Source organism: Acipenser ruthenus, chromosome 28 (genome assembly GCF_902713425.1).
Source record: "Acipenser ruthenus chromosome 28, fAciRut3.2 maternal haplotype, whole genome shotgun sequence".
In the NCBI taxonomy this organism is placed as follows: Eukaryota; Metazoa; Chordata; class Actinopteri; order Acipenseriformes; family Acipenseridae; genus Acipenser; species Acipenser ruthenus.
Window position 1 is genome coordinate 14,487,884 of NC_081216.1, and position 137,461 is coordinate 14,625,344.

The following is a 137,461-nucleotide window of genomic DNA, read 5'->3' on the forward strand; positions in this document are numbered from 1 at the left end:
AACACAATGCGTGAGTTGTTTTATAAATTGTTTTTAGTCACATAGAAATATGTTGCCATTTAGAAGTTAATTAGAATTCTATGAATAATGTGATTACTGAAATTAAAATGCATTGACATGCTAATAAAATTGCAATACCAGTCTAATACCATTTTGTTTATATGGAATTGCCATTTGATTTATAATTTATTTTGAAATATATTAATAATGTGATCAAAATTAAATCAAAATATATTGACATGGTAATAAAATTGTAATGCAAGTGTGATGTCATTTTGTTTACATTTGATTTATAATATATTACATTTCCAGTAGGGAGACAACTGCATGGACTAGGATCTCAGGATCAGAACAGAGAGGGGAGCAATGGATAAGACAGCTGCATGGACTAGCATCTCAGGATCAGAACAGAGACGGGAGCAATGGATAAGACAGCTGCATGAACTAGCTTCTCAGGATCAGAACAGAGGAGGCTTAAGTGCATTATGGTTTTCAAATGGTAGAACCTTAGCAATACCTAAGGGTAGACAATAAGCCTACCACCCATTTTGAGTAAGTAGAGAGGCAGTTTAATATAATGCTAGTTTATGGCAACAATAATCAATTTGAACAATCCTCTGTATTACAAAACCTTTGATGCTGTTTGGGTACCTTGTAAAAATGACATTTGCCTGAAAGGTTTTACAATCCAGGGTTAAAGCAAACATACTACTACTATTGACCAAATGAGAATAGCATTTAAGAAAATCTGGAACAATAGACACTAGAAAGGGTTAAACTGAGTCTTTTTTTGCTTCTGCTTTCTTCTCCTTTTTCATGGTCTCTCCCCTTTTCTCTTCCTTGCATCAATTTCAGTCCCCTGCAATATTAATGCCCCCCAGAGACACCCTGGCCACATTAGGAAACTATTTATAGCACACCCTAATCTGCTCCTTCACTCAAATCCATGCTCTTCCATCATTCCATTGAATATTTACTGGCCATTTCAAGTCATTAAGTCAAGCCCCCACCCCTTTTAGTTGGACACTGACATACAGCAATGAGCTCAAATAACAGTTAACTATCCTTTGTAATCAATAAATGCTTTGGAGCGGTTTTGATATACAGAACAAAGGTCAGGTGGGGAAAATGTAATTTTGGAGCAATGTATGTCATTTTCATAAAACATCAAATAAGATTTTACATATAAAAGATCCATCTAGTGGATTTAAGATAAGGTGGAAACATTTAGGTTCTTGGTCCATTGCCCAGACTAGCACTGCACTGAGTGGAACAGGATGGTGAAACGAAGGCAGTATTGAGCTATTCAAACTGATCTATTGAGTAGTAAGTCATCTTGAATCTTTACTAGGTGTCATATTTATGGACTTTTTTTACTCTGATAACCAAGAATAGCAGTATAAATAACTATATATAGATTATAATATATATATATATATATAATCTGTATTTTAAACCACTGATTAGTGGTCTCGACATGCTTCTGTCTACACATCCATGAATCAAGTCAATTTCCCTGTTCTGTGTCAGCCTCTCGCTCTCTATCTCACCGTGTTTCATGTTGAAGTCTCTCACTATCCTGGCCTGTCCAGTGCTCACCCAGCTATGATGGGTAATAAAAGCAGTAGTGTCTTCCAGCGCACTTACAGCACAGAGCTTCAAGGCTGGGGTAGAAAAAGAGCTCCTGTAAGTGGGCATATTGTTCCTCTGAAAAGGAGCCCTTCCAAAAGAAAATCTAAATAGGACTTGTGAGTTCTCAGGTTGGATTGGCACTGCAGAAATCCGTTCACAGCTCACATCAATGACAGAATTTCAATGTGAGGAATGTAGGGGGAAGACAGGACCAGCATTTGTTTAAACTGTTTAGAAAACAGCGGATAGAAAACGGCAATGTGTGAACTTTTCCCAACGTGAAGGCTGACAGATCAGTTATTCCCTCAGAAATAAAGAATGTTGAATTTTGTGACTGTTCATGCACATGCCGGAGGTTTGGAAACCCAAGACAACACTTGTTAGTTTCCTCCAACAGCCTGAAGCAAACTGCTTAATCACATTAAGCTGTTTTATTTGTTTTGTTTTTAAACACCAAATCGATTCCCACAGACCAGACAGATTGTGTACAGTGGGTTGCTGGATAAGGGAAGCAGTTTTTGAAATAGTTTCAATTGAAGATAGGGAGCATGTGTATTAAGTCTATAACACCCCTATTAAGAACAAAATGTTCTAATGCAATAATATCCAAGTGTCTTTACATCTAGATGGTTATAAAATTGGCCTGATTTTATAGTATTTTTCATATAAGGATTTTATGTGTTAGTATATGTAACATATAGTGCTCTCCATATATGTTTTTTATAATAGGTATGTTTTTTTGTAAACTAAATATGTTTTTTTTAATAGTCTAAATATATTCCCCTTGTTTGGTGAATGTTATATATGAATGACTACATATTTTCATTTTCAAGTAAGAAACATGTGGAAATTAAGCCAAAACGTTTTGAACTGCATGTAAGTTTCTGCCAGTTTCACTTTGTGTCTTTTCATAAAATGGTGTTCCAGCTGGGCATTTAATCAAATATCACTATACATTTAGGTACTGTATATATATACATTATATATATATATATATATATATATATATATATATATATATATATATATAGATAGATAGATAGATAGATATACATACACACACACACACACACATATATATATATATATATATATATATATATATATATATATATATATATATATATATACATATATACATATTCATGTGAAACTTTGTCAAAGACTTTTTGAAAATCAAGATACATTATATCACAAGCGTTGCAACCCTCTACATTAGCTGTAACACCCACAAAAATATCAAGTCTGAACCCATGCTGGCTATCCCCTATAATATTGTTTCTGTATAAAGCTTACCTCTTAATATAGCTTTTATCATTTTGCTTGTTACAGAAGTTAAACAAATAGGTCTATAATTACATGAGTCTGTCGTATCCCCCTTTTTAAATAATGGCACATTTGCAAGCTTCCAGTCTTTAGGGACTCCACCTGTTTTTATAGAATTCATGATAGTAGCCAGTGGTTGACTTATTTTTACCCTTGGTTCCTTAAGCACCCTTGGATAAATCATATCTGGGCCTGGTGATGTGTTATTTTGTAGCTTCACTGATGCTGCCATCTTCAAGACCCGTGTGTGTGCAAAGGGATGGCACTGGGGGCATATTATTTGTATCCTCTTTGGTGAAAACATTAAAAACATATATTTGTTTAATACGTCAGATATTTTGCAGTCCTCTCAAACCTCATTATCATATTCATCCCCTAATACCTTAACCTCCTCTTTCAGTTCTTCAGTTCTTTTATAATATTGGAAGAATGTTTTTGGATTATGTTTAGCATCACTGGCAATATTTCTTTCTAGATCTCTTTTGGCCTTCCTAACATCCATTTTGACTCCTATATTCTTCCCAATTTTTGCTCTTCCATCTTTACTGCAAGTCATATACAGCCGTCTTTGTTTTCCAAGTTTATTTTGTATTGATCTGTTTACCCATTTTGGTGACTGCTTGTTAAACCTGCTCTTTTTCATTTGAGGTATATATTTGTCCTGCATGTCTTGCATTATAGTTTAAATCTGTTCCATTGAACTTCAGCTGTCATATCCTCCAATTCCCCTGTCCAGTCGATTTCTCTCAGTTCCTGTCATATCCCCTCAAAGTTAGCCTTTCTGAAATGTCACTTTAGTTTGTGCAGCCTCTTGCCTGGAATCCGAGGTAATCTTGAATGTAACCATGTTATGATCACTTGACGCCTGTGGTTCTGCTACTTCTGTATTAAATAGTATGTCCCAGTTGTTTGTGAACACTAGGTCTAAAATTGCTCTGCACCTTATCGTTTTTTGACACACTTGGTCAGGAAGCAGTCATTTACTGCATCAGTTCAGTTTCTACGTTACCATACCCCACTGGATTTTCCCAGATTATATTATTAAAGCATTAGTACTACCATTTGACCCACCAATAGCGGGCATTTTTATCAAAGTGGCATAACCAGTTATTTCTCCCAGATTGGGCAGGAGCTCATCCTTACTACATCCTGTTCCTCGTCCCGCCCCCAACACATGCATGTCATATTTTTATTTAGACATAAAAGTCAAATTGGTATAAAGAAACCTGTTTTCTATTTTTTACAAAATAGATTTCCTTTCTAAATAAAAGGTGTCTGAAAATTATATTTAAAACACAAATAGAAAATAATATTTCTATTGTAAAATAGGTATTTTGAAATGAGTAAAATATTTCCATGACTGTATCTGGATTGTGATGCAAATACACACACTCACCCACTATGAGCCAAACAGGAGTAGCTTTCATAAAACACCATGAAGGGAGTTCACAAGACCCTTTACTCTCCACATGATGTTTAATACAGTTCTATAGGAATCGACACCTTTGTACATACAGTGCATATTCTCAAAGCTTTTGAAAGGGGAAACATCCATGTTAATGTTAACAAACAAGTGTAATACATTTCATTCTGCAAATACTATTGCCATCAGCAAAGCAGAAGAGACCATAAGATTTGATGGCGTGTGTGTTGATGCTTTTGTAGCTCTTGTTGGCATCACAGTTATGCTTCCACTGCCACAGACCCTGCTCAGAACGCCAGTCTAAAAGAAAAAATGTCTTCAAAAAATCGCAGGGTATCAAGTTCATGCTTGCCCTGCAACAATTGTTGGTGCTCTGATTGATATGAGTGCCCTATTGTGGGAAGAGAAAAGCAGCATTTTTGCAGGTGGGAGCATGATCTGGAAACATGCAATCCAGTTAACACCCCGAGTAAATGTTGAGAAATCTATTGCCCAGATGATTTGTGACGTGATTGTGTGATTTAAACATTTCAAAAGAATCAGCAAGATGTTTACCAATATAACATTGCGATACAGTCATACAGACAACACAGGACACTGCTAAGGTAAGGTAATGTGTTTCTTGTAAACCTTGCAGGGTGTTCTGAAACACTTTAATGTTACAATTTAGGCTGTAAATATCTTGTCTTGCCACCTTGTCACTGCAAGAGTGTAACGGGGTACACCCCGCCCCTATGTTTATTTATATTATTTTTGTATTATTATTTAAATGTATTGTCTTGTGTTTGTTAAAAACAATGTTTTATTATTGTTGTTTTGCAGCGAGGATGGGGTTAAATTCCCCATCCATCGAAACTCATGCTAATGTGGCCATGTCCAAATTGATTACCAATTTGGAGATGGCCACGTATATAAATGCGTATCAGCCACTCATAGAAGAAAAGAGAGGGAGGAGAAAGAAAGAGAGAGCATGGGAAAGAACTTAACAACAACTGCTACTCATGCTGGATTTAGACCAGCTGGATATTTGTTGGATTATTGTGTTTGTTTATTTTGTCCAGCGCGCCGTTTTGTTTATGTTCGGTTTGTTTCATTTATTTAATGAAGACAGAGTGCAGATGCATCTCACCCCGCAGTACTGAGCCTGTGTGTTTCCTGGTCTGCTGATGTCAACCACCCAGCCATCTGTGATAAAGAGAAATACACTTTACTACAATTATACTATAATGGTAACAAGTGTATTCTAGTTAATCAACAATTTTGTCATTATCTTTAGTACATTAGACTTATAAGACATTCAAATAATTTAGAACAAAAATATTTTCCAAACTTATTTTTTGACATGATTATCCTAATATTTATCCCCTTAGTGTGATCAAGTCCATATAAATACTGTGTTAATACAGTATATTATTATTATTATTATTATTATTATTATTATTATTATTATTATTATTATTATTATTAGTCATTATGATCATCGAGTGTAGTAACATCTCAATCAGTGTGCACTGTAGAGCAAATATATTTCTGAACGCAGCCAGCACAGATATTTCTGAACGCATTCTGCACAGATATTTCTGAACGCAGCCGGCACAGATATTTCTGAACGCATTCTGCACAGATATTTCTGAACGCAGCCGGCACAGATATTTCTGAACGCATTCTGCACAGATATTTCTGAACGCAGCCGGCACAGATATTTCCGAACGCAGGCGGCACAGATATTTCTGAACGCATCCTGCACAGATATTTCTGAACGCAGCCGGCACAGATATTTCTGAACGCAGCCGGCACAGATATTTCTGAACGCAGCCGGCACAGATATTTCTGGGGGGTATATTATATATTGTGGTAGATAGACCTGAACAGGTCTAGAGTCTGAATTAGTGGTGCTATGGAACCAGCTGCATGATAAGTGCAGATTTGGTCAGAATATGTTCTGCATAACACAGTATGATTGAACAGGACACAACGAGATCTTCAGTTCAAACAGATAGGCTGCAGTAATTGAGCCTCAGTAGTATACAGAATAAGATCAGACAGGCTTTTTTTGTTATAATTAAAAATGAATTAAAATGCCCAATCCACTTTTACAAGTAACCTGATATTTTGGATTACAGTTATCTCATTTTGAAAGTCTGAAAAATCTCGAGACTCCTTTAAGGTCTACTTCATGCTTAGTATTAATGTCTAATTTTAGAATTAATTTGTTTTTATTACTGCTCAATAGTATAAAGGCTGGCTTCAGTGTATGTAAGTATGAAAACCTTTTAATGCTCCAAAACATGCACGAATCCCTCTACACAAAAGAAGTTCTTAAAATTTGAGTGAACAGAGCAACAAAGAATGTATAAACAGAAAATAAAACATTTCTTCCCTTCCTCCTTCAAGAAGAGCGATACAGTAACAATACCAAAGAATACATTGCATTTGCCTTATGCTGAGGTAAAAAAATAAAAATAAAAAATACAAAATACAAATATATGAATATACTGTATTAAGCATTGTCCACAAGAGATTGTCCGTAAGAATCTTCTCAAGCAAATCTTAAAATTGTGAACAGTATTTTATTAAATACAGTATGTCGATTTCGGATGAGACATAAAATCTAGGTCCTGTTGTGACTGCAGCAGCAGTTGTTGATGATGCATTGTTCACCCCCTAGTCTGTAAATTGCTTTGGATAAAAGCGTCTGCTAAGCTAAATGACTCAATAATAAATGTATAGAATGTAAAGCACCGGGGTGGGCGAGGACGGTTTCCTATGCCTGCAGTGAAAATGAGCTTCGTGACCCGGGTCTCTTCTCAGGCTTGAGAATTAAGAGGACTCCAATGACCACGTGATGTCATTGTGCTACAAATAGCGAGAGTAAGAGTTTGAAAATCCCTCACATACAGACTGATTTTCAGAAGGCGCATTTTTTTGAGAAAAAATAAAGGTGGCAATGAATTTGCACTGTAAGCTTTTTTTTCCACCCAATTATATACGCAATTGATTTTCCGGTTCCATAACAATTAAGCCAGTTAGTCACATTTCAACTGTCTGGATTTGCATTTAACTGAAAAACAACGAAAAAGCGCACCTGTCGTCGCAACAATGGAAAAAAAGACAGGAGAAAGAAATTATTAGCCACGCAAGTTATTTTCTGCAAAAGGTCCATAGTCACTGGAACATTCAAAATACAGATCGATACAACTGGAAAAAACGCAACCTCTTCCATAAAAAGGTCCAAGAAGTAAGTCCAAAATATATTCTGGGACCTAAGCCCAGAAAGTTGTGCTAGTTCATCCCCTAGCAGAGCCGTAACTAGGATGGGCGAGCGGGACAGCCGTCCAGGGCGCAAAGCCATGGGGTGCGGAAAAATGGCTTAAAAGCATTGCCACTGAGTAATAGTTTTGTAAAGCAATAATTCTCTATGTTGCCACTTGTCAGCTGTCAGCGTCCCTTAGTCTGAAGATCACATGGGTCTCTGCACTAGAAAGGGGAATGCGTTACTTCCTTAGCAACGGTCTTAACGACCATGAACCTGGTTCTACACAAACCAACACCATAGCGTCGCCAGTTCGTTATTATTCTGGCATGTCTGTGTGGTTCGCTTCCCCTGCAGTGTGCACTGCTTATTTATCTATTCGCTCCTGCAGCCTTCAGGACCAGCACTACTATAAACGTAATGAATGTAAGGCACGTTTCATAGCACCTACGTAATGAAGGTAAACCAAAACATTACGATAGGATAGACAACAAGTAAGACATTAATTTCTAAGAAAATGCAAATAGAATGCAAATAGATAAACGGCCCTTAAAATCCATCACCCTGAACTACAAGATGTTAAATGTGGTACCAGTATTTATTTATGGAAATACAATTCAGAACAAATGACCCCCCCACCCCCACCCATTTGCTATTTTTAAGCACCATTATAAAAAGTTTATTTGATAATTACGTAGCTCTGCATTAAAATATGTATGTATAAAGAAACACAAAATCTAGTTATTATTTTTAATGACCTTATTTTATTTTATTTTTGTTTAGACTAGCATACAAACCTGCATGGCTCTTGCTAAATTCTAAATTGTTTTGGCTCTTTAGGGAAACGGCAGAATTTTCTTTTTGCTAACTATTCTGAGTATGCTTCAAGCCATTAAGTCATTGCATCTGCGTTTGTGTTAGGATTATTTTCAATCCATGCTTTTTTTACAGTACCAATGAGAAAACGTCACATGAACTTAATTAAAAGTTATATATACGAGGATATTATAGAGGTATTAAAGGATTTTAAGGGTTAATATGGCTGCTAAAATAATAATGCAGTAGTTTTTATTGTTTACAGGGACACTGCTAAAATGCCACAAATGTGTGCATTACTGATCAAGTTTTAATTTGATCAGAAAAAAGAAAACAATTTTAATCGTCCTTATTATAAGCACATAGCTTGAGCTCTGCCTAGCTTTTACTGAGGAGTCAAAAAAAATGACCAAATGTAAAATAGATTTATTATCACTGGTTGGTACTGAAAATGCGTGGAATCGTAGAGGCAGGAATAACCTCGCAGTTAACACGTGTTAACAGGTTCCTTTCCGTTTTAAGTAATGTCTTGATTGCCTGCCTTATTTAATTTATTTCAATATAACAATGTATTCTCTGATGCAATATTCATATTCATTCTTTCCATGCAATATCTGAATGTTTCTGTTTGTTTGTGAAAAATCATAATAAAAATGTTAAACATTAATATGCGTTTGTTACATATGTTTTAGAATGGTCATATGTTAATTATGTATTTAATATATTCCAAAATTAGCCAGTTTCCATCTATAAGCCACTGTTCGAATGTTCAAGGCACTGTTCTCCACGATAAATGAGTCGTGGCATGGGCCAGGGTACTTGGCAACTACGTCCGTGATAATTGAGCATCACATAAAACTTGCACAGTTAAAGAATGATGATGTTTTCTGTTTCGGGGGATATGTGCAATCGATTACACCTAGCACTTTTGGGAAGCCAGACAACTGATACAATGTGTGTTTAGTTCTATTTGTTCCACATCCCCAATTGGAAATATTATATACTCCCTTGCCCTACAGAAAAGTGCATCTGTGACATCAGGCTGACAGTCTTTCCTTCAAGTCTGAACCCAACAGAGAGAATAAACGAGAGAAAGAAACATAAACAGCTGAATAAATTATCGAAGGGGGGAGGGGGCTGACTTGAAATAAATGATCATGGGGGCTGACTTGAAATCCACCACTGGAAAAGCAACATTGCTGAGAGAGAGAGAGAGAGAGAGAGAGAGAGAGAGAGAGAGAGAGAGAGAGAGAGAGAGAGAATTCATTCGGCGTGACTGTTGTATAGGGAGCTGCGCGGATTACAGAAAGCCCGTGTTGTTTCTTGTTTTCTAGACACATTGCAGAGTTGCAACTTCAAGAGGCAGCAAGTACTGCTGAAGACGCAAGTCTTTGAAGAAACATCATCAGAAAGTTCAATTTTCCCACAGAGAAGTCGTAAACAGGGAGATAAAGGTGAGTTTTCGCATCTTCTGATGTTTGTTTGACAGCTTTAACAAACATATGACAAAAAGAAAGAAATGTGATTACGACTGAATAGTTTTTCTGTGCTTTATTTATTTATTTATTTTGCTTGTTGTAAACAATAGACTCGATAATGCCAAAAACTGCGTTTTTTTTTTTTTTTTTTAAATTTATAAATAGTTAGCAACCTGACTGGGTGAAGGTGTGTCAACATAATTTTCTACAGTGGTATTTTTTCTATAACAAGAATTCTGGTTCTTAAAACATTTTGCTGGAGATTTCATTTAATTAAAGAATAACACTTTCCAGTGCATAATAATGAAATACACATTCACGTAATAAGATTAAAAAAAAAACAAAAAAAAAAAAACACAACGCCCAACTGCAGTGTCCCGGATTATTATGTATGTATAACTGTCGAGAAACAGGCGCTATAGTGAAGGATTTGCTGATGTTTGATGCCTGCCTTGATTTAGTGCATCTGCAAACCCGCTGTTATCCGTCTTATATCATCCCCCAACACTGCCACATCGCATCAGGGGGATCTGTGCTGACGAGCGGGCAGGCGGACAGACAGACTCGCATACAGACTCACAGACTCCAGTTGATACTCCGCAGACAAAGCTATAGAGAGGCAGGTCAGTTTCACAGTAGGTGGAATGGTAGGTATATAGAATACCGCTGGAGAATCATGTGCATTGCCGAAAGTCAGTTACAATAGATTGGAATCGCTCAAATAGCCCACTACTCCACCACAAACGAACGAAGCAAGGGGGATAGATTGACAAACACATAGATAGGAAGATCGATTATAAAACAGCTATGTATGAAAGAAAGAAAGAAATAAAGAAAGAACGAATATGTCAAATTCTTTAGTGGTCTTTTTATTATTATTATTATTATTATTATTATTATTATTATTATTATTATTATTATTATTATTATTATACAGTGTAAATAGCATTCAACATCTTTAAGCTTTCAGTTGCCAGTTCATATTAGAGCAGGAGGGGATCAAAGTAGGGCACTAGATGCACAATGTTTTAAGGGAGGAAAGAAAAGGGTATGACTAGTTCAAATTAGAAAAAAATATTTGAGAAAATTACCATTAGTGTTAATTGTTCCATAGACAAACTGGGGTATTTTATCTTATTGGAAATAGCCTTTGCTTGAATAAAAACAGCAGTGTTAAAAAAAAAAAAAAAAAAAAAAAAAACAGGTTAAATTCAATATACCCTAGCAGACCAGCATTTAAACAAGTGCAGAGGTCGATACTAATGAAATATTGTTCTGTACTATTAAGTTTTTATTCAGTGAGATAAATGTATGGCGTGTGGGTTTGTATTGTATTAAGATTGATAGAAGGGTACCTGTGGATTGAGTAAATGGTATGGGAGATTTGCAGCAATCTAAGGACGCACGGAACTCGGACATCCATTTGGACTCAACACTTCCATAAATACACATTGAATTACCAGGATTATTTCAATCAAACTAGTGTCATGTCGTGCTTGAGAATAGTGCTGTATCCAATTGGAAGCATAGTGCCGATACCGCTGTACAAAAGAGCTGGTATTGGTCACCTACCAGCCCTGACCCCAACCCCTGTGCACACTACACTCTCCCCTGCCAGCCTCACGTCCACCCTCAGACTTGCTCACCAGGTACAGGCTTCCAAGTGCAGTCTAGGCAGCGCTGGCGTAACCATATAGTCAGAACAGGTGGCCACCTAGGGCGGCAAATTGAAAGGGGCGGCAAAAACGGTACATAATTACATTTTATACTTAACATTTCTTTAGTCGTAAAATGTTCAACATCTTAGATCACTGTTTCTTGTTCTGCAAAACTTATTGTTGATGTTACGGAACCATATCATGAGCAGAGGTGTAGTTCTAAACCTGGAAGTACAGGAATGCTGGGGGAGTGGGGTGATCATGCCGCTGCGAAATCTGGTCTCCCCTTGGAACAGGCTCGTGGTTGTATTCAAATGGGACGTTGCTAATACAGGATAATCAAAACGTTTTACCGATTTTATATCTCTGAAATTCTCAGATGACTGTCCTGGAAATCGCTAGATTTGTAGCTAGTTGCTTTTGACAACAAATCTCGCCAAGTCAGCCCTTAAAGTCATTAGATTTGGTGAGAAATTTGCTAACAATTGGCAACGCTGCTTGAAGGCGCAGAAAAATATATTTGATTTCCGAATGGCTTATTATTGCCTTGACACAACAAGGAAAAGAGATCGCTTCATCGGTGCCCAGGCACTTTAATTGGTGCGGTTGTGTGCCATTTAAGCATTTTCAGAACACATCGGAAAAGATTATTTAATTCTTTAAACTTAATTCTTAAGTCAAGGATCTGCCTATAGAAAAAAGTACCGGAGGACTTGCTGTGCACGATTATATGATCACTAACCTACACGTTAGATACCAGTTTTATAGTAGTTAAGGAACACAATACGATACTGTACAAAGAAGGTACAATGAAAAAACAATGTGTTTGAAGTAAACTGTGTATCCTGTATCAGTTGTTATTTATAACTCTAAGCCCATGCATGGTGGTAGAATCCATTGATCATAAATATTGTCATTGTAGAGCTGACAGTAGATGTCATTACCATTTGTAACCAGAGTGATGATTGTATATAGTCTTGTGACGATGTAAAAAAAAAATCAGTTCGCGAATTAGTCCAGCCGTGCGCATTAGAGAGTCAGTGCTTGGAAATTCTGGCCTGTGATTGGGTAAAACCTGATCATAGGAGTAAAAATAGATTTAACTATTGCCCTCACATCCTTACACTACCGGGCAATAGTCTGAGTCTGTCATGTGATTGGTTCACATCACTGTCAGTCCCGCCCCTTTTCAAAGGAATTCCCTCCACCTCCACTCCTAAACAACAAGATAAAAAGGCTATGGAAAGTAACACAGCAGTGTTCATCCTCTGGGTATCTACTGCAGCTCATAATAACAGTTTGTCAGTCGAATAACTTTATTTGATCATTAGACCGACTGAATCGTTTATATTTATTTTTATTTATTTATTGTAATGAAATGCTGAGGCAAATGTCTAATTGTCTGAGATCTGATGTCAACTAATGTTAGACATAAAATAATATTGTTTGATTGTGTAAAAAATATTTTCTACAGAACGAAAACTAAACTTTTTATAAGAAAACATTTTCTTCTGAGTCAAATTGTCGTTCATATTTCTAAATAAGAAAAATACAAACTGGCTATTGCTATGATAAATTAGTTTTGGCACTGCGTTCTTCCTGAGTTTCAGGTAACTATATTTAACTGGGTGGCCCTTCACACTTACTCTAACCTCTATATCTAACCCATGATGAAAATAAACTCTGCATTGATATTTTGTTTAGTTCTGTTGCTATAGCGTTGTCAAAAGGTATTTAAGTTATTTAAATAAACATTGCAACGGGTGACTTGGTGGCGGTGCGCCTTTGCGCAAATGTAATTCACTCTCTATTATACTGTATCTGTTAAAAATCGTTCTTCGCCCAGGTGGCTGTGGGCAATTAACGAAATTACATAAAATTCGAAGCAAATTCGGCATCTGCCCACTGCAGCTGGGCACTTCGCCAACTGCCTAGGCATTACGGCAACTGCCCGATTTCGGCAACAGTCCGTAACATATATATATATATATATATATATATATATATATATATATATATATATATATCTTCAATGTATATATATCAAAACGGATATATTTTCCTGTTTGGCATCCCCACTATGTAACACAATTTTTGTTCCTGGGTAGTAAGTGTTATTTCCTAATTGCTTATGCCTCATTTGTGACCAGGACAGTGATATTTTGAAATTTACCTATTTCCAATGAGAAAACAGGCGAATTTGTGTCTTTTCGTTCACATAAAGTCAGAAAAAAACAACATATGAATCCAAATTAACATGTATTTATACTAAAGTAATACAAAATGACTACAAAAGATTTAGAAGTGAGTAGTTTTTCGAGATTTACGATTATACTGTCATGTTCTCATTATACTGTCCTTGGTAGCTGCGTTCAAAGTCCAGTATATCCTGGTGGAAGTGCTCGCCTTTTTCCTCCGAGTACGCTCCCATGTTCTCCTTGAATTTATCAAGATGAGCATCAGGGATATGGACTTTGAGAGACATCCTACAGCCCATTGTGCCATAGTTCTTCACCAGAGTCTCAACCAGCTCCACATAGTTTTCGGCCTTGTGATTGCCCAGGAAGCCCCGAACCACTGCAACAAAGCTGTTCCAAGCCGCTTTCTCCTTACTAGTGAGCTTCTTGGGGAATTCATTGCACTCCAGGATCTTCTTTATCTGTGGTCCGACGAAGACACCGGCTTTGACCTTTGCCTCAGACAGCTTAGGGAAGAAGTCTTGAAGGTACTTGAAGGCTGCCGACTCCTTATCTAGAGCTCTGACAGATTGTTTCATAAGGCCCAATTTGATGTGCAGTGGTGGCATCAGCACCTTCCGGGGGTCCACCAGTGGCTCCCACTTGACGTTGTTCCTCCCCACAGAGAACTCGGTCCGCTGTGGCCAGTGCCGCCTGTGGTAGTGCGCCTTGGTGTCCCTGCTGTCCCAAAGGCAAAGATAGCAGGGAAACTTGGTAAAACCGCCTTGGAGACCCATCAGGAATGCCACCATTTTGAAGTCTCCTATGACCTCCCAGCCGTACTCATCATACTTCAAGGCGTCCAGCAAGGTCTTGATGCTGTTGTAATCCTCTTTGAGGTGCACTGAGTGAGCCAGGGGAAGAGACGGGTACTTGTTACCATTATGGAGCAGCACGGCTTTGAGGCTCCTGGATGAGCTGTCAATGAAGAGGCGCCACTCATTCTGGTTACAGGCGATTCCGATTGCCTCGAACAGACTGGTTACATTGTGGCAGAAGCAGAGCCCATCTTGACGGGTGAAGAAGCTGGAAAAAGGTTGGTGACGCTTCCTCTGATCTGCGACTTGCACACTTTCATCCAACAAGTTCCACTGCTTGAGCCTAGACGTCAAACGCTCTGCATTGGACTTGGTGAGACCAAGATCTCTAATCAAGTCATTGAGGTCTTTTTGGTTGGGGTAGTATGGGTTTCTCTCCTCAGCTCCACCTCTGAAAATGTCATCTGGATCTACAACGTCTTCCTCGCTCTCTGACTTGCTGCTCTCTTCTAAAGACGGCTGCTCTCTCTCCGGAGGAGTGGGTACGGGGAGCTCATGGCAGTGTGGCACCGGGGCGATGGATGAAGGAAGGTCCAGATACGTGATAGCAGGTGCATTCTTGCCAGTCCGACGTTTGGAAGGGTACACCATGCAGAAGTAGCAGTTGCTTGAGTGGTCAGTGGGTTCCCGCCAAATTCTTGGGATAGCGAACTTCATGGCTCTCTTTTCCCCTCTGTACCATCCTACAAATATACATTTATTTCACCCATGACTAATGTGTAAGAGATTCTCGCAACATTTTTCATATATGATATATTTTTTCAATAACATTGAAAATTGTAAAACATTTTAAAATTAAAAACTTTTACAATTTAAAAAATTTTAACAAATTTTATAACATAAAATTCCGAGCAACAATTGTCCATCTTACCTTCCAGAGTTTTTTTGCAGTGCTCGCAGGTGAAATGAGGTGCCCAGGGTTTGTCTTGATCCCCGACAGGCATGCCGAAATATGCCTTGTAGGCCTCACACATCATAGCAGATGCTTCCACGGAGTAGTCTTGATGCCATCTCAGAAAAATGCAGATATGTATCCACTTAGGCAGCTGGAACTAAACTGACCTGGTGGGCTTAAGGCCCCTGTATTTATACTACTATTTATATTACTGGAAAGTTCTAGAAAGTTCTAGAAGTTACTCCAAGTTTACTCAGCACTGAATCTATCTGGAATGTTCTGGAAAATAGGTAAATTTCAAAATATCACTGTCCTGGTCACAAAAGCAAAGTTTGTGGGGAATAATAGCCATTTTCTATACTTTTGAGGCATAAGCAATTAGGAAATAACACTTACTACCCAGGAACAAAAAAAAATAATAAAATTGTTACACAGTGTTTTTTTAATGCTAGAAGAAAAAAGGAAATCTGAGAAAAGATAATAATATATAATATATAACTTAAGATCAATGCGATCAACATCAATAGGGAATGGCGGGGTGAGGAGTGTAATAAACATAGTTCTTTCCTGCCCCTGAGACGCAGGTCATCTTCTCTGATGGTATTTCAACATATATGGCAATAAATCATACATACCAGGCTTACCCCTTTCCTTCAAAATGGACTCCCATATACTGTCGTTCATCTCTGTATAATTGTGAGGGTTTTTTTCAATGGCAAGTGCTATTTTTTGCTCCGCCATTTTGGATACTGCTTCTGCCTGGTGGACACCATGCATTGAAGCTGTTCTCTGATCTGCATTAACCCGAGTCAGTAGTATTTGCTGAAATGAAGTTATGGTGTCAAAAGTGGACAAATACTGCAGAAAGAACCAAAGTCTGTGATATTGGCACTTGCCCAGTGTGATGCACTGTTTATCCAAATGTGCACAAGCTAATGCAAGTATTAGTTACCCTACCAGTTTCAACAGCATGTGCTCAAAGATATTTTTCCTCACAAGCAATTAAAGACCTACCTTCCTTCACAATGCGACTAATGAAAACCGACCAGTTGGGCTTGCACTTCTCAACCTTCTGTTCTAGTGAATAGTAATGAAGTGATTGGCAGACTATTTATTTTTCTTTTCTTTTGAAGTATGAAAGTAATAATTCATCTTGAACGTTTTATTCATGCCAAAAGTACTTGCCTTTAAATGTCTGTTGTGCCAACTCAAAACATACAAAATAAAAAATAAAAATATACAACTTGATTAAAAAGGATACAAGACTTCAATAAACCTTTCATTTTCACTCCAGCAGACAAATGAAAAAAGTCCTGCCTATGCCACTGTTTTGAACCATACATATGCTTCTAATAATGGGTTTAAAAACCAGTGCATTTAAAAGGGATTCAATGATTACATTATCCACATTATCCATTATTTAGAACACCTGTATGTTCTATGTACAGCCAGGAACCCTTTTATTTAGAAAGAAGGGCTAGTGTAATCAAAGCTATATAGAGACTCAAAATATTAGTACCAGCTGTGTTCAAAGCATCAGTGCTTAAAGGGTAAAGAGTAAGCTGAGGCTCAGAAAAATCTAGAGTTACACATCCCCACGTGTTGCTAGAACTGTTTAAATAACATTTTTAGTTTCATCCTGACAACTTTTTAAGTTATAACTTAACTTATAACTTTTTTTTAAACATATAAGTCATACAAAAACCCACTGGAATACTGTAGGAATCATAATGGGAATGTTTAACAGTTTAGGGTACAGTAATATTATGTGAACCTTTAGTTTTAGCATGTTGGGTTTGCTGGGCCTCTGGGACACAGCTTGTCAGTTTGGAATACTTAGCACAGGGATAGATATTCCACCACATGCTGCTGCTAGTTGGCTAGATGTGCAGGGATAGAGATTCCTCCACAGGCTGCTGCTAGTTGGATAGATGTGCAGAGATAGATATTCCACCACATGCTGCTGCTAGTTGGCTAGATGTGCAAAGATAGATTCCTCCACAGGCTGCTGCTAGTTGGATAGATGTGCAGAGATAGATATTCCACCACATGCTGCTGCTAGTTGGCTAGATGTGCAGAGATAGAGATTCCTCAACATGCTGCTGCTAGTTGGATAGATGTGCAGAGATAGAGATTCCTCAACATGCTGCTGCTAGTTGGATAGATGTGCAGAGATAGAGATTCCTCCACAGGTTGCTGCTTGTTGGATAGGTGTGCAGAGATTGTGTATTGCATAAAGCATTGCAGCCAGTACATTGGCATATTGTATCAGTTAACCTGACATTTAAATTGACTGAGATGCTTTGAGTTATAAAGGACAATATGAAATGAGTCATTAGGTTCTTTAAAAAAACACATGACAGTGCATACTATAAATAAATAGCACGTTTTTGTACATGTCAGTAGGATAACCTTTACCAATCTTATTGACAGGTGTGTTTCAGCAGTTCAAGACTTGAACTCTGTCTTTATTTCAACAATCTATTCAGCTTGTTCCTGTAGTTCTTAATTGAAACAAAAAGTTCAGTGCTGTTTCTATGGGCCTTGGAACTGGAACACTGAGTCTCACAAAGCACTTCTAGGCTGAACGGACTTTTCAGTTGAAGAGAATTCCAGATGGTGCCATCAGCCTTATTGAGAATAAAGCACAGTATTAACTCAGTGTGGTAAACTTGATGTCATGAATGTGGTCGTGGCACACAGCATGCAAAAAGTGTGTTATGATAGGCAGAAGGATCATGCCAGAGGATGAGTGCATTATTTGAACGAGTTTCATTATTACTGAGGAACACGCCACAGCCATGCCATTATAACCATTATTACTGAGGAACACGCCACAGCCATGCCATTATCACCATTATTACTGAGGAACACACCACAGCCATGCCATTATCACCATTATTACTGAGGAACACGCCACAGCCATGCCATTATCACCATTATTACTGAGGAACACGCCACAGCCATGCCATTATCACCATTATTACTGAGGAACACACCACAGCCATGCCATTATCACCATTATTACAGAGGAACACGCCACAGCCATGCCATTATCACCATTATTACAGAGGAACACGCCACAGCCATGCCATTATCACCATTATTACAGAGGAACACGCCACAGCCATGCCATTATCACCATTATTACTGAGGAACACGCCACAGCCATGCCATTATCACCATTATTACAGAGGAACACGCCACAGCCATGCCATTATCACCATTATTACTGAGGAACACACCATTGAGAATAAACTCAGGTATGGAAAAGATGACCCATTCTAAGCCACTTCTTATTGATGTAACACTAACGCTTCAGCTAGAAAACTGTCAACTTGACTAAACACGTTCAGCACGGAATAGAGGCTCCCACTATTGTATGGGTTCATTTTTTTGTCAGATAAAAATAAATGTAAGAAAAACATCTCCAGAACTCCATAATGGAAACATTTTTTTCTTTTTTTTATCAATATAAGCATTGAAGCAGACATATTATTCTAAGAACAAAAAGTACAATTGGATCATTACCAATACATTTTATAATGCTGTTATACAGGTTAAAGAAATGATACTGTACGCATCAAGGTATTAACAGCAGTGCTTTCCAAATCATTTGATCCCCAGTGGCATCACCTGTCAGCTTAACCAGTAACATCAATTAACATCAGAGAAGTGTAGTTTACATTTGTATATTTCTGCCACCTTGGATTCTTTTGAAAACAATTTTAGAACGAGAAAATGTACACATGAGAGAAGCCATCTAGGCTGAACAGATTGTGTTCCTTCAACCTGTCTGCACAGCTCATTCTTTTAAGCCCTGGGATTAATCTGGTTGCTCTTTGTTAGACTTTCTCCAGGGCCACATTGTCCCCTTGGTACTGTGGTGACCAGAAATGAACACAGTATTCTCAGTTCTCCTATATAAATATGGGTATGGAATGATATTAGCATTTCCAACACCTGGTGAGAAAACCAGCTCTCTGTTTACTCATGACACCTCATCCAAGTCTACACAGCTGCAATGAAATGGAGAAATAAATCATAAGGCTGAGATGGAGGTAGTCCAGAGTTCCCCTGGGGGTCAGTGTCAGTGATCTGTTACTCCCCTCTCCCCATTCTCTAGAGCTTCTAATACACAGTACTCCCTTGATATTTCACAATTCCAGAATTCACTCATTTGCTAAACTCACAGTTAGGCCTGCATGTTGACATTAAATTGTATAAGGGCCCTTCACTAAATCACTATTTTCAAAATGTAGTTGTTTTTAATGTGTACATCAAATAACGGGATACAAAGAGAGCGCTGTACTTCCATATATGCCAGTGCTCCCAGTCTATACACAAAAATATGTATAGTGCTTATAGATGGGTGTTTCTGCATATGCACTCTAACACACTGACATACAAATGCACGTAATACAGCAATAGCTGGTGCAGCGAGCCCCATCAATATTGCATGGCCACATTTACACTGGCAGAAGCCTTTAATCACAGAGGCTGGGGAAGCTGAAAACCAATGCAGTCATTTGACAGGTTTGACTGCCATCGGAAAAGAATGGCAGCAGTTTCATTAAAGAGGATAATTAGTTAATAACATGGAAACATGTCAGTATTTGTATACTTGCAATGAATTTCCACATAGCAGCTGGTAAGTTAAAAATACTGACAGTGAGAGGTAAGGCACGGACTTAGCTCTCAATTACAGAACTTGTTCTTTAGTTGAATGGTAAGGCGTTGGTCTTTGAAATGTCTGGTTTGTGGTTTGGGATGTGATGCATGTTCATTGACGGACATATCTTAAGTGGCTCCTAAATAAGGAAGTGTTAACATCACTTCTCTCATTTGTATTCAGTGAATATCTGTTGTTTCTTTGCTTTTTGTAATTCAGGATATGCTGTGTTATTGCTTAAGCATGAATATATGCACATATTCCTATGTGCAGGAGAGTTGAAGCAGAGGACATGCATGCAAAAAAAGATTTTTAAGTAAACAATCACTTCACTTGAAAATTCTATTGAAATGATACAAACATAGTGCTAGAGAACAGAGGCCTTAACTGGTTTGATTAAACATTGTTCCAGACTTGTGGTACCAAATGGCTTTAATGACATAAGAGGAAAACCAAGTTTCTCCTTACCAGTGTTACCACTTGTACCTGGAATGTTCTGATTTTGAAGAAGGTGTCCTGAGATTTCAATATGCCTTCCTGGAACACTAAAATATCCTTGTTTTTATTCTTATGCTTCCACATCCATGTAGATTACTACAGCAACACTGCAATACCAGTAGTGTAAGGATGAGCAGTTCAGGAATCAATTTACTGCAATAGATGCACAATACTAATTGATTGTCAATACTACAGTAGTATGCCTATTAGATTAATATATCATTTCTAAATAGAGTTTGAACTTTTACAAACTCCCTTCCAGATTTTGTGTTCCTCAGAGGTGACAGCTCTACCCCCTTATATTCAGTTTGGTTTTGGAGTGTGTTAGGCAGATTTGTCCTGCTTTATTCACTGTAGTTTACTTACTGTAGTGTACCTTAGAATAAGTGTTCTTATTTGTGATTTAGATCCCATATGATGTAATTTAGAGATACTCTAAACTGTAGCTGCTTGGTTTACCCAGTATATGGTCCTTGTATGTTTCACAGGCATGAGATTTACTACTAAAACAAGTGTCTATGCTGTCCAAAAACCTTTAACACTAGAACCACCACAGCAGTCATTTTGACAGTTTGAGGTTTTCAAAAATAAATGTAAATTCCTATAGCGTGATTATTTTGGATAGCACTGGGAAGCTGTTATTTTAATTACAGTCATATCAGTCGGTTGAACGCTGTACCAGTTTGGGTTGTGTTAGTTGTGTTCAGCTCACTAGCTTGGGGGGCATGTAGAATGGAAGGAGGGTTCTAATGAGTGTAGGAGAAAGAGAAACGACGAGGGGTGGGGGTTAGAGAGAGTGTAAAGAGGCAAGGGCAGATGAAGGAAAAGTGATACAAGAGCCATGGATTTGTTTGAAAGGCTGTGTAATCTGTGTCAAATGGGTGAGATGAAACTGAAATGCTTTTATTCATTTTACATGAAAAAAATATTAACATGGTCAAAAAATATATTAAACAAATATTTTCAAAACACTCATAATGAGAACACCATTGGAAATAACACACTAATCACATGACCTTGGGAATACAAAACCCCAGTGGTATACACCGGCCAGCTTTCTCCAGTTTCTATAGGGGGATGAACACAGACATACAGTACACACTTCCCATGCTGTACAAATCCAGTAAAAAAATGCATTTCTATGTACTGTACATGGAAAACATGTAATCTAGTCACATTTAAGTATAAAACACAGAAAAACAATGCTAGCTTTTACCCTCACCCTGTGGCAATTGACAATCCAGTTCTGATAACCTTACCATTTTGTTTTGCTTGAAACTGTTTATTCAGTCAACAGTTTATAACAGCTTTTTATGTTTGTTTCCTTGGTTAGAAATGTTAGGAAAATGTGCATTTGCTTAAGGATGGTAAAAGCACATCTTGTCTGGGGCTGGTGATAAAGTACTATAATGGTTATATAGACACCAGAAATAATTTATACACACAAAATGTTTTCTTAAGGTTTATATATATATATATATATATATATATATATATATATATATATATATATATATATATATGTACTGTATATATATTTGCTACAGGAGGATGTGGATGCGGAGGATGTAAATTATAAATTTACATTGGGGTATGTAAACTTTGGACTACAACTCTGTGTGTGTATGTGTGTGTGTATATATATATATATAAATTCAGTTAATGTTAAAACAAATTGGACACTACATTTTCAGATTTTATAGTAAAGTTTGCACATCTTATTATTTATTTTATTCAGATTAATATTGAAATTATTCTGTGTGTTTGTTTAATGTGTATGTGAGAGAAAGTTTAATGTGTATGTGAACCAGTGTTTCCTATCAAATCCTCAACAGCTAATTTCAGACATCTGCAACAGACCAGCCCTGCTCTGAGAACATGCCAATCTCTGAACAGCAACATCAGGCTCTGCAGCACATTTAGCTTTGAGCCCAGCGCTTTGAGCGGACAGCAGTCTGGAATTCTGGCTGGCTGGCTGCTATGCTTCCATGCACACAGCTTCCTGTCTTTCTGTGTATTCACTGGGCCTATGGGATTCTGGCCCTCTCTGTCCTGAATAATCCTCCTGGGAACCCATACGTTGCCAGAGTGCCATCAGGCCTGCTTTGTGGGAGATGCAGAGCTGACAGTTCTCAGCCCTCATGCTAACAGGGTTATAACCAGCTCCTTGTACAGACTGACTCATAGCTTTGAGTACAGTATTCATTAAAGTTGCTTGAAAGTAGAACTTCACAAGCTTGTAAAACCACTGTGTTCACAAAAGTCATTACAAATGGCAAGTCAAACTATCAAGTAGATATATTTATTGGTGATTGTGAATGTTAAGTTTAAAACTTGTGTAAATGAATAAAAATGTGTAAATGAATAAAATGTGTAAATTAATAAAGATATTCATCATCAGTAAACCCCTTTAGACTATGCTCCATGTACAATTCTCAGTTATGTATTTAATAAAGCTTTGTTTACAAGGGTTCCAAGGGGACAACATTCTAAATGATCCATTAGTTAATATAATGAAACCTGTGCTTTGAAATTTCAGCCCTCTGATTGGTTGCTACTCATGAGTCACATAAAACAAGCTTCCTGGTGCCTGTATTGGCAGAATCCATCACATACGTCCACATTCATATCAGTGCTTACTTTACTGTATCGATACAAGCAGGCAGTACAGAGAGGTGGCAACCATGGTAATGGGAGTCGCTTAGCCATCAGTCCTAAATGATTTCAAAATACATTTTAGATGCAGCTTCAGTATTGTTTACACTACCTCTTTTTCAGGATACATTCTATGTGTGGCACTCTGCCCCTCTATCTAAGCGAATTGTTGACTGTATCGGTCTCCTCTTACAACCTTCGATTCAGCCTATTTGATTAGTTTAATCGTCCCTCGTGTTTTCACTGCTGTTGGGCATAACTCATTCCAATATGCAGCTGCTCACGATTGGAATGAGTTACAATCAAGCCTTAAACTCCCTGGTTTTATCTCAGAGGGTACTTTCTTTTCTAGGCTGGAAGCTCTTTTTCAGAGCAGATGCTGATTTTATTAGGCTTTTTTAAAAAATTAATTTCAAACCCTGGTTATGGCCTCTGCACAACCGTCTTTAGATGGAACCTTGAGCTCAGCCTGTCAATTTGCAATCTCTCTGTTGTTTCCTATCGTTACTGGTGTTAGTGAAGGGGCTACATGCTGCTCAGATAGCCAGACGCAGGCAAATCAGAAACTGGCATTTCTGGACTAAATGTTTTCAAGGAAATCAGGGTGCAGATCAAAACAACAATAACAATCTGAAAGTATACAACAGTATTGTTTGAACTACTGAAGCTCAGCTCCGTCCTGAATTTCAGCAGCACACCACTGGATTGGAATGTAAAGTCACATTCAAAACTAGTCCTGGTAAGCATGTTACTCCACTCAAGTGGAGTAACAAAAATAGATCCCACGCTAGATATACCCACGTTTGTGATATATATAGAGAATAATAGATGGGTTTCAGTGAGTTACAGGAAAATAATTCCACCTAGGGTTCATGTGATGTCATAAACTACGAGACCGTTAGGTTTGTTTTAGAAGAGCGAAAAAAACAATACTGTTGGTTCCAGGAATTTGTTCAAAAAGACAAATATGGGGCTTAGCATCAGCTTGCTGCAAGACTTACAGAACGAAGCTTCAGAAAGTTACAAAAATGCCCGGGTGGATTAGCATCTGCTAAGAAATGTGTTGAACATTTTGTTCCAACCAGACCCTTAATTATTAAATTGACCTGTTAATTAGGGGTCTGGTTGGAACAAGGACCTGCAGTAGAATGGATTGAAAGAGTCAATGTTACCTACCCCTGATTTAAAGGGATATCTTGCCCCCCAAAAAGTGAATGTAGATATTTAGTGACACATCTTTCAACTCACCTACAGCTTAAGGTCAAGAAAATACCATTTATTAAAAAAACTAACTGGGACACTTGGGTCTGAGGAGGACTGTTGTAGATTTACTAGCAGTATTATGTACTGTACTAACATTTTGACTGCATACATTGTATATCAATAACCTAAAGTGCTGGATTTTAGCTCCAACTACCATAAGGATCAAAATTGTTGAAGCTACTGTTCTGTAGGAAAACTTGTATATATTATTGTGGCAAAGTGGTTTGCAGTGCGCAGGTGTAGAGATGATGCAGTGCTCAAGAAAAGGACAAACAACAAAGTACTGGTGAAATGATGGTTTATTTATAATCCAAAGGCTTTATAAGAACTGGCAATACACAACGATGTGTATTGCTCAGTTAAATCCACGGGTTCAGTCCTGAAACAGTAAACACGGTATTTAAACACACACAATAAACACAAACATGGTCACAAGTCCATTTTCGTGGTGAAAATACAATTTATCATGAACAAGTGCAGTGTTGTCCGGGTTTAATGCTGGCTTGTAGTGACAGCTCCGGATCGTGTTAGCTGTCTAATAACAACAAGCAAGTAGATTTTAGACAAGACAATCTGCGGTTACCACATCGCTTTCCCTCTGGAGCGATGACTTAATGTACCGTGGCTTTGCCCCCTTTCTAGATGTCCGACTTCCATCAGCGTTTCTTTCTTTCTATTGTGCTTGAGATCCCCAGCCAGAATCTTTCTGTCTCAACCACAGCCAGTTGCTGCTCCTCTCTGCTGCTTCAGATAAGTTCTTCACTGTGCGACGCAACTCTTGGCCACTGAATCCGACGTCTCTGAGAAACCGGGTTGTAGAGTGTGCCACAAATCCTCGACAACCCACTTCCACTGGGTAAACCCGAACTCTCCATCCTCGCTGTTCCGCTTCAGTGGCTAGTTGAGCATACCGCAGTCTCTTCCTCTCATACGCCTCATCTACAGCATCCTCCCATGGCACTGTTAACTCTACAAGGCGTGAACAAGGCGTGCTGATCCAGACCACAAGACAATATCTGGTCGAAGGTTAGTGGTGGCAATCTCAGGTGGAAAAATAAGCCGTTGACCAACATCTGCCAGCATTTTCCAGTCTCTAGCAGCTTCCAGTTGTCCTGGGCGAGGATTGGTTTTAACACCTTTTCTTGGTGGTTGCTCTCCTGGGCGGAGGAATGTTGTCTTTTGTGTGTAATGTTTTGATGGAACAGGTGACAACTTATTGGTCATGTTACGCTTGTCTTCCAATGCTAAGGCCAAACATCGCAGCACCTGGTCATGGCGCCAAGTAAACCGTCCTTGGCTAAGAGCCACCTTACATCCTGTCAAAATGTGCCTTAATGTTGCAGGTGACGAACACAAAGGACATGAGGGATCCTCTCCTACCCAGAGGTTTAGGTTCTGTGGTGATGGGAGAACATCATATGTTGACCTGATGAGGAAACTGATCCTGCTCTGTTCCATTGACCATAGGTCTTGCCAGCCAATCTTGTGTTGTTCCACACTCTCCCATCTCATCCATTCTCCCTGCTTGGCCTGGGAATTTTGTTTTGTTTCCATTGGTTTTTTTATATTTTTTTTGGTGGCCAAAATAGGCAGGCTGCACTTGTGGTTCTTCAACACAAGCTAAAAACTTTGTGGAAAGCCAGTTTAAGAAAGCTGTGCAATATCTGTCGTCACACAAGGCCAAATTGGAACACTGACAGAGACATTTAAATACACCCTTCTGTATATTAATATTAATTCGGTCATTTGCATTTGGAAGGAGAATTTCTTTCTGTGACAGGCTGGCTTTGTGGTGACATCAGACCAGAATGCAGGAACAAAAACAGAAAAAAATACTGCGGTGTAAAGGCGCTTTAAACAACAAAAATAAAATAAACAGTTTTAACAAACAGAAAACACTTGCTCACACAGCGAAAATAAAAGAGTTAAACAAAACCAAAGTCACTAACACTAACAATACCTCGGTCAGGCTGGGCAATCGCCTTCACTGATTCTACAGTATCTATTTTTAGTTTAATTTTCCCCTCGCTCTCGTTCACTCCTCCGACCATCTCCCGATTAGCAACAAATTAATAAATTAATTCGGGAGATGGCCACTTTCTACACAAGGTTTTCAAAATAAACACTTAACAAATCAAAACGCACGGCTTTCGTCGTCATATTTATAAATACATATAAATAACTCATAATACCCTGTTCTAAAAATAAACAAATACATTTGTTTTAAATAATACAATACAAAATAAAAACAAAACAATACATTTTGACAGCTGGGCTCTCAACCGTCCTGCCACACACTCCCTAAAAGAAAACTACATGGAATCCCAAATTACACGAAAGGTACTATCAAAATAGCGTGAGAAAAAGGTGAGACATATTCTTATTTTTCCATGGAAACCCTGCCATTGGCTACATCATCACCTCTGTTTAATTATTTACAGTATATATTTTTTCTCACTCACCTGTTACATTATCAACGTTACAATTGTGTTGGGCATTCAGAAAAACAAAAAGCTAATACCGGATCTCAGATGGTACAAATGTTTTGGTTTTACATTTTTGAAACAACAAATAAATGGTCCTTGACTAGCTTCCATTGGCTTTTTTACTTTGGAAGGTGCTCTTTTATGTTTAAAACACTAAGTTAATGTTATGCAATAAAATAAACGTGACTATAAATAGGACAATCGCAAATATTATGTGGAATTGTATCTTTGTGCATAAAACCTATTGATGGCAGGGGTGTGGAATTTTTTTTAAATAACTTCTTGTCCAAGGGACAGAATGCGAGAAAAATCTACTTGTCCTTTTTAAAAATCTACTTGACCCTCCCCATCGCACAAAACACACAAAAAAGTAGAATATAACTTGTGGGATTTTGCTTTTCTTTAACAGTGAACACAATCAATCAATTGATGATAAATAACCATTTTTGCTTCATAAAATGTAAGATAAAAAGTGGCAGTGGCAGCATTATCACTGGCACTAGGTTTACACTGCTCTTTTTCATAGTGTAAGCTCAGAAATAGTTCATAGTTAACCTTGTGTGATTGTTGAGCGAGAGTGATTGAGAAAACAAATAAAAAGGCCTATTAAGCTAATTATTAGTTCAATTAAGGGTTTAGTTAAGTAATTGAGAGCTCAGCTGGAATGAAATCTACACAGACAGTTCCTACAGTTATCTCTGTGATGCACAGCACCCTGTCCTGTGCCCTGCAGGAACTTCCAAAGCCTCAGTTTGTGCAGCTCTAATTAGTGCAGATATGGACATTGCTGAAGCCCAACACTCTGACCTGGATTTGCTCTTAGTTTTCCAGTGGATTGAAAAAGGGAAGAAATCCCCTTTCTGGGGGCTTTGTCATGCTTCACCTTTCCTGAGGAAAATGTAGACAGAGTTCAGCCATCTCCTGATGAAAGATGGACTGTTATGTCGCCATCATTCTCAGTCCAAATCTGATCTGTTACAGGTTGTAATACCAAAAGCTTTAGTTCCACAACTGTTACAGTTTGTTCCTGGCCATTCAACATCAGGACATTATGCATTGCCAAAAAACACTGGACCAAGCTGTACGGCGGTGCTACTGGCCTTACATATCTTCTGATATATTTCTTACATGTCTTCTGATATTTCTTACATGTCTTCTGATATTTCTTACATGTCTTCTGATATTTCTTACATGTCTTCTGATATTTCTTACATATCTTCTGATATATTTCTTACATGTCTTCTGATATTTCTTACATGTCTTCTGATATTTCTTACATGTCTTCTGATATTTCTGCCTGTTGCCAAGGGTGTTTGGCTTACCCCCGTGGTGCCCATCGTGCCCACCAGGCCGTTTCTGGTAACAGCCGACCCTCCAAGAAAGATAATTGTTATGTTTTAGTGGTCATGGACCTTTAAGCATTGCCGAACCAGTCTGCTACATCTGTGTCTTGCTGCATTTTTTAAACATTACATCCCATAATAACATGGAATACCGGAAGCCTTACATTCTGACCAAGGCAGAGTGTTTGAGTCTGACTTAATCAAAGATCTGTGTCAGTTTCTCGACATCACTAAACTTCGCACTTCACCATACCACCCGCAGTGTGACGGACTTGTGGAACGGTATAACCGTACCATGAAAGACCAGTTTGCAAAATGTCTGTTCAACAGGGGAACCGATTGGGATGACCACCTCCATCAGATTGAAATGGCTCACAACACTATAACTCATGCAAGCACAGGGTTCACCCCTTTTTTTGTACATTGGCAGGACTCCCACTTCATGTTCTTCTTCAACCCATACCTCTCATGACTTCCACGCCTGGCACACCAGTGAAGTATTCAGCTTCCCTGAAGCAATGCCTGCAGCTTGCGTTCTGAGAGGTTGATAAAGTGAGTGACCATGTGAAAAACCAACAGAATGCCCAATACAACGTAGGGGACATGGTCCACATAGATGATCCGGCACTTCTAATAAAATAAATGTAACATGATGGAAATATAATTGTTTCTGAAGTTGGAGATGAGCCAGTGTAGCCTGTACTGTACGAGCAGCTTTATTGCAAACAAAACTTGTATTATACTATACACGTTTATTACACTATATTCCTAACTTCTAACTGAAGGAAAAATATGTTATTTATCTATCTTTTTATCATGTGGAAATTTAAGGGTTTCACTACCCATATTTCCTGTGGATTAATCACATTTTTTTTTTCAAATGCACATAAGCAACAGGTAAAATAGGCTATATGCACATTTTTTTTTGTTTTTTTGTTATTGGCAGGGTGTATTAGTTATATTATTGAGATACATTTGCAAGCAAATAGGTGTTGCTTTGCCGCTGTCTGAGATACTGTTATTTTTGTTGTTATTATTACATTTTCAGGTTCATTTTTGACTAGCTGGTACAGTACAGTAGTGCCTACATTGCATTACCTGATTTTTTGCAATTCTTTAGTCTTAGGGCCCTTTCATACCTAGTTTGTTTATAAAGATCTGATTTGCAGAATGTTCCTCATATGAAACACAGATGTAAGAAACCAACTGCCTACAGACATTAAGGATTGAATTCTGACTATAAAGACTGCTGTTAAAAACAGCACCAGCAAATATGTCCATGTATGGCCATAAAAAGTAAATAAGACCTAAAGAAAAGTAAGTACATAAAAATAGCCTATTTTATTTTATTGTTTCTGATTTTTTTGTAATTATGTCACTAGAAAAAAATACAGTGTCAGAAAAAGCCACTGTAAGTCTGTCAGTAAAAACAAAATTGCAAGGTCGCACCAGAGTTTGTTTGATTTCACACTGCAGATTCTGCAAGTGAACTTGATAGTCTGGATATGTGCAGTTGACCAACATGCAGTCTGGCTGTTGATGTCCAGGCGCCCAGACGGCTGTTCAATACAGAGAATGTATATACTATATATATTAAACATGGAAGGTTGTGTCCGTGCCAGGCCTTCTGTACTTACTATGTTTATTCTATTGGTAGAATGGCAACACAAAGGTCAGGTTAGAAATATCACAGAGGAACACCAATGTTTTTGTGCTAGATTATGTGCCTTTTCAAAGGTGACAAATGAGGAGAATGCTTTATTCTTTGAATGTATGTTGGGTGGCATCAGTCCGACATCAGTAAGTTATAGTCCCTACCAATCCCTGTTTAACAGTCTTCCTGGTCTCAATATGATCGTACTGTAATGATACATTAATGCTCGGAAAATACCCCTTTATCAATGAGGAGCCATTTCAGACAAAACTGTGTCAAGGCAGAGAGAAAGAAACCAATTCTGCACAGCTGCACAGTGAGAGAGATCAACCAATACACAGCGAGTGACCAAGCCATTTATATAAGTAACATGTAAAAAATAATAAAAAAATATATAAAAAATATGTAGAAAGACTGTACATACTGTAAAAACATTTGTATAAGTCTATTTCCTAGGTATTTTAGGCAGTACTAAAAAGGGGGGAGCGACTTATACACCGGTGTGACCTATAGGCTTTTTCCTGAAATTGTTGTCTCAGAAAAAAGGGGGGGCCGGGGGGGTGGGTGGGTGGGGGGGACGTGGGGGACTTATACACCGGTGTGACCTATACACCGTTTTTTATGGTATATATACATTTCACACAGGCATTGGCTCTATGGATGCTAGAGCACCACTAACGTTTATTTATAGGTACTAAGCTCCCCAGAGATGGGCATCCATAACTTTATATAGAGGGATTGAACTTTAGTTTTTTTTTTTTCATCTCTCTGCCTCTCTTTGAACGTTTAACATTTGTGGCTGCTTAGAACAGGTGCCATTTACTGGAATTGTGGTGTTTACTGAAACTAGAGGGAGCCTCTTAGTATATGCATATTCAATAAATAATTCAATCACTGTAATAAAAACTTGTCTATTTTTCAAACATGTGTTTAATTTCTGGCCCTCGTTCCACTGCCTTCACTGCTGTCACTGTTTTTTTTATGTGTAAGTGTCACAAGGCTGGCTGAGTGGTGACACGTCAGACCCGGAAGAAACACAGACAGACAGTAGTGGTGAGTGAAACTGAGATGCAATGGTAGCGTTCAGAAGGATTATTGCAAAATAAAAAGGTTTTAAACACAAAACAGAACACGGCACTTGAGCCAAAATAAACAGATAAACAAAACGGACTAGACAGACAAACACGGTGAGCAGATATTTTATCCATTCTTTTTAACTTTAACTTTACCTCCGTCTCCAATCCCGTTCTCCACTCACCGAACACCCAACCCCGAGTGAGTGAAACGTACATTTTAACCAGCATGTGAAGTGATTTGTGCCAGCCTCATGCCTAAATACAAACCTACATTTTTAAATCACTCGTGTTACACAGACCCATTTATATCCCGTGTACCAATGACTATACACCAACATTTACACACGCAACATACAACATATAACACAAACTACGCACAAGGGCGTGGCCACATTGCCACAGTAAGTCATAGAGCAAAACAGCTCTTTATTAAACTGGACCTCGGTTTATCATTTGAAATATGCTACCTAGCAGCATGCTGCCTTTACAGTCCTGACCTGCATCAACAACAGCACCTACCATTCACAAAGAAAGGCTGACCACATGATAGATTCCAGTGCTTTATGTGGTAATGCATACACATGATAAACTGAGACAATGACTTTATTGGCCTAGCCTCATTATTCAGAGGAAGAGACATTCTAATTAGGACTTGCCAGTGATAAATATTTCAAATGATTTAGCAAAGTTATTAATGCTGGGCTAGGACGTAGGCTTCAAGCCATAATAAATGGGGGGCTCATCCCAGGGGCAAAACTTTCGTTTCAAAAGTGGGGAGGACATTCCTTGAAATTGGGGTATAAAAGAGGGTATTCTCTAAAAAAAAAAAAGAAAAAGAAAAGGAAACAATAGGGTTCTCTTCTGTGATTCTTTTTTCCCTTCGTATCTTATATTAATGCAAAATTTTATATCAACATTTACAATCTTTTAAAACTTTCAAAGATCTAGTTATTGGGCAAATTAACCAATAACATTGAATGGGCACGAATGCAATTCAAGCCCACTAAATCAAGGAGCATCTCTATAATTAAAGGCAAAGTAGTTGATAAAACATTCTTCATTAATGGTGAGGCAATACCAGCAGTGTCTGAGAAGCCAGTGAAGAGTCTTGGGAGATGGTACGACGGGGACCTAAAGGACACAGTTCGTGTGGGAGAAGTTAGACAACAAGCAGTGGAAGGGTTGAAGAGCATAGACAGCTGCGCTCTACCAGGCAAACTAAAACTCTGGTGCTTTCAGTTTGGTCTACTGCCGAGGTTGCTGTGGCCACTGACTGTGTACGAGGTTTCTTTGACAACAGTAGAGCAGCTGGAAGCTTTAATCAGTTCATACATCAGGAAATGGTTGGGAGACTGGAAAATGCTGGCAGATGTTGGTCAACGGCTTATTTTTCCACCTGAGATTGCCACCACTAACCTTCGACCAGATATTGTCTTGTGGTCTGGATCAGCACGCCTTGTTCACCTGGTAGAGTTAACAGTGCCATGGGAGGATGCTGTAGATGAGGCGTATGAGGGGAAGAAACTGCGGTATGCTCAACTAGCCACTGAAGCGGAACAGCGAGGATGGAGAGTCCGGGTTTACCCAGTGGAAGTGGAGGTTGTCGAGGATTTGTGGCACACTCTACAACCCGGTTTCTCAGAGACGTCGGATTCAGTGGCCAAGAGTTGTGTCGCACAGTGAAGAACTTATCTGAAGCAGCAGAGAGGAGCAGCAACTGGCTGTGGTTGAGACGGAAAGATTCTGGCTGGGGATCTCAAGCACAATAGAAAGAAAGAAAGAAACGCTGATGTACAGGTAAGTAAGCTGGCCTGAGTTGCCAGAATCACCGTCGAGCCCTCTTGAGGTGTTGTGGGCTAGTCGACGAAACACTGAGGATGGAAGGTGCCCACTTGAAGACCCCAGAGATGTACCCTTCTCAGCTCAATCCAGACGGTTGTCATGCTGATGCGCTGGGGAGGCCGCACTGTGGTTGATCCCCGGAGCCAACATCGCAGCTGTTGTGTCGTTGGAAGGAAACGTAAATGGATGGAGACACATATGGATCACATTAGTTTACTGTAAAGCTACGTCTTAGTTGGTGCTTATCTTGGCGAGAGCCGAGTTCAAATCGGCATGAAGTTTTAACATCTACTCTCGTGTAATGGAAATCTTTCAACAGAACCAGTTTGCCATATTACACTTTGCACAATATTTAGGTATCAATACAACTTATGAAACAGTAATACCACTTACATCAGTAATACTTAGGGTAACTGGAGGAAAACAAAATAAATCAAATTGCTGATTTAATGATTGATACAGTATAAACTTTAGTTGAAAATGTTATCCAGTTAAAATGCCTTTGAAAAAAGCAGGAATGAAACTGTGTTACTGTTCGTCTTTGAATAAAAATAAGCATTGTGTAAAATAAGTTTAATATATTATCTGTACCTCTCTGTTACGGTATATATCTTGACTGTTGCAGCAGGTCAAATTTCTACGTATTAATTCCTCATTTCCTACAATTTATACAGATATTACTTTTGTGACCTGAATTTGCACAGTATGGCAATATCAAGAAGGTCCCCTTTTAATGAAAATTTCTGTTTTGGTATACAAATAAAATAACCATAACCATCATAGTAAAAAAAAAAAAACATTTAGAAGCATAATTGTACTTGTGTTTAGAAGGAAACATATTACAATGCAATTCTGACAAGGCCTCTCTTTTTCTTTCGCCATAGCTTAACCTACTGTATAGTTGACTTTCAAATTGTCCTTGCCAACCAATAGATAACAAGAACTCCCTTGTTTTTCTAAAGAAAAGATCTGAAAATATTCCTGCGCCGGTCATTTGCTGCAATAAATTGTTGGCAGAGTGTTTTCCTTTCAAAGTGATCCAGTTGTTCTTGATGAATGTGGCAAACGGCTACTTTGTTCAGGCGACTTTGTTTAATAGAATTACGAAGCCAGGTCTTCAGCCATCTAAGAACACTGAAGCTCCTCTCAGCTTCAGCAGAGGAGGCAGGGACAACTAAGCCTCAAAAGGGCATCAACCTGATGAAAAAGGCCACAGACCTCAGGCAGCGTGTCCCTTAAGATTTTGGCAGCTTCAGTGCTAGAATTGTAGGTATATTTTGAGATGAACTTGGCTAACTACACATGTAATGACTTCCTGGTCAGCTCTGGCTATTGGTCCACAACATTGTCAGTCTCTCCAGTGAGGAGAACTTTCTCCAATTTTTCAAGAATCTGCAGGCCTCTCTGTCGAAACGCTCTCTGAACTGCACATTTACATTGTCTAGCAGTTTGTAGTACTCAGCTCTGTAGTACTCCAAAGGAGATGTTGGTGCAGGTGCAACACCCTCACCAGTAAAGCGCTTGGGTTGTTTTCTCATGTGTGGTATTTGAATTGGCTGGATATTCAAGGAGTTGATTAATCCTGTTGATTTATTGTATGCTTTGTTAAAGCTTTCCTCGGTTCTTTTTTCTTGCAGAGAGGTTTTGGCACTCTCCACTGCAGCAAGCATTCCAGCAATGGTTTGTGTTCTCTTTTGCAAAGAGATGTTCAGGCATCCCAATTCCTCCATCACTTCAGTGGCTAGGATTAGTCCTAGGACCGTTTTCTCCTTCTGAAATCTTTCCAGAAGTCCATTTGCTTGAGTTGCTGAATCTGATCCACTAGATGAAGCCATCTCTTCCAAACGAAGCAACACTGGCTCGTACTGGTTGAGCACTGACCGAATGGCTGGGGTACGGACACTCCACCTTGTGGGGCACAGCGGTTTCAAAGTAGTGTAGGATCCAATCTCAGACTTTGCTATTGCCCTGAACATTACCTTGAATTTCCCCGATTGTCGAAACAAGCGTCCCAACTCGTGAACCCACTGCAAAGAATCCCAAATCCAGATCCTGATCCACATAGCGGAGGCAGATTGACTCTTGTTCAGTGCCAGATATATCTTGTGTTGCATCAATGATCACTGAATATTGCAGCAGTGGCAGAGAACTGATTTGCTTTGCAATATCTCTCACAATGGAGTTGCCCATTAAACTCAGGATCTCATTTTATATTTTAGGGCTGGTATAATCCTGATTAAGTATCAACCACATACAGAGTTTGGGATCATCCTCTGACCTCAACTTCAGCAGCTGGCTTAGATTCCCCTCCTTTTCCTCATGACCTCTAAAAGCCAACCCTTGCCATGCCAAAAACTGCACTGTGCTTACAATCTTCAACAGGCCAGATCTTGCCTCCTGTTACTGTGACACCAAAGCACTAGAGAGCTGGGTGTCTACTGGTCTTGCCTCCAGAAAATGAGTTGTCACTGCTACCTTATGTGATCGACAATCAACATGCTTTGCAAACCTCTCTAGGGCTTTTTTCCAATTTCTAAATCCTGAGGATACAAACGCAGGTTCTGCATTTTTGGCGAGCAGTGACTTTTTGCCTCTGAAAGCTTTTGTGCAATAAAAACACAACACCCCTTTCAAACAAGGGCTGTAGAGGAGCCAAGAAAAATCTTTGAACCATTTCTTCTGAAAATGGAGAGTCCTATTTGTCAACTTGTGGTTTATAGTAAACCTGGGGTTTGGCTGAAGTGGGGTATTTCCATGGTCATCTCTTTCTGAGCCTCCTAACTCTGGCTTCTGCCTCAAATGCCTGTGTGCTGAGCAGCTGATAATTCACTCTCCTCATCACTAGCCTCCCTGCCTGCACATTCTCTCTCTCTCTCTCTCTCTCTCTCTCTCTCTCTCTTTCTCTCTCTCTCTCTCTTTCTCATTGATTTGCTGTTTAGAGGGCTCTGTTTGAAATAAAAAATTGCAGTTATTGTAGTCCACTCTGTACACATGTTCTTGGATTTGTCTCCATGATGCGTGAGTTACTCTTGTTTAGGCTGCCCACATATTTGTTTTTTTAATGCATTAGCTGACAGTAAATGGGGTCAATTCCACTGCCTTATTCTCTCGTGACAATCCCTTCAATATGCTGGCCCTCCCCCATCTGCCAAAGGCCCCCAGCAACAGTGTCATGTTGGTCTGCTTCCTTGCACTGGAAGATCTGGTTGGTTGGGTTCAATTGTTCATCAATACACAAGCTCTTGACATCTATGGAGAAAGGTTAAGGTTTTTTTTAATAATTGCTTGAACCACAATATGAGAATGACATTTAATAGAGGTAGAAGTCCATGGAGACCCTTGCTGGTTCAGAGTAATATTTTCACAGCTGATTTAAACACATGTGTCAAATAAGCAGTCTGAGACAAGGTTTTACATACCTTATGGAGAAAAAGCCTAAGAAATGGATGAAAGCCTTCAAAGCAGGGTAGAAGCAGCTTCCCAGCTGTATAGGACTTATCAGTAAACCTGTGGGAAATAATTCTTCTCTATGTCTTTATTCCTATTCCATGTATCTATCACCTCACCACTGCAGGGGTTCACAATTCCATGTATCTATCATCTCACCACTGCAGGGGTGTACAATTCTGCTCCTTGAGGTGTGGAGCCCTCCTGGTCTTTGATTCACCCGCACCCTGAGTTAGGATTGAGACATAATTAAAATATATATATATGAACATAATTTGGATATTTTATTTAACATCATGTAATCTAAAAAACTATACGATGATATCGCAAAGGTCTACTGGAAGCCATACAGTAGTACAGTAGTACAGTAGTACAGTGAAGCAGGCGTCTGGTGATTCTGCCTATAGACAGCGCTCTGTGCTGCTTACGAACTTCACTGTTTTCAACTCTTCGTATAATTGAATACTAATCAGTGAAGCACAATCTTTATGCATTTTTAAAGTATAAATGCTCCAGTAAACATAAATAATAATCACATTACTCATACTTTGACGTTTTTTGTTTAATTTATATGCGTGGCTGCATTTTAGTGCCAGCAACAGCGGCTGGTTGAAATTGTTTTCGGTGTTTGAAATGCATACATTTCTTGCAAAAGAAAAATGAAGGAAGAAAACACAGTCTACAGAAAGTGCAAAGCGACAGAAAGTTATACCGAATCCCTTTGGATCATTTTTATGTTGGCTTTAATAAAAAAGTTTGTCATTTGTTAGTTTTATCTTGAACATTTTAAATGGCACACATAATTATGATGGGAAGTAAATGGTAGCATGATAAACATTTACAGTGTAGGCTATTTTGGATTATTTACAATTTTGCTGAATAGAAAGTGAATACGAGTGTTTCCAAAGAGATTCCCAAATACTGTCTTTTAATTCTGTGCCTCCAAAGACATGCAATTTAAAGTTTTAAGAATGACGCCTACTGTTTGGTATTCTGTCCTAAAGCAGCAGTTTGTCAGTCCCAAACCGTTAGGACATAAATGAAATAAAGGGGGAAAAATGAAATGTGTTAATCAGATTATTCTGTCTTTTATTGCAACTGTAGTATCATTCAGTGAGTATCATTCAGTGAGCAAAAATTGTAAAGGGGTACTTGAGCTGAAACCTCCAGACAGAAGGGGCACAGTTAAAAAGTTGAAAAAACCCCAGCTCTAAGGTGATGCAAAACTTTTGACCCTAGCTATACATAGTAACAAAATCATTCTATGTGTAAAAAGCTAAAGTAAATGAAAGTATAGTGGCATCTACAAGACAGCCTAATTAGCCTTTCTGCTTTGTTTCTGTAATTCCCACTGCTACTTTTTTTGTACAGATAATATTGATAATTGTATTGTCTGCTTGTTGTAGAGTGGTTTTAAAAACAAGAGATTGTTCCAGTATTTGGCACTGCAATAAGAAATTGAGGTTCTATACAAGTTTGGAATTGTTTAATGTTATTTCTTTCTGTATTTTTGGTTGTTGCTTTTTCTTCTTTAATGCAAAACACTTTATTACAGCTTTACTCATACTGCTGAGAGATCTGTAAACATGTCATGGACACATCTTGTATACAAATACAATCATTTTATTATGAACCCAGTGGCATAATCTGGCTGTTCTGTGAACTGTGCTTTGAAGTTACATAACCTTTTGAAATGTGAAGGCCAATTACAGCTAAAAGCTTAACTCTGTGTGTGAACTGATCTCAACACAGCCACTGCAAAAATAGGCGGGGTGGAGAGGAGGCGGGGTGGTGGAGCAAGTGGAAAACACATGCATGCAAAAGTACACATATGCACAAATACACAAACACACACGAACACACATTGCTATGCACATAACACAAACTCTCGCCAACACACATTGCTCCCCAATGGTGTATCTGTTCCAATACTAGCTTGAACTTGAGAAGTTCCTCTGGCTTGAGCAGCACTGGGATTTCCACAGTGTTTGTTGTAAAAGGGGATTACTCCAAGCTAAGAGATTTGGAGTCATTTCTGTTGTGAAGCTCAAATCTCTGTTCTGGGATTTATAGAAGGGATCAGCTTTGTGAAGTGGGCATCAGGGATTAGCTGCGTATTAAAATAAACTCTTTAGAAAAGTTTACTAAAAATAAAGCAGTACTTGATAAGCTATGGAGAAGACACACAGTGACTGCTGTCACAGGTTAGTGCCATATTGTCTTGAATTATTCGTTTTCCTTTGTTATTTAGTAAGCTCAGCTATCCTTAGCAGTTATTAGGGGATATCACCAATTGCTGGAAATCCAGACAACAAACTCGGTAAAATTTACCCTAATTTATCTTTTCAGACATACAATGCTTTTCTACCCTATGCTGGAATTGTGTTGGTAGCTTTGTGCCCGTTAGTATTTTTAGGTTTGTTTTATGTCTGTTACACTAGTCTACACGATGATACAGTCAGCACTTGGATATACGACACTCAGATACACGTCAGTCGTGTTTTACCGTCCATCAATTCCCATTATATATATTGTCACACTCGATTTCCGACTCCATCACCAGTTTTCTGATACAAAGCCTCTTCAATGTTACAATTTATTTGTTTATCCGTCACAGCCCTCGTTTTTTTTTCTTCTCGCATGCCAAATCAGTCTTTATTGTGCAGTTACACAGCGCTTCCTCCAATTTCACGACGAAAATGCAGCAAAAACAAAGCGAACGAGACAAGCTATGGTAATGTAAAACAGTTAACCATTAAACAGTTTTAGATACTGTGATGCTTTTTTTTTTAAATCTGTTATCTTCAGTTGCTTTTGTGCATTTTCATTTGCAAGTGAACTGTGACATTAGGGCCTTATCGAGCACTATATTCTGCAATTTTGAATACGGACTTTGGATGCTGTTTTAATTCTGGAAACTAGTGTTGTTTAATCTTTTGCTAAATTGCATTGCCTTTTACGTTTTACGCAGTTCTGTGCATGGGTAACATTTTGACTTAATTTTGCTGTTGGGTCGTTAATGGGGAATTTCACGTACTGCTACAATACGTACCGGATTTAAAAGTATTGTAGCGCTGAGTTGTGGTGTTTCCAGGGTATAATGAGACAGACAACAGTTGCAGTTCAAGACAGTAGGAAACTGTTGTATTTATTTACTTTTGGCTTTTAGTGAACAATGGCTCTCATTCCTCTCCTCTCACTCGCACCCTCAACCTCTTCTCTCAACTCTCTCAATTCTCCCACCATCAGGTCCCGCTTCTCTCTTTCAGACTGTCATCTCCTCACACACACCCCCAAGTCCCTCCCCCTTCCTCACTCATTGGTCCAACACTCCCTATCCCTGACTGGTCATGTCAGACCTGCTCCCACCCCCTCAGTGACGCACTCACACACAGGCAGTCTCAGCTCTGTCACACAAGCACCCAAACACACAGAGAATGCTAACAGATCTGAACAAGAATAACACAGTTTGCAAACACACATTATTTACAGAGTACCCCCATCCCCTTCCCCGGTCCATAACCAAGTCCATTCCCACATTGTCTTGCAAATCAGCTGCTCTCCCGCTACAGTATGTACTGGATTACAGTCCACGTGCCGTCTCTTTTGACAAGTGATATTTTCAGAATCGTATTGTTCTGAATTAAAATACTTCTTCTGTTGAAAATACTGTATCAATAAAACAAACTACAGTACATTTAAATTGAAGCTGACTTATTTTGAAACAAAGTCCTTTCAGCTATGTATTTTTGACATCTTTTTTGTGTGCCCTGAAAACACGGACAAGGGTTGGAACGAGCCAAAATGAAATAATCAGATATGCGTCACACTCGTTTAACCGTCACTGTAGTCACTATTTTATAGGGTCGGATATGTGAGTGCTGACAGCAGTATGTTTTTACAAATCACCAGTTTTTATCATGCAAATATTAAAGTTTAAACTGATAGATTGATGTAGCTTGTGACTATAAGGACCTTCTGTGTGTAGCTCAACTGATTGCTACTGTTTCTTTAATGCATTTAGTACTAGTGTAATGATTTCAAGAAGTGATTAACCTAGGTAGAAATGCCTGCTGTGCTAAGGATTTATTCTAAATAACTGTGAATATATTTATGTTTAACATGGACAGCAAGATTTATGCATGAATACAGTTGAATATTATTATTATTATTATTATTATTATTATTATTATTATTATTATTATTATTATTATTACAATTGATAACATGGAAGTAATTATATACAAGAAGTTTTGGATGATACCAAAGAATTGTGAGACCAAAGTTGGTTACAATTTCTTGTTTGACATGCAGGTATGGAGAGGACCAGACAATGCATTCAATAATAGTGATATTTGAAGCAATCAATTATAATGATACATGTGTTAGGCAGTTAACGAGGGAAACTAGGTGTAAGAAAATAATACTACTAATAATACTCATAATACTAATACTAATGAAGTACACCCAATTGTACATCATGATCATTTCTGGTTCGAAGACTTAGAGGTACAATAGAAACCTGTAGTTGTATTTTTTACGCATATGGAGGTGTTGTTACTGATTACCATTGTCAGCTGCCTGATTCTGTGTGTGTGGAGGTGTGGTGCTGACAGGACAGTGGATTCTCATTGATGAGGAGGGGTGAACTTTCATAAGCAAATATGAATTAGAGTATCAGGACGTGGAGCTATGTGGAGGAACCTGTCCATCACACTTAATTTTTATATGTACCAAGATCATGGGGATCAAGATGACACTGATACATATCGTTTTGATAACTGCTTACTCATTTGGAACAAAGCTTTTTGGAACATATGTTAGCTATTGAGAGTCTTAGGATCTAGGGTATAGGAAGACATTTGTCCTTGTTTCTATATGCCAAACTTAGATTTTTACAGCATCTAAGATGTTTTCAGCATGGCTGGGGATGAGTGTCACTGGCATGCCTGGTTCAACCAAAGGAGTGTAGATTATCTCAAGATGCAGGAAGGAAAAGTCAGAGTATTTACTTCAGCCAAAATGCACAAAATAATTGAAAGCTCCAAAACAGAATGCTAAGCACTGGTTTATTCCCATTATTATTATTATTTATTTCTTAGCAGACGCCCTTATCCAGGGCGACTTACAATTGTTACAAGATATCACATTATTTTTACATACAATTCCCCATTTATACAGTTGGGTTTTTACTGGAGCAATCTAGGTAAAGTACCTTGCTCAAGGGTACAGCAGCAGTGTCACCCACCAGGGATTGAACCCACAACCCTCCGGTCAAGAGTCCAGAGCCCTAACCACTACTCCACACTGCTGCCCTATTCTGCCCTATGCTGCCCTATTCCCATGAAGGATAATCCTTTTATCAGTCAAACCTTGTTAGAGTGGGGCTCCCGAGTGGCACATCCAGTAAAGGCTCCATGTGGAGTGCAGGATGCGCCCTATAGCCTGGAGATCGCAGGTTCGAATCCAGGCTATGTCACTGCCGACTGTGACTGGGGGTTCCTAGGGGGCGGCACACAATTGGCTGAGCGCCGCCCAGGTAGGGAGGGCTTAGGTTGGCAGGAGAATCCACGGTTCACCACGCACCAGCGACCCCTGTGTCCGATAGGGCGCCTGCGGTTCTGCAGTGGAGCTATCAGATCTGTGTTGTCCTCCGGCACTATAGGCCTGGTGGCCTCGCTGTGGATCTGCAGTGCAAAACATGACGGATTAGCAGGAGCATGTTTCAGAATAGCAGATATCCTCTGATTGACTGGCTGTACATTTCAACAACACAGTGCATGAATTACAAAGATATATTTTTAATTTCCAGTTTGTGACGTGCCCAAGGCTCTGATGCAATAAATAGTAATTTTGGCTGTGAAAATGAATTATTGCCATCGTAACAAATGGTGACTAACCTGTTTCCTAGTAACTAAACGTTCTTCCATTAAATGGGAAGATTGGGAGTGCTTCATTTTATTAGTCATCATGGGGGAGGAAGATCTTGTCCTTATTGACTGGATCACTTTTCTGATTCTACAAAGTTTCTTTCTGCCATGGAAAAGCCTGCTTTGATTTTGGGAGAGAGGCAAGGATTACAGTATGTGGCAGTGTTGAGCTTGCCGGTTGAGTGGTTCAGTGAAATGAAGGAAGTGTTGAATGTTGTCAGGCAAGGGGAAGGTTGAGTCACATAGCAGGAATGAAACACAGACCACAATACTGTATACTAATGATTAAATAACTCTTTACCTTATCTTCACAAGGACAAGTTTTATACATTGGCTAATTAGTGAATAACCAGCTCTTCTCACACACTGCTGTGCAGAAACAGCAGCTCTCCACAGGCCATTATCAGTGTAGTAAAATTCACGTTAGATCTACTCAAGAAGAAACCTGGAGTCTACACCTTTAACCTCTGGGGGTGTGGATTTCAACCTGCCTCCTGTCCACATGAGAAATGCTATATAGTTTAAATGTTTGAACATTATGCAAATGTTAAATGCTTACAAAATTGTTTACACTTTTGAACATTACCAGAAATATGCTTGTGAAATATACAGACGTGCTCAAATTTGTTGGTACCCTTACAGCTCATTGAAATAATGCTTCATTCCTCCTGAAAAGTGATGAAATTAAAAGCTATTTTATCATGTATACTTGCATGCCTTTGGTATGTCATAGAATAAAGCAAAGAAGCTGTGAAAAGAGATGAATTATTGCTTATTCTACAAAGATATTCTAAAATGGCCTGGACACATTTGTTGGTACCCCTTAGAAAAGATAATAAATAATTGGATTATAGTGATATTTCAAACTAATTCGTTTCTTTAATTAGTATCACACATGTCTCCAATATTGTAATCAGTCATTCAGCCTATTTAAATGGAGAAAAGTAGTCACTGTGCTGTTTGGTATCATTGTGTGCACCACACTGAACATGGACCAGAGAAAGCAAAGGACAGAGTTGTCTGAGGAGATCAGAAAGAAAATAATAGACAAGCATGGTAAAGGTAAAGGCTACAAGACCATCTCCAAGCAGCTTGATGTTCCTGTGACAACAGTTGCAAATATTATTAAGAAGTTTAAGGTCCATGGAACTGTAGCCAACCTCCCTGGGCGCGGCCGCAAGAGGAAAATCGACCTCAGAGTGAACAGAAGGATAGTGCGAATGGTAGAAAAAGAACCAAGGATAACTGCCAAAGAGATACAAGCTGAACTCCAAGGTGAAGGTACGTCAGTTTCTGATCGCACTATCCATCGCTTTTTGAGCGAAAGTGGGCTCCATGGAAGAAGACCCAGGAGGACTCCACTTTTGAAAGAAAAACATAAAAAAGCAAGACTGGAATTTGCTAAAATGCATATTGACAAGCCACAATCCTTCTGGGAGAACGTCCTTTGGACAGATGAGTCAAAACTGGAGCTTTTTGGGAAGTCACATCAGCTCTATGTTCACAGACGAAAAAATGAAGCTTTCAAAGAAAAGAACACCATACCTACAGTGAAACATGGAGGAGGCTCGGTTATGTTTTGGGGCTGCTTTGCTGCGCCTGGCACAAGGTGCCTTGAATCTGTGCAGGGCACAATGAAATCTCAAGACTATCAAGGCATTCTGGAGCGAAACGTACTGCCCAGTGTCAGAAAGCTCTGTCTCAGTCGCAGGTCATGGGTCCTCCAACAGGATAATCACCCAAAACACACAGCTAAAAGCACCCAAGAATGGATAAGAACAAAACATTGGACTATTCTGAAGTGGCCTTCTATGAGTCCTGATCTGAATCCTATCGAACATCTATGGAAAGAGCTGAAACTTGCAGTCTGGAGAAGGCACCCATCAAACCTGAGACAGCTGGAGCAGTTTGCTCAGGAAGAGTGAGCCAAACTACCTGTTAACAGGTGCAGAAGTCTCATTCAGAGCTATAGAAAACGTTTGATTGCAGTGATTGCCTCTAAAGGTTGTGCAACAAAATATTAGGTTAGCGGTCCCATCATTTTTGTCCATGCCATTTTCATTTGTTTTCTTATTTACAATATTATGTTGAATATAAAATCAAAAGCAAAGTCTGATTTCTATTAAATATGGAATAAACAATGGTGGATGCCAATTACTTTTGTCAGTTTCAAGTTATTTCAGAGAAAATTGTGCATTCTTCGTTTTTTGTGGAGGGGTACCAACAAATTTGAGCACGTCTGTATGGCCTTAGTGTTTGTAAAGTAGTACTGTAACTATATAGTGTAAGTTAATTTATTTAACATTTACTATTTCCCATAGTCTATTTCATATACTCAGTAGTGATGTTACAGTACACATGTAGTCTTATATTGTAGTTTATTGTAAACTCTATCAGAGTGCTTTCTAATATGGGTTTTCTAAATGGTTACCAGCGTTTCAAGTATGTTAAAGTTGAGATGTTTAGGAAATTAATCTAACACACCCTTAGTACAGTTATAGGGCTATGCTTGTGTGAAGGGCAGAAGGGTGTCTGGATTAGAGTGTGCTTGCAGTGCTATGAGAGCTGTTGCCATGGCTATTGCTTTGATGAGCATTCATAAAAAAAGGCCAGCTTGGAATTTAGAATCTATTTGCAGCATCTGTAGCATCAAAGATGTGAAGTGTGATTTCCCACTCACTGTCTAGTTAGTGCAGAGCATCTTATCACTGTTAAACTGTTCATCTTCATGACTTCAGTAATTGTCAGGCTGCTGTTAATGATACTTTATGATAACACTGTAGAGGTGAGAAATTATAGGCAGATTTTCATTTGCAACTAGCAGCAAAGCTGATAAACTGTTAGTCTTTCAGCAAGCCATTTCCATAACACAGTGTGTACAGGGGGTAGGGGTTTCTGAATACCCAACTGAAATAAACTATTTATTTAATCTATCTTTGTGTGCCATAACCCTGCTAAATTAGGTGGTAGTATGGAGTGTGTTCAACTGGCTCTGATTTGAACCCATTACTCCACAGCGCCACCTAGTCTCCAGTACTAAGAGGCTGAGATTGTTAGCTATTACTTGCCTGTATACGTTAACAATCACAGATTCTTCCAGCTACCACATTCATTAAGCTTGATTAAAATAGTGTAGAGAGAAATTCCTGGCAGTTAATTACTCCCCAGTGTCAGGAAAGAGATGATCAAATGCCAGCTGGAAGGTACAACCCAATACAGCTTTAACAGTGCCACTTCAGTAGACAGCTGCGTTTCTGCAAATGGCAGTGCTTTACAATGAATCTGAGAAAAGAGAACAGAGAACAGAGCAATTGAGGAGCTGCTAGGTTAAAGCTGGTGATATTGCCAAATTGGCTGTACTAACATCTATGCCTTTGTGTAGGATAAGCTGCACTAAACAACTCGTTTGAGCAGTTATTACTTGACTGTGCTGTTTCCTTAATGCGATGAAATATCAGTAGAGGCAGAATTCTATCTTGTTTCAAAAAGTATTGAAAGGGTCTTCATTGACAAGATGAGTGATTAAAGTGTAACAACCAAACAACATGGCTAAATGGGCAGTCTATGCTTGAGAGAGGCACAGGACTGAATAGCAGGGGGTGTTCAGGTCAGGATTGAAGTTTGCATGCTCACTCTCTCACAGAGCTGCTGTGAAGAGAAGTTCTCATGGTACTTAATGGGCACTGTTCCTGACTTTTCATGAGCACAGAATTCACAAGTATTACAAAAAATACAAAGTCAGGCAGTTTATATTGAGATGCAGTACTGTATATATTATACAATTCTCATAACTTGCTAATCTGCACAATGGTGGCATAACTGTAACATACTAAACGATTAACGTTATCTTTGAGAACTGTAGTCGTTAGAGAAACAAATGCAGTTAATCTGCAGTGAAAACACATCACTAATAAAGTCTGTACTTAAAGTGTACTGGTATTTAAGTGAGTATAAATTGATATTATGTTTCAGTGCAGTCTATAATACTGCTTATTTGCTGTCCCAGGTTATTGTGTTTTACTACAATTTCCAAATGAATTCTACAAAAGCAACATGCAAATCACAGAAAATGTACAGTAATCACATTTTATGTTTAAAAATGTAACTTTCCAATACAAATAGGCAATGAGAATGTCAGATAAAGATCTGATACTTCATCTATTAGACTGGACAAAATTATAAAATTGTTCAGCTCATGCAATTTACTTCATGCAAGATATATGCAGAGTCTGTCAGTCAAGACTCTATTTTCTTCCATGTAATACGTGGCAACCTCATTATTGAATGCCATTGTGGGTTTAATCTAGATGCACGGTAAGGGGATGTTTTATAACTCCCACCCGTGAGGTGGTCTCATTGCGCTATCAGGCCATTGGGACAAATTCCGCAACATGGAGATTTAGCTGAAAGACATTTTAACTAGAACTCAAATGTGTTTAAAACTGATCTAAACACCCAATAAACAGGCCAATCGAAGCTGGAAAGTTCTGGGTCTAGTATTACACACATTCATATTTTTGGAAGATATCACAAAATCATAGTGACCCAGGTGGTATAACAAACATACCCGTTCCCACGTCAGTGGGGTCAGAAATGATAGCAATCCCCTTTTAACAAGTCATTACTGGCAACAGTCAGGAAGCAAGCTTTTTTACAAGTCTGCTTAAGGGAGACTCCCTTAGTCCAGCAGACAGTGGATTGTCCCATAAAGCAGACAGACAGTTACAAGCCACAAGTACAACTAAATAAGCCAAGTACTTTCTCTGTTAACTTTGTGGGAAGCCCCAGTTTCTAATTCAATCCTCTTTCAAAGGGCTGCTCTTGCCTCCCTATGGTACCTATGGTTCTTGGGGGAGGTTAAGTTGTGGTCGATAAGTAAATCAAGTTTAAGAAGGAACAGCAGATTTTTTCTACAAACAGTTCCTTTACGATGTGACCTGTAACTCCAAACAAGCAGCTAGCCTCCATTAACTAAACACAGACTGTACAGGATTCCACTCAGTGAAGCACGACCAATACAGAAGCACCGTTTAACACTGAGACCTTCAGCTCCACGGGTGGCAAGTTCACAAATTATAACCCCCAGTGGGCTGCTGTAATGAGGCCGATCTCTCAGGGTTTCTACACAGGACTGTCTGCGGAGCAATTTCCCAGTAGTGGTACTGTATTATTAAAATGAGAAAAATCGGCGACAGTGAGAAAAATCAACGACTTTCTCACAAATCCATTTGTAGTCTGTTAGTTCAGTTTTCTTGACTTTATTTTCACTTTGTCTCACATTACACAATACTAAAAGAAACATATACAATTAAATTACAAACAATTTGTCAATTCAAAAAGCCTAATATCCTGCAATAAAAAAAAGATAGAAAGCACTTGCCTTTGCTTGGGAAAGCTGTTAATTTTTTTTAAGCATTTCATCACCGTCTTGAAATCTGTTATGGACTATAGACAATATTACAAATACAAATATAATGGATGTTACTTTACATAGGTTTACATGAGTTAATGAAAAGCAAAATACACCCCATAAACACATTTTATATAACTGCTTCATATTGGTTTTCAACATGGGGCCATAACCTTTGTGACTCTGTTGCTCAAATAATCCTATGAAAGCTGAAAAGCTCAGCCACAGTCTGTAATCTGCAGCCAGCAAGTGTCATTGAGGCTGCTGAACGTCGAGGGTGTTCTCTGAGACCTTCTGCCAGCCACTATACCACAGGGAGAGTCCTGGCACATCATAATCTCACTGAAATGTTACTGTACTTTAAACATTAATTTAAAGATGTGTATTAGTTACTAGATAATTACTCATAGTCCATTAGCTCTAACCACTAGGCCACACTGCCTCCTCCCAGTTTAACAGCTCAGACCACCTATCCAGTCCTTCTGCTCAAACCCCCAGGTCGCACTGCCTCCCCGACAGTCTCTCAGCTCAAACCACAGGTCCACACGTTCTCTATCCAGTCCTTCTGCTCAAACCTCCAGGTCACACTGCCTCCCCCACAGTCTCTCAGCTCAAACCACAGGTCCACACATTCTCTATCCAGTCCTTCTGCTCAAACCTCCAGGTCAGACTGTCCCCCTCCGAGACATTGGCTCTGTGTGTTAGCTTGTGTTACTTGCACTCTAGGTGGCATTTTGGCACTCGTGTGTATTCAGTGGATTAGACCAGATGAACTAGGATTATTGCTTTAATTATAATGCTTCTAGGAGTTGGGTTAAAATGTGAAGGCATGTATTTTGGTCAGAGACACTGTGACTTTATTAAAGTTATTAGCAGGTGTGTAGATGCATGTGTAGCTTTGAAGGGCATGGGTGGAGGATATTAAAGACACATCCAGCAGGGGGAGCATCCTAGGTGAAGACTACATGGTACTACAGTGTATGTCACGATAATAGTAAGGTCTATTGAACCAACATTTTTAGATTGATATTGTCATACAAACTCACAGGGTAAAACATTGTAAACTAGGCTTTTCCCATAGACTGTTAGTAACCAGTATACTGGACGTTATAATAGTGACCCTCGAATGACTGTAGAGTAATCACATCTCACCTTTTAAATGAAAACCAAGTTGACTGTTTTCTGTGTACTATGGTTTCAAAATAGATGTGGTTTTAAAGTGGTAGGGTTGCCTAGCATTGAAAAGTAAGAAATAGAGAATAATGCATGGGGTAGTGTGTGATGTGAGAATTTAATGCCCAAGGGGTTTATCCAAGCATCCCACCCCGAGGGTGGGCACTAAATACTAATTTATCACACACTACCCCATGCAGTATGTTTTATAATCTCTGGTGAGCAATTTTGTCGGCTGAGAAGCGAGCGAGAGAAGACAGCAGCAATGTGAGGTATGGTTGGAATTCCATTCAGTTAGACAGCTCGCACTGGGGTCACGCTCTGCTGTTAATGAGCCTGTGTTTCCCCTAATAACTGGACAGTTACTACAGCAGATATCAGCTGGATGAGCCTGTTGAAAAAACTGCTCACCAGTTATTAAAGTAGCGGGTTCCAAAAAATATAACGTGTAACATCCTGACAATTTTTTACACTTATAACTTTAAAGTTTCAAAGCACTTTTCAAAACTTTTTCGTAACCCCGCTACTTTCCCTTTAAAACCTGTTATTGCTGAAACCTGTTATTCCTTGAAGACGGAAACAATTGTAAAATAATATTTTTTTAATACTGTTTTGTAACCCTCAGAAGGCAGAACTGGGTGGAAATGCACCCCACAAATGTACCATGTGCACTTTGACAAAGTATCACGTTTCCCCGAGTTGGACGAGGATGTTCTTGGTATCAAAATAAAGACTAGCGATTAAAGCTGAATCTCATGTAAGGATATCCCGCAATCTTCAGAGAGTTATGATTAGGGCTGTATTTTTTTCACGGTTATCACAGATTTCACAATTTCCGTGAAATTTGCCATTGACGTGAAATGTTTGTACAGTAAATGTTAGCCTTTTTTTAAACTCAAATGCAGTGAAATAGGCTGACGAAGGTTAACAATACTGCAGCTGTTTATAGTTGTATTTTAAATGGTGATTGCAGCTGGCAGTCATGCCATGTCAATTGCATTCAAGTATAGTCAGACAACTCATGAAAGGTGCCAAAAATGTCCTGTAGCTGACACAGGAAAGAGCCGATGGGACACATTAGGCTTTAATTCCCTTTCAGTTTAATTTACTTGGGTCTTTGAAGTGCTCTGGTTGCTCGCTGGAGAAGACCTCTGTTCAACAGAATCTTTCCGTGTCTGCAGAAGAAATTAAAGAGGATTGTTGGGATGTGATTCCTCGTTCTTTATAATAACACCTGCCCTGTACAGTATTTACCAACAATAGCTATGCAAGCAAAATTGGCTGATGATGGAAAAAAACCATTAAGATGAATCATCTCATTTACGTGGGTGTCCAGGGGAAGATCACTGGATGTATCGGATTTTACATTACCATGCAGAAGAATTACATGAAGCACTTAGGATCCAGACCTATTTGATACCTGAAGCTTCCCCACATAGTGTGTGTTTTCCTGTAATGACACCCTGAAATAAGCCATCATATACAGGAGTACAATCAGGATCAACAAATGCCAGTTTCCCAGCGGGCAATTAGTGCGCTTCCTGTTTTTTTGCACAAAAAAACTCAAACCTCTTCAAAGATTCCAAACACTATAACTCAAACTCTGAGAAAGCAGTATCCAAATGGTATAATCAAGTCAGATTAGATAGACAATAGTTACACTCCATTTTAAAAAGTTTATTCATTCACTGTGTCCGGAAGATTGGAGAATGCTCGAGCATCACTCTCACGCTTGATGTGTCACATCACAAAGACCCCTGGGCTGAATGCACTTGTATGCTCAACACGCAGCTCTCTTTTCATCCTGTGTATTCTGGCTGGCAGAGCTAGAGAAAATGTCAGAATGGCTGGCATGAGCTGCAATTACTGTTCATGGTACAAAGAACTATTTTAAAGCAGGAGACTTCTCATCAAATCCTGTCAGCAGCCTGAAAGCTTGCACTTTCAAAGGGCATTGTGATTTGCTGCTGGGTGTTACCATATTTCCCCAAACAACTATTTCTCTAACATAAGGTGACAAAATTTATAACAAGATCATACAAACTCACCATTATTTCATGGGTTCCCTTTGGAAGCAGTCACACTTATTGACTGCGTTATCATATATTATCATATATTCTCCCCATGCATCATTTTTCTATATTCTGCACAAGCATTGTGAAAAAGATACTTTTTAAAACTCTGCACTCACTTTTCTATATTCTGCACAAGCATTGTGAAAAAGATACTTTTTAGGAGCTCTGATGTAGTTGGAACCACACTTCACACAAGACATCAATTTGAAAGGAAGAACATCAATCAAACCAGTTGGACTTCATCTGAGTCAAAGTGAAGACTGGTTGAAAAAAACTCAACTCCATTTGTTGTCCCTGTGTTGTTCTTAGTTTACTTAGGAATCAACACTCCCTGGTTGAGTTCAGGTTGAATCATCTGGATGTACCGAAGATGGCAACCTTTAAGTACAGTGTGCATCGAACTGTACTTGCATTTGTACTGTAACATAGAAGAATAGTTGTAATTCTGATTACCAGTGCTTCATGGCCATTACAAAATACTGCATTAGTGTTCTCGGCACTAAACATTGTCCTGCTGAACTGATTTTATATTAAATGATTGTATTTATGTTTAAACTGACTAATAATTGGCCTATTTCTGTTAGAAGAGGTTTGAGGTTGTGAATGGAATACATCTGTCCAGTTACTGGAGGCTGAAATTAGCACTTGAGCTCAAGGACTGAGCAGCACAGATGGACCACTGGAGGAGGAAGCTTGTACTCCTGCATACCCCCAGCATGCTTGACCTCAGGAACACTATAATCCCAGCTGTACAGCTCTGTAATCCTGCTTCTTAATGACACCCTGCGAGCTGACAGGTTGACATTTCCTAGCTCGCTCCTGTTGTGTAATGCCTTCCTGTCAGTAGTTGAAGTGCTAATTTCACCAGATTCAGGTTACAAAATAAAATTAGCACTGACCATTTCACAGCCCCAGGTTGAAATTTGCAGTCAATTGATCTGCAGTTGCTTGCCTATTTTGCCTTGCACTTCGAATTAATGCACGGATATCACAATCCTGGAGTATGTGCTTCCATGTAGTTTGCTGATGATGTCTTTCCCTTGGAGTTCCATGCCAACATCACCTTAGACACTGTTGCTCTTGAAACATCAGCAAGTTGAACTGTGTTGGTCACTGAAGCTCCTGCCAAACACGCCCCAACAATCACCCCTTGTTCAAAGTCACTGAGGTCTCCTCTTGCAGTCATGCTAGCCATAATTATAGGCAACCAGGCCTGTCCAGCATTTTTATACATGACCCTAAGCATGCTGGGATGTTATTTGCTTAATTAATGCATGAGCCACTCCTGTGTGGAAGCCCTTGCTTTCAATCAAGGGAAGTAATGTTAAAACTTTACAATGCATTAGTAAGACCTCACCTAGAATATTGTGTTCAGTTCTGGTCACCTCTTTACAAAAAGGATATTGCTGCTCTAGAAAGAGTGCAAAGAAGAGCAACCAGAATTATCCCGGGTTTAAAAGGCATGTCGTATGCAGACAGGCTAAAAGAATTGAATCTATTCAGTTTTGAACAAAGAAGACTACGCGGCGATCTGATTCAAACATTCAAAATCCTAAAAGGTATAGACAATGTTGACCTAGGGGACTTTTTTGACCTGAAAAAAGAAACAAGGACCAGGAGTCACAAATGGAGATTAGATAAAGGGGCATTCAGAATAGAAAATAGGAGGCACATTACGTTATTATGACAAAAGGTATTTAGAGTGTGTCGCGCTGTAGAAAGTGGCTGAAAACTGGGACTTTTTTAAGATTTTGAGAAAAATGTTGGGACATCGGATGTTTCATGGAAAACTGAAACTGTCCTGGCTAAACTGGGATGTCTGGTCACCCTAGTTATTTGGTCTTTTTTTGGCTTTTAAATAATTGTAGTTTGGAAACTGAAGTTCCGAAGAGGGAAAATCCCAAAGTCACTTACCCAATTGGTCAGGTGAGTATTAAAACAGCCAATGCCCTCCTCTTTTACGTTGTACTTCTTACCCTTCCTCCTCTCTTCTCCAGCCTTGCAACTGCCCCTGGCTTTCTTATTTTCATAGACAGGTTCCGAATTTAGTTGTTGGGTGTTTTTCTGATTTTTTTAACTCAATTATCATGCCTGAGTACCTCTGTTTTATTTTAGTAAAGCACTACAATGTATGTGTCTGTTTCAATGTATTATAAGACATAAAATGCAGCAGTACTAAATTGCATTGGCTAGTTTCACAAGATAACATTAGATAGTGAGCAGAAGAAATGAAGGAGAATTATTGGGATGTGAATCTTCATTATTTATATGCACACTTGACCTGTACGGTATTCACAATAGCTGTCAAAGCAGAATTGGCTGATGATGGATAATGGAAAGCCCCTTGAGATTAAACATCTCATTCACATGGGTGACCGGGCTAATCCAGCTCTGTGAAGCCAGGCATATGTGTTTAATGCTATGAATGACATTTTAATCATGGCATTGTTTGAAAAAGAGATTAGATCTGTGTGCACAGTCCTACAGTACTAACAGAATACCATAATGGATATCTGTGCATATCATTGCCCCTGCTCTCTCATGTTATGACACACCTTTTTTATGGATATTTTTGTGAAAATGAAATACTAAAAGATAATCTTCATGCTTATGATAAAAGTGATGGCTTCATCATCTGTAGTCAGTTATTTTTCAACGGTTCAATTGGTTGTTGTCTGTGTAAATGGTAAAGCTAGGGGCATAAAACAAATAATCTTTAAACTTTCCACATACAGCCCATTTTATAGCCAGGAATTCCAAATTTCCAGAATGAAGGTGATAATTTTATTCAGCTTCTTAGTTTCCCCTTCTGCTTCTGGTAAATAAGTCCTTTTTCTGACACGTCAGTGTGTAAGACAAATGGCAAGCTAAAGTTTGGGTAGACAAGGACTGGAGAACAGATCAGTTCATCTCCGAGTTCATCTTCTGTCCATGTCACGGGCGTCTTTGAAGATAACTGACCTGTCTGATTCAACTTTTTGTGCTGCTTCTTTGGTGGTGAGGTGAGTTTACTCTGTTTCTCTTCCCCTCTAGATTGAAGGAGATCATCCAATAGTTTAGCAATTCTCTGAAAATCCTGTATAGAGGAGCGGTAGTAACTTAAAAACCCAAGTAGTTTTTGAACTTCTCCAACTGTGGTTGGCTTCTTCTCTCTCAAACTGGTAACTGCTTCAACATCTTTTGGATCCATTTGAATACCAGCTTCTGATACAAGGCGCCATGCATAGCTGACTTATAGCTAGTCTCAGTTTAACACCATTTCTTTGCAGACACTGAAACACTCTTCATACTGTTGACACATGGTCTTCAAATAGCATAGCATAAGATGTCATCTAGATAAGGTACGCAACATTCATCTCGTAGTGTTTCCAGAATCTCTTTCATGCTGCACTGGAAAGCAGCAGGTGCATTCATAAGACCAAATGAGATACAGACCTATTGGTACAATCCCCAGGGTGTGATGAATGCTGTTAAATGTATTGAATCTTCTACCATGAAGCCCTGATGGCATGCTTTTCCCTGGTTCAGAATAGAGAACCATGAGTTACCACCCAGCTTGTCTGTCAGATATGGTTTTCAGGTTAAGTTCCCTGTAGTCAATGTGCAGATGGAGGCTACCATCTCTTTTTCGCATGTACACTAGTGGGGATGAGTAACAAGATCTGGATCAAACTACCCAACCCTTGGCCATTTAATGTTGTTGTGACAAGGATGACAGAAGTTGAGACTCAGAGACAGTTTGGAAAGTTAAAAATAAAGCTTTTTAATAAACAAAAATACAAAATAAACAGGCACAAGGGCCAAACAAAAAGGTTCTAAACACAAAAAACACATAAAACAAAACTTACAACAAAATAAGACTTCCAGGCTGGGCGTTGCCTTCACTCGTTACCAAAACAAAAAACAGCACACACAGAAAAAACACTTGCTTCTTCTCCTCTAGAACTCTCTCTCCCTACTGGGAGGCTGAGGCCTCCTTTTATGTCAGGTGGCTGGGGACTAATTGAATAATGAATTGGTTGATTGCTCCCACCTGACGCAATCAACCTGGGTAGGGAGGAGAATTTAACTCCTTCCCTGCCAGTATTTCTACGGGCAGAGCCCTGCTCTGCCACAGTTGTATATACTGCTTAACGTTCTGTATCGTGGTTTAGGTATAGAATTGTAAGTCTTCTGCACTGGGGTGTCATCTTTCAAAACAAATCTTCAGCTGTTTACTCTGAATGTTACCAATATCTCCTTCATCGGGCCTGACTCCTCATAAAGCATTTTTCTGACAACATGTTCCTGCTTAGGGTTCAGATAGCTTAAGTCTACAGGTGGGTACAAAAGATCCCCTTCATGGGGCTCCCGAGTGGCGCATCCAGTAATAGCACTCGCTAGAGTGCAGGATGCGCTCTATAGCCTGGACATCGCCGGTTCGAGTCCAGGCTATTCCACAGCCGACCGTGGACGGGAGCTCCCAGGGGGCGGCGCTCAATTGGCCGAGTGTCGTTCGGGGGGAGGGAGGGTTAGGTCGGCCAGGGTGTCCTCGGCTCACCGCGCACCAGCGACCCCTGTAGACTGGCCGGGCGCCTGCGGGCTTGCCTGTAAGCTGCCCAGAGCTGCGTTGTCCTCCGACACTGTAGCTCTGAGGCGGCTGCACGGTGAGTCTGCAGAGTGTAAAGAAGCGGGCGGCTGACGGCACACGCTTCGGAGGACAGCGTGTGTTCATCTTCGCCCCTCCCGAGTCAGCGCAGGGGTGGTAGCGGTGAGCTGAGCCTAAAAATAATTGGGCATTTCAAATTGGGGAGAAAACAATAAAAACTAATTGGCAACGACTAAATTTAAAAAAAAAAAAAAAAGATCCCCTTCAGTTGCTTGACTCGCCTCTTGCCTATAGATAGGCCTTATTTCCCATCAACATGCTGGCTACTGCCTTTACCGAGTTGTCAGGTGTGATGTTGTCATCCTCTATCACAGCCCTGTTTTCAGTGGCTGAATAAACTGCAGAAACAAACTGAATATTTCCTGAAACAGTTCTTCCTGGTATGCAGTGCAATTGTAAACAGGTACTGTAATTATAGAGGGTGACCTTTCAGGCCTGCTTGTAACCCCTTCACTAACATCAAGGTCTTCTAAGGCTGGATTGTCTTCCAGTGGCTCAAATACTGCTACACCCCCCCCCATACTGTGGTGTTTGAAATCTACTCTACCCTTTACATTAACTACATGCCCCATGGGTATTTTAATGCACTTCTTCTTGGTTATCCATGGAAATCAAACTTACAAGTGCTTTGGCATTGTTTTTTTCAATTCCCATTACTTTGCTCAGCAGATGTGACCGACCTTTAACACCATCCTCAACCCCACTACTATTTGTTCTATTTACCTCCTCAATGACACTGAATCCCAAAATAGGTGATTTGACTAATTTGACTAATTTAGAAGGGTACATGTATAGTAGGATGGATGCTGTCACTGCCAGGTTAAATCAACTTGCACATCAACCCATCCATCAAATGGCAAAGACATGGCATTCGCTGCTATCACATCTAATTTACCGTGCACACCCATTAGCTCTTCAAGTGGACATAAAGTATGCTTGAATAGGTATTCTTCTATCTAACATACTGACTTGAGCTCCTGTATCTAGTAGTACTGTTACAGCAGTGCCATTCATGTAACACTGAAGCAAGCATTTTACTCCAACTAGTTGGACTGTGAACAGAACCTAATTTGCATACCACACACAACTGAGCCCTTTCCTCTTCCCCAATCACTGGTAGTCCCTCCTCAGTTATCGGCTCGCGTTTCCTGGATCAGAAAATTTCATAACACACCCCATGGCCCGTTGTTCCTCTTTGCCACATTTAAAACAGTGGGTGCAATTTGCATTCCCCTGCCTTAAGCAGTGATAGCACAGCTTGCGTCACACTTCAGCTGGTGTCTGATCAGTTAGAGTGGCATTTAACAACCTCATTTGACTATTTAGTTGCTAGTTGTTTTGGATAGATCCATCAATTCAATCAATCAATTGTGTGCTAAATTCCTGAATAGCTTTTGAATTGTTTTCTGCCTGAGCTGAAAACAATTGAGCTGAGTTGTGGGTTTGCTTTTCTGGTTTTGATGACCAGCTATCAGGTTGCACACTGCGTAAGTGCGTAGATTTTCCAGGTGACGCAATCCCGACCCTTTTCTGCCACTCAGTATCATCATTAATTGCTTTTATGCCTTGTTCTAGCAACACCCCATCTGTCAGGTTATCTCAGATAGGTAGGGTTTCAGATCTCGCCAGATGCTGCTATGCTTAACATTGAGGCCTTGGTAGACAGTATGGATAAATACTCCCTGCACTGTGGTGTGATCATTTTGCATTTCTGTATTTGACTGGCGTGATGCAAATAATATCTTTTGTTTAAGCTCCATCATTCGATAAGGAAATTGAGGATTCCTGATCATTTTGTTTGGAACTCATTCATTCCTGAAAAGGCTCTGTGCTGTTTCTCTCACCCAAGTGTGCATTTAAAAAGATTTTCAACTCTGCAAGTGTAAGATCATCTTCAACATATTGCAAGTGTAAGATCATCTTCAACATATTGCAAGTGTAAGATCATCTTCAACATATTGCAAGTGTAAGATCATCTTCAACATATTTTTTAAGTCTCCAGGTTTTATTACTCTGAGTACACTAATTATTTCAGACTCACTATACTGTTGCTTTAAGCCTTCACCAATTTGCTTGGAAATATTACTGAGCCCAATATCAGGGCTCCCTCTCGTGGTAGCTTGCATAGTTTGGTTTACTGTGTTGTTAGTAACAGAACTGTACTGTGCTATTTTGTCACCTACGTCCTGATAGTCATTTAGTAACATTTGCAATTGGCTAGTTTTATTCTGTGCTGTTTTTCATTTTCTAAATTTACCACATTTTTCTCATTTGCCAGCTCCTTTGTACAGCGGTATATGCGCTATGCTTTTGTGTGAGAGGTCCTAGGTTCGCGCCCGCCCTCCGCCTGTGTGTGGATTGCCTCGCCATGTGTGATGCTCCTGCCTGTGTTAACTGAGATAGCTGCAATATAATCAAACATTTCCTCCTCGTTTTCAGCATTTAACCGCAGCTAGATTTTTATGTGGTATCTGCTCTAGCGATAACGCTACTTTCTGCATTCAGCCGACGCAGGCCTTTTTAAATGTACCAGATGACATCTTTTCGCACTGTGGGATCACTCATTGCTATGCTGTTGTCCAGACTCTTGCCCCCAAAATCTGTTATGGGCCCTCGTGTAGATAGTCGCGTCTTGTGGCAGATTAATTATCTAGATATAAGTTAAGAAAGACAGAGTCTGTATTGTTGCTTTCGCTTCAGTGGTCAGTTAAGTTCTGATTTCATTTTACAATTAAATATAAAATGCACACAATTACAGAAAGGAAGAAGTGTGTTTGGTTAGCATATACTTCAGAAATAACTGTTTGTATTTCAATTTTAATAACCATTTATGTAATAACATTCAAGTTATTTTCACCCATACATTAAACATGTGGCCCAGTAGTCCTCAGAAATATCCATGTGGTTACGTGGTACTTAATATTTATTTTTATCAGCTTCTTAAAGAGCTATTAGACAATAACAGAAGTTTTATGTTTTAGAAGCAACATAATAGTAAATAAAAAGTTAATAAATAGTGTATGAAACCTTCAATATACTAACCTGGATATAAGTTAAGAAGTCGCTGTTGCTGCTTTCACTACAGTAGTCAGTGAAGTTCTGAAGAGCAAGCAACGGTAGTACAGTACGGTCCTCGCTGATTATGAAGAATTTATTATTATTATTATTATTATTATTATTATTATTATTATTATTATTATTATTATTATATCGGAATAATGATTGATAATTGGGATTATACTTGTTTTGATGTTCAAGAAGTTCCTACAACCAATATGGACTTTATAGAGGAGCTAGCCTATCCATCGTTAATAGTGAGGTTATTTTTTCTCGCCATTACTGAAAACCCCAAGATATTCCCACTGAATCCATTCGATACCATGACTCTATGACTCAGAATTCAATCTCTTGTTCATTTTGGTCCATTTGAAGTTTATGCCCCGCATATTGTGCATAGTAACTATAGGGATGGATTCTGCTTGCTGTGGCCACCCTTCACAGCTGTGTATAGAAAGGTATGTCTGACAAAACCCTTCTTACATGTCTTCCTCCTAGCATGTATCCACCAGCTCTTGCATACCTGCCTTCATCTTTCGCCTATAAACAGGTCCACTTGCTGTAATAGCCAAAGTTGTGATCTAATTTATTCCTTCTCTCCATGGTCATAATGGTGTATATTTTTTTGCATGCAGTAGTTGTAAATGTTGGATAGGCTAGCTGTGTCTGAGAAATGTGTCTGAGAAATGTAAATCTCTGATTGCCTGTCTTGGCTCCCAACGGACTTGAGAAACTTGAAGCACTGCATGCCACATTGGTCAAACCAATAAAGTTATGTAGTGTTGAGACTAACATATAAAGTCTGGCTGAGTATATCTCCTTACGCTTACACACACACACCAAGCAGGCTTCCTAAAGCACCCTAAATACTAGAGATGCAACAACAACCAATAGATATGTGTGCATATATTACTAGTCTTTCTTGTATTCATTTAAATCCAACGACAGAATTATGGGGCGAATAGTGAATTTCTGAGCTTGATCTAAAAGTAATTCTCCGATATTAGCTGTTAAATATAGGTTTAAGCACACTTTATTTTCCAAACATTGTACTTGTATAGTTAGTTAGTTCACAAGGGTAGCTGTAAACAACCTTCCAGGAGCTCATTAGGCTATCCTCCTTTGTGGAATAACTATTGTACTCTATGAATCCTCTATACAAATGTCCGATATTCGATCAGTATATTGGTTGCTGATAGCACCAGTATTAACTACTGTATTAAAGAACCAGACCCATTTGCACCAGCAATACAACACTTGCCTGTCTGGCCTGCAGGGGGCAGAGTCAGTAACTGTATGTTTTTTCTCTGTGTTTATTTCTTACTGTGACCATGGTGACAGGAACGTGAATTCAGCCTAATTATTTTTTCTTAAAGAAATGAAGAGCTGTTCATTTTATAAAATGTCTTAAATTGACAGTCAGGGTGTTTTCTGAAACATTAGCAGTGTTTTATATAATTTATTATTAATAAATTAATCTCTCAGACCACCAAAGTGTGTGAATCATAAGCATTCAGTGCATCTTATTTAGTTGTGCAGTATATATGGTTTTGTATGAAAAATAATTAGTAACAGTTAAGTTCTTATGGAATAAAATTGCTAACACTTCACATCTCGACGAGCGAACGATTACATGATAGAGACACTCGCAGGAACAAGAGGGAGACATGAGGAGGCTCAAGAGGCTTTCCACTAGAAGAGGACAGATAATAGCAGCGACTGTGAAGAGTATTCTTAATCTACAAAGCAAACCTGACATCCAGAGAGAACTTGTACAGAGACAGCTAGTGCCATCCATCCCTAAAAGCAACACGTTGTAAGGATAATTACAGGCCAAGATGTTATAGCAAACACACTGCTGGAACACTAGACAATCTTGTTAGAGCTCTTCCAGTCTGTTCAGCCTCTTGTGTTCAGTGATGTGATCAGACAAGGATTCCTTAAGAGGTAAGAGGAAGGGTCTACCATCTCCCTAATCCCTTTTTTAAGCTAAACTAAGCCCTTATACTTTCTGAGATGCAGCTGACAATCCATTGTTTCATTCAGTGAGCCCTACTAAGGGTCTTCAAACACATCTCCCAAGAGTAGAAACCGAGATTTCAGTAACATTCAGTTCAGTTAGCAACAGCCTGGGAGATCGGGCCATGCTCTCAGTAAATTGTGTTTTTTTTCCAGATACATGCCGAATTTGGAATCCTTGGTAAATGCTCACCCACACCTTGATGGTTAAACTGTACAGGACACTGAAGGGCCGTAGCGTGCTGTCATCCTACACTTTGTCTCTGCTTCTTGCTGTAGCTCATCTGTCCCTTTCTCCCACAGGGAGTCTGTTTAAAAGTAATTAGCTTCCAATTACATTTTAACAGTTTATTGAAGTCCCCTTAGCACTTATGATGGTGCTGGAAATTAGAGTAGGCACTGATATTATCTGTATAATTGTATCTGATAGAGTGTAAAACCAGCCATTCTTATATAAGATATTTTACTGTACTTACTAATATTACCATGCTTTGACAATATTGATGTAAATCTGCATTTTCACAGTGTCCAATAATTACTCAGTGTTATATTTGTTTAAATACATATTGAATAAATGTCATATTCAACACTTTCCTACCACTTATAAGGGTATCAGTACATATTCCACTCAACCCCTGTCATGGCTTGTGGCCATCATTGTTTGGCGAATAAATACGGTACACCATGAATAGTCGCAGCCGGTCCTGAAGTCAGCCCAAAGCATAAATATGGCTATATCAAGTAATTCAAAGAAGCACCATTGTAAATATTCTAAAAAGATAAGGCGGCACTTATGTAATTCGATTCTAATTACACTTTAATAGTATCCCTAAGAGGCACACACTTGAGCACATTGCAGGGGGGAGTGTTTTGCAGGCAGCAGCTGTCAGTCAGGATGAGTCAGGATGAGCCAGGCCCGGGGCCATGGAAACAAACTGGTTATTAAGAAACACTGGAACTCTCTCCTTCGCCCTCCCACATAACAGAGCTATTGCAACAGGATAAGCCCTGAGACGTTCCATCATGTTTTCTCAAAGTCATGCTGACTAATTTACTCACAGAGTATCATAGGGACAAGTTTCATGCTTGTGGTCCTGCAGCTGTAACTTCCTTTAGTGAATGCACACAAACAAACAAAGTAAACAAATCAGTTGTTCATCCAATAACACCACATCTAATTTTGTCAATACAGTTCTCCCACACATCTATTCTATTTGTATAAGTGTTCATGGCTACAGCTAATCAAGTTGAGAGAGTATTTCGAGTATTTCTTGCGCTCTTTTTGCTGCAAGAGAAAATACACTCTTAACTTGATTAGAGGTAGCCATCGAACACTTATAAACATATTATAAGTCATTAAATCTTAATGAAAAACAAAAAAAGGTGTTAACTCTCAGTGTAGTTATAAGTATAGTTGCTGCTAATAGCTTGTAATGGGTTGATTTATAATTCATATTTAACATTCTAAGATAACACAGTGATATATGGCCAGCAAAATGAATTTGATCACTTTACTTAAGGAAGATACATTTCTTGGAGCCATCATGAGAACTCATATAGGAGTCGCTCCTGGTCATGAACACAGTGTTTTCTTGTGTAGGAGAGGATACTGGCTGTCTCTCCTGGTCATGAACACAGTGTTTTCTTGTATAGAAAAGGATACTGGCTGTCTCTCCTGGTCATGAACACAATGTTTTCTTGTATAGAAAAGGATACTGGCTGTTTCTCCTGGTCATGAACACAATGTTTTCTTGTATAGGAGATGATATTGGCTGTCGCTCCTGGTCATGAACACAGTGTTTTCTGTAATAGAAAAGGATACTGGCTGTTTCTCCTGGTCATGAACACAGTGTTTTCTTGTGTAGGAGAGGATATTGGCTGTCGCTCCTGGTCATGAACACAGTGTTTTCTGTAATAGAAAAGGATACTGGCTGTTTCTCCTGGTCATGAACACAGTGTTTTCTTGTGTAGGAGAGGATATTGGCTGTCGCTCCTGGTCATGAACACAGTGTTTTCTTCTGCTGGAAAGTAATTCACGGTCTCAGGCAGGTTCGAGGAATTCAGCTTTTCATTAACAGTGCCTCTCTGTCTCCCCCAGTGCCAACACCATGCCTAAACAAGTAGAGGTTCGAATGCTCGAGGGCCACCAGCCACCACAGGAGCCCTCTGCCCAGCCCTGCTGTGGGGGAATCTTCCAGAAATTAGTCAAGAACCTGCTGCTCTCACTAACCGTCTTCGGTAAGTATGTGTGTCTGTCATAAATACATTACACAGTGTATGAGATCCTTCTGGTATATGTAATGTTAGGGTTATTATCTGGTTGTTTGCTCAGAAGTAACATTGTGTGCTGAAAGTAACAGTGCTTCACTGTAGCTGGTTAACCAGCATTTGATACAAGAGTAATTATTATTATTATTATTTATTTCTTAGCAGACGCCCTTATCCAGGGCGACTTACAATTGTAAGCAAATACAATACAAGTAATACAGTAATACAAGTAATGAGTCACAGCTCAACTACTATGTAATTTTAAAGAAAGGCTATTACTGCCATCATGCCAACATTAGCATTTTGAATTCAGATTTTTAATTGAAGAAAAAAGAAAAAAAAGTATCAGGGGTGGGTTCACTCTGACAGTCTTGGGCAGTAAAAGCGTGGGCTTTGTCTGCTCTGCAGCCATTCACATAACATTATTTCTTTATAGTATACCCATTCGGGTATATTTGCACTGTCGCTGGTGTCTGTGTTGAATAAAAGGGTAACTCTTATTTAGGATTTGGATGTGGCAAAATATATCACATGCAGTTGCTTTATGCGTGTAAGTGATAGTGACAATGCTGTTTAAAGACATTATTTGACATTAACATAAATGAATTAAACATTTGATCAGTTTCAGTATAGGCATTACAAGCATTGCCACATCAGTCACCATTTTTATTAGTGATGGGCACCAGATATTGATATTATCATTCAATATCGATAATAATTTCCATATCACAATATTGTGGGATTTAAAATAATATAATCCTACGGAAAGCTTGCAGAGACATACAAACGCAGTATAATCAAGTTTTATATTAAGAAACAATACCCTCTATGCATACCAATCATTGCCAGTTTTGTAGGAAAACACCACACACTAAAGTATTATTTAACCATTTTATTCTATTGATTTGCTTTTAAGTACCAAACGCTATTTGCATGCTGCATTAAGCTTTAGCACAATTGACCGTCCACAGTGTTGACAGTGTCATGCCAAATTTTGCACTGCATTATTTTGAGATATCCGCATGTGTCAGTGTTTCATTTAGGAGGTGTAATAAACAGAGGCATCCTGGGATCCAGGACTGAGACAGATTTAGAGAGATTTCACAAAAATTACCAAGCTCAATATGTTGACAGATGTGCATTTTATGTAACTGAACAATGTCAAGCGACCATCTGGGCCCCTGTGTATATTGCTGCTGGAGTCTCTAGCATACTACACAGATACCAAAATACATAAAACATAAAACATAATTGTGGGCCCTGTGACAGGCTGCCTTGTAGTGGTTTGGAAGCAAAGTGACTAAACAGTCCAGCAAGCCTGATTTTGAATTAAAAAAATGAGGAGTATTTATTATTTGTTTACAACATAAAAAAACAGAATGTGTATACAGGGACCTAGGAAGGAATCTGCATGAAGGTTGTCCTCCAGGAAAAGGTTGCTGTTGTCCTTCAACTGTGGAAAAGAGTTCAGGGGTCATAGGAATTGTTGTGGTGAGGGAACGTAATTGGACATTCTACATTGCGGAGAAAAATGGTGGTAAAATAACTGGCCAGACTAAAAATTACAAAAATAAAAGCTTTAAATTATTCTTCAAAATATGATTTAGTAAAGAAATTACAGTTATTCAGTAATCTGTTGTTGGTTTCTTTATAACCAACCTATAAATAGAAATCGGGTCCAATATTATGAACAGGGTCTTTATTTCATAATTACTTTGGCCCTCATACTAGAGACCCAATCGTCCATGAGAGAGATACAATTACAGATTCTGTTCAATTTCTGTTGTATTTCTTAAAATATTTGTTTATAAATTATACTTCAAAATGTACATCCATGAAGGTGGACCAAAGCACACAAAAAATATATGAAATAAAACGACCAGGAACCTTTTGAAGGAGTGAGATTTGCTCAACCTCCCCCACAATATTGTAATATTTCTTTACTGTAATTATTCATCCCCAGGGAAAAATCATCAGAATTGATGAACGTGTTCCAGAAAGTGGGGGTGGAGAGAAGGCCAGCCAATGAGATTGCTCCCCTGGGGGCTGTGAGCAGGCTGGTTTATCTATGTTGATTTAGTTTTTATAATATTGCATAAAGATCTGTGTTGAAGCAAATAACAATAACCACTAACAAACTGAAGGAAATGCTCTCAGTACCAGCAAGGGTGGTCAATCTTAAGAATTGCTAGAAAAGTCTTTGTTTTCTGTTCCCTTATAAGAAGCTAATGGGTCTGATCTACTGTGGAGAGTTTAGACCAATCTATACCTATACTATCTCCTATACCAATCTGTCATTTTTTAAATTTCGCCAGTGCAAAATAGCTCCTGTAGTCTGGCTTTAGAAGATATTTACAGTACTTATACTGCTGTTTCTCTGTAAAGGAAAAAATATAAAAAACAACAACATATTTCTATGATTACATATTGTGAAAAGGATTTAACCAGCCCTTTTGGTTTGTGGTGCTGTGGGTGGGACATTTGTTGCCAGTTTCACATACATAATCATCCCCTCTTCAAATATAAATGATTTTAATGTGCAAGACATCTCAGCTCGGAGGGTATAATTCTTGGCACGACTTAAATGGAGACCCAGGCTTTCAAAACAGCAGGCATTGTCTGGCATACCAGCTTCTGGCATTCATTTTACTGAGAAATATTGACAGGACTGGCTGGGGTTGGCTACCTCTTACAGAGACAGGGCCCTGGCTGTGATGGGGTACTGTATCTATATCTTACAAAGACCTTGGCATTAATGGGGTACTTCACTGCCATCAGAAATAGTGACACCCTCAACAATGTTCCTATAGAGAAAGGTGGCAGCCCCATGTGTATACCCAGCACTGCTACACAGCCTGGGCTCTGATGGCTTTGTTTGCTAACCACAGCCTCTCTGTGCTTCCAGGCGTGATCCTGGGGGCAGTGTGTGGGTGCCTGTTGCGCTACGCCTCCCCTATCCATCCAGACATCGTCATGGTCATCGCCTTCCCCGGGGACATCCTCATGAGGATGCTCAAGATGCTGATCCTGCCTCTCATCATCTCCAGTTTAATCACAGGTTCAGTACCCGCTTTACCATGTACCATCCCTAGATACTCCCTTAATAGGTCCATAGGTACGCTGAACAAGGCTTTTAAGATCTAGCCCTTTTATCTAAGCAGAGAAATGTCCAGAAATATCAAATTTGAGACTGTAATATTGTAAAAAATAATTTTAATTTGGTGTTGTTTTCATCATACAATATGCTGTGTATTACATTTATTTTCCTTACATTTTTCACCTTAAATGTAGCAATATTGAGGTGTACTAAAACCATTAAGTTTACTTCCTATTTTACAGCTAATAGGACCCCATCTAAGCCTTGCCCTTATAATAGTTTACCAGTGTAAACTGTGCCCATAATTTTGCAGTTTTCCCATGCTTTCCCATGGTTATACTGTGCATTTACCATAGAAAACTATGGTTTGCCATATTTTGTATTATACTTTACCATATCTCTCTGGGCTTTACAATGCTAACCTGCTTTAAAACATGTTGCTGTGCTTGACTGTGGCAGTCTTTGATAGGGGTACAAGTATGTTCTATGCTGAGTAAAATACTGTAGGTTCCTATTACCTGTAACACAGGACGAGAAAAGGACCAAGATAATTGGAATTTGCTTAAAGTCAAAGTGAAAATAATGTTTAGAAAACAAAAACGTCAACAGTAAAATAAGGGATATGTGAGAATGTGCTTCTGATAGTGAATGCATGCTTTGGCTTGTTTTTTAAACTATTGTTCCTTGTGCTCCTAACCCCCTCACCCCAGGCCTGGCTGGGTTGGATGCCAAGGCGAGTGGGCGCCTGGGCACCAGAGCCATGGTGTACTACATGTCAACGACCGTCATTGCGGCTGTACTGGGGGTGATCCTGGTCTTGATCATACACCCTGGGAACCCCAAACTGAAGGAACACCTGGGCGAAGGCAGCAAGAACGATGAGGTTTCCAGCCTGGACGCCTTCTTTGATCTCATCAGGAACCTCTTCCCAGATAACCTTGTGCAGGCCTGCTTCCAGCAGGTAGACTAATGTCCTAACCTCTTCCATGGGGCTCTAACATTGCTCTTGGGATACTCACAGCCTCTGTGCGTATCCCAAGATTGACTGGGGTCTTTTGTCATAGGAGCATCTCCCCCTATCTCCCAGTATACAGTACTCCCCTGCCTTGCTAACTCTGCTCTTGTCTCTCTACTCTGCCCACACAGATCCAGACGGTCACCAAGAAGGTACAGGTGTTCCCAGAGCCAGAGGAGATGGGAGAGAAAGGGAATTCCACCATGGACCCATTCCTGGAGGCAGTGAATGCTACTGTGGTCCCTCCTGATCCTGTGTTCATCACCAAGAAATCATTGGAGTTCAAAGGAGGAATGAACGTGCTGGGTAAGAGGGGATGGGTTGGCAAATCTGAGTAACTGATTCTTAGACGTTGCTGGTGGGCTTTTAAAAGGGTAATCTCCAAAGCACTCTTATAAGCATAGTATTCAGCATCACTTGTACCACATGGTTATTTTGTTGCCTTTATTAGGGTTTCTATTCCTTAAATGTTGTAACTGTAGCAAGTGACATGCAGCAGCCTTGTTGTCTGAGCCCACACTTCGCTATCTCCCTGTGATGTGTGTTGATGGGGAGTCTTACCCCATGCCTCGCTATCTCCCTGTGATGTGTGTTGATGGGGAGTCTGAGCCCACTCTTTGCTATCTCCCTGTGATGTGTGTTGGTGGGGAGTCTGACCCCATGCCTCGCTATCTCCCTGTGATGTGTGTTGATGGGGAGTCTGAGCCCGCTCTTCGCTATCTCCCTGTGATGTGTGTTGGTGGGGAGTCTGACCCCATGCCTCGCTATCTCCCTGTGATGTGTGTTGATGGGGAGTCTGAGCCCACAACTCGCTATCTCCCTGTGATGTGTGTTGGTGGGGAGTCTGACCCCATGCCTCGCTATCTCCCTGTGATGTGTGCTGATGGGGATTCTGAGCCCTTCCCTCGCTATCTCCCTGTGATGTTTGTTGATGGGGAGTCTGGAATGGGTTACCTAGTCATGCTGTTGAGGCAAAATCACTTGGATATTTTAAGACCCAACTTGACAAAGTTTTGAAATCAATCAGCTACTAGGAACCAGGCAAGATTAGATTGGCCGAATGGCCTCCTCACATTCATACATTTTCATATGTTCTTATATTAATGTGACAGGTACTGTAAGTGTTCCCTGGTGTGTGTCCACAGGTGTGATTGGCTTCTTCATTGCCTTTGGGATTGCCATGGGGAAGTTGGGGGAGAAGGCCAAGCTCATGCTGGAATTCTTCAACATCCTCAATGAGATTGTCATGAAGCTGGTCATCATGATCATGTGGTCAGTGAGGCTCTGCACAAACCCCAGCTCTCTCTGTAAAGATATCTGTTATCTCCTTCTGATATGGGGTTGATATTCACTGCCATGGCTTACTGTGTTAAAGTATAGCATTAGTATACATTGCTGCATTCGTATACATTGCTGCATTAGTATACATTGCTGCATTAGTATACATTGCTGTATTAGTATACATTGCTGCATTAGTATACATTGCTGCATTAGTATACATTGCTGTATTAGTATACATTGCTGCATTAGTATACATTGCTGCATTAGTATACATTGCTGCATTAGTATACATTGCTGTATTAGTATACATTGCTGTATTAGTATACATTGCTGCATTAGTATACATTGCTGTATTAGTATACATTGCTTCATTTGTATACAGTGCTGCATTAGTATACATTGCTGTATTAGTATACATTGCTGTATTAGTATACATTGCTTCATTAGTATACATTGCTACAAGCATCCCTACTTTATGTCTTAAGTCAAACACTATGAACATTTGATTAAATTAACAAAAGGTCAAAGTTCAGGTTTTCTATGTTAATCTATTTGTAATTGAGTTAATGACAAAAGGTATATCTTTGCTAGGATTTTAAAAGCTGTTTCATTCTCTTCGATCTGGTGTGAACCTTTAGGGGGCTATGCAAGGGTTTCAGATGTGTTTGTTTCCTGTTATTAGTGTTCACTGATCCCCTTTTCTTTTTTTTGCTCTTATAAAAGCATCAGTAGATACATCTAGATAGACATACAGACAGACAAACAGATAGCAGAAAAACAGATATCGTAAGAAACACTTAGATATAGACAGACAACGTGGAAATTAGGTGGAGATACACTTAGAACAGAGGAAAGGAAATACTTCTTTACACAGAGAGTATTGAGGGTATGGAATGGGCTACCTAGTCATTTTGTTGAGGCAGAAACACTTGGATCCTTTAAGACCCAATTTGACAAAGTTCAGAGATCAATCAGCTACTAGGAACTGGGGGAGCTTAAATGGGCCAAATTACCTCCTCTTGTTTGTAAATGGTCTTACGTTCTCATAAATAAACAGAAAAAACCCTTAAACAAATGTAAGATATTATACGTAAAGCAGTGGTTAATGCTGCTTGTGTTCCCCAGGTACTCTCCGCTGGGTATCGCCTGCTTGATTTGTGGGAAGATTATCTCTATCAAGGATCTGGAGGTAGTAGCTCGCCAGCTGGGAATGTACATGGTGACTGTCATCGTGGGGCTTGTCATCCATGGATTGATCTTCCTACCACTCATCTATTTCGTCTTTGTGCGCAAAAATCCATTCACCTTCCTTGGGGGCATCTTCCAGGCCTGGATCACTGCTCTGGGCACTGCCTCCAGGTACCTTGTCCTTGATAGCATCATTCAGCGTGCTTTTGTTCGTTTCAATGTGCTATTCTCAGGATATACCTCAATCGCTCTGCTTAAATTACACTGTATGTTCCAGGGTCAGTTTGTGGTAATCTCTTTGGAATATTTTTGGGCTGTGTTTTATTATATTTATTTCTTGTTTTTATGATAAATGTATCATATGGAAATATGAAAGCTACAACACACAACAAGATGTTCAATTATGATGTTGTTCGTCATGAAGCGAAACCAATTTTTGAACCCCCTGAGTGTGTTACTGTGTTCATCACCCTGAGTGTGTTAATGTGTTCATCACCCTGAGTGTGTTAATGTGTTCATCACCCTGAGGGATAGATGTACTAAAGTGTTGTGGCTGTCACAATAGTCACAAATGAGTTGCAAACAAGTCAGAAATCTTGGGTGAAATGTACTAAACATGTGCAATGTTATCAGTGACTTTTTAGGGAATGCTTTGTGGCAGCAGTTTTGCTTTGCTGTTCATCCTTAGATGAATATTAATTATGGGTGTTCCAACATAAATTCTCAAAAAGAGGGTGCAAATTAGGATTCTCAAATATTATAATGAGATGTACTGAAAATGCCGGCAATTGCGACACTTACAATTGCATCAATTTGTTAAGAACTTTTGAAAGCATTTTTGAGGCGAACACCCAAATAACTATTCTTCCCCTAAAAGCAGGGTGTACTTACAAGCCTTGAAAACAAATTTCTATGATATTTCTGGTTTCCCCTCCAGCTCATTGTAAACATCTGTATAGGAATAGGAAACACACCTATTGTGTTAATGTGCAGGTAGTTTGTAATTGTGTACAATTTAGCACTGCACCACTGACTAACTTAAATAAAAACTGACAGTATACGTTTGGCTTATAGGCACTATAAATGACTTATGAGCACTATAAATGTATGTGTGTGTGGGGGGGGGGGGGGTGATTTTATTGTATTTCTTTAAACACGACACCTCCTTATGTTGGACAAACATATCTGGTTTAGTGAGGGGCTACTGTATGATTATGAGAAGCTTTTTGATAGAAACACGTGTTTTATTTGGGGGTAAAGGTGAGGGCCCCACTATAGAATCTGATGGTATTAAACTGCCTTTCATTATTTATTCCAAAAAATGTCGCACGAACATTTATTCCAAAAAATGTTGCTAGAGATCTCGCTAAGATCTTATCTTATTAACTTATTAACGGCGCTCTTATTATCATATTTTTTCTTAGTACATACGACAAAATGTACACTTTGCGAATTGTTGCAAAACAATGCAAACTGTGGTGTGTCTGCGCTGCGACTGGCCCATCTTAGTACATCTACCCCTGAGTGTGTTACTGTGTTCCTCACCCTGAGTGTGCTATTTGACTGATAAAATGGCACCCCCCCCCCACCTCAACCCCCTCCTAAGTTGTCATGGAAATCAGGCAGGTTTGGCGACATATCTGCACAGCTGAACATTTTTTAGCCAATGAGATTTTTCTCTCTGTTCTTGCCATTTTATAAATTGTATTAATATATGCTTAAATTTCACAATTTGTTAAGCAATACTATGCGGTAAACAAATTTTGAAGGTACAAATTGTTAAACTTGAATGTAAAATGTAAGATGACAATATTTATGAGAAATTACTTGATATTGTTTTGTTTGTTTGTTTGAAAGAGGGCTCAGACTAGTCTACTCATAATGAATTGCCTTCCCTCACTCTGCCTGTCTATTGATAGCGCCGGGACCCTCCCAGTCACATTTCGCTGCCTGGAAGAGAATCTTGGAATCGACAAGCGTGTGACACGCTTCGTGCTGCCTGTCGGTGCCACCATCAACATGGACGGCACTGCGCTGTACGAGGCTGTGGCTGCCATCTTCATCGCACAGATGAACGGGATCCATTTGGACGCAGGGCAGATTGTAACAGTCAGGTGAGACACCTACTTCTTCTCCAGTTCTTTTCATGTCACTGCATAAAAAAGAGAATTAATGCAGCCCTGTTATATCCTGTGTTGATTAGCAAATCATTAATGCGAAACAAAAAGCTAATGAAATAATATTACCTGTCATGTGCTTGCATTAGCTATACACCTCGTGTATGCAGTTCTGAAAGAAGCACATGATAGGTTAAAGAAAGCCTTCAGTTCATGTTTAGGTAGTTTGTTATACTTGAACCTCCTCTGGAGTTAAAGCAATGCACTGGCAATTAACTAAACAAGACTAAACTGAATGATACGCATTCTCTCAGCTTGACAGCAACCCTGGCCAGCGTGGGAGCTGCCAGTATTCCCAGTGCTGGACTGGTCACCATGCTGCTTATCCTCACAGCAGTGGGGCTGCCTACGCAGGACATCAGTCTTCTAGTGGCTGTCGACTGGTTTCTGTAAGTAACACTATTCCTGTGTCATTAACACATACAAATGTTACTGTTACAAACCAAGATACATGTGGGCACGCAAGAGTCCTAAAATTGTGCTTTAACAAGTGCACATTTTGCTCTGAAACAGAAAGCTTTTGGAAGTTGAACTGCATATATTTTCTGTCCTTCAAAAGGCAGAAATAGGCTTTATTTTCCTGCTATTAGTATTAATAATAATTGTTGTATAATTAGGGCTCCTGTTTTTTGTATTTTATTAATTTCATTTTCTGATGCTTTTTTTTTTAACTATTTTCGATTTTTATGTAAATCGTTTTTTTTTTCCAGGGATTTTGTTTTTTATATACTGTATGAAATTATTGTTTTTGGTTACATTCCAAAATGCTTGGCCATTTATTTCTGTCAAAATATGTATAGTAGTAACTCAACAGTACTTGCACACTTAAGTTGTACCATCTTTCCTTTGTGTCTTCCACAACAAAATCCTTATGGTCACGGGCACATTCTTCTGGGGTTTTTGTGTGTAGGCATTTTTTACATTTCGCCACAATTTGCAGTTCTGTTTTAAATCCTCTGTATCTTAACTGTAATACAGTTTTAAATCCTGCGAACAAGCCTCCTTTCCTAATTGTAATCTCCTTTTAAATCTCGCAAGTGGAGTCTCCAATAGAAATGTAGGAATGTGCTGCCACTCAGTAGTTGGGGCGGGTTTAAAGTATTCAGAATGAATCAATGATAGATATAAGTCAGGAAGGAGGGACATTAGTGTTTGTTAGTGTTTGTTAGGGGTTTTCTTTTTTTGGTAGGTTTTTGCTTTATAAAGGGAAAGGTGTGGTCAATGTTAATTGAGTAACCATTTCCACAGTTTTTCTGGTGTTTTCCGGTGTTTATTGACTTTTTTGTATCAGGGTGTTTTATCTGTTTTTATTGATTAAAACCGAAAATCAGAAGCCCTGTATGTAATATAGTACAGTAGAAATCCCCTCACCCTCTACAAGCAACAAAGAAAATGGTATTAATAGAGTGTGTTCTAATTGGTGTATCTTTATATCAGAGAGTGGTCTTAATTGTGAGCTAGCCTTTATAAGGAGATGATCAAAAAGAGAAAGTTATTATTAGAGGCGGCCCCTTTATACCGCAGAACAGGTTATAAGCATGAATAATGGAATAATGCTGTTCTGCTAATGCTTGTATCCTCATTATAAAGAGGAAAACAAATTGCCAGTCCATGGCTTCCGACTGTAGCGTTATAAAGGGAATGCACTGTACACGTTTCAGGCTAACTGTATGTGTTTCCATGTAATCCTGAATTGAAGATCTAGATCTTCTAAAATGAATAATAGCCAAAGACTTGTAATAATCTTGTAAATATTTTAGAAATGGTACTAAGTACTTTAGTTTATTTCAATAGTTAGTGAAGAGCTTCTTGTCATTCTGTAAATCTACTTGTTCTTATAAGGTTTTTATTGCTATTACAGTACAAGCTACTCTTAAATTCTTTATAACATACTTTATAACATATTTATACAGTAGATGCATTATTGATTGTTTATAATTGATCCTCAAAGTAAATCCATAACTGTATCACTCTAGTTGTTGCTGTGGATTTATAAACCATCTGGCTTTAATTGCCTAATGAGCATTCACACTGGGTTTACCAGAAACGGTGTCTCACTGAAAACCATTCACCAGTGGTTCAGCTCCTCAACAGCGTCTCATAACATGTGCTGTGTATGAATGCCTACATTTTCAAACTCACATTGAAATGATAAATATCACAGGGAAGGAACAGTATGGTCTCTATTTTCAAACAAAAAGCAAATTAATAAAAGTACACAGTTTGTAACAGTATAAACATAGCAGGAAGCAACTAGATGATACCATTGTTTAATTCCTCACTAAAAAATGTTTTGCCTTGGCACCATCTTAAAAAAAAGTGTCCTATGTATATAACTTTCATTACTGACTTTGCCTGACGTTCATGTCTGATCCGTTTTTTTAATTACAAAGTTTATTGTGAGACCCCCTGAACCCCATTGCAGTCCAAGGCACCCAGCTCTGTGCCCAAGGTGATCAGTGCGCCATGTCTGTGCTTGTGTGTCCCCTCAGGGACAGGCTGCGGACCTCAGTGAATGTGGTAGGGGATTCATTCGGCGCCGGGATCGTTTACCACCTATCCAAGGCAGAGCTGGATAGCCTTGATGCCCAGCAAGGCCACCCAGAAGAGATGGAACTCATTAAAACACAGGTGCTGTATGACGACCTCAAGAACCACCGGGAAAACAACTCCAACCAGTGTGATTATGCAGCTCACAATTCTGCTGTAGTAGATGAGTGCAAGGTACATTTCACATTTATGGATATAGAGACTTGTATATAGTGATGCACGCCTCCTCCTTTTTATTGCATGTTTGTATATATCTATCTCTCTCTCACTCTCTTTCTCACTCTCCCTCTCTCTATATATATATATAAACAAAATTATGTCACTTAGGATATGCATATTCAAAACATTTTTTTTTTACATTTACTTATAAATGGAACAGCAGTCTTTGTGCCACCCAGAGTTTCAATAAGCTCGTGAAAATCAGTACTATATCATGCTTACTGGGCCTTATGTGAAGCTAAAAAGGTAGATGGAATAAAAGAACTTTCAAAGTTGGTTAAGGAGTTTATTAATGATCTAAAGTAAACTTCTGTCAGTATACTTTACAATAGTTTTGGAGTCGTTATATGTTCATGAATACACCTTTCAGTCAAATTGCTGAGTTTACAAGTGTGTTAAGTACAATTTTCACAAGATTTCAAAGACAGTCTACTCGAACAAACGTATTCATTTAAAGTTGTAAAAAATCATGTTGAAATTTAAGTCAGTATGAAGCTGATACACACCTGTACAAGAACACTACATCAAATGCAGATCTATTGGTTGATCACTTTGCAGGCCCTTCAGACAAACATTAGAGTATGTTTCACAGCATATAAGCAAGCACAGTAAATTGACTGCTGTCGACAGTTTCGTAGTTTTCTGCTCAGGAGAGAATAACTTGAAGGCCCTGATGGCACGCCCCTGAAAATAACAGTGAACTTATTATTATAAGTCTAGTATACTTCAAGTGCTGGTAACCATTTGTTAGTAGGTGTATTTTAACTATTACAATGGTATTTCACTATTTTTAAAGCTCATTTTTAGTAAAGGTAACTGTTTTTAATACACCATTATTTATTCCAGGACAGCTCCAGTGCTTCTTTTTGCCACTAGACCCCTGGTGTCAAACCGGTGGCATAGAAATACTTAATACTTAAAACCTGTATTGCAGGTCAACAATTGTAGTTTGCTGTAATTGTAATTGGGTGATGCTGCCTTCTTTGTTCTCTTCTTCAGTGCAGCCACAGTAATAAAGCCATGCATTATTTAAACAAATAAATTTGATTTTTAATTATTGAAAATTATCTATATACAGTATATATTCCATAATTATTTACACTTTCATATGAGATGGTGTAAGTTACGTGTCACTAGTCTTTAATAAGTTTTGAATATAATGTAGTTACTTGAAAGAATAAAGTCACGTTAGAAACATACTTGAAAGTACAAATACTTTATGTAACTACTTCTAATGTAGCATACAGTTACACAGAAACCTGTCTGTGTAACCTTACAACTTACTGTCTTTTGAAAATAGAACAGAAACACTCAATGGTAAACCCCACTACTTTCCGTTGAAAGTAACTAGTTTTAAGTCAGAATTTATAGTCTTGTAGTAAAATGAGAAATGCAAAATACTTTAACTTCATAAAAACAGGAAGGATTCAAAATAAAGGACAAGCTCTCGTAATAAGATAAACTAGTAACTGCCGTTTCTAGCAGTCATGGGTTAGTTAAGATTTATCGGTGGTACAATAGCATGAGTTCTCTCTATTCACTAAATAAGCTTTTCCTTTCTAATATGTTGACAAATGTGATTGGGAGGCATAAAGGCTGATATTTCATGATGCACTGTTTGTTTTTATTTGCTGTACATTTGCTTGTTTTAATTTTGAGAGTGTTTGTATTGTCAAAGTCTTGTGAAGCTGACATTCAGATATGTTGTAATGCATGCATATATCACACAGTGTTTTGTTATTTAGAAACAAAGAAAATGAAGCTTTCATATGTTTTTATATTTTCATGCAATACCAGTCATGTGTTCTTTTTGAAGTTTTAGCCAAGAGGCTGTGTATTATAAGGATAGCTCAGTTGTCATCAAGTAGTGTTATGTATCTGTATACACTGGAGCAGAGATACTGTTTTCTTAAGGGACCCATTTATGTAGTTACAGTATTTATTTATTGATGTTATTTATTTATTTAATCAGTATTTTATATTTATTTTAAGGATGTGTAACAGGTGCAATTTCTATCATGTATTGATGCACTCTAGGAAAATTACTTAATAAAAGGAATTCTTTGTAAAAAAAAAAAAAAAAAATCAGTTGAAGCCTATCTTCTCTTTCCGTTAGCATCATTGATTTTAAAGAGACTCTGAAGAGTGAAATAACTATGTTCTGTCAACCCAGTCTTGTAATATTTGTCTCTGAACAAGAAAAACAAGGTCTCTCTGCTCCACACCTGTTGAAACATGTCTTTGAAAGTGCCTTGGTCATTGAGTTAGATGTCCCTAATAATTGCTTTCAGGTCACTCTGGCCACAAATGGCTCCACTGCTGAATACACACTTGTTGAGGAGGAACCATGGAAACATGAAAAATAAAGAATGCAGGCCCCTGCTCCAGCTAATCCTGATCTCCAGAAGCGTGCCTCCTGGTGAACCAACAAACAAAACAAACACACTAATAATTGGTTTAATACTTTAGTGCAAAATTATATTAATAATCTCAGCCATTCATGAACTAACTATTTAACTAGCACCTATTCATTGTGATTGTATTAGACTTGGATGGGAATTAGGTCTTTAAACCCTGTTTCATTTGGGCCTGCTGTGAAGAACAGAAACAGTTATTTGCATGGTTTTCCAGGGGCCAGCTCGCTACACATGCTCCGAGCTGAGCTTCAAGCGGAAGGGGTGAGGAGAACTCTTCAGCTTTAGGGTAATAAGTGGGCAAAGCAGAAAAAGAAATCCGTGCTCATTTCTTCTCTCCCTGTCTTTTCGAAGCATCCCTCCACCCCTTCATCACTCCTTCAGTCTGAAGCTACACACACGTACATTAGGAGAATATACCACTGTCCAGGAATAAGGAAAGATATTGAACCCATGCTAATAAGGGAGTAATTAAGGGTTTTGTTTTGGGGGATCAAAAGACAGGAATCCACCCTTTAGGTACTCAGGTGAAATTCCCTGCAGTATCAGTTCTACCTCAAGGTGTTCTGACACTTTTCAGCTGCTCTGTTATCAATTAAAACACTTTCCAGATAAAGCAGCCTGATCGCTGTACACCAATAGTATTACAAGAGGGAAAAAATACGGAATAAAGGTGCTGTCCTTAGTTAAGAATTGCATGCAATTATAGAGTTATGGTTTATGAAGACATTTTATGTTATGGCATAACTATATGAGCATAGGTCTGTGTATATTTAATGCAGAGCTATGTTTATAGCTGGTACTGTCTTTACTTTTCCAAACATGACCGCCACAGTTATTGAGTAAGTGGTTGCTAGAGCATTAGTGCCTTACCACTATGTTAAAAGACTACATTTTGTTTCTTCTTTTACCTTTTCTTTATCACATTGACACTTGTGATTGGGTGGTTTCTCCAGTAAGTTTTAGCCAAGTTCATCCTGTCTTTGGACTGTTATCTGACAATCCACTCAAACTACTTTCTGAAATGAAGAAATCAAATAACATGTCCAAAGTCAGGAGGGAATTTAGCTTTAAAGTAGGGTAGAGACACTGTTAAAGATTGTTCTTAATGTCCCTATAGGAGCAACAGAACTGATCCACATAAATGAGCAAGGGGAAGATAACAACACATTCAAATGCAATTAAAGCTATTTACTCTTCTCTAAAAAAAAAAAAAGCAATGGCCACTTTATCAATAACTATACATCCCAAAAACATTTCACTGGACTGAGTGATTGTGGCACCGTATTTCACTTACTCCTATTTTACAGACAGTTGTATGTTTCAATTACACCTTTAACATTCCAAGCGTTGGCTAAGCTACTGTAACAGCATTGCATGAGCGTTCTGTCTGATTCTCTGTCGCATATTGGAAGGCTTTCAGGCTGCTTTAGTTTTTTTTTAAGAAATGATTGCAAAACAGAATCACATAAAACACATAAAGGTGTAACACAGATTAAAGCATTAAGTAAATATCCTGAGCATCAAAAGAAACTTAACACTATTATAAAACATTGATTTACAAAAAAATAAGGTATATAAATGATGGACATTGATGAAATGTTTTTGGTTTCTTTTTAATCACTTGATCATTCATCCTTGACTATGACACGCTTGAGTGACTGCACTTACTCACCTAATTAGTGAGACAGTTGATTTGACCCTGGATATGGAGTGATTTCAGCTGTTGAATTGCAAGCTTGAATAAAAGCAATAAAGAAAATCACAGAAAAAAAACAATATGCCATGTCTGTCAAGAGAGCAGGGCCTTTGTGCAATCGGCATGTTGGAGGTTGGACTAGGGCAGCGTACTGTGGCTAGCCGTCTTGGGTGCTCACAGCCAGCAATTTCAAACCTGGCAAGACGGTATAACCAGACACACTCTGTCAATGACAGGCTATGAATTGGGAGACCAAGAGTCACAACACCTGCCCAAGATTGACAGATCATTTTGCAGCATCTTCCTGATGTCAATTGTTAATCAGCACAATAAATAGTCACTGCAGCTGCTCTAAAACAGAGTTTGTCATTTTTCAATCACATCTAGTGAGTTTTATCGAAATATAAGTGATACGTTTCTTTTGATGCTCAAATATAAGTGATACGTTTCTTTTGATGCTCAAATATAAGTGATACGTTTCTTTTGCTGCTCAGTATACTTACTAATTATTTTAGGAATCTATTACTGTACTGACTACTCATGTAGGAGATTACAAACTTTGTTCTGCTTTTTGGATGTTGCTTATTCTGTACGGTTTCAAATCTATATACATCACCTTCCAAGGCTATTAAGACAGATAAATAAATGTAAAATGACTGCGGTGGGCCACTCAGACTGCTTGCTCACAAAATATCTTGGTATCGCTGAAAATATAATTGTTCCATCTTCAAATGCATACAGAATGAGAGATCAATTATCTAATATCCAAAATATTATAAATGTACTACTAACAAGAATATTTGTTCTTCATGATATTTGTTCCCCAAATAACTGATTTTTGCAATCATGACTGTCCAGACTGTTAGCATATGGAATGTCAGAACGGTCACAAAATTAAAAACAAATGAACGACTCCTGCTTGATCTATATTCCTGGAAATGGAGAACAAATGAACGACTCCTGCTTGATCTATATTCCTGGAAATGAAGAACAAATGAACAGCTCCTGCTTGATCTATATTCCTGGAAATGAAGAACAAATGAACCACTCCTGCTTGATTTATATTCCTGGAAAATGGAGAACATTTTGGGGTTCAACTGTCATTTTAATTTCAAACCTTACAAAAATTTATACAAATTTCAATTGTATTTATTTATATAGCGCCTTTCATACCACAGTATCTCAAAGCGCTTTACACGTTGATTAAAAGAACAAAAGTATGCCGTATCAAGAAGAAGTAAAAATTACAATAAATAATAATAATGATATCAATAATAACAAAAAACTACTGAAGAAAACTAGAACTGAATAAGACTGATAGGTAAAACACAATGTCTAAAAACAGATATAAAGAAATCAAATAGAAACAATTATGTTTGTAAGTCAAGTTAAAAAAGCTAAAATATTAGCATATAACTAAAACATTTTCTCTTCTCCTTTTCGATTTTTGGAAGGCACAAAAGGCCAGCGTTAGCTGACCAAGGTGCACAGAGGTTTAAGACCGTTATCTTTTCAGGCAAGTAAGCACGTGATTCTGATTGGGGTCAAATTGCCCACTCTACATTAAATGTCAAATGAACTTGGAAGTAAATTGATTAAATAAACACATATAGATCTTGCTGAATATTTTTTTTAGGTTGCAGGGTGGAGTTGGCTTTATTACATTGCATTATAGTACATTACATGACATGTTATTAAATTGTAATGAGCTATACCAAGAAAAACTCAGAGTTGCTCAACAGAAAAACAGATGCTTTCACTATTTACATAGACCAGCAGTACAAACCTGAAGGCTGATATAGGGAAGGCATCTGGGTTGGCAATGCACTGTATAATGCATGTCTGTAACATTTTCCAGTAATTCTTAAACTATTTGTGTTTCACCAAGACATGTCTAAGTACAAGTTTTTAATAAACAATCTCGGGGTCTCACATTATGATATCTTCAGCTGTACTTCTCCTTGCTTGTATTGCCTTGTGCCAATACCGACTGAAGCAATCGGGGGCGTATTTAAAATAATTGTGTTGCCCATAATAATAATTTTGTTGAATATGATTTTTTAAATGCTTGTCAAATACATTTAAATAAATAAATAAATCTATGGCTTAATAAATATGTATTTGAGACAAAGGATTTTAACATTTAAACCAAATGCTGATGGGTTAAGAATGGCTGGGAAATCCAAATTTATATAATACATGTCCTGCTGAGTAGTAACGCAGCATGTTGAGGGGAAGTGGGGAGCTAGACTTTTGAATTGAGGCCGAGCTAAATCAATATGCAGGGCCTTCATCAGCGAAGCCTTTGTTTATAATGCACACATAATGGGGAGATTTGACCCTCCTGCCTCCTTCTTAAGGAAAGATGCTTTTATGTTGGGTTTTACTGGGTCGTAATGCATTTGTTCGCTTGGTTGTACACATGGCCCAGTTTCTACTGTCGCACAACCCATTAAGGAAATTTATCTTATCTCCTATAAAATGCAAATAAATAGGCTATCTTAATTGCAGGGACTTTTTTTTTTAAACAAACCTTTTCCAGCGATAAATGCCACATCAGTAGCATTGTTTTGGGGGTTTTACTTGTTTTAGTATAAAGCTTTATTTTTAGCGTCTTTAAAATCCCAGGAGGTTAATTAAAAATGCTGCGATTTGAACTGTGTATATGGTACAATCTGTGTATGTAAAAACTGGATTTTGCTTTGATTTAGAATCGGTCACAGCTGTTGCCAAGGAACTGAGATAAGTGTTCTGAAAAATGAATAGTTTATTAAGATTGCATTTTTCTGGAAGTATACAGAGTATTAAAGCCTGAAACCTACAGCCTTCTAAATTCACTACTGTATGCGTGTCTTGCAATGTCTTGGAGCATTTCCCTGAGAAAAGGTGTGGGGGTTTGAAGTCAGCACCAAATCATTCTTCTACTAATAACTGGAATTCAGTTTTGAAAAGCACACTGCCCTAGAGCTACTGTCTGAGAAACGGTCATAGTTAACATTCCAAATTCACCATTACTTTGGCCGAAGCTAAGCAGTTGTCTCAGTCCAGCATCCCTGGCTCACAGTCTGGGTTGAGGGAGGATCCACCTACCGAAACTGTAGAGCCCCCTACCGACCTTAGAACCTTGCATACAGGAAAATATACTTGAAAACTTTATCCTGTGCTGTTTATAGATAACCCACCTTTTAATAGGGAGATTATCCCTAGGTGCAGGGACACATGCTCCGGCTGTTAGCCTAAAGCTCATGACTGTTCTTAGCTCCCTTGAGGGGGTCTCTTCAAAGCACCACAGCGTATGTCTGATGTTGGCAATACGCCACAGGCCTGATAATCAGGAAAGGAGAACAATGACTTGATATCAAGATTTTAAAAAAACAGAGTACATTCCTTATAGGAAAAAGGGGGTAAATCATTTTCTCTCAATAGAACCAAATGGCAAAACCATGGGACCAGATGTTTGTATTTGTGTTTGTTTTTTCTCGATGTCAACCTTGCCTTGAAGATTATAACTGCAAACAGAGCAGACAGTGGGATGATTAGTGTTTTTACCGTAATCATTATTTTTTAAAATAGAATTGAATTGGGCATTCGTGTTGTTACAATCAATTCCTTTCAGGTTTATATCTGCAATATTTACTGGCAATGTTAAGAAACACATGAAGTTTCATATATACTGTATACATGTGTACATATCTAAATTATATATACAACATACCCATAGACAGAAATATATACATGTGATATGTACAGTTTCTTCTGTACAGTACTCTACTATGTACAGCATATCAGAATCAGTTTATATACTGTTGAAGGCCTTTCCTATCTCTATGAATAGATGGTAAATGCTTTTTGAAAATCTTTTACATTTTTTTAGCATTCCCTTTCACAATCTCACAATGAGTACATTCAGTTGTCAAAGACAAAAATATTGATGTTAATGTGAAAAAATACAAGTCAGTTCTATAAATTTGATGCAAGACAAAAATATTGATGTTAATGTGAAAAAATACAAGTCAGTTCTATAAATTTGATGCAAGACAATACTAATAAACTATTTAGCTAAATCCCTTTTTATTCTCAAACAATTCTCTTGCTGTTATTTGTTGTGACAGAGCAGGTATTAACCAGACAGGCACTGAGTGTAAAAACACATTCTCTATATTTACAAAGTAAAAGTACTGATTGTTGTGAAAAGCATGGAGTTTAAATGTAACGAGTTTTGTACCACTTTCTTGGAGCATGAGATAAAGTGCCTCCTTGCACTTTAGATACCGTAGGTAAAAGATGTCTAATTTCTGTGAAATGGTGTATAGAGATAGTGTTAATTTGTGTGACTATTTTGTAATGCAATAGACATTCCTCCCATGTGCTCTGTAAAAGAATTAGCTAAAAAAAAAATAAAAAAAAATGATGTTCTGCATTTGAGTAACTGTTTTACATAGTAGTCTTGCATAGCTGTACTAGTCAAATATATACATATCTATTTTTTTGTATCTTATGTAAACATTTAAAATGTTTGTTCCATGAAATTGAGTCATGTGTGCATTGATTTTATTGTATAAATATATTCAATGTTAATTTTGCAATCCAGAATTTTCCAGAGATGGGCACTGATGATGCTCCTGTGAACAATATCCACAGCTGAAAGGGTCTCTGTTCGGTGTAACTGGGTTTACAGTTTAAGCCTATCTAGGAAAAAAAGTCACATTTAATTAAATTATCAGGTTTTTCATTATTAAATGCTTCTTGTATTTGAGGACCCCTCTGAGGTGACCGTGGCAGTGCCTGTCTAAAATTCTTCCTCAGATCTTCAGACAGTGCCTGGTGCAACTGGGAAAACTGCCTGTGAAACATGAAATGGTTTACTGTATTTATAGATTCACAAAAGACACAACAATTAAATGCCTGTGTTTTTTGCCTTGAATTAATTTATCTAAATGTCCCACCAGCTTTAGAAAGTTAGTAATATCTGCCTCAAATCTGTTGAATGTAGCAATATCTATCTCATTTATTACATCTCGATAAATTAATTCAAGACATTAACACCGCTTTTATGCACTGTTACTGATATAAAAATAAAAAATAAAAATCAGCCAGGGTGGCATATCCTGAATGTATTCCAGCTGAAATCAGATTCTGTTAAATGTGGCTTTTTTTCATTACTTTAAAAGAAAGTATCAGTTTGAACACATGCAAGTATTTGTAGGCATAATGTTTATATGATGAGTCAGTTAATGTACACGTCTATTTTCTACAGTGTTAGAGTAGTGTAGTTCAAGTATTTGGGAACTTTTCTCACTTCAGGTTTGAAATACTATAATGATCTGTTTTCTGAATTTCCTATTTTGTGTAGCTGTAATTCTGATGTAAAAATAAACACATCCGCAAGCAATCCATTCTATACCAGACCAGTTGAAAACGCTGTTAATACAGTACATATCACTAAGTGTTGTACCTTTGGTGTACATAAGACTACTGAAACTAATAAATGTTGATTCATAACTAACTCTGTTTTGGGACTGTCGATTGATTTATTGTACAATTTATGAAAATGACACCTAACTCACACACAGCCCTCAAACCAGGGACCTATAGTGTAGAAACCACTAAAAAAAAAAAATAAAAAAAAAAATAAATAAAAAACCCACATTGTGGTTAAATGAAATCTATCCAAAACTAGTAAACACTCAATGTCTTTTTCAACTTATAGTGGAAACATTTGTCACTGAATAAAATGTTCTTTTACTATTTCTAAAAAAAGGCTAGAAATCCTGCCAAGAAAAGTCACTGCAGAAGTTGGTTCTCAATAACAGTTTTTTTTTTTGTTATTTAGGCAGCAGACAAATGCAGGACTTGAATCACAAATGAATCCAGAAGATGAAAGGGTTTTCTTAAAAACAGGCAAAGAACCCAGACTCAGTAAACTACATGTTAGGCTTTAACAGATTTGGGTACTGTTAGTATTCCAGTCCCTGCTGCTCACTGTTCACTGCTCAAAGAGGCAATTAGAAACTAGGCTCTGATACTGGTGTTCATGAATCCCTTGTTTCAGTTGAATTCTCATTGGTGTTGATTAACCATCCGGATGAAGCATCAGATAAATTGTGGACTGGGGATGTCCATGGTCAACTGCAGTCATGTCAGAGAAATAGGTGATAGTCAGAATGCCTCCTAAAATTGCTTTCATAAACGGTGGTTCAAACAATCCTTCAATCCCTTTTTCAATGCTCAGTCTTTAAACCTGCTTTCTTCGTAGCCCAAAGATCATTACTGCGCCATGGGCACTGTAGGTAAAATACATATTACATATTTTATTAGACACTAATGAATCAATCATGATTGAGCAGTCAAAGATGGAAAAACAAAGAAAAATGTATGAATGAGAGAAGGGCATTCAGCCCGTCCAGTCCCTAGCATCAGATTGGTCTTAAAACTTTGTCAAGCTGGGTCCTACAAGATCCAACTGATTCAGCATCAACAACATGACTGGGCAGCCCATTCCATACCCTCACCACTTTCTGTGTGCAGAAATGTCTCCTTCCCTCTCTACTTAATTTCTGAGCTGTACTTAACGCATTGGTTACTGTACAACACCCCCACTGGCAAACAGCTAAACAAATAATTTGAAAAGTGTATTATAGCCAACATGGATGATAAAAATAATTACATTTATAATTAGTTGACCCAAATTATCAGGTTTTTTTTGGAGCAGGGGGTGTTGCAGGTAGTTTACACAGAAATGTAGGTTCAAGAACAACATTTATAAAAGCTTAGACACAACAAATACTACATTATACATATTTTCATTGCATTACTTGTCCTTTGAGGTACCCCTGCCCATAATTTAGCTTGGCTGATAAGTGGAAAGGCTGACTGTAGGGAAGCCATGGGCAGGATAGCTGCACTCCCCAAAATGACGAGGCCAGTTAACCACAAAACCGTGGGACACTGCCAATAAGATTACCTAACCTTTGTTAGCTAGCGAGGGGCAGGAGCTGCTACTACTCAAAATAGTGAGCTATTTTTTAATAAACACAATAACAGAATGATTATATTTTACTACGTAACGATACTAGCTCAGTTGGAACAGTTTAGCCACCCAAGCAGCCGACGCTGCCCCTTGGGCCACGTGAGACAGCGATTGTTGATCCCTGAGTGAGCCTTGGCCCAGGAAAACCCATGCATGGTTCTAGAACATGACTGCAACCTTAGTGTCCTGAGTAATGAAGGCGGGGCAACGGTACGGTTGTTGCCCACCTTGAACAAAACAAGGATTTAAGCCAATAGTAGTATGATTCATTTATGGCCGACCTAGGGCACGGTAGCTACCTACAGCCTATGGGGTTGGTCCCTGGCTTTAAGGAGGTGGCGGCAGTGCGTGTGCCACTCCCTGAGCCGGAATGCCCAAGGAATCCTTTCTGAGCTATAGAGCTCAACTGCTACCAATACCGCCAATTAGTCGCCACATGAAGGGAGGCTGTCAGGAAGAGAGGGGTGCTCGGAGACATTCAACTTTGCATGTTGAGTTAGCGTGACATGGAAGAATAAGGACAGAAGTGGGTATCAGTGAGAGCAACAGTAATACAAGTTCCAGCCTCAGATTGATCTGTTTTAAAAAGCAGGATTGATACGGAGCATAACTTTGTACTGGCTTCTGCAAAAATTAAGCAGGCATTCTCAATTGCGAAAGCCTGCTTTGTGAACTACTTTGTGGAGGTGATTGCAAGCAAGAAAGCTGCTTTGAGTGATAAATATTTCAGCTCAGCTGAAGTCATGGGCTCAAACACGCTTCACGAGTGAATTAAGCACCACGTGAGGAACAATGCCCTTCATAGGCAGTCGAAATGGCTGAGCCCATTTCAAAACAGGAAGCTTGAGCTCCTGGGTAGACTAAGTCAATGTTGACATGGCAAGCTGAACTAGCTGCCAGATAGACCTTTAATGTAGAAGGGGATTTCCCCTCGTCAAACAGGTCCTGCAAAATTGCAGTATTACCCACGAGGCAGACACCACATCTGAAAGACACTCCACTTGTACCCGTACTGGGAACATATGGACACTGCTCTGGCATTCTGTAGGGTGTCAGTAACCCTATTGGACAGACCCATATGGCTCAAATGCAGCTGTTTCGGGGCCAGACCCAGCTACAGGCTCGATGGGTCGGAATGCCATAAGGTCTCCCGCACCTGACTGAGCAGGTCGCGGCTTTGGCAGATGCTCCGGGTGTTTGTGCTGGCTCCACGGCTTCAGCTCCCATCATAGTCTCTGTCTGCACAACAAAACAACAAACAAACAAAATTCTGGCTTGTTAGATTTCAGCTTAAGGGGTTGTACTCCTGTAGCTGTGTCCCCTTTGTACTGCCCAACTCCTCCCTGTGATCAGCACGACACCACGCTCTTTCCAATCGCCGACATTCACTCCCCGAACAAGAGCGGGACCGTGCTTTAACTGCAGTGAGTAGCCAGTCTGAACGGTAGTAAGCATCCAGATTTCCGAAGTGCACTGACGCCAGTACTCCAGATGGCTCCCTGAAAATGGGCCCTGGGCCTGTGGCAGCAAACTCCTAGAGCTGCTGCATGGCTTGTGGCTTGGCTTGAGGTTTCTGTCACTGCACTGGGTGGCAGAACCTACCCGGTTCTGAACACCACCTCTAGCAGCAGGCACAGCCAGCTGTGTCGGTCTTTGAGGCTGGTGGGGCCTAGGGCACCAGTATGCCATTGGTTTGCACACTGGGGGAGGTCGCTTAGGAAGCAAGCAAACCAGCTCTTGTGGATTCCTGTGCATGCTGAGAGCACTGCAGCATCTCTTCCACTGCAGGACCAAATGTATGCCCTGGTGTAATAGGGGCACCCAGCAGCAGTGTTTTGTCCCCGTCAGGCATGCGTTCCTGGGAAAGCCAGAGCTGCCTATGTGCAGCTATCAGCGCAACCAGGTTCCTGCCTACAGCCTGCCCATTGAGCTTTGACACACGGAGCAGATTTCTGTTAACCAAGCGCAGCTCATCCAGTTGTTGTGGTGGTGAGGGCCTGTGGTTCTCAGAGAAGGACCACAGCAAATGCGACTGGTAGGCTACCAGGATGCTGTTGTAGTTCCCAAGCCATGCGGCGAACGCACTAGCTGAATAGGCTCTCTTGAGGATCACCTCAGAGACCCGGCACTTAGGGCAGGCAGCGTCCTTGAATCGGAGCCTGAAATTAGGCGCCTGGGCCAAGGCAGCAATACAAGCCCTTGCCATGCTCTGGCCCCAGGCAGTAAGAGCACCTGTGGTGCTTGTCCTCAATAGACAGACTGGTCTTGCATGTCTCACAGGGATAAAACCCATGCAAGTAGCAAGCAATGCAGTGTACAGTATTACAGTTGCTGTCTCAATCTGCCTATAGGTAATCGACCGGACAGGTCAAAACCCCAGTGGGGCCGGTTCGGTGACTTTAGCACCAGGTCGGTACGGTATGGTACCGGGTTGGAACAAGTATAGTACCAGGATGGTAGTGGTTCGATACCAGGTTGATTCGATACCAGTGTGGTGACTGTTAGCACTGGGTTAGTACAAGAATGGCACTGGAACGGCACAGGGATGGTACTGGTGCAGCAACCTCGGTACTGGGTCGGGAACAGAGCAGATCGGTGACCTTGGTAACGGTACGGTACGGATCCACTGGTTCACAGTTACCGTGGGTGGCAACGTACAGGGCCACTGGCAAAACCACTCAGCCAATACCACACACAAGACTGAGAAAGCCTGATTGTTAGAATAGGCTAACAGCACTCATAGTAGTGATGCAAAAAATGTCACCAAAACGCCATCAACATATTGTGGGAGAGATTGCAAGCAACCACAATTGAAGCAAGTATCTTGGTCCTGCACAGCACTGCTGCAGCAGCTGTGCGTGTATTTCTGTAAAAAAAAAAAAGACAGAAAATACAACAGGAGAAAAAAATGTGTCCACAGAAAACAGTAATAATTAAGAGAGACTCAAGCCGCTGGCTTCACACAGGGCACAAGGCCGCTGCGGGACATCATAAAAATCACTCGTCTGAGCAGCTTTGAAAGATTTCCGGGTCTTCAGGAGGTAAATACCCATTCTGTAATGGTACATTTCGAAAAGGGAACCAGAATGCAGCCTTTGCATGAGAAATTAATTTCAAAATTATTATTATTTATTTATTTCTTAGCAGACACCCTTATCCAGGGTGACTTACAATTGTTACGAGATATCACAATATTTTTACAATTACAATTGATATAAGATATCACATTATATTTTACATACAATTACCCTTTTATACAGTTGGGTTTTTACTGGAGCAATCTAGGAAAAGTACATTGTTCAAGGTTACAGCTGCAATATCCCCCACCTGGGATTGAACCCACAACCCTTCGGTCAAGAGTCCAGAGCCCTAACCACTACTCCACACTGCTGCTCCTGTGGGAGGGTAGTGGTGTGGTGCAGCTCTTAATAATATAAATAGCAGGCAGAGACGTAAGGAATTGCAGTTTAAGCATTGATGTGCACATTTATTTACAGAAACAAAAAGAAAATGGTTCAAAAAAGAAAAAGGTACTGGTTCTTTAACTATTTACACGATCTCCCAGGTAGAGCAAGGTACTTAACAAGTTGGATGCTTGTAGGCAGGCACAGCAGTAGAGGCTGGGCTGGCAGGTAATTGTCTCTTGATGTTCTGGAGGTAGTTACCTGCGTTCAGTCCGTGAAGAGAACAAGGGATGTCCTCTGTCTGTCTGTCTGTCTGCTCTGCTGTGCTCTGGGCTTAATTGATCGTTAATTAATCAATTGAATCCCAGCCACAGTCTACACGTGTATTTGGCAGGGATAGTATTAACCCTATCCTTGCCAACGTGGAAGAACAGCAATGCCACAGTGCTTGCGCCCTGTCACAGCTCCCATTATCAGATTTGTTTATCTGGTTCCATTCATTCGGCCCATATTTTGAATGTGGCGAACTTCGAAAAACATACCCAGTACATTTTGTTCTTGAATAAACTCTTGATTCACACTCTCATGTTGGTTTTCTATATGCACCACATCTCCCCTCTTTGTCTGAGTTATTGGGCACCATGACAACCATCAGGCCTTCCCCAGGATTCACTAGTTCCTTTTTGAAGCTGTAGTCTCCCCATAAAACACAATACACAACATAAGCCCAACATTTTATTTAAACTCCTGTACAAATAAACACTTTTGTCTCTTTTTAAAAAACAATATGAAGCGTTATATTAATGTTATAACATTTTCGCTTCAAGTAGCCGACTGATTGTGGGGGTAGCCAGTAATTCTGTGACGTGTGCAAGACAAAAATAATAGTAACTACTTCTCTTCTCTCCCATTTCATGCCTCTGAGTCCACAATTATTAAATGCATAATCCTCCCATGGATTCCAGTGCCACTGTTGCAAGTGCCCCCTTTGTTTAGATTTGACCATGAACAAGGGGTCCCAGAAAAACATGTGCAATGGGATATAGTACTGTATAATGAATTAGCCATTTATCAAAGCTTTTACCTCCACTGTCAAATATGCACCATATTTCTGAAAGTAAAATACTACTGGTAATGTTACTAAATCAATGAGGAACAACTCAGGATGACAATTTAACGACTTACAAAATTCTGATCTGGCTGGAAGTGTAACGCAAACCCCAGCAGTGTTTACAAGAAACATATTATTTAACTTTGCTGTATTTGGTGTTGTCCATATCGCAGCATTTTTTTCAACATATTCTCGATATTTTTATTCGGGAATTACTTTTTTCCCATTTTCACTGAGGAACGTTTGCCAGGAGAAAGAAATTTTTCTTGTGACCATCTCAGTGTATCTAGACCATGCTCCCTCCTGCAGCAAAGCTGGTGCTCTGATTGAAATAAGTGAACAGAAAACCAGCATCGTTGCAGGGGGGAGTGAGATCTGGATACACAGCAATCCTTAAAAGACCTTTTTTTCTCCTGCTGAGCGTTGCCTATAAGTTGACGACACATGCATGTATTGTTTTATATTAATACCTCTTTTTAACAATAAAACACATCACACAAGAAAGTAACAGTATTTGTTCTGTGTTGCTGAAGACATTAGTCTATTAAAAGATGTGGTAAGATGACTGGAACTTATAGAACATGTGTCTCCTTCTGTATAACCCTCTCTGTGACCACAATAAGACCTTTAGCTAGCTGTCTGGAGGAAGGGCTGTCCATCTAGCCACAGATTCCCAGGGGTTTCATTTCCCCTACTAACCTGGTTAGGGGTTTTTGTTTTTCCTCTCCTGAGTGCTAACAAACCACGCTGGCACCACAGCGAGCGAGCATAGGTGGTCTGAATAGCCTTTTCTTGTTCTGGAATTTCTTATGTTCTTATAGTCATCAGAAAGAAAGCACTATCTTTACTACCCATCCAGACATTTGCAAACAGCGATATAAAAGCAAATACTGCAAAGCTTTGAGAATAAAGCTGCATTTCAAATAATTTAACATTAAATTACACTCACTTGGTCTACCAAAATATTAGTAATAGCTACAAAAATAGCATAATGCGCTTTTTTTTTTAGAGCAATACAAAAGAAATCTCTTTTCAATATATGGAAACAAACTGAAAATTCAGAAAATCCCCCATAACAAGGAGATAAAAAAAACGACAATAGTTTTGGCAGCAGGAAAACAGCTCTTCTCTGGTCTGATATGTTCATCCTCTCATATTGAATATCTTGCTGTGATAAAAAAGGCACATAATTATTTATATTTCACTTATTAATAAAGATAAGAATGTTGAACTGAGATGCAAGAATTCATTTACAGGGATCTCAACCCCCCGTTTATAAAGATACAGGAATTTAAATTTGAGAATTAAGGGGCTAGTGAAGAGAAGTTGGGCTGGACAGAGTTGTTCTTTTCACCTGCTATGGTTTTCTGCAAAAAAAGTGTACGGGATCGTGTCCACAGTGGAGATCGGACTTTTCCAGAAAGGTGCAGTTCTCTTTTCATAATGCAGGTGATTCATCTTAGAATGGTACATTTACATTGATCACCAAATTGCCAATTGGTAATCCATACTTATAGCAATGCCTCAAAAATCATTGTAAAGATCTCACGTGTGATTGGTGCTCAACACCTCTGCATTGTGTGTTGAGTTAATAATAGTTAGCTGGCTCTGTCTTCAATGAATTGCTGTTAACTCCAGAAATCTTGTGCTGCACCCCACCCTTGCCCCTGAGGAACTCCCTCCCTCTGTGCTCCTGTGTGATGTGGAGGAGTCGCCCTCATGCTAGCTGCGTTTTCTCAGCTGGTTCCTCCAGGGTGATGACGGTGAACTCCTCGCTGGCTGCACCATTCTCCTGGATCTTCTCCTTATTCATCAGCTGTACCATCTCCTGCTCCTTCCCCCCCTTCTCACCAGCATTCCCACTGATCACAAGACTTTTCTTCTTCCCACACCACCTGAAGCAAAGAAACAGCAGTGCAGTATTTATTATAGGAAAACGAACACATGCTCTAGGGGAGAGTTGAATTTAGAAACAGATACAAACAATTGCATTTGTTTAAACATGTTGAAGACCACCTATTAGGAGATCTTCATCCAGAACCAATGGTGGCGCAGTATGCAGTATACACAAATGTCATCGTAATTGAAGAATAGCCCCCACAATCTATAAATTACACCCCAACAGACATATTCTTTATATATGGAGTTGAATTAACAAAGCAATGGAAAAGAGTATTCAACTAAATCTGTAACTAAATCCCAAAACAAGCAGGGAATTAGACAGACCTAGCTCTCATAGTGTTTAAACTTTTTCTTTGTTTTAATACTAGGCTTATTATATATGATCAGATCCCGGCCTGCAGCTACCTGCTTCTCACAGATCCATACCCTTGATGTAATATCTTCCATTCAATGACAGCTGACTACCTTCTAACGGAAGCCTCCCTCAAAACATAGTCTGGAGCCTATTACCAGGAAGCTGTACTTACAGGTTTGAGGAGAGTGTAGATCTCGCACTCAGAATGTCAGTAACAAAGCATTCAAAATGTTTAAATCACAACAGGTTCTATATAACATGTTTTATTTATTTATTTAATGATTTATAATATGTTTCTAAGTGCACCCATTATACAGCAGTGCTATTTGCCTCATAATACCATTACACACACACACACTTTCATTCTCGTTGTAATACCATTACACACACACACTTTCATTCTTGTTGTAATACCATTACACACACACTTTCATTCTCCTTATCAGGCGGAACACAACTAGCACTACTATACAGTATCTGCATATGGAAATAGTTTCTACACCAACCTTACAATTTGATTTGAAGAAAGCTTATTTAATCTTTTAATACAATAATAAATGTCTTAATGCTTACCTCTTTCTGGATGAGATAACTGCACACACAAGCACCATTATTAAAATAGCAGCCACTACAGCTATTATAACCAGCCAATCTGAGAGCAAAAGAATGAGAAACAGTAATGAGTTGTCTGTCCATTTGAAGGTTCTCTGTATAATTATTCCATATCTGAATATATTGCCACATTAAATGATACAAGGTTGCTAATTTTGTACTTGTTTACTTAAAAAAAAATCTAATTCATAACTGGGCTTCATTCATAACTGCATCTGTGAAAAATGCAATCTTGTTATCCAAGTGTTGAGGGAGACAGGCCCCCCTAGGGAACCTGCAATCTCTTCTAGTTGTGAAAGAGCCCCTCCCCAGACTCCCTACCTGGGACAATTCTAGAAGCCTGCTGGGCTGGTGGGGCTGATGTCATTAATCCAAGTCCACCCCTCCGGATCATATTATCTGTAGATAAAAAAAACAAGGGGAAGGAAATCAGCTGATCAAAAGTACTCTTAAATGTGTACTTTCCCCATTCTCTAATGCACATTTTATAGGAATACATGCAAAATACTTATTATCATTCATTCGTTTTTTCCTAAAAACATGATTTTGTTGGCAACATGATTTTTCTTGGCCTTTTAGTATGTTAATTAATCAACTAAATACACTTCTGTCTTTTCAAGTGTACTGAGAACATATCCCTTTCACACTACACATCAGCAACACAACTGAGAACACACACAACACATGAAGTGCATGCTGGGAATTTAACATGTTTACAGCCATGGGAATATCCTTTTTTGTGTTTTATTGCTTTGGTATTTGTAGATTTTGTGGACAAAATAAATACAGGCAAAGGCGACTTTGAGGCAACGGCATGACAGGAATGGTAGAATATTTCTACAGTTGCAAAAGAGACTTCTGAACACTTTTCTTCATGCACACATTATGCTAATATCTTCAAACCCATCTCAAGTTTCAATTCTTTATTTATTTATGTGCTCCATCAACTCCAAGCCTGGAATATTTACTGCTCATAAATTCACCACTTACGTAGCAACAGCTTCTGAGAGTTTGGTACACTTGATGTAGTTCGATACGTTTGCCACTGAACTGAGTACATTTTTCTTTCACACTGACGCACAAATAAGCGGAGGCAACCGTACCGAGAGCACCTCCGTCAGGTGGTCTCAGTACAGTTCTTTTTAAATCATACCTGGGAACGTATGGGGCTTTCACAGTGCCAATTTCAGGGAAAACTTACCCAGTGTGAAAGGGCCCTAAGTATCTCCAAATGTGTAAATTGTATTAAATTGTGTATTGTATTTATCTTCTTCAAATAATAATAATAATAATAATAATAATAATACTTTATTATTATTATTATTATTATTATTATTATTATTATTATTATTATTATTATTATTATTATTATTATTATTATTATTTGATTTCCATTACATGAGAGTAGATGTTAAAACTTCATGCTGATATGAAGTCTGCTCTCGCCAAGATAAGCACCAACTAAGACGTAGCTTTACAATAAACTAATGTGATCCATCTGTGTCTCCATCCATTTGCGTTTCCTTCCATACGATAATGTAAATATCCTTCTGCCTGGTGTTGATGGCTGAAGTGTAATGCTGGCTCCAGGGATCAGCTTATAATGATAATAATAATAATAATAATGTACAAGATTTTTAACTGAACATTGTTAACTATAATAAATAAAAACAATACTGAAGAAACTATTTTTGGATCAGCTGTATATAGCTGCACTGTGCTAGGCAGCAAAACATGTTTAAAAAGTCATTTATATTTAATGTGAAAACTATTGTTTATGCATATATTCAATGGTGTGGACGTTATATTCAATATAGGATATTCAAAACTGTTCAAATGCTTAGAGGGCCATTGTCCTTTATAGGGCAAAACAACCCATTGCAGATGATGTATTCATAAGTCCAGGCCAGCTCTACTGGTTAGGGTCACAGTGACCTACTTTTAAACGATCTTGTTGTGCACTCTTAAGCACAGTGCTTTATACTGCATTTGAACAACAACAGTTTTTAGAACAAAGTAATGGATCTCAGAAATGAGATCCATTAGACACAAAACCATTTAACAACAAAATATGTTTCTGCAGGTACAGCTCAATACACTTGATTTCTTAAAGCACTTTAGATAATTGGGCATGAATAGACTTTGCAGATTGTAATAGCTAGGTAATTACTATAATTCCTACTTGTGACAGTGTAAGGTAATCCCTACTGGTGAAGTCTGGCCTCCCGACCGTTGCTGGCGCTGTGTTTACTAGCTCACTTACCTCACCAAGATGGAACAGACCTTAAGTCTATAATAGTCTGGTGGCGGCCATCTTGGTGGAGTAGAACTGCACACGTGTTCTGAGCTTCCCCTCATAGTCAGTCATTATCTGATACACCTGGCAACCAGTGATAGGTTTGTCACTGATTCTAGGGGTGGCGCTTGGCGCATATAAAGGGAATGTGTAACAGTGTTAGTGGAGCCTTGGGAAGAAAGGAGAGAGGAGCCACCGGGAATGCACAGCACCCTGTTGTTTTGAAGCGTGTTACTACAGACTATAACCTGGCTTGTTATTATTGCAGTACAATGATTAAATCCTATCTCAACGAACCCTTGGATGCTGTGTTCAACTGGACTCCTTGTTATCCTGCTTGTTGGTAGACCACCCCTGGCTTTAAGGGGATAATCACCCTTTTCTTTCTTTTGTGTTATAAACATGTTTTCTTTTGTCTATTATTTTGTGTGATTCATCCTTGGACTGTGTGTCTGCATTCTACTTCTTCAACACTCCTGCAGAGCCGCCCACACTGCTATGTAATTACCTGCCTTGAGAACAACATTTTGTAACCCGATGTAATAACATCGCTACGCCAAGGTACTGGCCACTACCATGCAATTCCATGTATACCACCTAGGGATGGGCACGTCATGGTACAGGCCACTACCATGCAATTCAATGTATACCAACATTTTTGGGGGACGGTGGCTTCAGGTATCACTTGTCCTGTCCATTGGCATTAGTGGTTCATCTAATTCATATACTTCATTCATCATAGTTTTGCCAGCACAGGGGTGGCTATCGAGCTCCAATGGGCAAGGTCATGGGCAAAATTCAAATAACAACATAATCATTTACATGCATGTTTATCTGTCAATTCAATAAATTGTTAATTTGATTCCATTGGTGATTGTCTCCTTTCTGAAATTACAGCTTCCTCCACCAAATGCAAAGAAATGATCGATAAACATCCACTGATTATAAGCACTGTTGAAAGACAAGGTTAAATAAATACAAATGTAAAAAATAAAACGTTTTGTAGTTTTTACTTCATGACATTCAATGATTTAACGTCTGCTCTGTACTACATTATTTATAAGGCTTCCTGTAGCAGAAGGTATACCAGGACTGGGAGGTATGTACCGTATTTAATATGATATGTTACTTAATGTAAACATGTATTTATATTTTATAGTTGTCCAATGAAGACATCATTTATTGATTCGTTATAATCTGTACGTTATTATGCTTAATTGCTGTTTGGAAATTGTGTATAAGTTGGGTTTTATACAGACTGTTCTTGTATTACACTTCATCTAAAAGAGCTGCTTATTGAAGCATTGTCAAACAGTACGATTGATATTTTTTACGTATTACTTTCAATTTTGGTATTATGTACAGTAAACATTATTTTTAGCCTGTGGCACTTGGATGTATTTTGTGTAGTGTAATCGTTTAGTAAATTTTGATTATTAAATATACAGAAATACCCATCCCTAATGCTACCAGCAGTTCTATAAATCACATGGACACTGTCCAAAAGTATATGCTGTGCAAGCACTCGGTTTTTCCGAGTAATTCCACTTTAACATATTTATTTGTCGACGCCATTAAATAAGTCTCAACAAGCCTATTAATTAATGTGTTAACTTCAAAAGAAAATCTGCCTCTCTCTCATTTGATCTATATTAAAAAAAAAACGTTTAACTCTGAATTGAATATGGAATAAAACCTTTACCTACCAGTGTAAAGCAACTTGTTATATGATCACGATTATGTTTACTCAAGGCTGCAGAATCCTATTTTACTGCAGTATACTTCACTTGAGAAGCTATCATCTCGTGAGGATGCCTAGTTTAACTGCCGTCCAGTGTTACGTGTAATGGTCTTTGAATGAAAATGACATTACAGTACAGTATTTTACTGTCAGGACTACCACTCGATTTAAGCATCTGTGGCTTGCTTTTTTTCAGTTGCGATGCAAATTTCAGTTTTTCAGTAAGCGGAGATGCAACGCTCCGCAATACCTCCCTGATCCATCGCCGCGCTACGCAGTCCCCCTCCCTACATGCATGTCCCACAATAACACTGCTGTACTCGGTACTCAGGGATTATACTACACACGCTGTTTGATCACGCGAGAAAACATTGGAGGTATTTATAGGTTTGTGACGGCATGACAACTACTTGTTATTGTTTACATTCAAATCCATGATTTATTCTTACATGATGTAATGGTGTTCTATATATTGTGACATCATTTTTACTTCTGTCTTTGAATCTGTAATAATTCTAATTAACACTACTTTATATAAACTTAGATTTTTATTATAGCATGCAATGCTGGCTCTGAGGATCAGTCTAGATTTGGCCTCCCCAGCGCATCAGCATGCACAACTTTTGAATGAATTTTGTTTATTTATTTAAATGTTATATATTTATTGAAGTTAATTAGTTCATTTTTTTCTGTTGAGTCCCGCTGGCATATATATATATATATATATATATATATATATATATATATATATATATAGCAAAGACACAATATAAACTGTAAGATAGCAGGGAGGGGGTTACTATCCTCCCTGCATGAAAACCATGTGCAAATGCACATGGGTTGAATTTAATTGTTTTATTGTTTTGTTAATTGTTTTATTAGTGATTATCCCCTGCACCTGATGATTATTGTAAATTAGAGCCAGGTGCAGGGTATAAAAGGAAAGCAGCCAGTCTATTCTGGGCTGCTGTGTGGAGAGTCTGCTTGTTAGTGTGCACAAGCGAATGACAAGAAACGGTAGTGTAAACCTGTGCAGTTTTGTTTGAGTCTTTTGTTTTCATTATTATTACTTATTTCTTAGCAAATGCCCTTACCCAGGGCGACTTACAATATATCACATTATTTTTACATACAATTACCCATTTATACAGTTTGGTTTTTACTGGAGCAATCTAGGTAAAGTACCTTGTTCAAGGGTACAGAAGGAGTGTCCCCTATCTGGGATTGAACCCACGACCTCCAGTCAAGCGTCCAGGGCCCTTACCACTACTCCACACTGCTGCCTTCATGTTACAGGTAAACAGCTTAGCTGTCCTGTTTTATAGTTAGGTTCCTGTGTTGTGTTTAGTTAGTGCTCAAGAAAGAGCTAGGTGTTTGTTTTGTTTATTTTGTTTTTGGTGATTATTATTAAAAAAATTTGCGCAGATGCGCTTTAAACCTACATTTCCTGTGTCCTGGGTCTATTTTTAAAGGGGCAACAAACCTTGAGTAGTGCAATTTTGAAACAAAACCTGCACTTTAAAGACACTGGTTAAACTTCCATTGTAAAGTTATATAACATACCAGTAAGTAAATATATTTAAATCTTAGAAGACACTTATTTTAGAGGTAATTTGGAATAATTGCTATAATGGTTGGCAGCCAGTCATTACCTGCAGTAAAAGGTCTCCCTGTTGGAAACATCTTCTCTAAACAGTGCCTTGGCTTGTCTTCTTTGTGGGTTGACCTTTTATTGCATGCCAGTATTTTGGCTCCCAACCAATCAGTTCCAGTGCCAACCAATCATTTTAAATACATTTTCTTTTCTCCAAAGGGGGGCTTACAAGTAAAGGAGGCATAATGATATTGCTGCTAATTCTAATAAGAAAATGGATTTTAAAGCCTTGGTTAGCTAGACACCCAGTAAACCTCTACCCACATACTTATATTGAATTCAAAAATTCTGTTCAGCCGATTACAGGGTGTACACAAGCAAAGTAGAGTTGCACATCCTTTGTCGTGTACATCGATCTATAGCCAGATATTAGTGTGAAAAATCTCTTTCATATGCAGGAATAATGGCATCTGTAGCCTGACAAATGGGGCACTTTCATACCAAGCATCACGTTATGATCAATTCGAACTCCAAACATATGAAATTGACGCTCTGAGAGGGTTACCAGAGTGATGAGACAATATTGCTGTCAACAGATATGTATGAGACACTGCCTCTGGTGTTCGCTTTACTCATGTTTTGTCTTGGCATGATGATTACTGGTAGTGTGTAGGAGGGTATGGTTGGCACTCCTTTAATTCCAAACCATTTGAGGTTTTGCAGTATTCAAATTTAACAATGCTTCAAAGTATATAGAAGACAGAGATCCACAGGGTGTACAAGAGTGTGATCACAGATGAAGGCAGCAGAAGTTTGTTTTCAAACCATTTGACCTGTTTAATAACATACTGTTTTGGATAATTTTTGAGATCCCGTATATCGATGTAGGAAGCAGAGCTGCAGAATGCTAGAAATTCTGGCCTCCCGATTAACTGATTCTAAATATTTCTGATCTGTGGGTCTGTATTAAAAACAAGTACATTATAAAAACCAATATATTAAACATTACTTAGATTTTTGCCCTGATTTGTTAATATGATCAAGATAGATGTAATGCTTTTGTAATTCTGGGGTTTTGCAACAGAGAAAGGTATTTACTTACATCTACTATATAAAAAAAAGTTTATATTAAAATAAATGCAAAGAGCTATCATATTACATCATGTTCTAAAATGTAATTTATATGTTAATGGATTGCAACCGCAACTACACTTCTGTCCATGTAAAGCCGCACGCTTCACAGTCACTTCAGTATTATAGAACTTTATTTAAATGTTATTTTTTATTTGTAGACTCACTACAATTCCATATCACACAGGACAAAATATATGTGACTATCGAATAAGTAATTATATACAACAAATTGTATATCTAAAAAATATATTCAGAAAGCTGTTCTAACATATTCATGAATAAAGTGTTTCAAATTTAAAGTAAACATAGCTTCTTATCACATTTCCTCTTTCTGTTGCCATGGTATAATAAAAAAATAAACCGCAACACAAGTGAATCAGAATCAGGTTGTTTCCTGTCATAAATGTAAAGTTGAAAGGGTGTGTTGCTACATATGTTTATTTTGTGACGTATTACATATACACTACCATTGTGAATGAATTTGAAGAGTTATTAATTGTAAAATGGTTTTGTTAAGTCCTATGTTTGTTAAGCAGTATTGTGCAATGTCCTCATCAGTGTTCTTGATAAACATTATGATGCTGTCCCTACAGCACACTAATATCTCGTTAGATATTGCGTTCCGATTTATAAAAAGTATACATACGATCAACACATTACAACGGACAACCAACTAACTAACTATTTAAATATATATAATTTAGAAAGCTCAAAAGCCAATTAGGGCACTTATTGTCATACATTTATTTTGCAATGCAAGCAAACCCAACTGTACATCCATCCACACAGCCTGGCTGTGCAGACCAGCAGGTTTCTCTGAGACACCAACATTTATATGTTTCCAAGGATGCTACTTCAATGAAAAACTGTACATAATGCTTATGTGAAATACAGAGAGGTAGACTATTCACATAAAAACAGTTAACAAAATTGAATGTAATGACTTCTTAACATGATATGGTTTATTATTTAAAAAAAGCTAGTATTAGTAGCTCCCTGTATTCCTGTGGTAACGCAGACATATTGTACACTGCCTGTGAAAAGCAATCTAAACAGTAATGACAAGTACCTGTTCCTAAACTACCAAACAGTGGGGCTAATCACTAAAATGCTTTTAAATGTCTTTTAATCTTTTTTTTTTTTTTTTAATACATTTGTGAACGTATTAAAGATTTAACTTGACTCTTTCAACAGTGCAGAACTGCATACAGGTCTGGAAAAGGTAACTCCATGCCTGCAGACCGCTTTTAAACATTTCTAGTTTGACTACTAAATAAATTACTTATTTAAGCACAAAGGCTAACTACTATTTACATGCCCAGTGTCGATACTTGGCTAATATCAGAAAGTTTTATCTCAGAATAATGAACATCCTTGCCTACAATGATTTACAAGACCTATTTTCTAAGTTTCTGCTCTGACAGCTTTTCTGGTTTACGGCTCGTATCTACTGTGCATACACTGAGGGCCTCTGACCTCTACAATAACATTGTCTCAGATCTTCTTGTGTTCAATACATAACACAGAAAAAGCCAACTCTCATACACCGTAACAATTGAAAAATGTCTTCTACACCACTAACCGTTCTTTCTACGATGTGATGTATCTTCTCCTGCTGAGATGTGGAAGGTTGAGCTGTGATGTGACTGGGTAGTGACTCGCGGCCCTGCGTCATCACCCTCCTGAACGTCATTTGCAGTTGTGTCTCCAGCAGTGGGCTCTATAGGAATGGCCTTATCCTCATCCACGTGTACTGGTGGAACTATCGCTGCAGAGGTGGTTGTGGAAACAGTGCCAGTTTCAGAGTCTTGTTCAGCATTTGGAGATTCAGTTGTGGAACCACCATGTTGACCAGTATGAGAGACCGCATCTTCATCCACATGTACTGGTGGAACTATCACTGCAGAGGTGGTTGTGAAAACAGTGCCAGTTTCAGAGTCTTGTTCAGCATTTGGAGATTCAGTTGTGGAACCACCATGTTGACCAGTATGAGAGACCGCATCTTCATCCACATGTACTGGTGGAACTATCACTGCAGAGGTGGTTGTGAAAACAGTGCCATTTTCAGAGTCTTGTTCAGCATTTGGAGATTCAGTTGTGGAATCGTCATGTTGACCAGTATGGGAGATCGCATCCTCATCCACATATACTGGTGGAACTATCGCTGCAGAGGTGGTTGTGGAAACAGTACCAGTTTCAGAGTCTTGTTCAGCATTTGGTGATTTAGTTGTAGAATCGTCATGTTGACCAGTATGAGAGACCTTGTCCTTATCCACGTGTACTGGTGGAACTATCGCTGCAGAGGTGGTTGTGAAAACAGTGCCATTTTCAGAGTCTTGTTCAGCATTTGGAGATTCAGTTGTGGAATCGTCATGTTGACCAGTATGGGAGATCGCATCCTCATCCACATGTACTGGTGGAACTATTGCTGCAGAGGTGGTTGTGGAAACAGTACCAGTTTCAGGATCTGCAGCAAAAGAAAAAAAAAAGATTATGTCTTTCTTTTAAATAATCAAGTAAAATAAATATCTATATTTGACTGGTAAATTTGCTACAATGATAAGCCATCGATATTAGATTTTTTGTGGTGGTCGGTCTGTTCTTAAACACAGAAGTTTGATCATCAAGAAGTCTTGGGCAATTAAATATAACAAATCCAATGGAACATATACAGTAGTAAATTACATTTTCACAAAATTATGCGACTGTAGATGCAGTCCTAAAACCCATTGTGTAAGAGACATTTGGCGGACAGTATTGTTCTTCTCAAAACAGATCATATTTGTTTATGTAATTTTTTTTAAATGTTACCTTTTAAGGATTAGCAGGTAATGTTTGCTTGTTTGATCATGTGTATTTAAAAATATTTCACAAAGATAAGTGGTTTGATGTGTATTGTAGAATATTGTATTGTACAGCTGTTTTTTATTTGGTTGAAGAGTTAAATGTTCTGGTAACTTTCTGTTTGATGAGTTCTCAGTGCACCATTTTAGCATTGTGGAAAAACAGGAGAACAAGAAAGAAAACCTACATACTAAATGTAACTTGTCATGACAAATCTAATTAACCACATGATTTAAAAATGTGATCTTCCAGAGCTCTATGACATATTGCCTGATTGCAGCACAGGAAGCAACAACTGTGACATGTTGTATTTAATTATAAGCAAAGAACCTAGAGAACCACAAGAAAAGGGGGGCCAGAGATAGCATTGCTAGTGCTGCGGAAATTCATTTTATAAAGTCTATCACATTCAGGTAAGTCATATCCATGTGGGGCTAACTAGTCAGTGATGTTAAATTTTTGTCTGTTGGTAGTCTACTGTGCACTAGATGACACTTATGACAAATTAAGATGTACAAAAATGTTCTGAAAAGTGCTGTTCATTAACTCGGACACAGACAACGCTAACTTGTAAGCCAAATCAAAGGAAAATGTTCTTCTAAACCACTAACCTTTATTGATATCCTGCCAGGTGTCTTTTCCAGCTGGAGGCTCAGAGGTTGAACTTTGTGGTGACTGGGTGATGAGCTTGTCTTGAGGCCCTGTATCATCCGCCCCCTCAACATGGTCCTCATCCACGTGTACTGGTGGAACTACCACTGCAGAGGTGGTTGTGGAAAAAGTGCCAGTTTCAGAGTCTTGTTCAGCATTTGGAGATTTAGTTGTTGAATCGTCATGTTGACCAGTATGGGAGATTGCATCCTCATCCACGTGTACTGGTGGAACTATCGCTGCAGAGGTGGTTGTGGAAACAGTGCCAGTTTCAGAGTCTTGTTCAGCATTTGGAGATTCAGTTGTGGAATCGTCATGTTGACCAGTATAAGAGACCTTGTCCTTATCCACGTGTACTGGTGGAACTATCGCTGCAGAGGTGGTTGTGGAAACAGTGCCAGTTTCAGAGTCTTGTTCAGCATTTGGAGATTTAGTTGTAGAATCGTCATGTTGACCAGTATGAGAGACCTTGTCCTTATCCACATGTACTGGTGGAACTATCGCTGCAGAGGTGGTTGTGGAAACAGTGCCAGTTTCAGAGTCTTGTTCAGCATTTGTAGATTTAGTTGTAGAATCGTCATGTTGACCAGTATGAGAGACCTTGTCCTTATCCACGTGTACTGGTGGAACTATCGCTGCAGAGGTGGTTGTGGAAACAGTGCCAATTTCAGAGTCTTGTTCAGCATTTGGAGATTTAGTTGTAGAATCGTCATGTTGACCAGTATGAGAGACCTTGTCCTTATCCACGTGTACTGGTGGAACTATCACTGCAGAGGTGGTTGTGGAAACAGTGCCAGTTTCAGAGTCTTGTTCAGCATTTGGAGATTTAGTTGTAGAATCGTCATGTTGACCAGTATGAGAGACCTTGTCCTTATCCACGTGTACTGGTGGAACTATCGCTGCAGAGGTGGTTGTGGAAACAGTGCCAGTTTCAGAGTCTTGTTCAGCATTTGGTGATTTAGTTGTAGAATCGTCATGTTGACCAGTATGAGAGACCTTGTCCTTATCCACGTGTACTGGTGGAACTATCGCTGCAGAGGTGGTTGTGGAAACAGTGCCAGTTTCAGAGTCTTGTTCAGCATTTGGAGATTTAGTTGTGGAATCGTCATGTTGACCAGTATGGGAGATTGCATCCTCATCCACATGTACTGGTGGAACTATCGCTGCAGAGGTGGTTGTGGAAACAATGCCAGTTTCAGAGTCTTGTTCAGCATTTGGAGATTCAGTTGTGGAATCGTCATGTTGACCAGTATGGGAGATTGCATCCTCATCCACATGTACTGGTGGAACTATCGCTGCAGAGGTGGTTGTGGAAACAGTGCCAGTTTCAGAGTCTTGTTCAGCATTTGGAGATTCAGTTGTGGAATCGTCATGTTGACCAGTATGGGAGATTGCAACCTCATCCACGTGCACTGGTGGAACTATCGCTGCAGTTGTCTTTTGTGTGGTCTCTGTGGTGGATGGCAACTCTGCAGGCTCACCCTCAGGGAGAGGGTATGCTGGGGTGAACTCTATAGAAACCAGAAGGAGAAATATAGAAATTACTTCCATAGCAGCTACTTCTGTTTGATGTTGTTTGTGATAGAAAATATTGACTTGCTGAATTCAAGGTTATTGTATTCATAGTCCAAAACAGTTATTAAGAACAATGTTACAACTGGAAATCCAATAGGAAGCACTTGTGGAACTTGGGGCTTTTATGTATGAACCAAAATAATCTCTTAAATGCTAATTACAAAGTTGAACAACCTTGTTCCTACTGTTATTTCCATCGGACAAACCTGGGAGTGGCATGTAAGTGAAGCCAAGGAACCTTGTTAGCCCTTGACACACTCCAGACTGACTAAACAAAGAATTATTGACAACCTCTTAACATACTTCTAATAACCTTTAAGCACAGAGATAACAACTTCTAATACTTCTTACCTGGCACTATTGTGTTTGCCATAGGCGGAGGTTAGAGTAGTGCAGTAACTTATGTTTTAAATAAACTCCACTGTGCAAGTAAAGTAAACAGTTCTGTTTTGCCAACCAGATGGTTTAACTGGACCTATTGTATTCACTACCCCAGCATGGTGCTTTTTGAATATGCTATATATTTCAAACTTCCTTTGTTGTCTTATGTCCAAAATGTTTGTATATTTTTGTAGGTCTTTCCAATGTGTTTATGGGTATTTTTCTTATTTTTTACTTGTTATGTTATGTTACCTACAAGTTAACACTTAAAAAAAAGAAAAGCATAATGTTATTGTTAAAAAAAAAAAAAAAAAAACTCAGCAGATTCAGTTAAAGGTTACTCCATCAGATCAATCAGCTACTTGGAACCGGACAAGCTTAGATGGGCTGCATGGCCTCCTCTCATTTGAAAATGTTCTTATGTTCTTATTAGCTGTTTGTTTTCCATTTCACAACAAACATGGGACGTGATTGAGAGCCTTTTGATATGTCACTTCCTCTTAAAAAAACAGAATGAATGACAAACATTTTGTTTGGGTAATCAGTATGGATTTTCAGTATGGAGAATACACATGAAATCAAAATTGTCTGTGGAAAAAAGTTTATTTATGTGAGACTGATGTCTTGGATTACCCTTTCTGGTCATACTCAAGATCTACGAACATACTGGTACCTGCGGTGTTTTCATTATCCACATGGGAGCCCAGGAATGTTTGAAATGTGTTGGATGGCGTGATAGAAAACTCACAGTTCTTGTCCTTTGTATCTGTAGAGAGATGAGGTGGTGTCAGTGTAGAAAACCATCTTCCTATTGTAAGCAATGATAAAACATCTTGACACTTGTTACTCGATGCCAGCAGCAATCAGTGAGTTGTTCACACCTTGGAGTACAAACTACACTTCTTAGTTCAATATACAAACATAATGGATTCCTGTAAATAAGTGTAGATAACAAAATAATTCCAGCAATATGACCTGTTTTGCACTAATACGTTTTATCAGACATGTATTTTCATTTTAGAACATAGTATCTGGTACTTCTTTAGGTTAAATAAGAAGCCATTGAAATGGGTGGAGACAATTACTCCTACTAGGTGTAACCAAACAAATGCAACACTAACTGAAAGCATACCTTGCAAACAGACTTCTTTAACCAAGTATAGTACCAGATCATATATTAAAATAAAAATATATGTTTACTTTTTAAAATTGGACATTTTAGACATATATAGTGAGAGCACAACAGGTTAGATTTATTTTGTTAGCTACAATCACCTTAACAAGTGTAACACTTGTCTGGCTAAACTAGCTTGCTCACACTTCCTTCAGATGTCCCAATCTTCTGAAGTCATCTTCTCCTTTCATACATCTGCACAGACACATTAGTAGTTTGACACTTTTCCATTATACATTTGACAACTATTTCATGTTTGCAATTCATCATACAGATGTGATCTCTTTACCTGATGCGTTGAAGCAGTAGGCATCATAGGGCTGTGAGATCATGTCGCTGATGATGATGATGCCAGTTTTGTTAGCGGCACATAGGATGTAAGGCTCCTGTCGCAGGATCACTAAACTGTGGTTCTGAATCCAACCATATCTGAAACAATACACCAGGTCCCAGACAATGTCATGCTGAGATAACACTTTAGCACAAGTTTAGATTTTCCAAGTAGCTTCAAGAAACTCACCTGCAGGTCTGAAAGCCGAGGTCAAAGGCCCTCTGGATTTGCTCGTTGGTGGCCAGAGTGGTGCCAATGGACATGCAGAGTTCCTCTGCGCTGGAGTATGTGAGGCTGTAGCGCCCATTCTGTTCCACGTGGAACAACCCCCCATAACTGCAGCTCCGCAACACACCTTGGAGAGAGGGGGGTGGAGAGTGAGAGTATGCCATCTGAACATTTCATATAGGGGGATTTCAGTAAGGGGATGGAGACAGTGAGAGTATGCCATCTGAACATTTCATATAGGGGGATTTCAGTAAGGGGATGGAGACAGTGAGAGTATGCCATCTGAACATTTCATATAGGGGGATTTCAGTAAGGGGATGGAGACAGTGAGAGTATGCCATCTGAACATTTCATATAGGGGGATTTCAGTAAGGGGATGGAGACAGTGAGAGTATGCCATCTGAACATTTCATATAGGGGGATTTCAGTAAGGGGATGGAGACAGTGAGAGTATGCCATCTGAACATTTCATATAGGGGGATTTCAGTAAGGGGATGGAGACAGTGAGAGTATGCCATCTGAACATTTCATATAGGGGGATTTCAGTAAGGGGATGGAGACAGTGAGAGTATGCCATCTGAACATTTCATATAGGGGGATTTCAGTAAGGGGATGGAGACAGTGAGAGTATGCCATCTGAACATTTCATATAGGGGGATTTCAGTAAGGGGATGGAGACAGTGAGAGTATGCCATCTGAACATTTCATATAGGGGGATTTCAGTAAGGGGATGGAGACAGTGAGAGTATGCCATCTGAACATTTCATATAGGGGGATTTCAGTAAGGGGATGGAGACAGTGAGAGTATGCCTTCTGAACATTTCATATAGGGGGATTTCAGTAAGGGGATGGAGACAGTGAGAGTATGCCATCTGAACATTTCATATAGGGGGATTTCAGTAAGGGGATGGAGACAGTGAGAGTATGCCATCTGAACATTTCATATAGGGGGATTTCAGTAAGGGGATGGAGACAGTGAGAGTATGCCTTCTGAACATTTCATATAGGGGGATTTCAGTAAGGGGATGGAGACAGTGAGAGTATGCCATCTGAACATTTCATATAGGGGGATTTCAGTAAGGGGATGGAGACAGTGAGAGTATGCCATCTGAACATTTCATATAGGGGGATTTCAGTAAGGGGATGGAGACAGTGAGAGTATGCCATCTGAACATTTCATATAGGGGGATTTCAGTAAGGGGATGGAGACAGTGAGAGTATGCCTTCTGAACATTTCATATAGGGGGATTTCAGTAAGGGGATGGAGACAGTGAGAGTATGCCTTCTGAACATTTCATATGGGGGGATTTTACAGTTTCTATGGCTCAGTATTGTTCACTTCATCTTCAGCAACCCCTATTTGACAAACTCCCAACAAGTGAAAAATGTGTGCACATAGTTATGAGCAAACCATTTTACATTCAGAGAGAGAGAGACACACTTTTGAACATAGATAGTAACAAGATCATTTGGCCCACGGTCTCATCCTTCGGGGCACCAATCGCAGTACTTGGCCTATTTAAAACAGGAAATACTAAGAAAAACATAATAAATTTAATGACAATTTTTTTTTGCCAGAAATCTTTTATTGTCCTATTAAAACCAGGACAAAATACAAAAAATAAAGTCACATTAAGATGATGGAGGGTGGGGGTTGTGGAGGTTGAGAGTTGATCTGATGTTTATGCAAGTAAGACCGCCTGCTGGCTTTCTTAGTTTCAGATAGATTTTAGTGATCCAACCACCAACCAAAGATAATCATAAAAATGTTAGTGACATTCCCTGTAACATGACAACATTCATCACCAGGACCTATTTCCATTGTATGCATATGTAAAAGCACACATTTTTATTGTGATACTCTTATGTTGCAAAGATTGTCCTTTCAAGTTTCATCATAATTGGATAAGTGTTTCTATAGATATATTTAAAAATGTGTTTGTGACACAGAGACAGCCTTCATATAGCCCCGAATAATACTGTATACACTCAATAACCTGTGCACTAACCTGATACTATCATAATCTTCAGCTACACACAGAAACATTATGCCAGATGTATGAATGTTGGGTATTGCACTGGATGCCAGTGGTGAAAGTACATACACCAGTGATAACTGGATTGGCTCTGCTCAGTCTTTTTGAGAAGATGAGATGTTTTAGTATGTGGAGGTAATGCATTCACTGAAAAACTGGATTTCCCAACAGTCTTACAAAGTAAAAGGGATTGATAGTCCAGCCAGTGGGGGGCACAGGGATCAGTGCTGGGGCTCTCCTCGTTCTTTTCTACAGAAACAACCTGACTGGGGCATAATTAGTGAACTTGTAACATGTTCTGACTGTGGCAGTAATGTACACAGTGAATTCCAAAGGGATTTAAAGCCAATTCAATTTAATGTTAAGTAGCTTCAAATGACATTTTCACATTTTTGTTATAGTTCTGTTACCTTTTTATGATGTTTGCAACCACTATGAATGTTTTTTATTGCAATTACTGAAATAGACAAGTAATTCAAAAGCTGCCCTGAATTCAGGTCAAAGCTCTTCAGCATAGTCTGTACTATATATATATATATATATATGAAAGCTATATTTGCATCCTGTCATTCGAAAAAAAGGCATAATACCGCAGTAGTGACGTCAAAATGGCATAGATTATACTTGACCTTTGACCCATATTTGACTCCTGTGCACCACAAGACAACTTCAAAACACAAAATGTCTAGTTTTCAATCACTCGTCAACACACACAATTCGTGGTTTTTAGGCACTTTTAACAAATCTGTCTCTGTGAAGATTTACAATCATCCTCCATCAATGGGAGCACCAAACAAGCGAGCGAGACAAATAATCTTCTACTGAGACAGAGACTAAGAAAAAGAAAAAGCATACCCCATTGAAACACCTTTTCCTTAAAAATAAGTTATTTTTTGAGATGGAATTATTTTCCTGTAACTCACTGAAGTCCATCTATTATTCTATAATACATTGTGGCAAGAGAGTCAAACAAAGAGCATCTACACTAATCCACAGGGTTGAGCCAGTTTTTTACATAGGGAGGTGTGTGTGTATGGAATGCATTACCAATCTATGACTAGACAAAATTCTAGGATTAATCAGCTTCTGGGATATGGACCAGCATTGATGGGTCAGATGACCTCTTCTCATTCACATTTCCTTTTGTTCTAACATGACATTGTCTGAGTCATGGATTTCCCTTGTCTGGGCAGGTCTGTATTTAAGAAGCTCAGTCAACTTCCAAGAAAGTAGGAATGACAAGGTCAGTATTAGAAACTAGACATCAGCATGAGATTACAGTGATTGATGTTCCCAACAACTTATTTTTGTCATTAAAAGGTTAACATTATTGGTACCTTAAAAATGGACTCCATATATTTATATTTCACAATGTAGGTGTCATACATTAATCATTCTAAGATTACGCAGTTAAAAATTGATTAACACTAGAATCATTAGTCTAGAATTCTCTGGGAAATCATAGAAATAATCGTATTAACAATTATACTAATGAAAGATCAATTATAATGCCATGTGCTCTGATGTTTTCCACTAAACAAATGCTGGGTAGTTTATCAAAAGCAACAAGAAGTGGCAAGCACATTAAACAGAGAAGCCTTTTGCAAGATAAAGACTGCTAGCTACATCCGTTGATTCATACTTGATAAAAAGTTGCTATTTTTACTTCCTATTCTTAGCAAACTAACCGTTCCTGGAAATCGTGGTAACCACAAGTTTAAGATATATTTATGTAGGTTGCCATGGCTACGTACATTTGCTTGTGATAACAGGTTCCCTTTTATATCAAGTTTAAATTTTAAAGGGGATTCTAATTTTACATTGATGAAACAACTCGTATTGATTTTTTATGCTTGTGAATTTAATGCACGACAGGCTAAGCAGCAGTCAGACACATTTCTGTTTTCATGTTTCAGGCTCCTCGTCCAACATTATACAGTGTCGTAGCCTTTTGTGACATGTTAACGTCCATATACGTATTTCTTTTACACAAGTCATGTAGACAAATGCTTTGATGAAGTCATTATCAGTGCCATGAGAAATGTAGAGTTCTAGTATAGAACCAATAGTTATTGTGTCTTTAAAATAGATCATAACAGTCTCAACCTTCTTCATTTAGTGATTCATTTACACATTACTATGTATCATACAAATAACTAATACTATTTTACAACTTACATTGAAATGCACATACATACTTAAATTGTAAAATAGCCTCTGAATCGCTTCCAATGAATTGTCTTATACAGACACCTGGCATCTGATTTATCTTAATGAGACAGTTCTTAATAACACAGTCTGTAACTCAGCAAACCTCTCCACTGTATGAAGCTATTGAGAGACAATAAATCACCCCTGAATGTAAATAATGACTGACAGATTTAAAGAATGGTGGTATTTAAACTTCACCGAGATTGACTTTTCAGAGGTAATCAGCAAGAACACTTGTAATTGTTTATATGCAAGAAAAGTTAAATTAGTAAGATAAGTTATCTGTATAAAGAATAGCTCAAAGTTCTATATTTTTGGTATTAAGTTTAAATGTTCATGTCTCAAAATTATGATTTACAATTTTTGGTAATTATTATTATTTATTTATATATTTTTTTTACCCCGGTTTTCTCCCCAATTTGGAATGCCCAATTATTATTTTTATCCCAGTTCACCGCTGCAACCCCCTGGCGACTCAGGAAACGGAGGCTGAAACATGTGTTCACACTGTGGATCCACAGCGAAGCCACCAGAGGTATAGTGCCGGAGGACAACACAGATCTGAATGGCTTCACTGCAGACCCGCAGGCGCCCTATCAGCCACAGGGGTCGCTGGTGCGCGGTGAACCGTGGATTGCCCTGCCGACCTAATCCCTCCCTACTACCCGGGCGCTGCTTGGCCAATTGTGCACCGCCCCCTAGGAACCCCTGGTCACGGTCAGCAATGATTCGAACCTGCGATCTCAAGGCTATAGGGCACAGCCTGCACGCCACGTGGAGTGCCTTTATTGGATGCGCCACTCAGGAGCCCTTTAAGTCAATTTTTTGGTCTGTTCACTACAAAAGATCAACCATCAAATGCCAAGGTAAACACTGATTGTGATCGTTCCACCCTCAGCATAGTAAATCATTCACATGGTGGAAAAAGAAACGATCTGCGCCCACTTCGATTCCCCAAACAAGTCGAGACTACCAATTTTTCTGATCTCGTTTTGAATGAGCCGAGGTTGATTGGAAGCATTGTCATGTGAATACACCCTCAATCAACCAGTCAGTCCTGTGGGTAAACATAACTACTGTGTGTGCTGGTTTTTCTTTTTTTAAGCGGTACTTTTTTAGTTTATCAACTTTTAAATACTAATGGTGTTCAATTTTTGTATAGATATAGTAACCTCATTATAAAGTAATAAAACAAGGCCAACTAAAATTTCTCAGCAAACATCAGATCCCTATTTATCAAGTTATCAGCTCCAAATGAGTTGATCATATTACTGAAATAAGTTTAGATTTGTTCAACACTTCTAAAAGATTTAACTTTTTAGTAATGCTTAACAAACGAGACCAGATTTTATTTTATTCTACCTTTTTTATTAGTTTATATAAATATATTAACTAACAGTGAAAATAAAATGAAAACGCAGATGTTAACCTCCTAATAAGCATATTGTTAACAGTTAATAAACTACAAAAATTGGCACTTAAAATAAAGTGACCGATTCCCTTTATGTTACCATTTATTGTCCACCCATAATAAAGGATAAGCCGCACTCTGCCAACTAACATAATGTGTATAGATTTATTTTTCATTCCATACAACCCTGTCGTAGAATAATCAAATGCATACTTTTCATTTGATTGAACTTGAAGAGTCCAGTTGGAGTTCAGAAATTATAAAATGACCTGGTCTCTCTTATTCCCCAAGCTCAATCCCTGTTACCCTTGCTTGTCTTCCCTCTAGTTTATATATTCTAAATAGTAATTTAAAGAAATTACTAGTGTCAGGCGCCCTGCCGACTGTAGTTTTGTGGTGTATTTGGTTTGTGGTTGTGGCTGCTGAAGCTTCAGTGTCGGAGAAAGGTCACAGTTACTGTGTTCAATAAGAAATCTGAAATGTCATGCATACTGTTTGATAGGTCAACTATTTAACCTGGACTTTGTGCTAAAGGTAAACCAACAACTGGAGCAAACCAGGCTGGTTTACCTTTAAAGGTATGAATCCAGGTTATTTTTATATATATTATTATTAATTTCTTAGCAGATGCCTTTATCCAGGGCGACTCACAATTATATCATATTACTTTTTACATACAATTACCCATTTATACAGTTGGGTTTTTACTAGAGCAATCTAGGTAAAGTACCTTGCTCAAGGGTACAGCAGCAGTATACCCCACCAGGGATTGAACCCACAACCTTCCGGTCAAGAGTCCAGGGCCCTAACCACTACTCCATATATCTTTCTTTGAATGCATATGGCCAAAAGCAGAGAAACACAATGGCACTGTATTGTCCATAACACTTAAACCCTCAACAGTGCTTAATTTAGGAATACTAAAAGAAACTTCATAAAATCAATGACAAACGTTTGAAGACATTAAAAAAGATTTCTAGTCTAAATGTTTGTCATTCATGTATTATGTTTTTTTCAGAATTTCTAAAATGCCACTGCTCCTGAGCAACAGCAGGTTGTTTGAAGCAGAAGAGGTGAATGTATACAGCAAACACTCCCCATATCACTGCCTTGATCCACACACTAAATAAACTGCCTCTGCAGTGGAATAAACCCAGCCCAACCTAAATAAAACCCCTCTGGATATTGTATAACATAAATTCAAAAGGAGACACCCAATCTGTGAGGCAACTAAATGGCTTTTTTCTTTGTGTTGCCAGGCAGGTTAGAACACCTGAGGAAATCTGTGAGGCTGTCAAAAACACCTCACAGCCCCTCACCACGCTTTGAAATAAATAGAAAGAAATGCATTGGGTGCCTTGCTTCAAGTGTTTGTAAGCTTTTCCTTCTGAATTCACTGCCAAAACTTAGTCAAAGAGACCACAGGAATCAGTAAGGCAGCACATCCTGAATCGCAATGTAGTAACCTACTCAGTATTCTGTGTTGGATACTGTTTATCACACACTCAGCAAGTGAGAGAAAATCTTTCATTTGATACACATTTTCTGCAGCAATTAAACAGTGTTTCAGAACACACAGAAACAAAAATTAACATAACATTTTTAAAAATAAAAAAGTCCATCTTACCTTGAGCTGCTAAAGAACTCTGAAGTGCAATTAATCCACAAGCTAAAAGAAGCAGGTTTTGTGACCAAGGCATTTTTTTTCTGAGATTAGACAGAGTTTCACCTAGAGTGAAGGAGTCGGCAGTCTGAGTGAGAGTGTCACTGTGTGTGTGTGTAAATTTAAGGTGCTGCTGCCGACTTTGCTGAACTTTTTATATTCTGTGTGAAAGGATTAGCTGGTGACACATGTAAGGGAGGAGGCTGTACTCTACGTGCACACCCGCTTCTCCCTGATTTTGATGAGTTAGAGAAACATTCCCACACAAGAAAAGATTCAGCCAATCTGAAAGGTGCTTTCTCATCTTCCCTATCCTCACATCTGGATTAATCACTGAATGTGATCAAACACCTCACCCCTGAGGATCCTGGCAACGAATATATATATACACACAAAGTAAATATGCACTGGAGAGGAGGGCTATAGTGGAAAATTATTGACCCAAGGGAATACTATTGTTATGGACAAGGGGCTATAATGCCTGAAGCCCTAGAGGTAACAATAGTTTTCCCGGGAGGCATTTAATTTCCACTATGACCTGACTCTGCAGTACATATTTAATATATGAATCAGTTAAAATAAGGAGAGGCAAGGTTGGTTGGATAGTAAATATGACTTTATATACTGTAAAGCCATAAATATTTAAGAACATAAGAACATAATTTCTAGAACAATAAAAGGCCATTCGGCCCACCCATGCTCGCTCGCTCAATGCAAGCGTGGTTCTGAATCTGCCCTTCAGCTTCTACCTGTGGCCCCTGGTTCTGTTCTCTGTGACCTGTGAAAAATAATTCTCAGCAGTTACTTTGTTAAACCCCTTGACAATTTTAAATACCTCTATTCGCCTCTGGCTCTATAACCTAACATTCTTTATGCCTTTTTTATAGCTTCTCCTGGGGTTTTCATTTCAACCACAGGTCGAGTATGGCATGGTGAAAGTCTCAATGGTCGGAGGCTATGGAAAAAAACACTCTTAGGAAAACGTCAGAAGGACAATCGCTTAGAGTTTGAAAAATGTCATTTGAATGATGGATATGAGTTCTGGTCAAAGGTTTTCTGGAGTGATGAAACAAAAATCAAGCTATTTGGTCACTCTGACAGTCATTACATTTGGAGAAAGTCTGGTGAGGTGTACAAAGAAAAGAACACCATACCTACTATCAAGCATGGAGGTGATAATATCCTTCCATGGAGCTGTTTTTCCTCTAATGGCAGAGGAAATGTAGTTCCAATACATGACAAAATGGATTCCATACCATACCAAACATCTGAAACCCTCCGCTACAAAACTTAGTTTAAAGAACAACTGGACGTTCCAACACAACAATGATCCAAAGCACACATCAAAATCTACTTCAGAATGGTTGAAGAATAAAATGGCCTAGTCCAAGTTCCGATCTAAATCTGATTGAGAATCTTTGATATGAGTTGAAGAAGGCTGTGCACGAGAGAAGTCCTTGGAATATGAATGAACTGGAATAATTTTGTGTTGAAGAATGCTCAAAAGTCATTAAAGAATCATGCCAAAAGCTCACTGACAAATATCTTAATCTTTTAAGAAAGGTTATTATTACTAAAGGTGCCTGACTTAGCTATTCATTTAATTTTCCTTGTCAGGGTATGAATGCTCTTGAATTAGCTTTTTTGGAGTTTTGCAAAAATAATTGCTGAAATAAATAATCTATTTTTTGTAGCTTTTTTCCTCATCCACAAAATGAAAACATTCAAAAGTTAGTATCGGGTATGACCTCCCTGAGCATTAACACAATCCTGGCAGCGTCAATGAATAGACCTGAGCAGCCTCTGGATAGACTGCTGTGGGATGTTCCGCTACTCTTCCTGTTCTTCCTGTGCAGCTGCAGCCAGCTGGCGAAGGTTGGCTGGTCGCGGTTGTCTCCTGTGGATGGCACTGGTGATTTGGTCCCACAGATGTTCTATTGGACTCAGGTCAGGAGAAAAAGCTGGCCACGGCAAGACCTCGACATTGTATTCTTGAAGTCGTACAATTGTAGACCTAGCACTGTATGGTCTTGCATTGTCCTGCTGGAAAATCGACAATTCCTCCCCACATCATCACACTACAACCAACCCACCAGTTGGCGTGAACAATGCAACAGTCAGCATAATGGGGCTGGTGTGGTGACCCTTTGCCTTCCAGGACGTGGCCTGTCCCTCACAGAGCTGGTTTCCTGGTTTCTCTGGACTAGTTTGCTGATTGGTGAAGCAGAACATCTCATTCTCCGGGCAACTTCTCTCACACACAGGCCGCCTTCAATCATAGCGATAGCAACCAGGCGATCTTCATTACTTAAGCGGGGCATGGTTGTATCTTTTGCTGTTCTTGCGTTAATTAAAATCATCTTCTTTTCGAATGGCTATTTATACAGATTTGTTATTTGGCAATTTTAACTCAACTCAAATACCAAACACTGAGCACACGGGAGGCTGTGTGGTCCAGTGGTTAAACAAAGGGGCTTGTAACGAGAAGGTCCCCGGTTCAAATCCCACCTCAGCCACTGACTCATTGTGTGACCTTGAGCAAGTCACTTAACCTCCTTGTGCTCCGTCTTTCGGGTGAGACGTAGTTGTAAGTGACTCTGCAGCTGATGCATAGTTCACACACCCTAGTCTCTGTAAGTCGCCTTGGATAAAGGCGTCTGCTAAATAAACAAATAATAATAATAACATGACGTTTTTATGAAATCATATGACTTAAGCGCAGTATTATGTTATCCCAAGGAACAATATTATTCAAATAATCAAGAAACCTATCTGCTCACTATTTAAAATGTAAATAGCATTATGTATGTGCCCAATGACTTATTGATGTAAAACTTAGACTGTTGCATTTTCATTGTGCATCATTGAATATATATATATATATATATATATATATATATATATATATATATATATATATATATATATATATATATATATATATATATATATATATATACAGACGTGCTCAAATTTGTTGGTACCCCTCCACAAAAAACGAAGAATGCACAATTTTCTCTGAAATAACTTGAAACTGGCAAAAGTAATTGGCATCCACCATTGTTTATTCCATATTTAACAGAAATCAGACTTTGCTTTTGATTTTTTATTCAACATAATATTGTAAATAAGAAAACAAATGAAAATGGCATGGACAAAAATGATGGTACCCCTAACCTAATATTTTGTTGCACAACCTTTAGAGGCAATCACTGCAATCAAACGTTTTCTGTGGCTCTCAATGAGACTTCTGCACCTGTTAACAGGTAGTTTGGCCCACTCTTCCTGAGCAAACTGCTCCAGCTGTCTCAGGTTTGATGGGTGCCTTCTCCAGACTGCAAGTTTCAGCTCTTTCCATAGATGTTCGATAGGATTCAGATCAGGACTCATAGAAGGCCACTTCAGAATAGTCCAATGTTTTGTTCTTATCCATTCTTGGGTGCTTTTAGCTGTGTGTTTTGGGTCATTATCCTGTTGGAGGACCCATGACCTGCGACTGAGACAGAGCTTTCTGACACTGGGCAGTACGTTTCGCTCCAGAATGCCTTGATAATCTTGAGATTTCATTGTGCCCTGCACAGATTCAAGATTCAAGGCACCCTGTGCCAGGCGCAGCAAAGCAGCCCCGAAACATAACCAAGCCTCCTCCATGTTTCACTGTAGGTATGGTGTTCTTTTCTTTGAAAGCTTCATTTTTTCGTCTGTGAACATAGAGCTGATGTGACTTGCCAAAAAGCTCCAGTTCTGACTCATCTGTCCAAAGGACATTCTCCCAGAAGGATTGTGGCTTGTCAATATACATTTTAGCAAATTCCAGTCTGGCTTTTTTATGTTTTTCTTTCAAAAGTGGAGTCCTCCTGGGTCTTCTTCCATGGAGCCCACTTTCGCTCAAAAAGCGACGGATGGTGCGATCAGAAACTGACGTACCTTCACCTTGGAGTTCAGCTTGTATCTCTTTGGCAGTTATCCTTGGTTCTTTTTCTACCATTTGCACTATCCTTCTGTTCAATCTGGGGTCGATTTTCCTCTTGCGGCCGCGCCCAGGGAGGTTGGCTACAGTTCCATGGACCTTAAACTTCTTAATAATATTTGCAACTGTTGTCACAGGAACATCAAGCTGCTTGGAGATGGTCTTGTAGCCTTTACCTTTACCATGCTTGTCTATTATTTTCTTTCTGATCTCCTCAGACAACTCTCTCCTTTGCTTTCTCTGGTCCATGTTCAGTGTGGTGCACACAATGATACCAAACAGCACAGTGACTACTTTTCTCCATTTAAATAGGCTGAATGACTGATTACAAGATTGGAGACATGTGTGATACTAATTAAAGAAACTAATTAGTTTGAAATATCACTATAATCCAATTATTTATTATCTTTTCTAAGGGGTACCAACAAATGTGTCCAGGCCATTTTAGAATATCTTTGTAGAATAAGCAATAATTAATCTCTTTTCACAGCTTCTTTGCTTTATTCTATGACATACCAAAGGCATGCAAGTATACATGATAAAATAGCTTTTAATTTCATCACTTTTCAGGAGGAATGAAGCATTATTTCAATGAGCTGTAAGGGTACCAACAAATTTGAGCACATCTGTATATATATATATATATATATATATATATATATATATATATATAGTAACAAACCGGTAGAGTACCCCTGCATGATACTCTATTGTTGCTTCCACCGACTGGCACAGACACGAAGAACGTTCAGGCAAGTAACTTTTATTTACAATATTTACACAAGTCAACACTTTCTTTGTATAGATTATTGCCCTGTACGGGTCACTAATTGGCTCACTTCTTCGCCCATCTCTAACGCTTTCAGATTACCGAGTTCTGCAGGCCGAGGCCTGTGCAAGTCCTTTCCCCGTGGAATTGAGTCTCCTGGGATGAGCTTAGCAGGAAACTCTAGCTGAGGAGCCCGGTAAGTGTCAGGAAGGATCCTTCGACCCGGGTGGAAGGTTCAATGTAGGCTTTCCCTGCCGGGGTAGCTTTGCATTCCAAATCAGAAGTGGCTTCCCCCCGCAGGAGTTTTTCTGCAACACTGGTAAGTGTGGAACAGACTCCCTCTGCTGGAGTCTCTCTGCAACACAGGTAAGGATATCGCAGACTCCCTCTGCTGGAGTCTTGCTGCAACACAGGTAAGAACAAGCAAGTATGGAATGGGCCCTCCCAGAAGAAGGGCTCTGTTGATAAAGAATTGTATCCAGGCTGTGGGGAAGGACCCCTGCAGCTGATGTCCCAGTCGTTCACGGAAACATGGGAGTGTCTCCGAGTTCAAGCACAATATCCATACTGTCCACACCACCTGTGGGTACTGTTGTTCATGTGTGTCACAATAAAGCACGTCCAGAAAACCAGACTGTTGCCTCAGTCCTCTCTGTTACAGCCTGCTGTTCCTGCAGCGCATGAATGCGCACTTTCCCTCCGAGTCCCGAGTCAAACACACATACACAAATATACAGCAGTTGTGACGGTTCCCAATCGTCACGGAAACTGCAGAACTGTTTTAAATTAACTACCGAGAGGCAGCATTTATCTACCAACGTTTCATAAAATAAATTAAACTTTGACAAAACAAAAGACTACCTCACCAAGAGGAAAACGCTCACGGTATAAACAAAACACAACTCTTGTTCAAAAAAGAAACCAAATGTTCACTTTACCTTCCAATACTACGTAATGCACTGTGGCCCCCCCTGTGTATGTTATATGTTACGTGTTGTGTGTAAATGTTGGTGTATAGGCATTGGTACACGGGATATAAGCGGGTCTGTGTTTCACGTGTGTGTAAATTGTATATTTGTATTAGGCACGGGGATGGCACATCACATCACGTGCAAGTAAAAAGTAATAATATGTGAGCACGGGGAATTGCACTTTAATTAATTCACGTGCAGTTGTACCGAGATTCCAATTGAATGATTGACTAGCAATCGAGTCTCGGTACAACTGCATAAAAGCTGCATGTTTTCACTCACTGGGGGTTGGGTGTTCGAGAGTGGAGAACGGGTGAGGAGAAGGAGGAAAGTTTAAGTAGGAAAGGAAATTAAACTAAAATAACCATTTATTTTACTCACCGTGTTTGTTTGTCTCCGTGCACCGTTTGTCTGTGTAGTCCGTTTTGTTTGTCTATTTATTTTGGGCGTGAAGTGCCGTGTCCTGTTTTTGTGTTTAAAACCTTTTATTTTCTGTTCTGTTAATTATTAAATGCTGAGCGCGATCACGCGCTTAGCTTCACCAAAACCTCAAGTCTCCGTTGTTTATTTCCTGGCTCTGGTCTGACACCACCCACTCCGGCCGTCTTTGTGACATGCACTCTCAACCTTCTGGGTACTATTCAGCAGGACAAACCGACGGTGCACCCCACAATCACCCCCCGCTGTCCCGCTCCACTTCCCTTTATACCCAGAAACCCTGCCTTGCCCATTAGTGCTAAGGTTCCTGGGTTGTGTAGTCTTTCAAATGACGTCACCATTTCTTAAAGGCGACGCTGCTCTTTCTTACAATATATATATATATATATATATATATATATATATATATATGTGTGTGTGTGTGTGTGTATATATATATATATATATGTATATATATGTGTGTATATATATATATATGAGAGAGAGATCTGTATTGAGCAGAATGCAAAGACAATGAATACATGTGATATAGACAGACAACAGAATGTCATTCTAAAACTACTCCAGCATTTTCTCTGATGTAAGACTTGACCATCACTTCAAGACTAAGACTGCAGTCTCTCAAATATATTATAAGGATGCTATCCTTCCTGTCTCAAAGCAAATTTGGCAAGACCAATCCCAATTGAGACTTACTACATCAATCCCAATTTCAATGTGCTTGAATTCTTTCTTCTACTGCTGTAAACAAACTTACTTCAAGTATTCCTCACTAAGACGAGGTATCCACCCCACCTTCACTTTTAAGGCATTCTGCTTCCCACTCCAACTTCATTCTAAAACGTCGTCCTCCAACTCTGCCTCTTATTATCCCCCACTCGGGATGCCACATGTAAATACGACAGATAAGGTCATGGTGATCTACAATTTATGTATGCTTCTAACCTCTTTATTGATGGAGTTATAGCAGGACATCCTTTATTAAATATGTCACAGAATACACCTGTCAGTGAATTTTGAGACTTGGCCTTAACAAAGATAAGCCCCTTTTTAACAGTGGGTAGAAATGGTTATTGTTCAAGATGTTCATAGTGCCAAATATGTCATAATTTGATTGGCAACTCTCAAAGTGGTAATGTAACTTTGCCCAATGATATATAGTACTAGAGAAGGATACTTACTTATTTGATGTGGAGAATGGGAAGTAGGGTCACTTCTCACTGAAGAAGTAATGTATCATTGTGACAAAAGAGTACCTTCATATAGCCCCAGATAATAACTAAAGCAGGTCCTTAGCAAGTTTCATCACATTTGAAAGTGTTTCTATAGATATATAAGCTTAACTCTAAATTGTTACATACTGTATGTGCAGCTGCCACCACTATATTCCAGGTGGGGATAGCAAGCAATTACTCCTTTGACTCCACCATACAGTTTTACAGTACTCAGCTCAGTCATAAATAGGCTCTATAATTAATATATAAACAATCTATCTGTATCTTGTGTAGAACTGGTGCAAACTGTACATGAATTAACAGTTTCTGCTGCATTCAAGACAACATCCTTTACAATGAGCTGTTAGTGTGAAGCCTCAGTTCTGGAGAGATCACACACACACACGCACACACGCACACACACACACACACACACAACCTTCTATGTTTGCAATACATTCAAATGTTTTAATGTTTTAGTTATACAATTGCAGTATCTCCAGGCCATTTTAATAAAACATGAATCTTTTTTTTTAAACTACAGTACTAGTTCTTAACACAAGTTATCTTTTCCCATCTGTATGAAACATAAATGGTTACTTTTGAGGAGCAGTTTATACTTAAAATAATAAAAGTAAAACATAAACAGTCATTTAGTGTCAAATCACCCAACAACAATTCCATAAAAACAAAAAAGCGTACGATTTTTTTTACTGTACTGTCATTTGAACTTTACTGTTTGTGGCATGACTGTAAGCTTGCTCAATACTATCCCCCATTGAACGATGCCATCTATTTATTTCACAAAGCAATTTAAGCTCAACAGCATTCTTTTTTAAGCAGTTAAAAAAAACATTGAATATGTACAGGCAAACACTTTAAAAAAAAAAAAAAACTATTCTGCTGTTTACAGAACTCATGCTTCAGTTTTAACATTTACTGTAGTTTATAAAAGTCACTTATTTTAAACTGCGTCAAGCCTTTTTCAGGTTAAACAAATCGACCCGTTCCATCAAGGTAAGCCATTTGTTTTTATCCATTAGATTGTCTCAGATTTTCCTTCGATTAATAGTATATGCCTCACTTATGCGAGAAAACATTTGCAATGTCTTGCTGACTTGCTTTCTTATTTTCAGATGCATACATGCAGATTTGTTTCTTTTGCTCTGGTGTTAAATGTAGGGTCGACTCGCCATTTTGTACTTTCTGTTTTGCTTTGGGAGCGGGAGTGTTGATGACATTGGTATGAACGTTCAGTTAACAACAAATTAGGAAAGCGAGTCAAAGGTTAACTGCATAACTTTGTTGTTTTAATTGACCATGATTATTTCGCTGGTGCTACAATGAGGGAAACTACAATGCTTATATTTACATTTGCTTGGCTTGGGAAGTTGGTGGGTGGCAGACAGTGGGGTGGCGATGTAACAGGTAAAAATAGCACTGTTTTTATATTGGTGACATTTGTTCAGAGAGAATAGCTGGCGGTATGTGAGGGTGGTGTTATAAAGGGGGGCGGTAGAAGGCGGGACAACTGTAGTTAGCATGTAAACCATATTTAGGTGCTAAAATCATGGATATTAAAAAGGACTAGAAAAGGGTGATGTACTGTTACAGGAAACAGGAAGTTCTAATACAACAGTCAGTATAGGCCTTAATTAGCATTCTGAGGTCACCCAGTATAATGTAATCCCTGCTCAATGAAGTCGTCCTTGGCAACACATTAACATAGAAAAACAAACTCAATAAAAACTCCAGCCAATTCGACAGCACAGTGTTGATTAAAAGTCATCAACACTGGCAGAACCAGGTGACTGGTACAGGCTCTGGTACCGACCAGGTGACTTGTACAACACAAACTCAATAAAAACTCAGTTTCCCCATGAATCAGGGAAACACCTTTTGTCTGCAGTTTTCCCTGTTACTCTCTGTTATTATAGCTAGTTCATTATTACACACATGTTGTGGTTCTCGCATCCACATGAAAAGCAACTGCAGTTCAGTGTACATTAAAGGTAGACCAAATAGGGTATACAGCATTAAATAATTGTCTCGACATATATCATTCGTGGCATTTGGTTCTAAAACTTGTTTTGTTTCCATTTTTCATTTCATCCTTTTTAAACAGTTTGAGCTCAACATGGTTCATGGCTTCTGTTAAATTCCGCCAAGTGCTTTTTTCATCATCAATATGTGACCAAAGGTAAGATAGCGACACTAGTTAGTCACATCTATAGCTATGAACCATGATGAGCTGAAATCTTTTAAAAATAAGTTTCAAAGATTTAATGAAAAACAAATGGGTGAGAGACTGTAACAGGGTGAAGTTACCTATGTGGGTCTTCACTGAATAATAAGGCAGACACAGAGCAGTGGGTGTTGACACGCCACACAGGCACGCAGATGTAATAAACAACACAGGCCCAGACGCTAGGGTACCAACAATGGTAACATAGCGCCGGATTTAATAAAGAAAAGCAAACAAAACAAAGCTAAAAATAAAAGTTTGCCACAGATGGCGAGCGCTTGTCTCACTTAAAGGAACGCTCCAGGAACCTACTACACTACGAATCCTCACTGTACTTAGTTTGGGATTAAATCCCCTAAACGGACCTAGTCCTGGCATTCTCACAGTGACTCCGGCTCTTTGACGGTCCAGACTGGGCAGAGACTTCACAGGCATGTCGGGGGGTTGAGAGTTTCGTGTAGTAGTTCTCTCCGTGGAACGGATGCTCTCCTCCTCGATGTCAACAAGCAAGTTTTCGCTCAGCGCCTGTCTGTGTAGCTATGGCATTGCAATCACCTCGAACGCTAGCGCTGCTGCATTCTTAAACAGACATAGGCTTCCCAAGCACGTCCCCTCAGCCAATCAGGACCTCCCAATCAGCTCAGCTCCCCGGGCAAGCCTTCCTGTTTACCAAGCTGCTGCAGCTGAACGAGCGACTGGGTCATCCCTGTCACAGAGACTTACTTAATTTTGTATACCTTATTTATTCTACCTTAAATACTTATATAGTGGCATGTAATAACAATAGTTTTACATTGAAAATGCATGTCTGATACCAGTTGGCAACAAATATGCTCTTCCCTTGAAAGGCAACTATACCAGCTTGTATTCAGCAATTATCAATTATTATTGAAAACCCTAACATCACATTTCCCTATTTATGCTGTTTTAATATCAACCCGAACTGATGCGTAAACAAAGTTTTTGTGCAATGAATTTTCTTCCTTACTTACCTGCCCTAATTTGTGTAATTCTATATAGAAGGCTGTGTGGTCCAGTGGTTAAAGAAAAAGGCTTGTAACCAGGAGGTCCCCGGTTCAAATCCCGGCTCACTCACTGACTCACTGTGTGACCCTGAGCAAGTCACTTAACCTCCTTGTCCTTCGGGTGAGATGTTGTTGCAAGTGACTCTGCAGCTGATGCATAGTTCACACACCCTAGTCTCTGTAAATCGCCTTGGATAAAGGCGTCTGCTAAATAAACAAATAATAAAAGACAGCTGCCAGACCCTGTGGTTGAACAAGGCTTGGAGAGAGTGCATGTGTAAGAGCCCTAAGGGGAGGATCTGGGATGCTGCTGCCATCAGGCCCAGAAGTCTCTGGAAGGTCAGTAAACCACTCTGAAACTGCTCCTCTGCATGCTTCCTTCCCAGGCAGTGGATGCACCTGTCGTGCTTATCCTCTGCTGGAATGTTTCTCTTGCAGCCAGCACAAAGGTGAAAAGTATGGTGCAAGGTTGAAAAAACCGTTCAGCCATGCAATGTATGTACACAGGAACAGACAGTAAGCTGACAGTAAGCTGAAAATTACCATGGCCACCCTAGATTTAGACCTAGGTTTATATATATATATATATATATATATATATATATATATGTAACAAATGAATGCACTTACCCGTCACACACGATTTCTGACTCCGTCACCAGTTTTCTGATGCAAAGCCCAACTCTTCAATGTTACAATTGATCTGAATATCCATCACAGCCCGCGTTTAAAAAAAAACTCTCTTATGCCAAATCATACTGTCTTATATTGTGCAGTTACACAACGCTTCCTCCAGTTTCACCTGACGAAAATGCAGCCAAAACAAAGTGAACGAGACAAGCTAGGGTAATGTAACAGTTAATCAGTTTTATATACTGTGATATATAAAACTGCACAAAAGCAAAACAAATTATATATTTTATATATCATTTTTTGCTTTTGTGCAGTTTTATTTGCAAGTGAACTGTGACATTAGGGCCTTTCCAGCACTATATTCTGCAATTTTTAATACTGACTTTGGATACTGTTTTAATTATGGAGTTTTGGGTTTTTTTTTATAATCTTTTGGATTTGCTAAATTCCATTGCCTTTTACGTTTAATGCATTTCTGTGCATGGATAACATTTTTATTTCATTTTGCTGTTGGGTCGTTAATGGGAAACTTTACATACTGCTGCACTACGTACCGGATTTAAAAGTATGTACTGTATTACAGTTAACTACTTCTGCTAAAAATATACTACTGTACCAACAAAAAAAGTTTTTCCGACAGGAGAAAGGTAGAAAAAAAATCAAGCACATCCTATCGACTTAATTTGCTAAATTGAAATAAATGACCAATATATACCGTACAGGTGAAAAGAGTGAACAAATACTGCTGGTGAAGAGCTAAAATATAAATACGACTTCCAATAAACACTAGCAGAGAAAAAACAAAACCAACAACTGATTTGTTCCCAGAGAAAGGAAGTGGTTTCATAATATGAAACTTTGAAAATATATCTCTTTACTGGTGCTACCGTTGTCACAATGCAACAAGCATACGGGCGTGCAGTGTCTTCTGGGAATAGTAGTTTATCTGGTACACGCTGAAAGGTGTTTCCAAACAGCAGAAATGCAGAGGAAAGCTGCAACTCTCCAGTGGTTAAAGAAAAGGGCTTGTAACCAAGAGGTCCCCGGTTCAAATCCCACCTCAGCCACTGACTCATTGTGTGACCCTGAGCAAGTCACTTAATCTCCTTGTGCTCTGTCTTCGGGTAAGACGTAATTGTAAGTGACTCTGCAGCTGATGCATAGTTCACACACCCTAGTCTCTGTAAGTCGCCTTGGATAAAGGTGTCTGCTAAATAAACAAATAATAATAATAATAATGCATGTCAACAAGCTGGCTTCAATTAACTTTGGTTTAATGGGAACTAAACAGTCATAGTATTTCCCACACTATTGAGCAGTGACAGTTTATTTTTTGTTGCCCGTCCCATATGTTTTTTAAATGTTCCTATTGTTTAATGGATTTTTTCTTCTGGTCAAAATCTCCTTCCACTACTCATAATCGCGTACTCTCAGTAAAGCAGTGATTCAGCAGCAGGCGTGAGGGTTTTGCTTCTCCAAGTAAATCAGGGATCAGACTACGTCATCTGCCATTGCTAGTACTGTACTGTGTGTGGTTATAGCAGTTTGTAACAGAGGCTTGCCTCCTCTGATGAAAAAAAACTCTCTGGGCTCCTCCAAATAAAACCTGTGCTCAGATCACACGATCTGCTACTGCTAGTACTGTGGTTAATAGCAGATAGGAGTCCATAACAGAGACCTGCCTCCTCTGAGGAGCCAGAACTGCTGTTAATATAGGAATGTTGAATCTATGGTTTTGGTTAAAATGTAATTTGTTCTTGCATTTTATTTTTTGTTTTATTGAACATTATATTATAATGCTACACAACTATATATATATATATATATATATATATATATATATATATATATATATATATAATTTGTTTATTTAGCAGACACCTTTATCCAAGGCAACTTACAGAGACTAGGGTGTGTGAACTATGCATCAGCTGCAGAGTCACTTACAATTACGTCTCACCTGAAAGACGGCACACAAGGAGGTTAAGTGACCTGCTCAGAGTCACACAATGAGTCAGTGGCTGAAGTGGGATTTGAACTGGTGACCTCCTGGTTACAAGCCCCTTTCTTTAACCACTGGACCAGACAGCCTCTATATATATATATATATATATATATATATATATATATATATATATATATATATATATATATATATATATATATATATATATATATATATATATATATATATATATATATATATATATATATATATATATATAGTAATGGATGTAGTATTATTATTATTATTATTATTTATTTCTTAACAGACACCCTTATCCAGGGCGACATACAATTGTTACAAGATATCACATTATACATTATTTCACATTATACAGATATCACGTTATTTTTTTACATACAATTACCCATTTATACAGTTGGGTTTTTACTGGAGCAATCTAGGTAAAGTACCTTGCTCAAGGGTACAACAACAGTGTCCCCCACTGGGGATTGAACCCACAACCCTCCGGTCAAGAGTCCAGAGCCCCTAACCACTACTCCACACTGCTGCCCTGATGTAGCAGGAAAGGGGGGCCTGCAATATAAAAATGTTTTGTTTTAAACAAAATGTTTTGTTTTATGGCAGGGACAGAGTTAAAGTCTCCCTGCAAATATAATTGCTTTTGTTTAATTGTAATTGTTTTATTGTTTTGGTAATTGTTTTATTAATGATTATCCCCTGCACCTGGTGATTATTGTAAATTAGAGCCAGGTGCAGGGTATAAAAGGAAAGCAGCCAGTCTGTTCTGGGCTGCTGTGTGCACAAGCGAATGACAAGAAAAGGTAGTGTAAACCTGTGTGGTTTTGTTTTGTTTGAAGTGTTTGGTTTAATTGTCAGGTAAATGGCTTAGCAGTCCTGCAAGATAGTTAGGTTCCTGTTTTGTGTTGTAGTTAGTGCTCAAGAAAAGAGCGAGGTGTTTGTTTTGTTTTTGTGTATTATTAAAAACAAATAGCGCAAGAGCGCTTAATAATCAATTTCCTGGGTCTTGGGTCTGTTTTTAAAGGGGCAACGAACCCGAAGGGTGCAATTTTTGTTCCAACATATATACAGTATATAATATATATATATTTATTAAACACCCATCATCACTCTTTTTATACACCTTTAGCCACCCAGATATTCCCTGCACACCCGTACTCCGGCAGGGCTTTCACTCTGCCACAGGCCCACAGTGATATCCTGTCACAGACTCTGTCAAGTGGGATTCTAACACCTGCTGCACAGGAAGTGAACATGCAGGGTCAAAGGTCTAAAAAACCATACTGTACTAGAACATGTGAATGTGAATTACAGACGACCTACAGATACAATGATTCTATTGACAGAACAGGGTTAATCATTTTAGGTTTGAAAGAGTTCCAGCTCTACAAGGGAACATCATAGCCCCCTCCCACCCGTAGTTATGAATGGTGGCACATTATCCATAACTACTGTACAGAACATTCAATTGTTCTATATGTAGTAACACTTACAGAAACATATACCGAAACTATGGGCTATCTTTCCAAAGCTAGAATCAAACCACCAAGTAATATATATATCAAGCTGTTTGCTTTTCATTTTCTTCCAATAATTTGAAATCTTCTCTGTTAAAAAAATAATACTTAATTAAAGACCGGAGTAAACACTTTGAAAATATGGCCCTATATGCCAACACATGAAGACTGGAACTAAATACAGCCATTGTTAAAATATAAATAAATAGGCCCAAAACTGCCATTTACTTACAAGACAAAACGACTCACGCTGCTAGAGAGGTTCATTTTCAAAAGGTACACTTCTTTAATGATGTATTGTAAATGGCAGCAGTGTTTATATTACAACCCTTTATTTCCTCCTGAATCAACTCACTAAGTAGCTATCTATCGTGGCCCTGCCAGTATAGTAAGAAAAAATATATTCCAGTGACTGAGACAAAGCATTTCATACAGTGCTGTTCTTTCATGTAATAGCTTTTTATTTTGAATAAACCGTGAGAAGGCCAGTCAGTGTGATTTTTGGTCCACCTAACACCCTGTAAAGACTAGCTGTGTACTCCAAGCTTTTAAAAAAGGGGAGCCTTCGCATTGACTCACTCAGACCCATTCATCCCTGTAATAATGTTGCAGAAAATGGCCAGCACTGTGTATTTGCTTACAGAGACTGCACTGTTACTAAGAGACGATTATTTAATTTTTTTAAGCACCTTCCAGTGTTTTTCTGTTACTAGGAGATTGTGAAAGGCTGCCTCGTGGAATCACTACACAGAACAGTAAACCACTGTCAATGCAGCTGCGATCAGCCAAAACCACGTCCCTTTCAAAAACACATATATTGCCCCTGAAACGGACTGCTATAGAACCGGAAAGGACATCATGTACCCTGTAATTAATTCAGTGAAAAAGACATATTTGGATGTCAAGGTATAAAACTGCTTCTGTGTGGCCACCATTCATTAAAAACAGCACATTTTATTTTTACAGGGACACACAACACTTCCTCATAAATCACAATTACTTATCTGTTGCCAAGTACTGAATGGTGATCCGTTCAATCAAACCGGTATTCCAACATTTACTGCTCAAAGGTTTTATGTGTCTGTAGTGTTTTTGTTTGATTTGACATCTAAATTGTTCTTTGATTAGGAGTCACTGTATAAAACTGCAACCCCCCTCAAAGGCTTGAATCATCAGTCACGCACAAAACAGTATATCACTAACAGTACATTTGCTTTTTGTAATTGCTTCACGGTTTGAGGATTGTAGAGTGAAGTGTCATTTTTAATGAGAATTCAGAAATGTACACAAATGAATACTTTTTTTTTTTTTTAAGTATCGTGTAATGGAGGTAACATTTCTTTTTATAAAACTGACTTTGCAGAAACTGTAAAATTCAAACCCTTTAGAACATAAGAACATACGAACATAAGAAAGTTTACAAACGAGAGGAGGCCATTCAGTCCATCTGCTCGTTTGGTTGTTAGTAGCTTATTGATCCCAGAATCTCATCAAGCAGCTTCTTGAAGGATCCCAGGGTGTCAGCTTCAACAACATTACTGGGGAGTTGGTTCCATACCCTCACAATTCTCTGTATAAAAAGTGCCTCCTATTTTCTGTTCTGAATGCCCCTTTAACTAATCTCTATTTGTGATCCCTGGTCCTTGTTTCTTTTTTCAGGTCAGAAAAGTCCCCTGGGTTGACATTGTCTATACCTTTTAGGATTTTGAATGCTTGAATCAGATCACCGCGTAGTCTTCTTTGTTCAAGACTGAATAAATTCAATTATTTTAGCCTGTCTGCATACGACATGCCTTTTAAACCCAGAATAATTCTGGTTGCTCTTCTTTGCACTCTTTCTAGAGCAGCAATATCCTTTTTTCTTTACACAGTTATCTCTAAACATAAGGATCTCAGGACTCGGTTAGAATTTTAAGACCAATACCATACCTGAGTGCAGGCAGTGCCATTTTCACTCATCTTTAACAAGCAGGTGCCTGTAGCAGAGTGTCTCATTTGGTAACAGTACAGCTGCGTGGTATGCAGGGTCAGAAGCCCGTTTCACTCTGCCATACTCAACCCAGGTGGATCCCACCCAGGTCGCGACCCCGCTGTCATGCAGGCCAGCTACGCGATTTGACCTGGATGTCAGAATCAAATACACAATGCGCGTATCTATGCCCTGGAAGCAGCTTGTTATGGACGCTTCCTTCCAAGCCTCTCTGGATTGAACTGTCAGCCCAAATGTTGATTAGAGCAAATGTTTCTTCATCCCTGCTGCGATCTAGCTCATGGTGTGTCTCAAATCAACAAAAATATGGCTAAAGAGAATAAACAGAAAAGTTCCTTGTGGAAGTGAAACCTTCATGCAGGCATGGCCGTTTGTTATTTCGTCGGCTTACGAACGGCCATCATGCATTTTGGCAACCTGGGCATGACCAAGGTAGGTGATTTCACACTACATGGGATTGTGACCTGGGCATGACCCAGGTACGTGATTTCACACTACATGGGATTGTGACGTGGGCATGACCCAGGTACGTGATTTTACACTACATGGGATTGTGACGTGGGTAGGAGTGCCAGTGTGAAATGGGCTGTACAGTCAGGGGAGCATAGGTTTGCATCGTGGCTGTGCAAAGTCACCAGTCTTTACTGGGAGTTCCATAGGGAGCACGGCGTTGGCATTGGAGCTCCAGTGGGTTCACAAAGCAAAACCGGCAGCACTGTTTCTCCTCATCGTGCTGCAGTGGATCGTGCTACAGTGGACACTACTGGCCAGACGCTTGGTGAGATCAAGCAGTCACTTGCAGAGCTAACCTTTTTCCTCCTAAGGACACTGACATCCGCTCTCGAGTTCCTGCGTGTAAAGAGGCAATTGACTTGGTCATAGGAGAGAATTAGGGTCATATTTTTTTTATTTATTATTTTTTTTTAAATCTGCAATAATGTATTGGATTTCAGTGCAGAGTTTCCCCCAACAGCCTCAGGTGTGACTCACTGAATCTGCGTGTGATTGATCTCAGCTTCTCACCCCTCTACCCTTTTTTCTGATGGGATCGCATCTCTGCGGAGTCTTCAGGGTGAGCAATGGTGCAAGTTTAAAAATGCCATCCGACCAGCACTCCAGATAAGGTTTTAGGTCTGGGAATAACTTATCCTCTAATTTTAACACTGAGAGTAAAATGTATTTTCAGGGGGTAAAATGCAACATTACCCTGAAGTCATGATAATTTCAATAAATACTGTAAAATCTTTAATGGTAATGGGGTAGGCATTAAAAAAGAGCCTTCCATTTTAACTGCAATGTTACTTTGAACTCCTATACAACCACGCGTGTGTCCTAGTTCAAGGTTCTTATCAGCTCAATGCATTTTTTTCCCGAGTTAGCACACTGACTTCAAATTAATTACGTTACTTATATTTTAACATTAAGTTGTTAAACTCAGTTAACATGTTAAAACTTCAATATAAATGTCATACAGATAAATAAAATAAGGAAATGCATTACGTTAGGTACCTATTTTAGCGGTTCCCTCTGTCGATGATTCCAGTTGGATTTGTAGCTGGACTAGGGTGCTTAGGCTTCAACCTACGTAGCTTTGTTTTTTTCTTATTCTTATGCGATTGGCTGCAAAGACAACAGGACTATCCAGAGATTGGATAATGTTTGTTTGGTTGGTTTTTCTTGTGTACAGTTTCCTAGTAACTGAAGACATTGTATTCTGGGAGATGTAGTTGTTTGTGGAAGTTTTAGGGGAGGCTGGAGGGGAGACAGACAAGCTGTGCAGCAAAATTGCTATGCGTATTTTTAAGACAGTACAGTGCAGCCTATGCGACACGTGTCTGGTATACTTCGGTAACACAACTCATTTGATTGATAATTTAATGAGATGGGACCCTATAAAACTCCATATAAATTAGTTATGTTCTTCTCTGGATTGGTTGTTAAACCAACTGGATTTAATTTATTTATTTATTTCATAAATCAATGAGTTTTGCTTAACCCTCAACATGGATAAGGTAAGAACATTAAATCTGAATCGATGCATTTGCTTTTTTGAAAAATGATATCGATGGTGAAAAATTAGGCATCGCCCCAGCCTTAAATACAGCGACTGTTTTAGATATCAGATATCATTTTTATAAACAAAATCAATAAGAATATTTTAAGCAGAAAAAGTAACAAGTACTCCTATCAGGTCAGTTCTTGAAAGGAAAAATGGCCTGCCGGGGTCTGTGAGTGCAGTAATGGAGGTATGACACAGGCCCGGTTTTTGGGATGGAACCGCATAACAGTCTCACGTTTTGATTGGTCCATGTCTGTCACATGAATATGTCGTCACACGAGTGGAAAAGCTTGCAGGCATTTTCAACATTGTAATTGGAGAGAGAGAGTGTGATCTGCTTTCCACAACCTTACCATTAAAATATAATGTGGTATTACGCTTTACTGATATAACAAACTATGGGTAATTACTTCATATGAATTATCATGTTATGCACGAATGTAAGAATTGGCTTTCTGTGGTGGTGTAATTTTTTCTTTCAAGTAGCATATATCTATAATCGTTTTTGCAATATATTTTAATATAAAATGTATACACTATTGCAGTTTTGTTAGAGGATACATTAGTTTATTTCTAATGCAATCACAGTTGTACATATAGACTGCCCCTGTTTTCATTTACGTCGCAAATTCTGGGCCGCTTTGCTTTTCAGATAATGTCCCAAATTCTGGGCCGATTTGGTTTTTAGATAACGTCCCAAATTCTGGGCTGCCTTGGTTTTTAGATAACGTCCCAAATTCTGGGCCGCTTTGGCTTTTAGATAACGTCCCAAATTCTGGGCCGCTTTGGTTTTTAGATAACGTCCCAAATTCTGGGCCGATTTGGTTTGCAGATAACATCCCAATTTCTGGGCTGCTCTGGTTTTTAGATAACGTCCCGAATTCTGCATTTTCGTTTTTAGGCCAGTTTTTGAGATATTCTGCTCAGCTGACAGCTGAGTTTCTAAGTCATGCATGCACAGTTTACCATAAACTGGACCGTTAATTCATTTAAGAGTAACCCTTAGTACATGAATCAAAGTTAATGTATTTTTACTCTCCCCAGAAAACATTTAGGAACATGGTATACCAAAAAAAAAAAAAAAAAAGGACATCTCATTTGCTTATGTAATGTCCATAAATATATAGTGAGGCATAGGGGTTTATCAGAACTTCTGGGTTTAAGAGACCAGTGCCCTTCAACAACTTCAAATAAATCCTATTGTATTGTATTAGTCAACATTTCCCTTATCTATTCCTGATAGTTTATAATGTAGGTCAGGGGTTTTTAACCTTTTTTTGAAACTGTACCCCTTCTATCTGGAGGTTTCAGCTCGAGTACCCCTTTACAATTTTCGCTCAACTGAATGGTACCTCAGTTACAATAAAATGGAGAATAATCTGATGACCCCCCCCCCCCCCCCCCCCCCGTTTATTTATTAAATTTGGGTGACAAACAGTAGGCTTAATTCTTAAAACTTTTAACTTCAAGTATTTGGATGCACAGAATTAAAAAGACAAGTATTGGGTTAGGAGCACACCTATTTTTTTGTAACTTTGATGGCCTTTTTAAAATTCTGACAGCCTTTTGTAAAAGTGAAGGCCTTTTGATACCCAGCATACACTGCAATACCCAGCAAAGTTATACACTGATGTTCTGATAGCACAGAAATTCAAATGAAGTTTGTAATTGGTTGTGTTCCTCAAATACACAATAAAAAGTGATATTTATAGGGTATACAGTTATACAACGATACAGTGGTTTCGGACATCTAAGAACAGGTACTGCGAGCATCTGGATTCATACCCAGAGGTACTCTGTAGCCTCCTAGGACATTCACAGCTTGTTTGACACCCTCTTGTAGTTGCCCGTTTCTGCATATAAAGCAAAATGCTGTTTGTCAATCTCTCTTTTTTCTTATAAATCAGTCTTTGCAGGAATCATTCCAAAAACACTTGAATCAGTTAGGGACTACCAGTCTGACACTACAGGCCTTTAAATTGCAGTACCAATTTGCAAGTTGCTAAGTGGTTGTGTTCCTCAAATTTGCACTGCAAAGTGATATTTTAAAAAATAGGGTATAGAGTGCTTTTTTTCTGCTCGCTTTTGGTACAAAACTATGCTCCGATACACTCAAGCTGATACTGTGATCACAAAACACTTGGAATGGACTTAAATTGGTGCTTCTGTTGCATAAATACACTACAAAATGTGCACATTTCAGGTCTTATATATAATGAACATTTTTTGTATGTATTTTGTTATAGGAAATCGCGGTCGGGGGTGGGGGAGGAGGGTCCTCCTGTCGTACCCCATGAGTCCACAAATCCTGGGCCAACAAACTCGCTAGTACTCTCTTTAGATGCACGACAGTCTTAGCTAAAGAAAATGGGTTCCTTCAAGTTCGTACGTCCCACGACCGCCATTGGCCGAGCCTTACCCCAATGGTGTTTTTATAATGGGATTTGCCATAGGGAAGGGGGTGGTCTCTTATCGTACCTGTATCTCCACGACCCCTGGGCCAACGAACTCAGAAGGGCACTCTTTGCGTGTACAAGAGTACACGCAAGAGTCTTAGCCACGGGTTCATACGCCACCCCACCGCCAGATGGTGGACGTTGCCCCAAAGGGGTTTTATAATGGGATTTCCCATAGACATTTTTCAGGGTGCTATATCTCGGGTTCCAGGGGTCCCCCAGACTTGAAAATCGGCACGGAAGTCCACCTCGGGGCCCCTGTCGATCCCTCCAAGCAAAGTGTCCCCAACTAGAAAGTAAGCCAGTTTAGACTTTTTTTGCCAACCTGGAGCTCAAAAGCTATTGGAAATGCAACCTTGACATGCCATAATGCTAAAAATGTGTAAATTTGTTGAAAATGTACCATTTGAAAACGGGTGGCTCCCTGTGAAAGAGGGCCCCCATACATGACCCTAGGAAGTTCAACCCGGTTTCTAGGCCCCAGGGTCATGGAGATATGACCCCGAAAAGGGTAGTTTTTGGACATTTTTGACAGGGCGTATCTTGGGTTCTGTGGGGGTTAGGAACTTGATATTTTTTTTTGCGGCGTGGCCCCATGGGGCCCCACACAAGGAGTCACCATTTTCATGGTTCAGATGCCAGGACGGCTTGGCAAAGTGAATTTTTTCGTCATGACATGAGTTTTTGGGTGAACCACCACACCGATTTAGGGGGTGGTTTGGGGTGCTCCCCTGAGTCTATATCACTTTGAATGGTGGTTCTACGTGCTCGGGTTCGAGAGATATGCCTGAAATGTGTTTTTCAACCCTGCTATAGACATGAATGAGGCTGAACACCCTGAACACCCTCAAAATATTTTTTGCAAAGAATTGCTACGAAACTGGACATATTACATTCAGGCTGGTCTAGAACCCTTCGAACGGTGGTTGTAGGTGCTCTGGTTCGAGAGATATGACTGAAAATGTGTTTTTTAACACTGCCATAGACATGAATGGGGCTGAATACCTGAAAATATATTTTGCAAAAAATTGCTATGGTGGGTGTATGCGTGCAGGGGTTGCATGGTGGTGTGTGCGTGCAGGGGTTGCATGGTAGTGTGTGTGTGCAGGGGTCTTATGGTGGTGTGTGTGTGCAGGGGTTGCATGGTGGTCTGTGCATGTAGGGGTTGCATGGTGGTGTGTGCGTGCAGGGGTTGCATATTGGTGTGTGCGTGCAGGGGTTGCTTATTGGTGTGTGCATGGTGGTGTGTGCATGTAGGGGTTGCATGGTGGGTGTATGCGTGCAGGGATTGCATGGCGGTGTGTGCGTGCCGGGGTTGCATGGTGGTACACGTGTGTGGAGGGGAATTGGAGTTCAGGTTTTGCGCAAAAGAGGGGTGGGGAAAAGACTGGGAAGGGTAGGGTAAAAGAAAAATTACTACAATCATTTATTTTCACTTTCGACTCCCAGTCTCCTTACCCTCACTTTATGATTTTATTTTGTGATTATTTTATTATTGTCAAAATAAACGGCCTTCATCTACTCACAGTTGCAGTCTCATTTCTGTCCAAAAAGAACCTGAAACACTACAATATATTGATGGACGTTACATAAGAAAATGAGATTTCCTTTTTTCGGAATACCATGTTACTTCCCAAAAATATGTTTTAATATTAGCCTTTAATAAAGGAAAACGACTGCTTTAATTAATTTTCATGTATCTATTCACTGCAATGTACTTACTTCACGTAATAAGAAATACGTTTTTTTTTAACATTTACATTTTATTTGTTTTTTCATAAAAAAAAAAAAAAAAGATTTCTGGGGAGAGT

The 137,461-nt window shown here is 39.0% G+C and overlaps 2 protein-coding genes across 4 annotated transcripts; one reads left to right on the top strand and one right to left on the bottom strand.

Annotated features, from left to right (window-relative positions):
• The first annotated feature begins 9,689 nt into the window (after window positions 1–9,689).
• On the top strand, window positions 9,690–84,198 carry LOC117435065 (excitatory amino acid transporter 2-like). 3 transcript variants are annotated; one of them, XM_059003037.1, is made up of 12 exons: window positions 9,728–9,904; window positions 52,929–52,986; window positions 62,883–63,022; window positions 65,958–66,110; window positions 66,860–67,110; window positions 67,296–67,470; window positions 68,310–68,436; window positions 69,571–69,804; window positions 71,553–71,747; window positions 72,065–72,199; window positions 74,303–74,534; window positions 76,871–84,198. In XM_059003037.1, the coding sequence occupies exons 3-12, from the start codon at window positions 62,893–62,895 to the stop codon at window positions 76,943–76,945; spliced, it is 1,707 nt and encodes a 568-aa protein (XP_058859020.1). In that variant the 5' UTR covers window positions 9,728–9,904; window positions 52,929–52,986; window positions 62,883–62,892; the 3' UTR covers window positions 76,946–84,198. The 3 variants fall into 3 exon arrangements, with proteins under 3 accessions (XP_033913856.1, XP_058859020.1, XP_058859019.1); XM_034057965.3 differs by lacking the exon at window positions 52,929–52,986 and having other exon boundaries at window positions 9,690–9,904; XM_059003036.1 differs by lacking the exons at window positions 9,728–9,904; window positions 52,929–52,986 and adding an exon at window positions 53,649–54,062.
• Window positions 84,199–89,848: 5,650 nt separating this feature from the next.
• LOC117434778 (CD44 antigen-like) lies at window positions 89,849–114,517 on the bottom strand. The gene is made up of 9 exons (XM_034906713.2): window positions 114,341–114,517; window positions 107,017–107,182; window positions 106,786–106,925; window positions 105,996–106,088; window positions 103,327–104,877; window positions 101,454–102,338; window positions 93,428–93,505; window positions 93,068–93,146; window positions 89,849–92,132 (listed from the first exon to the last, which is right to left on the bottom strand). The coding sequence occupies exons 1-9, from the start codon at window positions 114,411–114,413 to the stop codon at window positions 91,955–91,957; spliced, it is 3,243 nt and encodes a 1,080-aa protein (XP_034762604.2). The 5' UTR covers window positions 114,414–114,517; the 3' UTR covers window positions 89,849–91,954.
• Window positions 114,518–137,461: the final 22,944 nt, after the last annotated feature.

Bases quoted from the DNA above. Each gene is read 5' to 3' on its own strand.
- LOC117435065 (XM_059003036.1), top strand. From the start codon at position 53,992: ATGTCACGGGCGTCTTTGAAGATAACTGACCTGTCTGATTCAACTTTT. The intron at 68,437-69,570 runs GTCAGTGAGGCT...TGTGTTCCCCAG, and splicing joins CTGGTCATCATGATCATGTG to GTACTCTCCGCTGGGTATCG. The intron at 69,805-71,552 runs GTACCTTGTCCT...GTCTATTGATAG, and splicing joins GCTCTGGGCACTGCCTCCAG to CGCCGGGACCCTCCCAGTCA.
- LOC117434778 (XM_034906713.2), bottom strand. From the start codon at position 114,413: ATGCCTTGGTCACAAAACCTGCTTCTTTTAGCTTGTGGATTAATTGCA. The intron at 93,147-93,427 runs GTAGGGAGTCTG...TTTTGCTCTCAG, and splicing joins GGCTTCTAGAATTGTCCCAG to ATTGGCTGGTTATAATAGCT. The intron at 92,133-93,067 runs GTAAGCATTAAG...TCTTTGCTTCAG, and splicing joins GTTATCTCATCCAGAAAGAG to GTGGTGTGGGAAGAAGAAAA.